Here is a 144,179-nt window from a genome sequence, read left to right as displayed (position 1 = left end):
GGACTGGCCTATGTTCCTCCCCAACCTCCTCACTGTCCGAATCTGCTGCCAGCTCTGCTGGCTGCTGGCGGGCCACAACATAACCATTGCAGCATCCCCATGGTCACATGATCAAAATTCAGACTCTTGGCAACTGGCGTGTATTTATGATGGTTGAAGTGTCCGGAGGGAGGTGTTGTCATGTGATTTCCTTTTGTGACCTTCTGACAAGCAAAGTCAATGAGGGGAAGCCTGGTTCACTTAACGACCACATGATTCACTTAACAAATGCAGTGATTTGTTTAACTACTGTGGCAAAACGGTCATAAAATGGGGTGTTGCAGCTCCTTAACCACTGCCTTGATCGGCGATGAAAATTTTGGGCTCCATGATGGTCATAAGTCAAGGACTACCTGGTATCTGTTTCTCTAAATGACGGATTATTCACCAAATAATTATCCATGAATTATGGATGCTATCAGGCATAGGCCAAGACAACCAAACCTGCTTGGAGAAAGGACAATGGTGTAAACTGATATTTCCCAACCTTGTCATCTTGAAGAAGTATGGATTTCAACTCCCAAGATTCCCCAGCCAGCCAGGCTGACTGGGGAATTCTGGGAGTTGAAGTCCATACCTCTTCAAGCTGTCAAGCTTGAGAAACATCGGTATATAAACAGTGGCAGATAATTCTGCCAGAAAGACTGAATTAACCTCAAAAACCAGACCTTGTGTGGCTGTGGGAGAAGCTTCCTTCCTGCTCTTGTAAATGTTAACCATTTTATAATGCTTCCCAATCTTTTCCTATCAAGCAATTTCTTCTTTTCTCCTCATCTCAGTTTTTTTTAAATCCTCCTTTAACCACTCCTTCCTCTTATCTCCTTTTTTTCTTCTTCTTTTACCGTTTCTGTTGGGAGAAGGGAGATAAATACATGGATGAGTGATACGTTTGGGTGCCACCATTTTTGTGCACGACAGAATAGTTAACATATGCAGATTGGCAGTCAATTAATGATATAAATGGACTACCTTTCCCTTACAGGCTATTAATTTTAATCAGTCATTAAAATAACTGATTTGTCATTTATATTATTGGCGTCCCTCATCCCTGCATCCTTTTGGCTGGGGGGAAGAGTGTCACAGATCCACAAGTAAGTTCAATGCACTCATGTATGAAAGTGGGGAGGATAGTCTCTCTCTGTGTGTGTGTGTGTGTGTGTGCGTGTGTGTGTATGTGCGTGCATGTGTACACACATAATTTTTACTGAGGGGGAGGAGTTGTCTTACATTTAGAATTGCCTGCATGATTTAAATTTGGTAAATGGAAAAAGAAACTGAGGGAAAAGCAGAAGGTTTTTTGGTTGTTGTCGCTGTTGTTGTATTGTTATGCTCTTGAAATGTTGCGTCTGAGAGGGAAACTGATGGCCATTAATTGGGAACACATCACAGGAATGCCCTTGATGCCTCATTAACTTAGGAAACTTATGAATGTCAATGAAAGGAAACATTCATATAATTCCACAGGACATCATCCCCAACAATCTGCACCTGCCTTCAACAGGGAAGGGACACAGGGCAGAAAACATCCTGCAACCCAAAAAGCTCCACATCCATTTTACACTACTCAGGTGACCCTGAAGACACAGATAAACCTCCAAGTGGCCTCAACAACTCTCTAAAAAGGATGCAAATGACCAGCTGTCTGCAAGGAATATAAATCCTTCCATTCCCTACCATCCGGTCAGAGCTGAAGAAGCTTCTTGGATCAGAAGCAAAACGTCTTCAAGAAAAAAACAAGGAAGTCCAATTTCCTCTTGAAATAGCACCTTTGGGACAAAAACAATGTCCTGTATCTAGAGAAAAACATCTTCACACTGTATAAGAAAAAAAGAATGGGCAAATCTGCATTTCCCGAAAGAGAAATTACTGACCAAAAGGAATTCATGGTATGATTTTTTTTAAAAAAAAAATATAACATCTAAATATTCAGACTTTAGGAGCGGCATGAAAATAAATCAAACTATTCATGTAGAAGTTTGACAGCCAAACACATTAAGATATACAAAAATGGAAACAAATACTATGAGTGACAATTGAGAGCAAGTATTCTAGCAAAGTTTTTAAAAATGATTGACTGTGGAGAAATTGACACTTAACATTGAAGATTATTATATTATTATTATATTATTATATTTGATTTGCCAATTGTTTACAAGATAATAAGTATAAATGTATACATAGTTGTGAATACATGAAATGGTTACATATAAGAAAAATAAAAGAATAAGAGAAACAATAGGACAGGGACGGTAGGCACGTTGGTGCGCTTATGCACGCCCCTACAGACCTCTTAGGAAAGGGTGAGGTCAATAGTAGACAGTCTAAGGTTAAAGTTTTTGGGGTTTGGGGAAGAAACTACAGAGTCGGGTAGAGTATTCCAGACATTGACCACTCTATTGCTGAAGTCGTATTTCCTGCAATCAAGTTTGGTGCGGTTTACTTTGAGTTTGTATCTATTGTGTGCTCTTGTGTTGTTATGGTTGAAGCTGAAGTATTCATTGACAGGTAGGACATTGCAATGTATGATTTTGTATACCATGCTTAAGTCAGACCGAAGACGGCGTAATTCAAGGTTTTCTAGTTCTAGAATTTCAAGTCTGGTGGCATAAGGTATTCTACAGCGAGTAGAGGAGTGGAGAACTCTTCTTGTGAAATATTTCTGGACTTTCTCAATTGTGCTAATATCAGATACGTGAGTGTGGGTTCCAGACTGATGAACTGTATTCGAGTATTGGTCTAGCAAATGTTTTGTATGCTCTGGTTAGTAGTGTGATATTACCAGAGAAAAAGCTACGTAGGATTAGGTTAACAACTCTTAATGCCTTTTTGGCTATGTAGTTGCAGTGTGCTCTAGCACTTAGATCATTAGAGGTGAGTATTCCAAGGTCCTTTACAGAGCTTGGGTCATCAACAAGATCTTGATTATTCAGCTTGTATTTTATTTTCTGATTTTTTTTGCCAATATGTAAGACAGAGCATTTATTTGTTGAGATTTGAAGTTGCCATTTGTTTGACCATTCGGATACATAGTCAAGATCTTTTTGTAGGGTAGCAGTATTGTCTGTGGTATTGAACAGCTTTACATCATCAGCGAAGAGAACGCAATTGCTCTTAATATGATCACAGAGGTCGTTTATGTAGAGTATGAAGAGAGTTGGTCCTAGAACACTGCCTTGGGGAACACCACTATTGACAGGTACTGGATTTGATAGGACGCTCCCGATTTTGACCATTTGTTATCTGTTTGACAGGAATGCTTCTATCCAGTTATTCAGTTGTCCAGAGATACCATAGGATTTTATTTTTAGGAGTAGTTTGTCATGTACCACTGAATCAAAGGCTTTACAGAAGTCTATGTAGATTGCGTCTATTGTTTTGCCCTGGTCGAGTTGTGTCGTCCATATGTTTTTGCAGTGTAAGAGTTGCAGATTACAGGATAGTTTTTTCTGAAACCAAATTGTTTATTGGAGAGTAGGTTATTTGTCTCTAAGTGAAGGATGATGGATTGGTTAATAATTGATTCCATGACTTTACAGGTGACGCAGCATAAGGAGATTGGCCTGTAATTTTCAACTAGGCTTGGGTCTCCCTTTTGAAGATGGGGATGACTGTGGCTTGTGACCATAGGTTAGGCAAGGAGCTGGTTCTGAAAGATTTTTCAAAGATTATGCTTACAGGTTTGGCTATGGCAGTGGATAGCTTTCTTAAGAAGTAGGCACATATTCCATCCGGTCCAATAGATAGAGATGGTTTTAGGTTGCGTATTGCTTTTTCAACATTGTCTTCTGTGAAATCAATATGTATTAGATCATTGTTGTTATCTGTGGTACGGCTAGGAAATATTGGGCATGATCCATTGCTGTTTACAAATACTGAGCCGAAGAATGTGTTAAAGATGTTGGCTTTAATGGTGTCGTCAAGTTGCAGTCTTTACCATCAGGTCCTATCAAGGAGGGATGGACCTTTAGTCTTTTAGTTTGTTGTTTACAAAATTGTAAAAAGCGGGGTGGAATTGGTGCTTAGAAGGTTTTCCTCTTGTTTAATGTGATAATTGGTGCATTCGGTCTTTATCTGGTGGCATAGATTTTGTATCGGTTTTTGAAATTGGCAACGTGACCAGATTTGTTTTTCTGCCAGAGTGATCTCTTTTTGGATTGAAGTTTCCTTATTGATATGGGTAATCTGCTTTTTTGTTTTGTTTTGGGAGTTGTTGTTGGTACATATAGTTTGATGACTCTTTGGACTTCAAGTAAAAATATGTTATAATGGTCTTCAACGGTATTGCATCCAGTGAATAGAGATTGCCAATCAAGGGATGAGAGATCGTTGTCTATAAGATCATAGTTGCCTTTTTGAAGTTACAATAGGGGATTACATCATTGTGGTGATTTTTGTGTGGATGTATGTTGAGACAAAAGTCGATCATATTGTGGTCACTACTGGAAAAGGGTTCTTTAGATTGTATTCCGTAGATTAGGTTCAAACTGTTGCAGAAGATGAGATCGAGGCAGTTGTTTAGTCTAGTGTTGTTGGTTACTAGTTGTTCCAGTCCCAGATTTGTAATAGCATTGTAGAAGGTTGTGTGTATGATTTCAGTTGTACAATCATTTAGGGTCCAGTTAATATGAGGTAGATTGAAATCACCAAGAAGGATAAAAGGGTATGGGCAGGATGCAGCCCATGTTAGTAATGTATTTAGCTTGTTTACATGTTCGATGTCATAATCAGGTGCTCTGTAACATAGTAAGAATCGAATTGTGATATTTGAGGATAGTTCACAGATGATGGTTTCAGGAAGGGCAAACTCCTGGGTAACTTGGATATTTTTTAGATGTAAGGATTTTTATAGAATATAGCAACTCCACCTCCTCGACGATTTTCACGATCTGATCGGTAAACATGATAGTCTCTTACTGTGGTAATGGAGTCGGGGAGAGATGCATTGAGCCATGTTTCACAGACAAATATAATGTCGAAGTTAGCCATATTTAGGAGGAAGAGAAATTCAGGTATTTTATTCACGAGGCTTCTTGCATTGAGTAGTTTGCATTTAAGGCCGGCAGTAGTTGGAATTGAGGTAGTTGGGGGCGTGCGTGCCTAGTCTTGGGTGATGGTGGATGGGTTGAGGTAGGGTTGTGGTTGAGGGTAAAAGCTGAGTATTGGGTTGAGTGGTTTACTTTTGATACAGTCAGCATGGTAGTCAATGTACAGGTCCTTCTCTCCATTGTCTAGACGGTTTTTGAGTTCGATGCGGAGTGCATCGGAGTGGGCACGTTGCTGTATGGTTAGGTCAGGGCGGCAACGGAGGTTCTTATGGATGGTGTTGGTTTTGGCGAGTGAGTTTATAGTATAAATGAATTTACGTTTGCTTGATTCATTTTTGCAAATGACCCTGCACAAGCGTGGGGGCCACAGAGCCATCTCTATTTTTGAGCTCTCGGTCAATGCGGGAAATGTCAAGTATTTCATCAGCGGAGATGGTTGATGCTTGATAATTTCTGATGATGTTTCGGACAGTTGTGATGTCATCATTGACATTGATGTCTTCTAGACCAAATAAGATGGCGTTTGGGCGTTTCCGCTCACGCTCAACGGCTTCTCTGATGAGAATTGGGATATCAATATTTGTCTGGGTTGTGTTTATTTGTGGATTGGGTTGTGGATTGGATTGTGGTTGATTGGTAGAGATGTGGTTTGTAGCTATTGGATGTTCAGGTTTTTGCGTTGTGTCCTTTTTTCAAGGTTGAATATTCTTTCTTTTACGGCGTCCAGGGATGCTACTATGATGTTGAGGGATGTTGTAATGGTTTCGATGGTAGGGGATGTTTCAATGGTTTCAATGGTATCAACTCTTTCAGACAGATCCAGTTTGGGTCTGCATGATTTGCAGATATGTGGAAACTCATTGGATGATTTTAGGTATTGAATCATCTGCTCAGGTAATCCCAAGCAGTCATGATGAGTGTATTTTTACACAGAGAACATTTGATGGAGTTTTCATTATCCTTTAGATTTTTGTAGCATTTAAGGCATGTGCAGGAGTCTTGTGGTTCATTGGTGGGGATCATCTTCTCTTTAGGTTGTGGTTTGACGTAGGATTTTCTTTTTTGGCATGGTAGGATTGTTAAAATAGTACGTTGATTGAATTAATTAGAGGAACAATTTTGGGTAATCTATATAGCCAATATTATATCAAACAATCAATTGCAGTAATCTCTCAAGTCAGATAATATTCCTGAGCAACAATCAGCCTGAATAGTTAATTACTCTAATCATTAATCAATTAATTACACTAATCATTAACCACACTGTTCATTTAAATTCACTAGATCAATGATTTTGCTATTCAATTAAATTACATGAATTTTGATCTTTTAAACTAGTCAGTAATCACACTATTTGCACTAAACACTCTAATCACACTAATCAATTAAAAACAATAAATCAGTTAAACCATTAATAAAATATTTTATAGAAATTGATTATCTAATCGTTGATATAGGTGATGATGTAGAAAAGTTGTAAGATTTGAGGTAATGAGGTAGTATTAAGAGTCTGCAAGGAACGGGTTAATTGTTTAACTGGCAGCTGAATGGGAGGAATTTATCGCTGTTTGAAAAGCAGATCGCTATTACTCTGTAAACAGGAAGTTGTAACACAATGATCCAAGGGTTTTTATCTGAGTGAAGGAAAGATTGAACAGCTCACAGGAAACTATTTGTTTTTGTTTTCCCTTGATGAATGAGATGGCCCTCGCCTGCTTGCCTTTGCGCCTCCGGGCTGTTTGTTAGCGCTCTTTCGCGGGTCGTGAGAACGCTCGCTTTGTGCCACGAACGAATCTTTGTATCTTTTGAAAGGCCAGCAATCCGCCAAACATTTACTCTAAACTAGTTCTATTCGAGTCTGAGTCCCGAGGGCGCCAAGCAGAGATCGCGCCTGCAGTCCTCACTTTCTCTTGGGGGAGATGATTCTGCCGGCCCTTCCCGATCGTTTCCGGCACTTTCACTTTCCCCTCTGGGGCTGTTTCCTTTCCACGCCGCGGACGGGCTCAGCGCCGAAGAAATCGCCTCCTTCCCGGGGAGAAGCAGCAAAGAACTCGGAGGTCCAAGAAATGCAAAATCCCCTCGCTGGGAACCCCTCGCGCTTTTCCTCCCCCACGGGTCAGATCGGCTTTTCAGGTGGCCCCGCAAATGGAAGCTCTGTCCTCTGCCAACCGGAAAATGGGACTTCTCCAAGAAAGCCTCGGCGAAGAAAGTTTTTTCGGAGCGTCTCGGGGCTGCAGAGGCTAAACAGAAAGAAGATACAAAATTATACCAAACATGGAATTTATTTTATCACTGGCTGGGAAAAACAGGGGTAAAGATTGGGAATATAATTTCTATTGTTAAGCAAGCAAAACAACCCAGACAACACGATGTTTATTAAGCACTAATTAAATGTCATAGCAGAAAATTAATAAAAACTGTATTTAAAAAATGATTGAATCATTCCGCTAAGCCTAGGAGTGATCATTTATTTATTTATTATTTTTACTCTCTCTTATTTATTTTTTACAAATAAGTCAAGGTGGCAACCTTATCCAACACACCTTCCTCCTCCAATTTTTCCCACAACAACAACCCTGCGAGGTGGGTTGGGCTGAGAGAGAGTGACTGGGCCCGAAGTCACCCAGCCGGCTTTCATGCCTAAGGCAGGACTAGAATTCACGATTTCCCGCTTTCTAACCTAGTGCCACTAGACCCAACTGACTCATCACTGGTCGATCTGAGGAACGCAGATCCCAGAATATACCAGAATCTTCAGCCATGGCTGGAGAATTCCAAGAGGTGAGGTCATCCTTGTTCAAGGTACTTACATCTGTCAGGTTAGGGTTCCCCATGTACCCTGAACTGTACAACCAACCACACACCAGATGTTTTTACTCTACGTCAGCATTTTCATAACAGGTGTGCATGGCTTTTCTTTGGCAGACCAAATGATATGGAAAGAAGTCCCTAAAGATTTTTTTTTTTAAAAAGAAAAGAAAAGTGGAAACCCAGACAGTAGTCCAACCAATTTAAAACAATTTTTGGGATGGTTATCAGTGTTACCTTTTTTTTCTCCCAGATGTTTGGAAAGAATGAGAAGCAAACATCAATGCAATAAGCCTGGATAACATTTCCTCTGACACATGTAATGGTCTAATTTCACTGCTCCAATTAGTTATTTCATAAAATGTCAGCATCTTAATTCTAGCAAAAGGATTTACATTCCCTGTTAAAGATGAATACTTTATCTACCATGCCAAGTATTTGCCATCCCACCTTCTCTACTTTTATTTACATATCCTAATTCCCTCTTCTTTTGAAATAAAAGTTTGTTTTGACTCTGAAAGTTATCCTTTGGAGAAATAATTGCTAGGGTTTTTTTTTCCTTCCCCTCCATCCTTAATCTTTCTTTAGTTCTTGGCTTAATTCTTCTTTTTCTGTAGAAAAGAACAACAAAGAATATCTTGGCCTGAAATTAATCTCTACATAGCGTCCCAGATTTTCATGAAGTGTAAAAAGAACAAAATACACACCAATTTCAGGGTTCTTCTATTACCATATCAAACACAAACACTCCCAATCCAATGATGGGAAAACCCAAGACCAAATTGTCATGCATTTCAGAGGAAATGGAAATGGAGTTTTGACAGTTATCAAAACAAATTTTGCTCAATCTGGAAAACGGCACAGCTGGAGGCCACTAACGTTTCTCCTTCCCTTCTCAAAATTCCTCAAAAGGCTTTTTGTTCAGAGGACTACAGTGTGTGGTGCAGATTAAAAAAAAATGGGGCACACCACCAGCTTTGCAAAGTTAGAAGAGCTGCAAAGGAAAACACACTGACAGACGCATCAAACAATGGCATCTATTTGCATTTTGCAGCATTTTCCTAATTTGCAAAGTTTTTTTTCAGGGTTTCTCCTAGTAGAGGTAGTCCAAAACTTATGACAAAAGTGTATGTTGCTGAGTGAGAAATTTGTTACGTTTGCCTCCTTTTATGACTTTTCTTGCTATGTTTGTTAAGCGAATTGCTGCAGCTGTTAAATTAGTAACACGGTTGTTAAGTGAATCTGGCTTCCCATTTGCTCATCAGAAGGTGGCTAAAGGCAATCACAGCAACCATCATAAATGTGAGTCAGTTGCCAAGCGTCCGAATGTAAATCACATGACCATGGGGTAATAGAGCATAAGTGAGAAAAAATGGTCATAAGTCACTTTTTTCAGTGCTGTTGTAATTTCAAACAGTCATTAAGCAAATTATTGTAAATTGAGGACTACTTGTATGTCAGGGTGTCAAACTCAAGGCCCGGGGATCAGATCCGGCCCACGGGATGTTTAGATCTGACCCGTGAGGCCACCCTGAAAACAGCAAAGGACTGGCCCGTGGTGCCTCTGTCGGCAAAAATGGAGTTCGGGAGGGCTACACACAGCCCCCCAGAACTCCTCAAGGGGGCAGAGGGTTGCAGGAGATCATCCCAGCTGAAAACAGAGTTCACAAGGTCTGTGCGTGGTCCCCCTGAGCTCCATTTTCTTTGGCAGGGGGTTGCAGGAGGCCGTTGCAGCCAAAAACAGAGTTTAGGAGTCCATTTTCACTAGCAGAGCGCTTGGGCCACCACAGGTGCCCCCTGGCATGAGTGACATCATCCTGGCCATGTCCCTCTGGCCACTCCCACCCTGCCCCCTTGAGGTCAAACACAACCCTGATGCGATCCTCAATGAAATCAAGTTTGACATCCCTGCTGTATGTAGTGTGTGTGTGTGTGTGTGTGTGTGTATCTCTGAGCATCCATCTTATCTGAGCAATAGATAACAGAGTGATTCACATGGATTGCTACAGTCCGAGCATAAAACTCTGAATATAAAACTCTCTGACAGTATTGCCATCTGATGTTTTTGGCAACATTAAAAAAAAAACCTCTAAAATCTCTGCTTTGTCCTGAGAAGCTGCTTAAATAAAGATTAAGATCCAAACAAGGCACGGGAGGTAAATGAACAATCCTACCTTTTCAAGACAAGAGTGTAGAATGAGAATTACAGAACTTGCAAACATCCTCCTGTCTTGAGTTCACACACGGCATTAAATTTTGGCTCGTTATCCCATGAATTATTGAATGAATCACAGGTGGCTGAGTTCAGCTCTGGCAAACCATAAACCAGTGGTTTACAAACCCACGGGGACAATGTTTGCCCTGAAGAAACCTGAGGAAACAATTGTGACTTAATTCATGGCAAAGTCAACCACCGTCATAACAAAGTTAATTCAATTTTAAAGGCTTTAAAATGGCTTCTAGCGTGACCCTTGTAATAGGCACCACTATAAACGTCCAGAATTTCCCATTAGATCAGAATGCACACTGAACTACCGTACGGATGGATCCCTTTTAAGGGGAATAAATTATTTGCCATAAGGCCTGCTAGGAGTATTTGGGGTGAGGGGGGATTGGACAGAATCCCAGAAGCTCTCCTCTCTGAGCTATATACCTTCCTTACTTTTCATGATGTCCAATTAAACAGAATGTTATTTATTTGTTCATTTATTTCAGCTTTATTTTTTTTTTTTTTTTTTTTTACAAATAATGCAAGAGGAACATAACAGAATAACAGAGGTGGAAGGGACTTCGGAGGTCTCCTAGTCCAACTCCTGCTCAAAGCAGGAAAACCTATACCATTTCAGACAAATGGTTGTCCAATCTCTTCTTAAAAACTCCCCGTGTTGCATCATTTACAACTTCTGGAGGAAAGTTGTTTCCACTGATGAATTGTTCTAACTGTCAGGAAATGTCTCCTTAGTTCTAGGTTGCTTCTCTCCTTGTTTAGTTTCCATCCATTGCTTCTTGTCCTACTTTCAAGTGCTTCCAACACACCTTTCAGGGGTGCAATTCAACCAGTGTAACAACCGGTTTGGTGAGGCACAGAGCATTTGCTACTGACTTTCTCCAGCAATCTCTCTGTGTTAAACAGCTGACACGTGACAAACTGCTGTGCTGTGAGAATCGGCTGAGACTGAAAGCCAGGATATAAAGACCAGAACCAGAACCAGGGTCGGTGGGTCGGTGGGCACAACAGCTGATCATCAGAGCTACCATTTTGTCCAAACCGGTAGAGTCCGACCCCTGCCTTCCTCCTTCTATTCTCCCCAAAACAAGAACCTTGTGAGGTGAGTTGGGTTGAGAGAGAGAGAGAGAGAGAGAGAGAGAGAGAGAGAGAGAGAGAGAGAGAGAGAGAGAACACTGACCCAGTTGGTTTTCATGCATAAGGCAGGACTAGAATATACATTCTCCTGATGATTGGGCCAAAGTCACCCAGCTGGCTTTCATGGCTAAGGCAGGACTAGAACTCACAGTCTCCTGGTTTTTCCCATTGAAAAGAAAAGCAACTAAGTGAGCCCTTTTGAGGAGTTAACTAGCTGAACTGATTTACTGGCTGGGTTTGCAGGCGATTAAAACAGCAACAGATAATTTGAGGTTCAGGATGTTTTTTTTAGTCTTAAAGCACAGGTGTCAAACTCGCCACGCCACATTGTCGTCACGTGACATTTTGCGATGTTTTCCCCATTCAGGGAGTTGAGGGTGGGCGTGGCTTGTGCATGACACATCTGGCCCATGAGCCTCCAGTTTGACACCCCTGCCTTAAAGCATTATGGGAACCAGATGATTGTTTTAAACCATGATATGCTTTGTCCTAAGCATGAGAGGTTATGTGAATACAGAAATTATGCTTTGTTAGATTGGATTGCTGGATGAAGTCTGCCACTGATTCTTCATTTGGTCTTGCAGTTGCTTCTCATTAGATCAGTGTTTATTAACTTTGACAAGTTTAAGATGTAAGAACTTCAACTCCCAGAATTCCCTAGTCAGCCTGGCTGGGGAATTCTGGGAAATGAAGTCCACATATCTTAAACTTGCCAAGATTGAGAAAGATAGCCCTATATACACACTTCCACACATTTAACGTTAATTGTAACCAGAGCTAAGATAAAACTGGACTTCTCTGGAATTGAATCAAATGTAGTTTTTGTTTCTGACTGTCACCTGTGGGCTGAGAACAAAAAGAGAGAGAGAGACGTGTAAAGGAATAGCATGATTATCCTGGGTTTTTTCACACAAACACACACATACTCCAAAGATGTTACTATTGAAACTCAACATTCATCATTCAGTTGCTTAGCTGTTGCATTGCATCTTAAGATATAGATGGCTTGTTTTTGTTTCTCAGCAGCCAAATCAAAATCCAGGATTAACAACTTCCACCACAGTAATGTTCTTAGGTAAAGTCAGACTAGAGATGCCAAGAACTCAATCTTGGTAAGGAGGAAGAAAAAATGGGTGAGGACACTCACCTTTATTTCTGAGTACTGGAAATTTTAAGTAATAACTTTATCCAGGAGTATACAATTTAGTTTAGACTTTAAATAGGCTGGTGTTTTCTGAATTAGGCCTGTCAGTGCCATCTACTGCTACCTTTATGAACTTCCTATATATTTCAACCAAAATCAAGTATTAAAACTGTAGTTACAGTGTTAAGGAGCTTGTTATTGCTTAACATTTTATATTTTATATTTTAAATGAAAGAGAAGTCATGGTTATAAATATAATAAATACAACAGTATTCTTAGCTATCTGCAAGGAAACCCAAACGAGGCGAATGAGAAAACATACATTTGGATGGAAAACAGACCAGCCTAAAATTCTGTCATTGTGTACTTGCCTAACATGATGGCAGCACAAAGCCAACCTTGGCTGATCTTGAAAGGTGTTTAACGGGATTGCCAGGCTACCATTGAATGGAGGATTGTCAGAAAATCCCAGGAGTCATGAAAAATAACTGGAAATCAATGGCCAACCACTTAATAATATTGCCAAGATAACTAGTATATTGCAATAGCCCTTAGACTTATATACCACTTCACAGTGCTTTACAGCCCTCTCTAAGCAATTTACAGAGTCAGCCTATCGCCCCCAACAATCCGGGTCCTCATTTTACCCACCTCGGAAGGACCTTGAGTCAACTTTGAGTCTATGCAGGGGTGGGATTCAAATTTTTTAACAACCGGTTCTGTGGGTGTGGCTAGGTGGGCATGGCCATGTGACTGGGTGGGCGTGGCTTCTTCTTTTTTTGGCAGCACTCCCCCCATTTTTTGCCTCTTGGGCCTCAGGGAAGCCTCCTGGGAGGCGTTTCCCCCCCCAGGCCAAAAAACGGAGCACGGGGGTGGGGGGGTGCAGCTCCCCCTGTGCTCCATTTTTGGGCCTCCTGGGCCTCAGGGAAACCTCCTGGGTGGAGCAGTAAGACAGAGAGGGGGATTCCAGCACCGCTGATCATCAGAACAGCTGATCATCAGGAGGGGGGAAGAAATACCTTAAAAAGTGACTGGACGGGGGAGAATGCAGTCAGCGATGTGCGCGATGTCACACATGCATGATAAGGACTGGGTGGGAGGGGAGGGGTGGGCGGAGAGGGGAGGGGAGGGACCAGCCAGGGGCATGATTTGCTGGTTCTCCAAACTACACAGAATCATGACAACTGATTCTATAGAACCGGTCTGAACCGGTATAATCCCACCCCTGAGTCTATGAGATTTGAACTGCCGAACTGCAGGCAATTGGCAGTCAGCAAAATTAGCCTGCAATACTGCATACTAACCACTGCACCACCACAGCTCATATAGACATGTCCACATTGGCATCAAGAGTCAAACGTGACTCAAAAGAGACTTTGATAACTCTTTTTTTTTTTCAGATAGGTGGTAACATCAAACAGTCTGCATTAACAGAGGGATAGAATCAAGATCACATGAACTGTCAATAACACTTTATAATGCCTTGGTAAGACCACGCTTGGAATACTACATCCAGGTTTGATTGCCACAATATAAAAAAGATTTGGAGACTCTAGAAAGAGTGCAGAGAAGAGCAACAAAATGATTAGTCTAAAATGCATAAAGAACGGTTGCAGGAATTGGATATGTCCAGTTTAATTAAAAGAAGGACTAGGGGAGACATGATAGTAGTGTTCCAATATTTGAGGGGCTGCCACAAAGAAGAGGGGGTTAACCTATTCTCCAAAGCACCTGAAGGCAGGACAAGAAGCAATGGATGGAAACTAATCAAGGAGAGATGCAATCTTAGAACTAAGGAGAAATTTCCTGAAAGTTAGAACAATTAATCAGTGGAACAACTTGCCTCCAGACATTGTGTGTGCTCCAACACTGGAAGTTTTAAGGAAGAGATTGTGTTAAGTTTGAGGCATGGGTTTAATGAATGGAGACCAGACTGTAAACCGTGAACTTCAGCTCTTTATTCACAAGCATAACAGAGACAAAAACCCCTGGCTAGCAGTCACTCTTTTATAGAGTAAGCTGCTATCCGGATAACCAATGGATAGTGTTATAGCGTTTGAATCTTGGCGCGGCCCGCCAACAGCCAGTCAGATTGCTCGGAATGAACCAATCATAACTTGCCATTATATGGGCCAATAGGACGTGCAGGATTACGATCCTGCTAGGCAAATGAATCTTTATTAATTACATTTCTTTCGTTCACAACACCCCTCCCCCTGGGTTTCGTTTGACGGCCGTGGTGACGTAATCACGCAGGTATGCAGGTCGCTTTTACCTGTCTATTCGATTTTCGCTTTCCACCGGTTTTTGTTTAAAGTTTGGTTCCGGTGGAACGCAAGGCTCGTCTTCGCCCGGGGTTGATTCCGCGACACTATCAGAGTCCCTTAAGTCCATTCCTGGATCGGGCGGGCATGTTTCCGCTATGGTGTTCCTCTGCAGGGAGGATGCCCCCGATCCCGGACCTTCTTCAGGTGGCGCGAGCACTCGGTTTAGTGGCTATCTGTCCCCGATTACGTTGTCGTCTTTGCAGTCTTCGTCCCCCTCGGTATTCCCTCCCCACTGAGTTTGGAAGTCCGGGGGGGTCGCGAATATTTGATTGTAAACAAGATCGGAGTTGGTCTATGTGGCGTTTCCATATCTTGCCGCCTGTCGTCTTAAGGCGGTAAGATCTAGGGCCAGTGAGGTAGACTACGGTGGCTGGGACCCACAGCGGTTCGCCGGAAAGGTTTTTTGCGTAGACCAAGTTGCCTACCTTGAATTGGCGATACGTTCTGCTGGATCCACAGGGTTTCTCTGGCGAGTAAGACGGGTGTAGTCAGTCGAGGTGGGAGCGAAGCTTCCGCCCCATTAAAAGTTCGGCTGGGGTCTTGTTGGTGACACTGTGGGCGGTAATGTGTTGTAGTAAGAGTATTTTGTTCAATCTAGCGTCGATGTTCCCCGGATCCATTTTTTGGAGTGTCTTTTTAAGGAATTGGACCATCCGTTCAGCCCTACCGTTTGCCGCAGGGTGAGCCGGCGAAGTTAAGGCATGGCGGATGCCCCGGTCCGCAAGTATTGTTCAAGGTGAGGGCCGTAAACTGGGGTCCGTTGTCGGAAACTAGAACGTCCGGGAAACCGTGTGTTGCAAATAATCTATCTAGTTTTTTAATGACCGAGTCAGTAGTTGTGCTTTTCATCTTGTGGATTTCGAGCCAGTTGGAGTAGGCATCCACGGTTAGGAGAAAAGTGTGTCCTTTCGTGGGTCCCGCGAAATCAATGTGGATGCGGGACCACGGGCCTCGAGGAGTTTCCCATTCGGTGGGAATTGCTCTCGGTGGGGCGTTGCTGACTTCTTGGCAGTTTCTACACGTGGTAACCCAGGCTTCAATTTGTTTATCGATGCCTGGTCACCACGCGTAGCTTCGAGCAAGAGCCTTCATGCGGACGATGCCCAGATGTCCTTCGTGTAGGGTTTTCAACACAAGTCGCTGTAGTTTCTCTGGCACGACGACTCTATCTCCCCATAGGATGCAGCCCTTCTGGGAGAATAGTTCCGTTTGCCGGTGTTTGAACGGCATAAAAATGGCGGGGGTTTCTTCGACTGGCCACCCGCGTTCAACCCAACTAAGAACTTTTGCGAGGATAGAGTCTCGTTTTGTGCCGGCAGCGATATCTCTTGCCGTTAGTGGCGGCGAGTTGAGGGTTTCAATTTGCAGCGTGGTGAGGGTTGGAGCTGGGTCGCTGATGGTTTCCGGAAGCGGGGAATGGCTCAAAGCGTCAGCGTGGGGAATGGCTTTCCCCGGGCAATGCTGCAGTACGTAGCTGTAGGCTGCTAGGAATTCTGACCAGAGAGTCATTCTAGGCGATAATATGTATGGGGTTGGTTTATCACCTGCTAAAATGCCAAGTAAAGGCTTGCGGTAAAGGCTGTGGTCTGTAATTAGAGTAAAGGGCCGCCCGTAAACATATTCGTGGAATCGCTTCACGGCCGATACAATAGCAAGAGCCTCTTTGTCAAGTTGGCTATAGTTTCATTCAGCCTTCGCTAATGTCCGCGAAAAGTATGCAATGGGAGCTTCATGCCCGTTTGGTAACACGTGAGTCAAAATGGCTCCAACCCCAAATGGGGATGCGTCACACGTAATATTTAGTGGCAAAGTCTCATTGTACTGCATTAGAACAGTATCGGATGTTAATAAATCTTTCACTTTTTGAAAAGAGCGTTCTTCTCGATGCCCCCAGACCCAGGTGGCTTTCTTGTCGAGAAGTCTATGTAGGGGCTCAGCTACGGTCGCCTTCTGGGACAAGAAGATGTTGTAAAAGTTAATAAGTCCCAGGAAAGCCTGGAGATCAGTCTTATTTTTAGGTCTTGGGGCATTCTTGATTGCCCTGAGTTTGTTTTCGGTAGGGTGAATACCATGTTTATCGAGGAGGTATCCGAGAAACTCTACCCTTTCAGTGCATAGTTGACATTTATTTTTTTAACCTTGAGGCCGGCGTCCTTAAATTTATGTAAAACCAATCTGAGACGCCTTTCAAGCTCTACTCTATTTGGGGCAGCAATTAACACGTCATCGAAATATGGTACAACCCCTTTTATTCCCTGTAAAAGTCTCTCCATTAGACTCTGAAATATCCCTGGGGCTACACTCACTCCGAACTGGAGTCTGTTGCATTTGAAGGCACCTCGGTGTGTAACAATAGTCTGTGCCTCTGCGGTTTCCGCATCAACAGGTAGTTGTTGATACGCTTGCGCTAAGTCTAACTTTGCAAAGATCTTCCCGCCACCCAGGGAGTGGAGAAGATGTTGAACCACCGGCACCGGATAAGCGCTCTGTTGGAGTGTGTGGTTCAGAGTGGCGCGGTAGTCTCCACAAATTCTGATCGACCCATCCGGTTTGATGGGGGTTACGATTGGGGTTTCCCAATGGGCATGGTCAATAGGCTCCAACACCCCTTGGGCTATTAACTTATCAAGTTGCTCGTCAATCTTGGGTTTAAGGGTGAACGGCACCCGACGAGGCTTAAGGTGGATAGGGGCTACTTCTGGATTGAGGCTAAATGATATAGGGGTCCCCTTGTACTTGCCTAAGTTGTCCGAAAACACGTCGTGGAATTCTGGACGATGCTCTCTTCCCAATCGTTGCTTCCAGCCTGGTGAATGCCGGCCACCTCGATCCCGAGTGGGGCGAACCATTGTAGGCCTAGTAAGCTGGGCCAGTCACCATCGACGACAGTTAATGGGAGAGACACGGCACGATCTTTAAAAGATACATGGACTTGACTCACTCCGACGACTGGGATCGAGTTCCCCTGATAATCTCTGAGGATGATTTTCTGTGTCCTGAGGTCTTGCCGACGGATGGTAGGGATCAGCTGTTTAAGGGTCTTCCAGGAAACCATTGAGAGGGACGATCCGGAGTTGACTTCCATCTGGCAAGGTTTGTTCTCGATGGCCACTTCCACTCGGATCTTTTGTTTGTCTAATGACGAAGCATGGCCGATAATAATAGTCTGGTGTGCCTCTTCTCGTCTTGCTGGAAGAGCAGATGTTTTGCTGCTGTAGGCATGGTTTTTCCATTGGTTATTCAAACGATCCCGATTTGCAGGGAGGTTCCCTGTGGTTTGGCAGAGGTTGTTCTCCTTTCTGTTTGTGTTGAATTACCTCTTACTTCTGCAGACCCGTGCGATGTGGCCTCTCTTCCCACAGGAATGGCAGATTGTGTCGAGGAATTTGCAACCGGATCGTGGGTGGTTTCCCCCACAACCCGCACATGGGCGCTGAAGTTTTAGAGTTTGTTGATCTCGTTCGGCCCGAAGTCTGTTAACTTCTTCTTCATCACTCTCGGATTGGGACTCGAGGTCCTCATGGTGCGCTGTCGCTGAGTGTCTTTCTAGTTGAGGCGAGGCTTCACGGGCGAACTGACGGAGCGGTGCGTTGGTGCGGCGCATTCGAGCGGCCGACTTCTTGGTTGCCTCTGCTGCAGTAGCGTCAGCAATGGCACCTGCAAGATCGATGTCCCCCTTTGCCATGATCTTGCTCTGTACTGCGTGGTCATCTAACCCCAGAACTATGCGGTCTCGCATAGCTTCCTCTAGGTCTGAAAACCCACAGAGGCCTCCCAGGTTTCTTAGGTCAGCGATGAAGTCTGCAATACTTTCACCCTTCCGCTGATCCCATTGATAAAATTCGTGTCTCCGAACCAACGTTGGTATGGCTGGGGCATAGTGAGCCCGTAGGGTAGGCTCGAGGTTGTCCCAATCCATTGCTGTCACTTTAGCCGGTTTCGCGAGTGCCTTTGCCATTCTAAAAACGGCTGGTCCACAATGGGTCAAGAACACCGCCCGCTTCTTTCCGGCTGTTGCGTCTTTCAAATTGTTGATTTCTAGAAACATTTGGAACCGATCCATATACGACTCCCAGTCTTCCTTTTCCGGGTCAAAAGGAGCGGGTGGTATAGCGCCACCTGACATCCTGCCGATGTAGATGCGCTCTCAGCCACGTGCTTCGGTTGGTGCTCTGTAGGGTTTAGTCAGCTCTTTTGTCTCCGCATCCCACCTTCGTCGCCAGTGTTAGGTTTGAGGCATGGGTTTAATGAACGGAGACCAGACTGTAAACCGTGAACTTCAGCTCTTTATTCACAAGCATAACAGAGACAAAAAACCCCGGCTAGCAGTCACTCTTTTATAGAGTAAGCTGCTATCCGGATAACCAATGGATAGTGTTATAGCGTTTGAATCTTGGCGCGGCCCGCCAACAGCCAGTCAGATTGCTCGGAATGAACCAATCATAACTTGCCATTATATGGGCCAATAGGACGTGCAGGATTACGATCCTGCTAGGCAAATGAATCTTTATTAAATACATTTCTTTCGTTCACAACAGATTGGATAACCGTTTGTCTGAAATGGCATATGAAATGCCTGAAGGGGTTGGATTAAAAGATTTCCAAGGTACTTTCCAACTCTGTTATTCTGTCCTGCTAAGCTCACTAAGCAATCATAAGTTGAAGACATCCCGAGTTTTTGCAATCAAGAGGCCACATCCAACCCAAAAGGAGCTGTAAATAACCACCAATGCTGTAGTCTTTGCAATCAAATGTGCCCCCTTTTCAAAGTCACACTGACATCATAGGAAATCATTCCATTATTATACTTGTCACAGTTAATAAGACTGTCAACAGCAGCATCTAAGAGAGCAGCAAAAGTGGGACTTAATGAGCAATCATTACTTCTAAATAGCTGCCTTTAAAATAGTTTGTGAGGACAGAAACTTTTAATGAGCTCTGAATGATAGGTACATTTCTTGATGGAGACCAATCATTCATAATGCAAAAGATGCTTCAGTAGAAAACTGTCTAATTAATTTCTAGAAGTACAAGAAACAACTGCTTATTTTCAATCTGGGACATATCTCCATCAAAGTTGTGGTTCAATAATCTAGAGATCTGCTTACGTTTACCAGCTCTTGATATCCAATTGTATTTGATCTCTAAATTGTGGCTAACAATTCAATCATTTCTGTAATTTTGGTGTCCTTCCCACTGGAACCATATTTGGCATCTGAAAAAAAATGTTTTGAAGTTTGATAATATTTCCTTTATATTTTATGGATCAGTAGGACAGTTGGTTTTCGTTATTTCCTAGATTTAGCATCTGACAAATACTACAGGCATATCTCAAGTTACAACCTGCAGTCCTGCAATTACAGTTGTAAGTCAATGGGGGTAGCTGGATTTGCTTAATGACTACATGACTCATTTAACAACTGCAACATGGCAAAAAGGTCATAAAATCAGGCACAACTCACTTTGAAACAGAAATTCTGGTCCCAGTTGCAAGACTTAACTGGATACAACAAGTAAGAGAGGTGGCGGGGAGGGAAGCAAAAATAGGGGGGTGTTATTCATGGGAATTATTTGCAAGTATTTCATTAGCATTTGTGTATAACACTTAAAAGATTGTCAGATATTGTGGGGGGGGGGGGTTTGCAGCAGGCTGTCCTACAAATATTTTGAAATTTATTAGCAACACACATTTGTTATTGTTTCGGTATTTCAAAGCATACACTGTACCCTCTAGGGAAAACTTTGTTTCTCATCATTAATTTGCTTTTCAAGTTCTGAACATTTAGATAGTGAAGAACACAATTTGGGCACGTCTTCAAAAAACAAGCCTTGAAATTGTATAGAGAAGGCATAGCATATCAAAAGGCCAAGCAGTTTGAACCAGGCAGAAAAAAGCATCCAACAATCCTTCTTGTTTTCACTGGAAATTTTTAGCCTGGTAGCTCCTTTACAAGAGAACAGTGGGAATTGCCCTAAAGATCAATAAAAAGCTTTGATTTCTGTAATTGTGATTGTCCAGCAAAGGAGAAGCATCTTCTTTTGAAGTCAGTTGTTTGTTCTCTATAAGCAATGTGACTGGGGTATTAATATGATGTTTGGTAACATATTCAGTCAAATATGTAGAGTGGGTTTGGCATTTTTGTCTAGCTATCAAGTCCTTCCCAATAATGTGGGATAAGAAGATATTGTTGCCATCTTTTATTATTATTCCTGGTATTAAATGGTACCATCACAAGATATAAGCTGTTCCAAGTAAAGCTGCCTACTGCAATTGACCAATGGCAATTTGGTCGATGCTAACAGTGTTCAAATGGCTGTTCAATTAAAAATTTAGCGTATTTGCCGGGCGTATAAGATGACTTTTTTTGCCCTGAAAAACATGCCTCCAATTGGGGGGTTGTCTTATATGCCGGGTCGCTCTTATACGCCGGCAAATAGTAATTAGGAAGCACTGCGGCTGCCCAAGCGGCTGAGGCACTTTTGCACCGTGGAATGCATCCGTGAAGCCGAAGGAGCAGCCAGCCTTCTCCCCAGCCCCAGGAAGCAGGCTCGCACGCTGGCTCCGCTGAGGTATCCGGCTGGGGCTGTCAGGAGTTGTTACGCTGGCGCGCTCCGCGCAGCTCCAGTCCCGTTGCCTCAGGAAGGGAAGGCAAAACCAGGAGCCGCTGCTGCCATTGCAAAGCGCCGCCGCGGCTCTTCCTTTTTGCCTTTCCCTTCCCGAGGCAACGCGGACTGGAGCCACGCGAGCCGCGCCAGCGGTAACAACTCCTGACAGCCCCAGCCGGGATACCTCAGCGGAGCCCGGGCGGTGCGAGCCTCGTTCCTTGGGAGCTGGGAGAAGGCTGGCTGCTCCTTTCGGCTTCACGGGATTGCTTTCCACAGTGCACAAAAGTGCCTCAAAAAAAAAAAAAAAAAAAAGTGCAAAAGTGGAAGGCGTGCGGAAGAGGGGGAGTATATAACAAACTATATTTTGAGTGGAAATGTTGGGGGTCGTCTTATACGCTCGGGTCGCCTTATACGCCGGCATATACGGTAATTCCCTTCCAGAATCCCCCTTCATCCTCATCACTGGGAAATAAAAAATGGTGATTCAAACTGGTATAGATCAAAATGGCTTCTTTACAATCTGAATGCTGGTGCATTCAGAAGTACAGGTGAAACTCAAAAAATCAGAATATTGTGTAAAAGCTTATTTATTTCAGTAATGCAACTTAAAAGGTGAAAGTAATATATGAGGTAGACTCATTACATGCAAAGCAAGATAGTTCAAGCCGTGATTTGTCATAATTGTGATGATTATGGCTTACAGCTTATGAAAACCCCAAATCCACAATCTCAGAAAATTAGAATATTACATGCAATCAATAAAACAAGGATTGTACATAGAACAATATCGGACCTCTGAAAAGTATAAGCATGCATATGTACTCAGTACTTGGTTTGGGCCCCTTTTGCAGCAATTACTGCCTCAATGAAGCGTGGCATGAAAGCTATCAGCCTGTGGCATTGCTGAGGTGTTCTGGAAGACCAGGATGCTTCAATAGCGGCCTTCAGCTCTTCTGCATTGTTCGGTCTCATGGCTCTCATCTTTCTCTTGGCATTGCCCCATAGATTCTCTATGGGGTTCAGGTCAGGCAAGTTTGCTGGCCAATCAAGCACAGTAATCCCACGGTCATTGAACCAGGTTTTGGTGTTTTTGGCAGTGTGGGCAGGTGCCAAGTCCTGCTGGAAAATGAAATCAGCATCCCCATAAAACTTGTCTGTGGAAGGAAGCATGAAATGCTCCAAAATCTCCTGGTAGACGGCTGTGTTAACCCTGGACTTAATGAAGCACAGTGGACCAACACCAGCAGATGACATGGCTCCCCAAATCAACACAGACTGTGGAAACTTCACACTGGACTTCAAACATCTTGCATCTCCATTCTTCCTCCAGACTCTGGGTTCTTGGTTTCCAAATGAGATACAAAAATTGCTTTAATCAGAAAAGAGGACTTTGGACCACTGAGCAACAGACCAGTTCTTTTTCCTTTAGCCCAGGTAAGATGCTTCGGACTTTGTTTGTTGTTCAGGAGCAACTATGACATTTGAAGCCCATGACCAGGATCCGTCTGTGTGTGGTGGCTCTTGATACACTGACTCCAGCCTCAGTCCACTCCTTGTGAAAGTCCCCAACACTTTTGAATGGTCTTTTCCTGACAATCCTCTCCAGGCTGCGGTCATCCCTGCTGCTTGTGCACCTTTTTCTTCCACACTTTCCCCTTCCACATAACTTTCTATAATGTGCTTTGATACAGCACTTTGGGAACATCCAACTTCTTTTGCAATTACCTTTTGAGGCTTTCCCTCCTTATGGAGGGTGTCAATGATGGTTTTCTGCACAACTGTCAGGTCAGCAGTCTTTCCCATGATTGTGATTCCTACTGAACCAGACTGAGAGACCATTTAATGGCTCAGGAACCCTTTGCAGGTGTTATGGCTTAATTAACTGATTAGAGTGGGACACTTTGAGCCTAGAATATTGAACCTTTTCACAATATTCTAATTTTCTGAGATTGTGGATTTGGGGTTTTCATGAGCTGTAAGCCATAATCATCTCAATTATGACACATCACGGCTTGAACTATCTTGCTTTGCATGTAATGAGTCTATCTCATATATTAGTTTCACCTTTTAAGTTGCATTACTGAAATAATGGCTTACAGCTTTTGAAAACCCCAAATCCACAATCTCAGAAAATTAGAATCTTCTAATTTTTTGAGTTTCACCTGAATGATGCTGTTGGAAGGAAAATCCATCTGGTTCAGTTTCAAGTTGGGAGAAAGATACTGGAAACAAAATGGAGGCTGATCGGAAAGAAGGTCCATTTATTGATGAACAGAACCACCAGGGTTTGTGGTTCTGGGCCAGCTGGGCAAATGGATGAATGAGTGGGTGGATCTTTATAGGTTTTTGTGACTTTGAACTGTTCTGGGGGTTGTGCAACGAAGGAGCTTGTGTTCTGAAAGGGTGTTGGGCAATTCCTACTGTGGCTAAAAGCTTTTGTCCTGGGTTGGATCTTGGGTGATGGGCTGTTTTCTAATCATACCAACAATCAGCCTTTGTTAGCTGTCAAACTTTGCTGCAAGGAGTTTCAAAATATCCTTGATATTGAATGGATTTCTGCCTACAATATTTTCTTTGCTTATAAATTCAGCCATCTAAATAGTTGTCTTCCTCTTTCAATGAGCTCTTTATCTCCTTAAGTGCTGGCATCTGCTGTGGGCTATTAAGAAAGACTGGGGGCTGCTTTCTGCCCTTTAAGAACATGTTTCTCCATTTCTTTTGGGGAAATATAATATTCTGCCTTTTTTAATATTTTCCAAAATATTTCATTCTTCTGGGGGCGGGGGCTTCCCACACACCCATTGCCCTTACCTTGCAAACAATCCATTGACAAGTCTATGGAGATTCTGAGTCATCCAGGTTATGGTTGTCCCAAAGGCGCTTTTTTCAAGTGTCAACTGGACTTTCTGGTTTTTCTGTGAAGACGTTTTGCTTCTCATCCATGAAGCTTCTTCTTCTGAAGAGCTGAAGAAGCTTACTGGATGAGAAACATCTTCAAAGAAAAAAAACAGAAAATCCAGTTGCCTCTTGAATAAGCAGCTTTGGGACAACCATGACCTGGATGACTGAGAATCTCCATAGACATTTAGCGATGCAGAGCTGAAAAAGCTTCTTGGATGAGAAGTAAAACATCTTCAAAGAAAAACCAAAAAGTCCAGTTTGCCTCTTGAAAAAAGCACCTTTGGGATCCGTTCACAGGTAACCCCCTTAACCCAGTTCTTGGACAGACCCAGTTCCCAGGTTCGTGCAAAACCCAACACGGGCCGCCCTAGCTCCGCTGCAAACAAGCATTTCTTGACCCAAAGAACAATAACCAAGATTAGCTTTTGCAAAAAAAAAAAAAAAAAAGTTGTTTAATTCGCCTCCCTCGCGCCCCAGCGGCTCCCCAATTGCGCCTGCGCGCTCGTCCCCCCTACCGCCTCCCTCCAGTTCCACGCGCCGCTGAGCGCCGCTTCTGCGCCTGCGCCTGCCGCCTCAGCTCCGGCGAAGTTTCTCGAAGGTTCCCGAAACTGCCGATCGGCCCAAACGGTCCGGGGAAGCCGGAAGAGGCGGCCACTTCCTTCCTTGTCAGTCATTCCGCCTGTCTTCATCAGAAGCGACCGGCGTTTCTCCTTCATCGGACATGGAGCTGCTCTGCTACAACCGGGGATGCGGCCAGCGCTTCGACCCGGCCACCAACACGGAAGGTGAGCGCGGCCTTTATACCCGGCTCCCTTTCCCCTCATCGTGTGGCTTTGCCGCCCTCCAGAGAGCGGGGAGTACAGTCTCCACGGTGCCCAGCCAAGCACGGCCGGGGCAAGCCGGCTGCTTGGGGCGATGGGATTTGGAGCCACAGCCTCTCCAGGAGGGAAGGCCGCGTTTGCGGGTACTTATGCGGGAGGGAGTCGTCCCGCTAGCCTGGGGGGTGGGGGAGGGCGAAGGGGGGGGGTCGTGGGGACAGATTGTGTGGCGAAAAAAAAAAGGAAGAAAACTCTAATAAATGATAAATTTTATTAAGTTTATTGGCAGCCCATCTTATCCCCCAGGGTAACTCTGGACAAAGTTGTCCGGGGTCAAGTGGGTCTCCAAGGAAGCTCTATTAAGTCCCATGTTCCTCAGTCTAGGCCACTTTAAAGACGGCTGGACTCCAACTCCCAGAATTCCCCAGCCAGCCTTTCTAGCGAGAGGATCCTGGGAGTTGAAGTCCAGCCGTCTTTAAAGCGGCCCAGATTGAGGTACATGGAGCTTTGAAAGCAAGGTTTCTTCAAACTTGGCAAGTTTTAAGACTTGTGGACTTCAACTCCCAGAAATTCCTGAGCTAACATGACTGGAGGAGGAGGAATTCTGGGAGTTGAAGTCTTAAAGCTGTCAAGATTGAAGAACCCTTGACTTAAAAGCCTCCAACTTGAACCCCTGACTTTTCTCTTGACAACTCTGCCCAGGTTTAACCTGGGGTTAAGATGGGTGGCCAATAAATTGGATAAATAAAAGAGGAAGGCAAAGTTGCCTCCTTCCTGGATGGGGTTTTTTTTTTTTTTTTTTACCTTCCTGCCAAGCGGACAGCTGTGGAATTTGGTCTGACTCCATTTGGACTGTCAAGGTCCCCTAAGGTCACCGGTGGTTAAACGGTATAACACAGTGTTAACAGTGTTCAACAACATGGGTCCATCACTGCCTTTTTTTTTTTTTAGGATGTTTTTTGGGACAGGGGTCTCCAACCTTGGCAACTTTAAGACTTGTGGACTTCAACTCCCAGAATCCCTCAGCCAGCTTTGCTTTTCTGGCTGAGGAGACCTGGGAGTTGAAGTCCACAAGTCTTAAAGTTGCCAAGGTTGGAGACCTCTGTTTTAGGATGCTTCTCCAAGAAGCTTCTTGGAGGAGAAGTGAAACCTCTTCAAAGACAAATCTCTTCACACCTCAACCCCTGCCTGGCTTGCAACCCCTGGTAGCCCCACTCAGTGGCGTTTTCAGATCTGCAAAGGCTTGCTTGCTCGGGATAGGAAAAAGAAAGGAAAGAGGAGAGTTCTACACAATCGTTGATCGTAGACCGTATGTCAGAATTTCGCTTGCAAGGAATATACAGTAACTTGAGTTGGCTGGTGCTTTGGAGATGCTCTCTTGTCCTCTGTAGCCAAAAGCTTGGTTATTGTCAAGCTCATGATTGTTCATTTTCTGATGGGTTTTAATTTTAGTTTTGATGTCAGTTGTATGAGTCCCATGGTCTGTAGAGATTCTCAATCATCCAGGTCATGCTTGCCCCAAAGGTGCTTTTTCAGGAGGCAACTGGACTTCGCTTGGTTTTTTTCTTCTGAAGGTGTTTCACTTCTCATCCAAGAAGCTTCTTCAGTTCTGATTAGATGGTGGGGAATGGAAGGATTGTCCTCATTTATCTCCAATCTACAACACAGTCCTTTCAGCAGTTCCAAGAAGGCTCCACATCCATTTGCACGACTCACTTTTTGTGACCCTGATGACACAAATAAACCCTTCCATTCCCCACCACTCAGTCAGAACTGAAGAAGCTTCTTGGATGAGAAGTAAAATGTCCTAACCCCCTCCCCCCACTGCTAAAAAAAACACCTTTGGGCTATGAATCTTGTGGCTGCTTTACATTCTCTGCCTTGTTTTATTGCCATAAGCTGCATTGAATGTTATAATAAACTGTAATAATAAGTACACATGTACTTCTCATCTATTGGCAACTCCTTAAAACTAATGTATGTTTCTCACTATAGCCGTAGCCCAATCCCTGTAAATGATGTAGGACAAGTTCCAGCAGGTGGAAGCATGTGGGTTCTTTCGTTGCTTCATGTACAGCTTTTCCCTCTTCAGATCTGGATCACTGCACATCACTCGTTACATAATGTAGCATCTGGGATATTATTGTGTGTGTGAGCATTCTTAGCCCCCTTTTGCCTACATGGAAATGTTTATAACTTCTAATACATAAATGGAAATCATTGTCTTGTTAAATACTTTTCCTTGATGTTCATATACTGTATAAATACAGTACATAGAAGAAAGAAAGCAGGAGTTGCCATTGTGCACACGGCTATCTCTTTCTTCCATGTCTCTCTCAGCAGCAATTTTTCCCACATCTTTTTACCTGATGATACCTTGTCATAATGTTAAAAAAGAATCCTTTGTCAGAAAGATATTGCATGGATTGAATGGTTGAAACACCAGGAGACTCTGCTGTGTTCCCATCTCCTTCCATGTCTTCTACCTTTGGGAAGGCACTCAACTAAGAATTCTGGCTTTATTATTTTTCAGGATGTTTTCCCAAACTGGAGAGATTCTTTCCTCCATCAGTAAAGAGTTGGCAATGACATAGCAGTGAATGTAATGTACAGTCAATTCTCAATACTTGTAATAGTAATAGTTACTTTCTATAAAGATGCAAACATTGAATTGGTCAATACTGAAACCTCAGTTATGAATGTGTCTGTCAGGCAGCTCAGTTTTTTTTTTTTTGCTCTTTTGCACGTCCGTGAATGACCATGAAATCACTGCAGATATTGATTGCAGTTACAAATTTTAGCAAGTAGGCAAATTCACACAAATACAGAATATGTGAATAATGAGAATCTACTGTATTTATTCCCATCCCTTTATCTGATTCTTAGATGTTATATTCATATTGAAAATTCATATTGAAGTTCAGTAATTGTTTTGCTAAGTTCCTCCCTTTTTTAAAAAAAAAACATGATCCAAATATTTTTTAGGTAATATTTCTGTGGAGTTTACATGGTGGTCATTAAGGAAGAACTTTATTTCTCTTGCACAGTTAATAGTTCAACCCTATTTTAGAAGATAAGTTTAAGCAATATGCATGGTGCCCATGTAGAATGTGCACTTATTGTGCCTGGAGGGATATATGTTATACAAATGAAACTTTAATATAACAGAATTATGATTTGCCAAGACAAATTTCAGATATATTTCTTTATATAACAAAATATTATATAATACATTGTGACAATAATAACTAAATGACACTCTTTCCCTGAATAGCCAAAATTCAAAATTTAGACTACCAGAATCCAGCAGAGGCTTTATTTTATATCTTGAAAATGTCACTGTTGCATAAGTCTAAATTGATCTGCTAAATACTGCTCATATAAAGTTATTCACTTGAGTTTAGCTGAGCTCTCTACTTTTTCATTTTTAGAATCATGCATATATCACCCAGGCGTACCTGTTTTTCATGACGCTCTTAAAGTAAGTGGGCAAATTTAATTATTTCAATGGCTTTTTGAAAACTGAAACTAAATCATGCTAATTGCAGTTATTTCAAGTGTTTTCATGACCTCTTATCAGTTTATCCGAATGTAATCAAACTTGTATGTTTTTCCCCCTAAAGATCTCAAATAACACTGACCTTCAGTATAAACACATGCTAAATCATGAGGAAGGGTTAGTAGATACAGCCAACTGAATTGCGTTGAATGCTTTTCAGTTCATTCAGGGTTTTTGGCTCAGTTAGGGAAAAGGGTATTTGCTAGGTACGATTCATATTTTGATTGTAAAGTTAATTAACTTGTTTCATTGCTTAATCAAGCCGCAGTTGGGCAGTATAAACAGAGATGAAAAGAAATAATGCAACTGAAAGTCAAAAAAATATTAATGGTGTCATCAGATTAGTGTAAAATGTTCTTCTTTCTGGTTCACGTGTTCTTTAATAATAATCGCTAGAAGTTGAACAACCATCCTAGATGGGGGAGGAGGGTTCAAGGAAGGAATCAGCTTGGACTCCCTATCTAGGTAAATACAACAGGACTAGATCTGAACTCCTCCCCCTTGAATGACTTCGGCTTATCTGGTCTTTCCCAGATGAAATTTGCCAGTCTGGGTAGATTCCGGTACTATAGGCAGAGAACAATAAGGTAGCTCTACACGTATAGGTCTGGTTGCTTGTACCTGACACTAGATAATATTTCAGTGTCGCCATATTTTTACAGGGCTGGTCATGCTGTAAAAGAAGAACAACAGACTTTTCTGATTTCTTAAGCATTAAGGTATGTATTAGTAGCTGTATAGGTTTTTATTTAACTATACTATGATATTAATGCTTAAGTGCCAAATTCAGTCAATTAAATTTTCCATTGGCAAATACATGCAAAGGCTAGCTGGGTTTATTTAATTTCCAGCAAGTATACTACATGGCATGTTGTGTTTAAATGGAACTCTTACTATCTAAGCTTTTTTAAAGCACAGGAACTCTGCTATCCTAGCATCTTACAATAGCACTAGCACTTAGACTTATATACTGCTTTATAGTGCTTTACAGCCCACTCTAAGCAGTTTACAGAGTCAGCATATTGCCCCCAACAGTTTGGGTCCTCATTTTACCCACCTCGGAAGGATGGAAATATTACAATACTGTGAAGAACAGAAGTTGATATAGGTGTACATATATGATTAGTCTAATAAAAAAAAAGGAATATCTGCTTAACCAAGCATACAAATTAGAATGATAAAGAATCTGAAGGCTAATAAGAAAAGGGACATTTTCAAATACATTGATAGAACTGAGTAACAATTTGTATTAAATAGTGTTTGTACAACAGGGTTGCACCAAGGGCTTCCATAATAGTGAGAAACCCCCTGAACCAGTCAAACCTGAAGTGAAAACTACGTCTGAACGAAAAGAATTAGCTGATCTGAAACCTAAATTTCAAGAGCACATAATTCAAGCACCAAAGCCAGTAGAAGCAATTCAAAGACCAAGGTAACAATATTGTGATAATACCAATTAAGACTGGCATTAATGCCAAATCAATTTCATAGGTTATAACTTTATTTATTTTGTGTTTATTAACTTGCTGTCTAAATAAGTGTAATGTCTAAGTATATTTTATTTTATTCCTGGAGAAACCCAAAATATATTTGTAAACCAATCTTGGATAAAATTATAAATCTATATGATATAATCTTTTTTTAATCATAAGAGTAACTACCAAGAATATTAATATTAACTCTTTTTAACCTGTTTAAAATATGCAAAATATTTAGTTGTTGAGATTGAATAATCAAAATGATGCATTTTTCTCGTGTGGTTCCTTAGTTCTGATGAACCAATGAGCTGCTTGCAGTTAAAAGTATCAGCGTCCTTGAAACAATCGTTAGAAAAGCTAAAACTATCATTGGAAAATGAAATTAAAAAAGGTATGTAGCTTAGTAATAGTCCAAGATGTTTTTACCAAGAATGTGTTGTGTCCATTATTATTATACTTCATTTTTGCAATGTGCATGATGCTATCATGTTTGAAAAGCAAACATCCTGTGCACAAAATACTCAGTGTGAGTGCACCTCTGATCTCTTATACTGTGCATCCCAATCTTTACCCCCACCCACCCCCACCAACCCCCAAATTTCTTTTAAGCATGAAAAGTTAGAAATGTTCTAAAAGAGAGTTCTTATTTTACAGAAGATGATAGCGATGAGATAAAGATTGGGACTCCATGCAAAAATGCAGGCTGTTCAAAGGTAAGTATCTTTAAATCTTATTTAAACAACACAGTAGATGGTCTGTTTTATTTCAAGTTGTTTTTTTAAGTACAGACCTGCCAACCAATGTTAGATCAACATATCCCATGAATAGTTATCATATGTAAATATCAAAGTGCATTTTCTTGCATTCGCAACCATGAGAGTTTTCACCCATTTTCTTATTTTTAAATACACATGAATCATGACAACAATAAGTTATTATTTTAAACAAAGTCTAAAGTTCAAATGTTGATCCAAATCTGCACAGCTAAATATTTTTCCAACGTCCCTTAAAAGATCCACAGGAAAGCCTTCCCTCTTCCCCCTTTCATTCTCATCCAGACATTGGAAGAAACTTGGCTCATTGTGAAACGCTTTCAGCTGATGACCAGGGGGAATTGCAAAATAATACAAATGGCTATGGCTTGACTTTTTCCTGCTTGGGAAGCATTGGGATGTAACCTGCTGTAATTCAGTGGCTAATGAACTATTTTCTGTTAACATTTCCCTAGACATTTGAAGGACCAGGCAGCATGGAAGACGCATGTATCTATCATGCTGGTGTGCCTATATTCCATGAAGGGTGGGTATCCTGTGGATAAATTCATTCTTAAAATTCTGTATAGACAAGCAGCATATTTGGATGACTAGCAATAATTCTATGTGATTCTATGTAAGTGTTTTTTCCCGCTGCCCTTTGTAATAGGATGAAGTATTGGAGTTGCTGTAAGAGGAAAACATCAGACTTCAATACTTTTTTGGCTCAAGAGGGCTGCACAACGGGAACACACCTATGGATTAAGAAGGATGCCGTAAGTAGTTGCAGATATACTGTTTGGCTACATTGATTGGGAAAATTAAATGCTTTTGCTTTGCATTTAGTCCAGTTGCACCTTAAGATAAGAACTTGAAATCTGTAAAATTTCATACAGAGTACATAAATGGTAGTTTGAACTGTACAGAAAGTTCTGTACTGTTGATCATTTACCCTGGGGGATGATGGCACAGTTGTAAGTGTGAAAAATGGTCATAAGTCACTTTGCAGTGCCATTGTAACTTTGAATGGTCACTAGATAAACTGTTGTAAACTGAGGACTTGTATTTAGAAAATATAATCTATAGAATGAAATGTAGCATTTACTGTATATATTAAATCCACTTGAAAACATGTTGATTTGTTCTGGCAGTTTGTAGTAAGTTGTACTACTATTACACAGGTTAATCTGTTTTTCTAAAAATGCAGTTGTACCAAAGGTTTACCTCTAATTGTCTGTTTGAGACACATTGCCAGCAAGTTTTTTTAAAAAAAATATTTACTTTTACCCCATCTTTATTGTATTTATAAATAACTCAAAAATTAATACACCGAAAATGACATCGATGGGTCTGAGAACGGGAAAGTTTGGTAGAAACTTATGTTATGTTTTCCATGCAGCGTTAATTATACAGATTCCTTAGAATTGTCCATAAAATATTCTGTGTAGTTTCCCCTTTTCCCACAGCAGAAGAGGGTATCCTGAAATCCCTCACTTGCTCCCATAGATTGACTTATGGCTAGAATGGACAAGATCACCTTCCCACCGTTTTCATGTCATGAGTCATGAGCCCTGGTAGTCCAATGGTTGTAATGCAGTATTGCAGGCTAACTCTGACCACAGTCTGCAGTTCGATTCTGATGGAGCTCAAGGCTGACTCAGCCTTCCATCATTTTGAGGTCGGTAAAATGAGGACCTAGATTGTTGGGGGAAATAGGCTGACATCATAAACCGCCCAGAGAGTGCTGTAAGAAGTCTATAACTGCTATTGCTATTTTGCTAATGGTTCCTGCCTAGGTCTCCAATAAGCAAGATGTTATGAGGAGCCATTTCTCTCCCGTTTAGCTCTCCGATAACTGGAGCTGGCAAGCCATGATAAAGTTCTTGGGTGCAAATATTGATAGCTCTGCTGTGTTGAAATATATTTCACTAGCTCTATACCCGTGCTTCGCTACGAAACTATGTGATTGGGCTTAGTTTTTGGGGAGGAAAATAAGGGAAAAAATTCTGCCTCTGCCTACCAGCATCCATCTAGTTAGCATCCTTTCAGTGTGTGAGAGAGTTGAGTGCTGTTTGGAAACTGAAACAGTACTTGCTGTGTGAGCAAGAAGACAGCAAGGAGCCTGGGCGTGGCTTAGCTCAACTGTTCTGTACTAAAGCTGGTTGGTGCTGTGAAACCAAAACTGAAACTCCTCTCCTCTGCTTGTGTTTTGCGTTTGGAAGAGATTTCTTTTCAGGTGGGGAGGGGGAGTAGAACTCCTTAGCATCAGAGCGTGTTAATAACAATATAGGAAATACTAATCCTCTGATGGTCAGTCCTTGACTTATGACCACAATTGGGACCAGAATTTCTGTTGCTACGCCAGGTGGTTGTTAACTGAGTCCCATCTAATTTAACAATCTTTCTGCCATGGTTGTTAGGTGAATCACTGTAGTTGTTAAGTAAACCACACATGGCTAAATGAATTCCACTTCCCCCGTTGACCTCGTTTGTTGGAGGTCATCTGGGAAGGTTACAAATGCTGATCCCCGGGACTCTGGACAATGCAATTATCATAATCCTATGTCGGTTGCCAAGCACTCAAAATTTTGATCACGTGCCTGCCTGCTGCAACTGTGTGAGGACCAGTTTGAAAAGGCGCTTTTTTTTCCAGGGCTGTTATATATAACTTCAAATGATCGCTAAATGAATGGCTATAAGTTGAGGACTGCCTGTATTTTTAAATACAGGTATTGTTAAAAGAGACTCTCGCAGTGAATTTGCTGGGGTAGGTTGTACAAGGACACAGGAGGTAAAACAGCTGGGACTTCTGACATTCCAGGCAGTTTGGGCCTGCTTTTCATAACCTTAGGAAAACTTTTTTTGTTTAAAGACTTCCGTGGCTTGTTCTACTTGATAGGGTGGAAAAATACAGCTTGCGTTTGTTATTTAAAGACCCCCCCGCTGTATATATTCTGCCAAGTGGGGAAAAATCTTCCTTTTGCCATACATGTCCCCATACTGTTTCTAGGCAGAGCTTCTCTTCCAAACTTTGGCCAACAATGGCAATCTTCACTCCAATGAAAAAAATAGGTAGTGTTGGGTTTGTTTGTTATTCATTTTAAATGAAAAAAATAATAATTGTGTCTCTCTGTTCAACTTTAAGGGGAAGAAGGTGGTGCCGTGCAGACATGACTGGCATCAAACTAGCCGTGAAGTAATAATTTCTATCTATGCAAAGAATTCCATTCCTGAACTGAGCCGGGTAGAGGCAAACAGTACATTAGTAAGTTGCTCTTTTGCTTTGGGTGGGGCTGACGTTCATGCACAACCTTTTGATTGATTGATTGATTGATTACATGCCATCAACTCAGTGTTGACTCACTGCACATAGCGATTCACTATGATGGTCTGCCCCTAATCTGATACTTCAGGTCTTCCAATGGTGTATTTATTGCCACTGTAACTGAGTGTATCCATCTTGCTGCATTTGAACTTTTTATAGGGAGTTAGGTCTGTACCACCGAAGGACGTTGTACTGCATTAGCATTCAAAGTATGTGAGACATCTTCCATAGAGCAACACGACAATAAAAGATGTCTATTAAATTTGTTGCAATAAAGTATATGCATACAGAGATAAACATATAGAGGCGGTCTTAGTTCTTTATGTGAGGCTGATTAAACAAAAACTAATTATCTGTTGGATGGAGGGCATGTTAAATGTAATGAATATATAATTGGTTCAATAATCACATCCAAAGAATAATTACCAGCAGCTCTTCATCAAATTGTACAGGTAAAGGGGTCCCCTCGCACATACATGCTAGTCATTTCCGGCTCTAGGGGGCAGTGTTCATCTCCATTACAAAGCCGAAGAGCCAGCACTGTCCGAAGACGTCTCCATGGTCATGTGGCCGGCATGACTAAATAGCAAAGGTGCACAGAACTCTGTTACCTTCCCACCAAAGTTGGTCTCTATTTTTCTACTTGCATTTTTACATGCTTTCAAACTGCTAGGTTGGCAGAAGCTGGGACAAGTAGTGGGAGCTCACTCTACACAGCGTTAGGGATTCGAACCGAACTGCCAACTTTTCTGATTGACAAGCTCAGCGTCTTAGCCACTGAACCACCACATCGCTTCATCAAATTGTAGACAGGTTTTAAGTGAGGGGACACATAGTTGAGAACTGGAACTTGTAATTTTTAATATTTTTATTGGATGAGAACTTAACAACTTTGTAGAGGCTACAACATTGGGTGGCATAGTTAATACTTCAGAGGACAATTTTTTAAAAAAAAAATCAAATTAAAGAGATGGGATGAAAATAGCAATGCAATTTAATAGAAACAAATACAGAGTTCTTCCCTAAGAAATGTATCACATGGAAACGAGGTGGCAAATACTGGATTAATACCAGCAGTTGTGAAAAAGAACTTGGGATAAGGATTGATTGGCAAATTGGATATGAGCCAGCGGTATGATGCGTTTGCAAAAATGGCAGATGCAATTTTACACTGCATCAGTGGGTACATAATTTCCCAATTGTGGGATTAATCGTTCTGCTCTACTATGTTTTGCTTGGGTATCTGGGGTGTATTAAATTTGGGTAGCCATGCTTTAAGAAGGAATCAGAGATATCAGAACAAGTTCAGAGAATGGCAGTAAGAAAATCTAGAAATGAAGTTTTGTAAAGAGTGGTTGAAGGAATTGGGAAATCTGTTTTTCTTTCGTGCAGTGTTTCTCAACCTTGGCCGGTGGAAGATGGGGTAGACTTCAACTGGCCATGGTTGAGTAACACTGCTTTCATACGTTTAAAGGGAAGGGTTACTTTAAAGTAACAATAGACCTGTTTAGATAAATGTGAGTAAACTTGGATTTCTCTTTCACTGCACACACCTTTCTTTCTTTTTGCAGCTAAATATCCATATTGTGTTTGAAGGTGATAAGGTGTTCAATCAAAATCTGAATTTATGGGGTGTAAGTACATAATTCTGCTACAAATTTTCAAGTTTCTCTGGAAGTCTTTTTATGGATTCTGTTGTCAGACTTTTCTAACGTAATGTGGCACTTGCATTTAAGAAAAATGCAAGCGCCAAAGTCTAGTTGACAGTTGTGGAAGTGGTTGATGAATGGATTCTGTGCACTCAAGTCATTATTAAAAGGGTGATTTGCAAAATTCCATATGGCACCTGTGAATCAGTTTTTTATTCATCACAATCACAGCCTGTTAGGAAACGAAGTTAAAAACTTACCGTTGTGTCCTTTGACTGTCTTGATATAAAACTGATACAAGATATATTGATACCAGACTTGAACTAAGAAGCCTCTTTCTGAAGTTATAACAATGCTTACGGATTTCTCTGTAATCAATAAGGACTGTCATGTGCTACAGGTAGTACTCAACATGACCACAGTTAAGCCCAACCTGTTGCTAATTGAGAAATTTGTTAAGTGGGTTTTGTCCCCATTTTACGAGTTTTCTCACCACAGTTGTAAAGTGAATCCCTGCCGTTGTTAAGTTAGTAACACAGCTTTTAAGTGAATCTGGCTTCCCCATTGACTTTGCTTATCAGAAGGTTGCGAAAGGAGATCACGTGACCCTGGGACACGGCAGGGGTCATAAACATGAGCCAGTTGTCAAGCATCCTAATGTAAATCATGTGACTGTGGGGCTGCTGCAACGGTCGTAAGTGTGAAAAATGATCATAAGTCACCTTTTTCAGCACTGTTGTAATTTTTGAACTAAATGAACTGTTGTAAGCCGAGGACTACCTGTATAATAGCCGACTGAATGCATTTAAAGATGCTTATAAGTCCGCCCAAGGTCCATTGCTTGAACTGAAACCCACTCTTTTCCTCTTCCAGGTGATTGATGTGAAAAGGAGCTACGTAAATATGACGGCTACAAAGATCGAGCTCGCCATGAGGAAAGCGGAGCCCATGTTATGGGCAGGCTTGGAACTCCCAGCATCCAAATTGCAACACAAAGAGCCTCAAAACATTGTAGAACAAGCTTGAAATCGGAAAGTGTGCCTGGTGAAATGGTGACTTGGCATTTTAAGACAAAAACAATTTTGAAGGCAGCCACTTTAAAAAAAAAAAAAATCCATTCCAGCTCGAGCGTGTAGTGCATGGCTTTCAAGCAGTAGGGCAGACCACTGGTTTTGTTGTACCGGCTCCTTAATTTGCCCAATGTCGACTTGATGCTTGCAAACCCTCAGAATTTCCTCTGCCATCGTTTTATAAAGGGAGTGTGTGTTCTCCCTGGCCCAAGCTCTAAATAATCATCTCGAACATCCCCCGGGAAGCAGCCTCTTATATATTGAAAATCCAAGTTAAATTTTCATTGGTAGTTGGATGCGTGCAAGATTGTTTCTCAGTCTGTGGCAAGGAGAGCGCAAGGGGTTATTGCTGCGTTTCTGTATCGTCTTTTTTTATGTCATTAAATGCAGAAATAAAACGGTAGAAGTTTTAGACTTGCCTGTGCAAAGAAGTTGGTAATCTTTTTTTTATTATTATTCCTTGGAATTCAGGAAATATATTGCCAGTGAACTGCTAGGCTACCTCTGTGCACTTATTCAGAAAGCCAAGGCTTTCCAAGACAAAAAGCAGGCACTGGGAATTTTAGGTCCATTTCGTTGTGTTTCTCTTAAGCCTTGTCCTCATCCAGAGGGGAAATAGCACAGGCAAAATGTCCAATATGGGCACATCGGATTTTTGGTGGCTATGCTTTTCTGATCAGTTTTTCCATCTCCTTTGTGGTAAAGCAATGAAGGCCACTCGGTTTATACTTTCAGTTTGCTACCTTTTTGCCAAAAGTGTAGGGAAAGTTGGGAGGGCTGAAATACATGCCACAAGTGCAGAATGGTCAACTTCAAGCAAAACAAGGGTCTTTGTGCAAATTGTGAATTGTGTTGCAGTATGTTACTGTATTTTTATATACTTGAAGATGGCAAAACTACTATAGAGGCAGAACGACTCATTGGCATCGCTCAAGTCATAAGTGATTGCACGAAAAAAGGGGGGCCTTTTTTAAAAGCACGTGTTACTTGTATCTATAATACTATTTTTTTTAAAAAAAAAAAGTTTTAATCCGGAAATTGTTGGAGGTAAATAAAGCAGCCTTTTGTGATTGCAATTTTTAATATGTGTTTAAGACAGTTTAAACTGAATTTTCTAAGAAAAGATAACTCTAGAACAAGGGGCCCCACTCCCCCAGTCTGCAGCCTGTTGGGAACTTGGCCCGCAAGCAGCACATGAAGTGCCCACATGAAGCTGCATTGGTGCAAGTGGCATGCACAACACATGAAACTCTCCCCACCTTGCCACCGCTGGTCCACAAAGCAAGAAATGTTGGGAACGCTGCTCTAGAAGGTAGACATTAATAAACCATACAACTTCAGAATCTGCTTCTTCTGTCCTTTGTGCTCCAATTAGCTTTGGAGCATCTGCTTTTCTGATCTGGATGGTCTGCTTCTTTGAATTTCTGCCTAAAAGCTACCACGCTGTACCCCAATCACCCTTGAATGCAAGTTTCCTGCATTCAGGGGTCTGGAGAAGCCATTCAGTGAGTGACAGACCCTGCCAGCAACTTCTGCTATACCCAGCAGATTCTTTTGGTGATTATAGATATTTCCTGTGGCTTGACCTTTGAGCAAGACTGCAAATTGCATAAAGACAAGTCAAGCAGAATTTTAATTGCAGACAAAGTAGAGCAGACACTTCTGATATTTGAAAGCAAAAAGAAAATTGCTCTTTAAGAGCTAAGCCATGGTTTAAAATAACATGTAAAAATTGGCGGAGAACGTGCAACAAATCCAAGTTGATCCTAATTGTCTACTTAAAAGTTTCTGGAGAGTAATTTTCCAACAAGAGGTCAATTTAGTCTCAGAATAGCAAATGGTTGCTCTTCATTAACAATGTATTTTTACTTCCCAGCATTGTCATGTTTCATTAGCATGACACTTGGATCCAGTTCATATTGCTCACCAGTTTGTTCAAATGGCGCTAGCAAGACTTGAATCCAATAGCTGCAGGCGCCTTTGGAGAACAGTTCTCCACGCCCCAGATTGTTGTTGCACCTTCATTTACTTTCCTTGATAAATGTCTTGATTTTTAACCACAGAAGTTACCGTACTGTAACTTTCCTGAGGGTTTTTTTTTTTTTTTTTTGCTGCCCTTGAAATAAGCCGTTGGCACTGGAGTGCAGTGAACAGTTTCCCCAGGTTTCTGTGGTTCAAGCCTATTTAGGGATCGATTGGTTTTATGGAATCCTTCCCAGTACTGTGTATTCCTGATGGGACTTGACAGCATTCTTTGTCTGCCATTTTTGCAGTCTCCTGTTGCAGGGTTCCTCAGTTTTAGCAACTTTTAAGACTTGTGGACTTCACCTCCCAGAATTCTTCAGCCAGTCATGCTGGCTGGGAAATTCTGGAATTTGAAGTCTGCAAGTCTTGAAGTTGCCATGGTTGGGGACCCCCCGGTTATCGGGCAAGAAAAAAAAAAGCTGGTCAATCATTTAGCTTGGAGTGTTACAATTGCAAGCCTTCATGTCTCAATTTGGGCAGTTGCTCGGTGGACTCTTGTGCCATTTCAAGCACAATTTTCATGTTTATAGTTGAATCACTTTTTTCCAAGGAAAACACATGGGCATTCTTAATGCAAAGCATGTTTAAATTGGGACCCGCATTTTATTAAGACATCAGTGCTATACAGCCAAGTCACCATTTCCACAGTCAGTACTGTTGGTTTTTTGTCTTGGGGGAAAAAAAAGATATATTCTGTATAGTAATAAAGATATTTGCTTTAAATTATAGCATGAGAAGTATTTTTAAAAAATCAGTGGCTGATTTTTTTCATACCGTACCTAAGAACTTCAGTTGTGTATGGAAAGTGAAGAAGAAAGGTGTCTGGAACACTAGGTTTTCCAAATGCTTTTCTTCTCTTCTCTTCTTTGTTTTCCCGTGCATGGATGTTTGTTTTAAATTGTGTTGGAGGATGTTTGTGGTTTCATGCCTTGAAATATTTTTTTATAAATTTTGAAATAAACAGTTTAGTGCATACATTCTACCTTTTTGAAAGAATCGTGAGAATATTTTATTTATTTGTTTGTTGTATGTAAGACCTGTTTGCTCATACCCATAAAAGATTAGTTGAGTGTTTTGGCTTATATTGTGTAAGTTTGTGCAGAGGATGTATTTTACTGACTATTTCCATCAAACCCATTGGCAATTTAACGCCACAGAAGGGCCCACAGAGAATGCTTTTATCATACTTATCATAGAAGAGCTGAGAGATTGCTTTAAGCAAAGTTCAGGTATATATTTCTCAAAACATGATTAGCTTCATCCACAGAGGATCAATCTGCCTTAATCTTTCTCAACCTGGTTTGAGGTTAATTATGCACAACAGGCAATGTAGCCTCAACACATCTGAAGAATACCATTTGGAGGAAAGCTGTACTCTATGCTATTAGGTAGCTAGGAAAAAAAACCCACTATATCTTCCACTTACCCAATCATTTTGTTTCCACCACCACCACCCACACACACACTCCTACGTTTCCCATTTGTGCTCAGAAGAAAAGCATCCATATTTCGTTTCACGCAATGAGCAAAACAGCGTTGTATTTTGCGTACACTCCAAAACACACCAAAGCAGCCACGGGCTGTCTGAAATCAGCTACGCCTGTTCCACAGGCTAGTTTGTGAGCGGACCAATGTTGACATCCCTACGCTCAAATCATTTGAAGCGAGATGTTTGGGACTGCTTTAAGCAACTGAAAATGCAGATAGTCCTTGACTTAAAACCATTCATTCAGGAACGTTTAAAATCAGAGCAACGCTGGAAAAAAAAGTGACTTGCAACTGGCAGTTACAAACTTGGCAGCATCCCCACAATTATCAAAATTTGAGCACTTGGTCAATTGGCACGCATTTACAACAGTTAACGGTGTGCTGTGTTTCTCTGGTCACCATTTGTGGCCTTCCCAGCCAGTTTCTGACATACAACGCAGTGGGGGAAGCCATATTTTTTTTAACTACCATACCAGGTGATCCACTTAGCAAAAATTGCAATTATTTGCTTAACAACCACGGCCCAAAATATAAAATTGGACGTGGTATATTCAACAACTGCTTTGCTTAGCAACAAAAACTTGTGCCAATTGCGGTCATCGGTCAAGGACTACCTTGTCCTAAGGACTACCTGTATCGGAGTAAAAGGGGGATTTCAAACGCTCATTCCCACCTGAATCAGAGGAATAGGACAAGAAAATCCCGATGACGAATGAAACTTTTCAGAAACTATATTGAAACAAGCTTGGAGAGTAAGGCACTGCCAAAAAAACACCTGATCAGTGTTCGAATCACCAGAATTGGAAGCAGTGATGTGCTGGGATTGTAAAATTGCACACAAAAAATACAAATTTTCCGGCCATGCACATCGTCAAATAGGCTGCTTCTGTTCTACTGCTTCTGGCTGCTTCTGTTCTACACCCCTTCCAGGATCCCTGCAGCGGCTCGCACAGTGAAGGCTGCGATAGAGATCTGTCTCTTGACTTCCTTCCACGCTTTGTGCGGATCTCCCCTGCTGCCTATATCAAAAAGAGCATCGTAGATCCCTGGGAATGACATGCCTGCGTATTTGTTGCGGCTGCTTGGAGCAAAAACGATGTGTCTGCAGAGCAAGAAGACAGAGGCAAAAATAATTAATGGAAGTTGTGCAAATGTAGCGGAACCGAACAACCTTCTTGGACTCGAAGCGAAATGTTTTCAAAGAGTGGGGGGGAAACCAAGAAAAATCCGATTGCCTTTTGAAAAGCACCTTTGGGACATTGCGCCAGTAAAATCTTTATTCTATGTCAGGCTTTTAAAGTGCCTTCTGCAAAAGCTTGCAGGAACCATGTTTAGCAAGGTGTAAGAAAACGACAAGACAGCCTGAAACATCCTTAGCAAAACTGCCTGAAATCAAAAATATCAAAAGTATTTTTTAAAAAAAAAAAAAAAAAATAGCTTTACCTTATATTAGAAAACACCAGACGTTAGCTGTTTTCTGAATCTGTTTCAGCAAGAATTTGTCCCTTATCCCTCACAGGAGAGATTATTTTTTTACTGAAGCTATGTAGTGGTGCAAGGGTTAGAAGGCAGTATTGCAGGCAAACTCTGCCCGCAGCCTGGAGTTCGAACCTGACCAGCTCAAGGTTGACTCAGCCTTCCATCCTTCTGAGGTTGGTAAAATGAGGACCCAGATGGTTGGGGGCGATAGGCTGACTCTCTAAACCGCTTAGAGGGGGCCAGTTAGTGGGCTGCTGCCACCAGTTTGGACCAGTTCTAGTGAACCAGTAGTTCCGACCATCAGCTGGCCCCGCCCGCCCACCCCCGCCCTATTCCTGTCCTATATTTCCGTCTTTCTCAGCCGATTCGCGGAGCACAGCGGATTTCCGCGCCTCAGCTCTTCTACTTACCAGGCCTGCCCTAGAAGGCAAACTGCTGAGGTTAAAAATTGTGGGTTTTTTGAGTGTTGCGCATGCAGAAAGTACGCACTCACAGAACTGGGTTTTTTTATTTTTATAACAAAAACAACAAATAAAACCATCTTTCAGTTATACAGTGTGTCGTCTGGGTATATATCAGTGGTGGGATTCAACTTCTTTAACTACCGGTTCTGTGGGCGTGGCTTGGTGGGTGTGGCAGGGGAAGGATACTGTAAAAAAATCTCCAGTCAGAGGTGGGATTTACTGCTTCTCCGAACTACTCAAAATTTCTGCTACCGGTTCTCCAGAACTGGTCAGAACCTGCTGAATACCACCTCTGGTACATATGTCTTGTGCACATATTAATATTTGTATACATTTCTTGGTAAATTTACATTCCTATTGCAACCTGTCCAGCATTATATATCACAATATAGCACTGTTACAGTGTCATTTAGTTTCTCACTTTATTTTCCAACCATCTAATAAAATAAATCCCAAAGCTTGTAATACTCCCTTTCTTCTTATTCTCTAATTGCCAGTGTTTAACTTACTCATTTCTGCACATTCCATTATTTTGTTAATCACAGAATTGGTTGTAAAATCGGTTGCAGCCCACCACTGGAGAGGGCTGTAAAGCACTAGGAAGCAGTATATAAGTGCTATTGCTAGTGCTTTGCCAACTGAATGTGGAAAACCATCTTTGTTTTACCTCTGATTCTTCTGTCAAGAAAACCCATTTTCTTCCAAATGCAAATGTTCTGGGCAGGTTGACTTTTGAATACTAGTTACCTGAACCCTTTAACCCTCGTTTGTTCATTCATCTCTACACCTCTTCAATCTACTACAGGTAGTCCTCAACTTACAACTATTTTTTTTGAAAATTATAATAACACTGGAAAAAAAGTGACTTATGACCAGTTCCTCATATGATGACCATCGCAGTTTCCCCACAATCATGTGATTGAAATTTGGGCATTTGGTCACTGGCATGATCGCTATTTGAGCTATGGTGGCTCAGTGTAAGAATGCAGTGTTGCAGGCTAACTCTGCAATCCCACACCCTGGAGTTCGATCCTGACTGGCTCAAGGTTGACTCAGCCATCCGTCCTTCCAGTAAAATGAGGACCCAGATAGTTGGGGGGTAATAGGCTGACTCTGCAAACTGCTTAGAGAGGGCTGTAAAGCACTGTGAAGCAATATATAAGTCTAAAATGCTAAATGTTATTTGCAACCTACCCAGCCAGCTTCTGACAAGGCGAGTCAATGGGGATTAAGCCAGATTCGCTTAACGACTTCATAATTCACTAAACAACTGAAGTGATGCATTTAACAACTGTTGAGGAAAATGATTGCAAAATGGGGTGCAGCTCAGCAGTGGGATCCTACCTATTCCACTAGTGGTTCAGTGATCACGTGCACACGCATGTGTGCACCTAATGCACACGCACCTAACGTGCATGCGCAGCTTTCCCCACACCACCCGAGACCTGCAGCGCCAATCACCAGAGAGGAAAAAGAAGAGAAAAGCGCAGGGGTGGGTGGGTGGGTGGGAGGGGGCCGATCCTGTGCTTTTCTTTCTCCGCTCAGCTGATCATCGGAGGCTATTTTTTTACTACCGGTTCATGTGAACCGGGGCGAACCGGTAGCACACCACCACTGGTGCAGCTCATTTCGCAACCCCCTTGCTTAGCACTAAAAAGGATCAAGTTGTAAATCGAGGATTACTTGTGACGCAGCAAAAAAAAAAAAAAAAGGGTCAAGGGTTAACTAAGTCATACTTGGCCAAAAGTCACACTGCACTCAGATGCTTTACCTGTAGAACGGTCTGCCTGGCAAGCCAAGAGGATCAATGAAAGCTCTCTCAAGAAACATCAGCCGATCATTCATACTCCGTACAGCAACGGGGCTGTAAAAGATAAGAGGACACAGGAAGGTATCAAACACCCAGGGGGGGGCTTCAAAAATTTTTAGCATTGGATTCTTTTGCCCGGTTGCTAGGTGCGCGTGGCCATGGTAGGTGTGACCTAGTTGACCTCCTGCACCATGGCAGGGGTGTGTGTTTTTGCCCTCCCTGGGCTCCGGAGGCTTTCCTTGAACCTCCAGGAGGGTGAAAACAGCCTCCCTGGGCTCCAGAAATTCTGGAAGCCAGAAACGGGCCCATTTCTGGCCTTCCTGAACTTACAGGAAGCCCGTTTTTCACCCTCCCTGAGCCTCCATACATGCCCTGCACTTACCTGCATTCAAAATGGGCCACGTGGGGACTCCACGTGGGAGAAGAGGGGAGGGGTGGGTGTGGCCAGCCAGGAGTGGGATTTGGGGGTTCTTCAAACTGCACAGAAACTTAGCTAGGGCCTCTTCTGAACCACTGCGAACCCCCAGCAGCCCAGCCCTGCAAACACCCCTGTACTATTCAGGATAATGTTTTTTCAACCTTGGCAACTTTTAAGATGGGTGGACTTCCACTCCCAGAATTCCCCAGTCATGCATGAATTCTGGGAGTTTTAAGTCTATCATACAGTGCTGAAGCACTGCAATATAAGCAAGACTTTCTCCTAAAGATGAACGGATGAATTATTGTCAATAACGCCAATAAAGTAGCATTAACTTTTTCAGAAATATTAAACTTACTTATTCATGTCAAGCTGTGAAAGCCTGCGGTGAAAAACTGTTGCTGCAGATGAAAAATGATTCACGGCAGAAAACAGGGCATCTGTGAACAGAAAAGTTGCACAGTGAGGTTCCAGCTTTGTGATTTCAATGCTTTAAAGGAGATAGAGAAAGAGGGCCCCACACAGCTTCTGGAATTTATTTTAATACCATCAGACTAAGCTCTGTTCAGGGTCACATGATCAAGAAGGAAGAAGGAGGAGGCTTAGGATGGAGAAGTCGGCAATGTTGGCAATTAGAGTAACGTTTGGGTTAATCTATTGAAATATATATATATATATATATATATGTATGGTGTTCGGCTTGGTTCGGGTATTTTCCCACGTCATTGTAGTTCTTTTAAAGTTGTAGCAACGTTTCAGCAGAATCTCATCTGCCATCATCAGGCGTGGGAAAATACCAACCAAGCCGAACACCATACATGTAAGTACCCGCTGAAAACTTAAGAAAACCACTGGCACGGTTCGAAAGCACCAGCCTGAGGATGGCGAGTGGGACCTTGCCTAAACGTCGGCAAGATACTCTTAATCTTACACGGGAAAAGACCCGAACACAACTAGACCTACATGTGTGTGTGTGTGTGTGTGTGTGTGTGTGTGTGTGTGTATACACATACACATACACACACATGCGCGCGCACACACACACACACACACACACACACATATATATATATATATATATATATATATATATATATATATATATATATATATATATATATACACACACACAGAAGCCTGATGATGGCAGATGAGATTCTGCCGAAACGTTGCTACAACTTTAAATGACGTGGGAAAATACCCGAACAAAGCTGAATACCATACATGTAAGTACCTGCGAAAACTTAAGAATGTATGTATGTATGTATGTATGTTGTGGCCCCGATTCCTGAGCCTATGCTGCCAGAGGAAGAGGACCTGGAAGATGAGGAGGAGGAACTGGGAATGCCTTCCTCCCCAGGACCTTCCTCTCTGGCAATGCCTTCCTTTCCAGGACCTTCCTCCCTGGTAATGCCTCAGGTTCCATCAGACAACCGAGAGGAACAGCATGAGATTAATCAGGAGGAAGGCATATCGGAGTAGCCCCTGACAGGGAGTAAAGAGGAAGAGTGTTGGCTCAATCCTAAGCAGCATCATAGGGAGAAACATGAGCAACAACGTAGGAAGCGTGGGAGGGTCAGAGAGTGAGCTGAGTCATTGAGCCACACCCCACAGGGGATAAAAGTGGGTGTGTTTTCTCCTGAAACTTTGTACGGGACAAAGTTTAACCTTACTTCAGATTTTCTTTGTGGACTGCCTTGTGATTTTCTGTGAGTAAAATTTTATTTGCTATCAGTTCGGACTTGGCAGGCAGGACGTGTTCGAATGCCAAGAATATTATCAGTTCCAAAGAATTAACTCTGTGAAGTCCGAGCCAGCTTGCCTGCCTGTGTTTGTGTGAGTTTGTACTCTTTCATCTTTTGGGAAAGAGGAAAGGCGAGACAGAACATATGTATATATGCAATTTGCTTATTAGATAGATGTCCACATCTGGAATATTTTTCATTTTCTATAGCATTTTTTAGCATTATGGATGGGTTTATAACTATTTGTAGACTTCTCATATAAAGGGAAGAGAATCTATTATAGGTTTTCCTGCCTAAACAGGGGGTTGGACTAGAAGACCTCGGAAGTCCCTTACAGATTCCTATTCTATTCTATTCTATTCTATTCTATTCTATTCTATTCTATTCTATTCTATTCTATTCTATTCTATTATTCTATTCTTAGATTTTTTTAAACTTATTTTTCAACATCCAGGCTGGGGTGGATTTTTTATGTTTTAATGTTAGATTTACTTGACACTTTGGGGTTATTTTCTTTTTCCTTATTTTGTACACAAGATTTTTTTTTCGCTGTTAGTGTTTGATGTTCGTTTTTATGGGGGGGGGGTTGTTCTGTACTTTATTTTTGTTGATAAAATAAATGTGTTAAAATAAATCTATGATTCTATCTTTGGTGGACAGAATGATGGCAAATAGAAAGCTCAAGCATAGATTTGGGGGGTTTCCGGCTTGTCGGCTTCGCGAGCGGTAGGGATTCGCGAAGCTGCGCGATCCCTGCCGCGCTAGCCATTTTGGGGCTCCGATCCGGACGGGTGCGGAGCAAGGCTGCCCTGCAGGGGTAGCTGAAGGTAAGGGGGATCCGGAGGAAGGGTCTGGGGGTGTTGCAGACCCCCTCCCTGGCCGGCAGAACCCCCTTTTACCAGGACGGTGCAGCGGCGGTCCGTAATGGCCGCCACAAAGAAGTCGGCAGCCGGGCAAGTATGCGCAGGAGGAAGAAGAGAAAGTTATTGAAAGTGAAAGTTCTTCTTGGTCGACCCAGGGCTTTGAAATTTATCTAATTTAATTCCTGGAAAAGATGGTTTTTTGATGATTTTTTCCACAAGAGAAAAAAAAACGGCAATTTTGAGGTGCTGAAAGGAAAGTTTACTCTCCCTCCCGACGGAATTAAGCCGGAAGGGAGAGGATAAAGAAAATATATAAATCTGGATCTTGTTGGAGGAGATGCCTTGAAGATTTGAGGACAGAAACATAATTTTAATAAGGCTTTAAAATATAGATTTGGACTCTCTTTTTATTTGTTTGATACCACCCCTGGAAGAGGAAGGGGGAATTTTGGCTTGCTTGGATTTATTGAGGATTGTGGATTTTGGGATTGTTTTACCTTTCTCTCGGAATATTTGGTTGGTGTAAGAAGAAAGAGGAATAAAGAAAAGAAAAGATTTATTTATAATGGCTTTCCCTTTTGAAGACCTGAGGGATGAATATGAGCAAACAAAAGCAGCCTGCAAAGATGGTATGGAAAAAGCTTTTCTATTTCTAGAAATGGCGCTGGTCAATTACCAACAGACAATGAAACAGATGGAAACAGAAGAACAACAACAAGGAAAAGACGAAGACGCCATCTTTATTGAATCCCAAAACTTATCTAAGGAAGAAGGAAGGAAGAGAGCAAGGAAAATGAAGGACTTAAGATCTAAAAAAACATTTGAGAAAGAGAAAAATATGATGCAAAGTAAATATGATGATAGCAAACAAGAGAAAAAGGGAACACAACAGAGAAGGGATCCCAGCAAGGCAGAGGTTAGAAGAAGAAGGGGGGTAGGAAGATTTGGTGGGGGAAGAAAGAAAGAGGAAAGGCGGAGAAAAGCCTCAAAGTTTTAAAATTAGATGGGAGAAGAGGAATTTTTTTTAGGGACAAAGGATGAAATATAAACTTCTGTAAGAAAGATTCTGCTAGGTACAGAAGATGGTATTGTAACATTTATATTTGAAATAGTAAATTAGAATGGTTTAAGATTTAATAAGAAATTAAAATGTTGAAGTCTTTAATAATGATTGATTTTTAAAATGTAATAAAATATTGAAGGAAAGGAGGATACAATGTATTTAAACATTTTTGGTGGATAGAATGTACCAAGCAGAACCGAATTGGGTATTTGTTATGTTGAATGTTAATTTTACTAACTTAGGGGGAGGATAGAAAGGCATCATACTCTGATTAGTGATTTCAGGAGAAATTCTTTTTATTATAAGAAGAGATAGAGGGATAATGAATGGGCAAAAGATACAAATATAATGATTTAATTAAGATGGATTAAATAAGATAGAATTGTGAAGAGTGATATGCGCTGCCCATGCAAAGAGAGGTAACTGGGGCCAAGGTACTTTACTAAAAGATTTTTTTTTATGTTTGTTTGTGTTTTATGAGAATATTGGGGGAATTTCTGTAGAAAGACAGGAAAAGATTTAAATATGTAATGATTTGTTTGTTGTTGAAATTTTTAATAAAACTTGTTTAAAAAAAAAAGAAAAGAAAGAAAGCTCAAGCATAGATTTATGGATTCCGAGTCCCGGTCAAGAGAAACCTTACCAAATGAAACTTTGTACTTCTCAAGTTCTGCCTCGTGTTTCTTGGCCTGGTCATAGATTTCATTGGCATAGAGTCTCAAGGCTTCTGCATAATCCTGACAACGGAGAGGAAGGAGTGGAGAATCTGAAAGCTCGTAGACCAAGCCTGCACGTATCTGAGCCACAGTGAACTGCTTCTGGAAGGAGGGGTCGTAAAACCTCTTGACCAGTTCAAAAGTCTCGTAGGTCGTGTGATAAACAGGATAACTACTGTATTTGTCCACTTTCTGTCAAAAAGAAAAAATTAAAATGAGTCAACAGAATGCCTCAGAGCTCTATCGTTTTGGCTGGTCTACCAAGGTCTGAGGGCAGAGTGATTTATAACACCCTTTCTGGTGATTGTTTTAGAATAGAGTTGAAAGGGACCTTGGAGGTCTTCTAGTCCAACCCTCTGCTCAAGCAGGAAATCCTATCATTCCAGTCAAATGGCTGTCCAATCTCTTCTTGAAAACCTCCAGGGATGGAGCATCTTCTGAAGGCATCCACTGATTAGCTGTTCTCAGTGTCAGGAAATTTCTCCTGTTCTAGGTTTTATGGAATCCTTCTTCCCCAATGTGGTTTGACACACTTTCTGCTTTATGTTCCTACATTTCTGTTTTGAATCTCTACTCCCTTAATATTACTGAGAGTGGCTTTGGTGATTCAAGCAGCTAAGAAATAGGTTTCATGGAATAAAATAAATATACAGACTGTTCTTTCCAAACCTGTTGGTGACAGATTTTTTAAAAAATTCTATCTACTATCTCTCTCTCTCTCTCTCTCTATCTATCTATCTATCTCTCTATCTATCTATCTATCTATCTATCTATCTATCTATCTATCTATCTACCATCTATCTGTCATAAATCTTTCTATTCTCTCTCTCTCATCTTATCTGTCTACCACTTATCTATCTTTCTTTTTCCTTTTTAGAAATTTTTTATTAAATGTTAAAAGGATATATACAAAATATGAAGTATTTTGTTAAAAACAAAACAAAAACAAAAAATGTATACATTACAAATTAGACAGTGCTTTCTTATCAAACATATATCTGGTCAGCACTCCTACTATAACCTCTTTATCTTCTTCCTTCCTTATCTATTTACTCACTGGTTTCTATTTATGCATTTATACCAGTTTTCCCAGACTGTATAATATTTTGAGTCTTCCTTTTCTTTTAATCTTAGGGTAAGTTTGTCCATTTTAGTGCAATCGTAGACTTTTTGGACTATCAAGTTTTCTACTGGCATCTGATCACCCTTCTAACATTGTGCAAGGGCTATCCTAGCCGCCGTAATTATATGTAAAATTATACATTTTATTTCTTTTGCATATTCACCTTTTATTATTCCCAATAAAAAAAATTCTGCCTTAAATTCTAATTGAATGTTCGAAATTTCTTTCATCCATGTTTGTATTTTTGTCCAATATTTTTTTTACTCTTTGGGCAAAGCCACCAAGCGTGGAAGACAAGCAGTTTGACTTACCCGGTTCTTAGTGTAGCGGACTCTGCCAGAAGCAATCCCTAGTCTTTGAAAGAAAGCTTCAAAATCACTGCCAGATCCAAGCTTATTGATCCTGGCCAGATAGGAGAAAGAAGGGGAGAATTCAAGATTCAATCTTCTTGTAACATTTGGCACTTTTACGTTGCTGGTTTCCACTTCAAAATGTGGATACCTGAGTTCCAAGCGGGTGGCAGGAATTTAAAACAATACCGAGAAACAACAGGAGTCAATAGAAACATCAGAAGCTGCTGGTATCTACAAGGAGAAAGCCTTGGGAATGAAAGTAGCTTAATTTTACCAGAATCGGGTCATTAATAAAGGAAAAATAAGTCCTGAGTATTAACGGGCTCCAGTTTACAAGATACAGCTTCAGGTCAAAATTGCATCAAAATAATTAAAAATTACGAGAGGAATGTGCGATTATGCTCCATAACTTTTCTGCAAAAATTCTCCTCAGTCCTAGGTTTTATTCTCCCAAATGTTTGGCACTTAGCGATAGAAATTTGGAGCTCAATTGTGATCATACGTTGAGGATTGCCTGCATCAGTCTGTACATGCTGTTGCTATCGCTACAACCCTTGTAAACACATGCCAGTTTTCAAGAGCCAAAATTTTGGACATGGAACCATGAGAATGCTGTGACAATTGCAAGTGTGAGGACAGTGGTCAGCAGTAACTTTCTTTTAATGCTGTTGTAACTTCAAATGGTCACTCAGTGAATGATTGTAAGTTGAGGATTATGTACACATATTATCGTTATCATCATCAAGAACATCATACTCTGACCCAACTCCATTTGAGCTTACCTTAGTGCAGTGATGGCTAACCTTTTCATCATCATGTGCCAAAAGTGTGTGGCATGTATGCCATAGGTTCGCCATCAAGTGCTTAGTGTGTTGCAGGTCGATGTGGGAATAGAAGCACACTGCTTTTATAGATATGCAGCAGATATAAAAGCTATTGTAGTTCTCGCGTGTGTGCAGAGGTCCCCAGAGCAGGTGTGCTAATACAATGTAGATAAGGACATATCTTACCTGGGTCGCTGGTTATTTTCACTGGAAGGATCCTTCTCAAGCCAACTCTCATAGAGAGATTTCCCTTCATAGCCTTCATCAGGACTGGAGACCTGGGTAGGAAATGAAACTTGATCTATCATCCACATTGTTACTTTTTAAGCTTTTTCAATCCAGGCTGTTCTCGATTCGTTAGTGGGTTTGAATGTTTACCCAGCACAACCAAGACATTCTTCTGGGTTACAAAGGTAACTATAAGTTGATAAAAACAAGAAGCGTTATCAAAAGGAACATCCAAAAATAAAGGAGTTTCCCTCACTATACTGTACGTGTTACAATTGTTATTATGTGTCCTTGACCATGGTGGCGCAGTAGTTAGAGTGCAGTACTGCAAGCTACTTCTGCTGCCTGCAATTTGTCAGTTCGAATCTCACCAGGCTCAAGGTTGACTCAAACTTCCATCCTTCCGAGGTGGCTAAAATGAGGACCCAGATTGCTGGGGGCAAGAGGCTGACTTTGTAAACTGCTTAGAGAGGGCCTGTAAAGCACTGTGAAGCGGTATATAAGTCTGCTATTGCTATTGACAATATGTGCTTTCCACAAAGTAATATTGAAACCTCTGTGCATTGAGCCCTGGTGGCGTAGTCGATAAAGTGCAGTATTGGAGGCTAACTGCATTCCCACAACCTGGAGTTCGATCCTGACCACCTCAAGGTTGACTTAGCTTTCCATCCGAAGTCAGTAAAATGAGATTGTTGGGGACAATATGCTGACATCGTAAACCACTCAGAGAGTGCTACAAAGTGTTATGGGGCAGTATGTAAGCCTAAATGCTATTGCAATAAGTGATGTTCATGCTCATAATTTTCCATTAGAATGGGGCCCATGAATCCATCTCCTAAACACCTCAAGTCATTTCATCTTGACTTGCCTGGAGAACATCCATGCTTAGAGTACCAACATCGGATAGGAAAGTCAAAATTGAGATGACTAGCCCAGGGGTGGGCAAACTTTGTGGCTCGGGGGCCTCATTGACTTTTAAAATTTGACAGGCAGGCCACCACCTGGTGTCGAAATGCCTGTCATTACAAGTCAAAATCAAATGAATGCAATCATTCAATCATTCACATCAAACCTTAATTCTGTACCAATCTTCGGCGGGCCGGATTAAAAAGACCAACGGGCCGGATGTGGCCCGCGGGCCATAGTTTGCCCACCCCTGCACTAGCCACAAACCATCCTTCATAGGTTAATGCATTTTTTTAAAAAAAAATAAAATAAGAGTGCTAGATCACAAAGTGCCGAATTCAAATATTGGTGATAGGAGGAACCACAATGCAGGGAGGCACAGATGCAAGACCTGTCCTTGCTCCTATAGACACAATTCAGTTGGTTTCAGACCGGTTCTGGCATACTGGTAGCTGAAATTTTGAGTAGTTTGGAGAAGTGGCAAATACCACCTCTGGCTGGCCCACCCTCCTGCCCCTGACATTCCCTGTCCTATAGCAGATTGCCCTGCCTCAGCTGAATTAAAAAAACAGCTCTCCTCACTGGCGCTCACCTCACACTGAGGGTGGTCTTTGAGTGTTGTGGAGCAGGGGTCCCCAACCACCGGTCCACGGACCAGTACCGGTCCGCGGAACAAGTCCTACCGGGCCGCTGGCTTGCTGGGCGCCGCCATCTTTTTGATGAAAAAGTGCTTCCAGTGAGCTTTTCCGGGTAAAGCTCACCGGGCACGTTTTCATCAAAAAGTGCCAGCCACTTTTCCAGGACTGCCAGCGCTTCCGGTGTAGCGCTTCCGGTGAGCTTTTCCGGGTAAAGCTCACCGGAAGCACGTTTTCATCAAAAAGATGGCGCAGCGCTTCGGTGAGCTTTTCCGGGTAGAAAGCCATTTCTACCGGAAAAGCTCACAGCGCTGCGCCATCTTTTTGATGAAAACGTCTTCCGTGAGGTCACCGAAGCACTTTTTCATCAAAAAGATGGCGGCGCCCAGCTGATGCCGGTACCGGGCGCGGCGCCCAGCTGATGCCGGTACCGGGCGCGGCGTCAAAAAGTTTGGGGATCACTGTTGTGGAGCATGCTGTCATAGAACCGGTAGGAAAAGGTTTGGAATCCCACCACTGGATGCAACCATAGCATCTGAAGCATACGTGGCTCCAAGTGTAATGCCCAACAATCATTTTGTGCCTAATCGGAGCTACCATAAAGTGGACATAGCCAACATTTGTAGTTTTTGCTTTTGAGGCTGAGGGAGGAGGAGGAGGAGGAGGAGGAGGAGGAGGAGGAGGAGGAGGAGGAGGAGGAGGAGGAGGAGGAGGAGGAGGAGGAGGAGGAGGAAGACAGCAGAAATGTGAACTGGCCTTCCTATACTCGCCCTGCCTGAGTTTGATTTCCACTGCATATCAGAATAACCCAAAACTGTAGATGTTGGTTCGGCTGAACCATGGTTCTGCTTTCATATTGGATGGAAGAACAATTGTAATTGCTGGTGCTTTCCTTCCTGGTTCAAAACAAAATGTTTTCCCCATGCTGTGCATTGTCCAGTTATACCTCTTTTGTCAGATTATACACCAACTGGTTCAGGAGAGGAGTACAGTCCACCCTCAAAGTGTAGTTGCCTGCAACACAAATACAGAAATCCTTTTTGAATCAATGTTAACGGCTCCCTCTCAAAAAAAATCCCCCCCTTTTTTTTAAAAAAAATTCAAATTAAAACATAGCCTCCTCTACTTCGAACTGAATTTATCTCCCTTCTCTCTTTCTTGCACTCTAGGGAATTTTCCCTCCTCTCGAGATGGCTCAAGGCATAAGATTTCTGGCAGCTTGCATGTAAACAGAAAGATACGTACATACGTATCATGCACAACCATAAAACAACTCCTAGGAGACTGCGTAATTGACATCCCTTGACAAAGAAAAGGAAAATACCAGCATCTCTTCTGTTCTAAAACAACCCATAACATTATTTCTGCACTTGGATAACTGGAATGTAATTTTATACACACGCAGTCCTGGAATATGCTCTAAAATTCATTGAGCTGTCTAAATAAAGGTGATTCCTGATGGAGTGAGGGGATGTGATGGCTCAGTGGTTAAAGACCCTGAGCTTGTAAGCTGAAGAGCTGACAGCCCTGGTTTGAGACCCAAGTGCCGCTTAACCAGATCAGCTCCTGTTACATGCCCACCTCCCGCCCACCTAGCAGTTTGAAAGCATGAAAATCCTTATAATCTTCTTTTAACGAACCCCATAATCCCTTGAGGGGTGGAGTCTGGGCAACTGAATGCAGATAGCAGAGCGTTTAATGGCCGGATGCCCTTCCTGTCACCAATGTGGAGTTTTGTTCAGCAGATATATTCTCATTGTGCCCAATGAAAGCATTTTTGAAAGCATGAAAATGTGAGTAGATAAATAGGTACCACTTTGGTAACAGCGTCCTGTGCACCTTTGGCATATAGTCACGCTGGCCACGTGACCACAGAAATTGTCTTCAAACAACACTGGCTCCCTCAACCAAGAATTGGAAATAAGCATCATTCCCTACAGTTGGACATGACTGACATGGAAACTCCTCCCCCCCTTTAACCTTATGGATTGAATTGTTATGCATCTTTTCAAAGATTTAAGTGCAGATAATCCTTGAGTAATGACCATAACGGAGCCTGCCCTTTAGAGCTGTAAGTCGTGAGGATCATAATCTTGTGATTTTTTGCTGTAGTGGCTAAGTATATGCCTCAGTTGTTCAGAGAATCAGTGGTTCAGTTTCAGTATTGCTTGCATGTAACTATGGGATGTTACAAATGGCCGTGCATACAACTCAGTTGCTGAGCATGTAAAGTGTGGTCATGTGACTGTGTGGAAGTCCGACTGTCAGAACTTCGAATCCATGTTATTAGTACCCCCACCAAGTAGGTCTGTCGAAATTTCGAAAGGTTGCTAAGTGACGAGTTGTAAATCAAGGACTACCTATACCAAGGGTGTCAAACTCACGGCCTATTGTGGTTCGCTGGCAGCCACTGCAGACGGCAGCAGAACCGGACAGTGGGGAAGAACAGGGACCAGTCCAGGAGTCTGGAGAGGACTTGGATACAAGTCCTGCGTCCGATGCAGGAATGGGCCCAGGACCATCTAGGAGTCATGTGCTGACTCCGGAGACTCCAGAATCTGACAGCAGCAAGGCAGAGGAACAAGGGAAGCCTTTTCCCAGTGCACACATGCACAGAGCTGCCAGAAGGCAAGAGCAGCTGAGACAAAAGGGGCAACTCGGAAGTAAGGCTTGGAGGTGATTGACCCAGGAGGGTCAAAAGTAGAGAAGCCTTTGTAGGAAGCAAAGTCATTTGTTCTGATCAGTTTGCACTCTGAAAGCTCCGTGGTGAATTTATTCTCTGCTTGGTTTTGGAAAGACTAATTGGGACTTTAGTCGTTGGCAGCACTTCAAGGAAGATGAGGTGCTTTCTTATCAGATGTCTTACGAAGAACTTTAGCAGACGTCCCCGGGACTAATTATAACCAGTTAAGACTCATTCTGGGCTGTGAATGATGATAATTCACAGCCACTGAACAAAAACAAAAGAGTTTTGGATTTTATATGCGTTTGTTGGTGTCTCAGGAAGCCGTGGTCAGAACAAGGCCCGAGGATCCAGCCTGTGGGGTGCTTAGATCTGGCCCGTGGAGCCGATGTGGAAACAGGAAAGGACTGGCCCACAGTGCCTCTACCAGCAAAAATGGAGCTCGGGAAGGAAGGAAGGAAGGAAGGAAGGAAGGAAGGGAGGGAGGGAGGGAGGGAGGGAGGGAGGGAGGGAGGAAGGAAGGAAGGAAGGAAGGAAGGAAGGAAGGAAGGAAGGAAGGAAGGAAGGAAGGAAGGAGATTATAATGAGAGAGAGGGAGGGTCTGAAGGAAGTCCTCCTTAGCACCTGGCCACCACAGGTGCCCTCCCCCCCCACAGGAGTGATGCCCACTCTGGCCATGCCCACCCTGGCTCCGCCTCCGTTGAGGTTAAACACAATCCTGATGTTGCCCTCAATGAAATCAAGTTTGACACCCCTGGCCTATACAGTAAACATTATCGCATTTAAGTTTGTAATGCTACCACCATCATCATTAAACAATAGTAATTATAACACTAATCAAGGTGAGAAGCAACCTGGGACTTAGGAGAGATTTCCTGACAGTTAGAATAATTAACCAGTAGAACAGTTTGCCTCCAGAAATTGTGCGTGCTCCAACACTGGAGGTTTTAAAGAAGAAATTGGACAGCCATTTGTCTGAAATGATACAGGGTCTCCTGCTTGAGCAGGGGGTGGACTAGAAGACCTCCAAGGTCCCTTCCAACTCTGTTATTCTGTTAACATCAGTGTCTTAGAAACTTGCAGCACTTGATAAATCTTCCTGGAGTTCAGAAGTTAAGTTGGACATCACTTGGTTAGTATCTGGATGGAAAACTACAAGGAAATCCAAGAACTGGAGAATAGATGGAAAGTTTAAAAAAAAATCGAGAAAGAAGGCATAGATTTCCCCAGTAATGCCAAGAAAACTGCATGGATGTGTGAACAAGTTTACCAAATCACCAAACATTAGGCTCAACTTGAAGGAGACTGTACTTGAACAGCTAATAATAATCTATTTTTTAAAGGAGCATCTGTTGCTAGGAAGATGTTCACGCTGACAGTGCTAAAAATGAATTTCACATTTTTTTAAAATCTGTTTTAAATTGGCTAACCCTCATTCTGCTGGAACAGAAATTATTCCAGTTTTATTTCTTCTTCCCAAAAAAGAAGGGCATTTCAGCAAAAAACCACTCCCAAATCTCACAGATTAGGGCAGGGTTCTTATGCTTACCTTAACTTATAATGGTGGCTGAAGGCTGGATGTTTGCAATCTGTCTTTCATTCTAGCTTCCCACTTAATCACGGCTTACTTAATTAAATTCGGGGGAGCTGGCTTCTCCCAAGGGCTCTGTGCAGATTAGGATGTGGGCACAGCCCAACGGGGCTGCAAAAGATAAGAGAGATGCTTATTAGAAAAATAAATGTAGAAAGAGAAACTGCCTAAGAATAAGGTAGCCTCCATCTCTGCCTAGTCTTCATGACTATCAGGCACGAAAAACCAAGGCCACACATTATGTTTCAATTAAAAGGTAAAGGTTCCCCTCACACACATGTGCTAGTCGTTTCTGGCTCTAGGGGGCAGTGCTCATCTCCGTTACAAAGCCGAAGAGCCAGCACTGTCCGAAGACATCTCCGTGGTCATGTGGCCGGCATGACTCAATGTCAAAGGCGCACGGAACGCTGTTATCTTCTCACCAAAGGGGTCCCTATTTTTCTGCTTGCATTTTTACATGCTTTCGAACTGCTAGGTTGGCAGAAGCTGGGACAAGTAATGGAAGCTCACTCCGTTACACAGTGCTAGGGATTCGAACTGCTGAATTGCCGAGCTTTCTGATCAACAAGCTCAGCGTCTTAGCCACCGAGCCACCGAGTCCCCTATAAGTTTCAATTAAGACTGGTTTATTGTTACTCCTATGTACAGGAATCTAGTTAACACGGTTAAGCACTATTTGGCCACTAGATGAGGGTTAATGAAATTAAAGAGGGGTTGGTCTAAGTCCATTTGTGGCCATTTAGTGATTCTAAGCTTATTCCTCTTTTGATCCAGGCTCTGTCATTCCTTCTCCTACAATGTCTCCATTGTATGAAGAGTGTCCTTCAAGCCAATCTTGATTCCTGGTGACAAATGGATGTTCCACAATCTTTTCTCTCCTACCATCAAAAATATATATGCATAAATAAAAATGATTTGCCACCACTCTCCTGCAAGATATCGCTCAACCCTCCACTCCTGGCTTAGTCTAGAGACCGTATAACAATAGCACTTAGATTTATATACCGCTTCATAGAGCTTTACAGCCCTCTCTAAGCAGTTTACAGAGTCAGCATATTGCTCCCAATCAATCTGGGTCCTCATTTTACTGACTTTGGAAGGGTGGAAGGCTGAGTCAACCTTGAGCCACATGAGGATCAAACTCTGGACTGGGGAGAGTTAGCCTGCAATACTGCAGTACTGAATCAGTAGTAAAACAAAGATGGCTTTCCACATTTAGTTGGAAAAACAATAGTCATAGCAATAGGAGGGCTTTACAGCCCACTCTAAGTGGTTTACAGAGTCAGCATGTTGTCCCCAACAATCTGGGTCCTCATTTTACTGACCTCAGAAGGAAGGAAGGCTCAGTCAACCTTTAGCTGGTGAGAATTGAACTGCTGAATTGCTGGCAGTCAGCAGAATTAGCCTGCAATACTGCATTCTAACCACTGTGCCACTGTGGCTCTATCCAATCCTGCTTACAGTAGCTTCCTTGTCCAAGATAGAATTGCGTGTATGATCTGGTTTAAAATGCAGTTAACTAAATAATCTGTAGCTTGTTTTAAGGGAAGCTCAAAAGACAAGCTACCTTTTGTTCCTGTAGCTTACAGATTACAGTTATGGCTATTGGAACCCATGATTTGATTGTAGCTTTGGATCCTGTATGAGTTGTGTTGCACACATCTCTTAATACCAGATTGGAAAATTGTGACCCTCAAGATATTGCTATACAGAATAATCTCCTTTGAGTTGAGTCTGATTCTTATAACTTTGTGAACACATCCATGCCACTTTCCTGGATGGTATAGAAATGGTTTTACCTTCTTCCAGAATATTTTTTCACCTTTACGGCCTAGTCCACAGGTCCACAATTCCTTGGTCATCTCCCAGCCAAGTCCTAGTCAAGTCCAATCCTACTTAAGCTTTACAAGATCTCTCAAGGTTGACTAAGTGTACTCAGGGATATTCACAACTGTGAGGGGTCTTTGGGGCTCTCTGAGTTTGGTTTTCATCAGTGCTAGTTTATCAGATATTCACCTTCAATGGAAGAATCAGTGTTGATGTAAGCCACTGCCCGTGTTTGAAGAAGTTTGCTGTTCTCCTGCAATTACAAAAAAGAAAAAGAAAAGAACTGTATTATGCCCATTATTATTGATCATGAATAGCATCTAAATCAAAAGTGGGAAACTGGAAATGTTCCAAAACTTGCTAAACTACAATTCCCAGAAGCTCCCATTGCCATAGCCAATGAAAGCCAGGACTTGAAGTTCAGCATTTTCTGTGTGGCCAATCAGTCTTTAGCCCTGATGTACCAATCATGCTGTGCCCTGGTGGCTCAGTGGTTGGAATGCAGTGTTGCAGGCTAACTCTGCCCACAGTCCAGAATTCGATCCCGACGTGCTCAAGGTTAACTCAGCCTTCCAGCCTTCTGAGGTTGGTAAAATGAGGACCCAGATCGTTGGGGACAGGGGTGGACTTCAAAAATGGCATGGCCATGGTGGGCGTGGCCTAGTCAGTCTCCTGCACCATGGGGAGGGGGGACGCTTTCCCCCTCCCCGGGCTCCGGGGGCTTTCCTGGCTCTGCTCTGCTCTCCTCTCATGTTTCCCTCTTCTTTTTTCTCTTCTCTTCTCTTCTCTTCTCTTCTCTTCTCTTCTCTCCTCTCCTCTCCTCTCCTCTCCTCTCCTACCCTACCCTACCCTACCCTACCCTACCCTACCCTACTCTACTCTACTCTACTCTACTTTATTCTATTCTATTCTATTCTATTCTATTCTATTCTATTCTATCCCATCCCATCCCATCCCATCCCATCCCATCCCATCCCATCCCATCCCACCCCATCACATCCCATTTGTGAGCAGCAATCATAACCCACTTTTTTCAGTGGTCATAAGTTGGGGACAACCTGTGCATGAATAATACAATCCTACGGAGTCCTTCACTCACCTCTGCCCACTCTGTGGAGCCTAATAATCCAAATTCTTCTGCATCCCAGCTGGCAAAAATGATTGTTCTTCTTGGCCTCCAACCTACGCAAGATGAAATGAAGATTACAGAGAAACCTTAATTCTTTGCCCTGCTGATGGCTGAAGATGCAAACCTAGCAAGGTCTACAGACAAATAAGCTTGAGGTTAGTTTTAAAATGAAGCAAATAAATCATTTTTAGCACGACGAAGGAGGTTTAAGCTGCTCAGTAGAAACCTCTGTTCCTTTATCTTTGGAAGAGGATTTTGCTTCATTTGTGAGTTTTATTTACCTGCTACATTTAATGAGCAAAGGATCAATGTGACTTAGAATTCTTCAAACTCATGTTGACATTTAGATCCCAGCACATCCCATCTCTGCTTTGGGTTCCCAATTTTTCCATCTATTAGCAATAGCAATAGCACTAAGACTTATATACCACTTCACAGTGCTTTTACAGCCATCTCTAAGTGGATTACAGAGTCAGCCTGTTGCCCTCAACAATCTGACTCCTCATTTTACCCACCTCGGAAGGATGGAAGGCTGAGTCAACCTTGAGCCTGGTGAGAATCCTACTGCCAAACTGCTGGCCAGCAGTCAGCAGAAGTAGCCTGCAGTACTGTACTCTAACCATTGTGTCACCGCGGCTCTCCAGCTATTAATCTTACCCTTCTCCATCATTTTGCCAAAACCACGAGCAACTTCTTGAAGGACAGCAGCTCCTGTGGTGGGATCAATACCCCCAAAGACCCAGGAATCTCTGTGGCCTCCCAAAATTACATATCTATCTAAGAAAAGTAAGCATAAGAACAACACACTTTCATAAAATTCAGTACAAACTTGCTAGAGTTTATCTTTTCTATTTCAGAAATATTTATTCATTCATTCATTTATTGAATTTATATTGCTGCCTATTTGCCTATGGTAACTTGAGGTGGATTACAGAATATAAAACCATATTTAAAATTAAAAAAAACAATAAAAACTAACAAAAAGAATCAAATAAATTAATAAAGTACTATAAAACAAAATCTGGGGGTGGGGGGTGGGAATCACCTTCCAACTCCCACCCACTCTGTCCCAACGACAGCAGATCCCATGAGCCATTTGATGGGTTCCCCGGGCCCGCTGGAAGAACCAGGTCTTCAGTGCCTTCCGGAAGAGGATTAGTGATGGGGCCATTTTAATCTCTGAGAGAATGATATTCCAGAGAGAGGGAGCCACCACGGAGAAGGCCCTTCTTCTGGGTCCCACCAGGTGTATCTCCCTCAGGGATGGGACCTACAGCATTCCCTGCCTCCCCGTTCTGATGGGTCAGGTAGATGTGACCGGCAAGAGACATTCCCTCAGATAACCTGGTCCCAAGCCACGATAGATGTAATATAAAATAGATGTAAAGGTGGTGGGATAGCCTGACAGAGGTCTTTGAGGCTGGGTAGCTATGGCCTCAGTTATTCAGTATTGCTGACAGAGGAATCAGCGCAGGGACAAACAGTAGTGGTGAAACCCAAAGGGGATTTTTCAAGAGGCAACTGGACTTTCTGGTGTAGAGCCATTTTATTTAGCTCTATATTCAAATATATTCCTTTCTTTTGATTTGTGTAAGGGGTGGGTTCAGGCTCACTACACTCTTAAGGTGGGAGGAGTGAGTAGATAGTGACGACTGTTTTGGCTAAGTGACTTCCTTTTCCATGGGAAGAGAGGCTGTCCCTGCTGAGAACTGGAGGTGGAGTTTGAAGACACCAGGCGATGTTGATTTTGTTTTATTGGGGAATGTGACTTTTGTGGGTTGTTTTTAATTTACAATATTAACATGGTGTAATTCCGGTTTGTGTCCAATCTGGAATTACAACAGACTTTGCCAATTTGATGATTACTTAAATTAAAAGAAATTTGTTTTGGAAGACAGACGTTGCATAATTCTTTTTGAATGAGTTTCATCTCTTGGAAACCTGGTATCTGTTTTTTTCTTTGAAGATGTTTCACTTCTCATCCAAGAAGCTTTTTCAGCTCTGCATTGCTAAATGCCTATGGAGATTCTCAGTCATCCAGGCCATGGTTGGCCCAAAGGTGCTTTTTCAAGAGGCCATTAGACTTCTTGTTTTTTCTTTGAAGACTTTCCTCATCCTTTCTTCAGAAGAAGAAGCTTCTTGGATGGGAAGCGAAATGTCTTCAAAGAAAAGCCAGAAAGTCTAGTTGCCCCTTGAAAAAGCACCTTTGGGACAACTATGGCCTGGATGTCTGAGAATCTCCATAGACAAGTAGTAGTGAAAGTGAGTCTCCTTGGAAGAGTCTTGATATTAATCTCTTCCATTCTATCACCATTGACCAGCAATTGTGACTTGCATTGGGCCATCAGTCTGTGTCCAAAGCTTCTGATGTTTCTATTGACTCCTGTTATTTCTTGATATTGCTTTAAATTCCTGCTACCTCTTCAGAACTCTGGTATCCACATTTTGAAGCAGAAGCCAACAAAGAAGATTCTATAAGCATTAAAACAGAATTAATATGACTGGGAAAGCATTAATTCCTCCTTATGCCATCCACTGTAATCTTTGCCTTCCTTAACCATGTGCTTAACTTGGTTTCCTGCTACCCAAACCCTGCCCATTCTTGTTTTAAATAAAGTAACTGACATTCAAAACTCACCAGGCTCCACTGCTCCTTTGATGCTTCCAATCACATTATATATCCGTGTAATTTGACTGGTGCTATGAACGTGCATCTTAACTTTTCTGCCATAGAAGAGGGAGGGGGCGAAAGGATTTGGTGACATGGTAGTAAGGCCAACCCTGTTAGGAGTTCCTCAAAGCATTCACAAGTTGTATGTTTTGCAAAAGGACTCAGTTCTGCTACAGGTGAAGTCAATCATTTGCTTGTAGCTGGGCAGGAGCAGGTAGAAAAGAGCAGCCAGGATGAAGGATGGTTACAGGAACTGGCCATGGCTAGTCTAGTGAGGAAAAGGACCAGGGGACAATGACAGCAGTCTTCCAATATTTGAGGGGTTGCCACAGAGAGGAAGGGGTCAAGCTGTTTTCCAAAGTACCCAAAAGGCCAGACAAGGAATAATGGATGGAAACGGAACAAGGAGAGATTTAATCTGGAAATAAGGAGAAACTTTCTGACAGTGAGAACAATCAACCAATGGAACAGCTTGCCCCCAGAAGTTGTGGGAGTGTCATCAATTGAGACTTTCAAGAAGAGATTGGACTCCGATTTGTCAGAAATGGTGTAGGGTCTCCTGCTTGGGCAGGGGGTTGGACTAGATGACCTACAAGGTCCCTTCCAACTCTGTTAATCTATATCTGTACGTTCAAACAGATCCCTGGATCAAATCTTCAGTTATTTCTGGCTTCGCTCAATGATCAACTTGTAGAAACAAATATCTAAACTTGGTCATAACCAAATCCTGGCTGGAATCTACATATTTGTCCAGAAAAATGATTAGGGATTCCAGAAGACCTCAATGAGAATGTTGGAAAACTGAAGTACAGTACATTTGGGGGGGGGGGCTGGTGGCTATACCCATCCTGTCGAACACGTGCTTGATACTAAGATGGCCCACTGTGGTTGAATGTAGTCTGGATTCCCATTAGGGAGGGGCTGCATTCCAGAGGGGCAAGAGACAGCAGAATTTAGATAGTTTATGAAGGAGAAAGAGAATTAATAGTTCTCAAAGTACATTTTTATTGATACAAGCGTTTTCGTTTGGCAAGATTTCTGTCTATAGATGAAGAACACCTGAAAATGAGGAACAATAAAGGAAATTGCTTTGGAGTACCTCAGATATTTCTTGATTTTAGAGCCCGACACCCTCACTTTATAGCTTTCCCCACAATTGTTAAAGATCGAGTTGTTCCCAAGAGCCTAAGGAAACAGAGAAACTGGTAAAGTATCATGAATGATTTGTATTTTAGTGTCTTTTTTAGAAGGCGGGAACTGCTCTGATCCTTTTCTTAAGGATGTTTATTGTATTACTACATGTTGTTGTGCCCACTTGAGAGTGCTGCTATTTGCAGCAGGGACAAATTGAGTGAATAGGTAATAAATATGTGAGCATATGTTTCTTCCACCCAGTTATGGCCACATTTATTTTAATTTACGTCATCGGGTTGATTTCTGCTCTAGGCTACATTGTAAAATAATCAGTATATATACCTGTCGCTTGTGCAAAGGCCGTTTCTTTCTATTGTTCCCCTTGTAATTGATGGATTGTTATTGACTGTGTGCCATCTGGCCACTGGAGATTCTTAGCAACCACAAAGATTTTCTCCATGGTGATTGTCCTTAACCTGGTCCTTCAGGTCTTCCAACAATGCCCAAATTGCCACACAGGGTGGGATTCAAAAATCCCAACACCTGGTTCTCTGCCCAGTTGCTGGTGGGCGTGGCCATGGTGGGCGTGGCCCACCAGAACTTCCAGGAGGGCTGTTTTTGCTTTCCCCAATGTCTGGAGGCTTCCCTCAGGCCTCTGGAATGGCGAAAATGGCCTCCTCTGGGCTCCAGAGGTTCTCTGGAATCTGGAAACAGGCCCATTTCCGGACTTCCAGAAGGGCCATTTTTGGGTGGGATTCAAAAATCCCAACACCTGGTTCTCTGCCCAGTTGCTGGGTGGGCGTGGCCATGGTGGGCGTGGCCCACCAGAACTTCCAGGAGGGCTGTTTTTTGCTTTCCCCAATGTCTGGATACAGGTAAGTGCAGGGTCCATGCGAAGGTTCTGGGAGGGCGAAAAATGGCCCTTCTGGAATGGTGAAAATGGCCTCCTCTGGGCTCCAGAGGTTCTCTGGAATCTGGAAACAGGCCCATTTCCGGAGTTCCAGAAGGGCCATTTTTCGCCCTCCCAGAACCTTCGCATGGACCCTGCACTTACCTGTATCCAAAACGGGCCATATGGAGACACCTGGGAGGGGAGGGGTGGGCAAGGCCAGCCAGTCAGTTCAACTACCAGTTCAGCGAACCAGATGTAAATTTAACAACCAGATCACTCAAACCAGCCCGAACCAGCTGAATTCCACTCCCTGTTGCCACATTATGTGAACCTATGTTCCCTCTACTTTTTCTTTCTACCTTTGCCAGCATTAGAACCTTCTCCAGAGAGTTAGTTCTTTCCATAATGCATCCAAAGTAGGATAATTTGAACTTGGTCATCACTTCCCTTCTTGTGCATCTTCTTTGTACTTTTTAAGTTCCATTTTCAATTCATCCAGAAGTGGAGCCATTGTATAAATTTTTAAACAACCACCCGATTGATTTTAGTCATTCAAATATAATAACCAAAAATCCAAAGATCACCAAATAATCCAAATACACGCAAGCTGTTTCTTTTTTGCTCTTTTTTTCACTTTCTCTTCCTGAGGTTACTATTTAGTTGCAAAGTTGCAGTTAAAATGTATCTTTTAGAAGTCTTGTTGAAGTTTGACTTTAGATGCTTTTTAATTCCAGGCAGTCTCCTCCCTCTTCCAGATCCTGCCCTTATTCTTTTTTTCTCCCTTCCTGCTTATAAAAAAGAAAGTGTTTAATGTCCAGAAATCTTTATTATCCCTTTGGCATTTTGTTTTATTTTCAGCTTAATTGCCTATTGATGTCAAAGCGGATTTTTTTGATTTCTTATTTAAGTTTCTTAGTTGTCAGTATAGGGAAGGAGAGAGAAGAAAGAAAAAAAGCCAAACCTTTCCCTTTTCACTTCGCTGCTTCTGACTCTTCTTTGGGAGTGATGTTATTTTTTGTATGCGTTTAAATTCTAGGGTACCTTGGTTGTTGCTTTTACAATTTAACCCGGTCAGCCAAAACTTTCAATTCTTATCTTTCTCCTGCACATTCTTTTCTGGTCGAGTTCTTCTTTGTGGTGGCCATTTCTGACCACCACTGCAACCGCCTTCGGGAAAGCGAGTAATGGCCAGCTGAGGAGGAGAGATGTGGCTCTCCTCGACCCTGCTGGTGGTCTCCCCCCTCTTCACCACCTCTACAGGGTGGCTTAGCCCCGAAACCAACCGGCTCGGAGCGCTCCAGCGGCGAGCCCAGACAGAAACCGTGCACGATCACAGATTTCTGTCTGTCGCCGAAGCCCTTCAAACTGGAAGACCTTGTTTAGTAACCATTTGAAGTTACAACAGCGCTCACATTTATGACCATTGCAGCATGCTCGTGGTCACTGGATCAAAATGTAGGCATCTGGCAACATGTATTTATTATAGTTGCAGTGTCCTGGAGTCAGATGATTGCCATTTCAAATTTTCCCAGATGGCTTCCCACAAAAAAACTCAAAGGGAAAAGCTAGATTCACTTAACAACTTGTGATTCACTTAATCATCATCTTTTAATGACCCCATAAGCCCTTGTGGGGTGGAGTCTGGGCAACTGAATGAAGCTAACAGAGTGTTTACTGGCCAGATGCCTTTCCTGACGCCAATGCAGAGTTTTGTTCAGCAGATATATTCTCATTGTGCCCAGAGAGAGAAATATCTGCCTCTACCTAGGATCGAGCTCACAGCCTCCTGATTGGGAGGCGAGAGCTCCCCCTCTAGGCCACCGCACCACTCCTAAGGTGTGATTCACTTAATGATCATAGCAAAAACAAGGTTGCCAAATTGGACGCAACACATTTAACAAATGCTTCACTTAGTGACAGACATTTTGGTCCCAATTTTGATCGTAAGTCGAGGGTTACCTGTATCCTTCTGAGTACAGAAAAATTGGGTGAAAAAATGAACCAAGTTTTAAAGAGAGCTGGGATAAGAATTAGAAGAATCATAACTTGAGCATTTTTGAGAGATAGGATATTATATTTATGTTAGCTTTCATTCAGTCTTGGTTTTATGCTCAGTGACGACTGTAATTGCCTACCACAATACTAAGGGTAATACCTAATTTTGCTCCTATATCTCCAGTTGTGAAAATATTTAGTGTTGACAGTATATTCTGTATTTCTCATGCCGTGGTAGTCGTAATAACACTCGGAAAACTCATAAACTCGCTAAGAGGAAATAGAGTGTGTGTGTTTTAAATCAAAGTCTAATGCATTTTAACCAGTAGCATCTTTAGCAATAAAAACACTCATCTCTTTTCTGCTTTGAAGCACGTCAGCAGATATGAAACCCGTTGGGGGCTGATAAAATGACAAAAAGGTATGTTCTTTGCAGAAAAGTGCATACGTTTTTATCCTCGGAAGTGATACGGTCAATTTTATGTCAGATGGGAAGACAGCTCTTCCTTTCTTTCCAGCAATTTAAGAATAGGACTTTTGCTACAGTTCTAGAATCAAGATCATGTGAAGTGTTAATACCACTTTATAAGGCCTTGGTAAGACCACGTTTGGAATACTGCGTTCAGTTTTGGTCGCCATGATGTAAAAAAAGATGTTGAGACTCTAGAAAGAGTGCAGAGAAGAGCAACCAAGATGATTAGGGGACTGGAGGATAAAACATATGAAGAACGGTTGCAGGAACGGGGTATGTCTAGTCTAAAGAAGATATGATAGCAGTGTTCCAATATCTCAGGGGCTGCCTCAAAGAAGAGGGAGTCAAGCTATTCTCCAGAACACCTGAAGGCAGGACAAGAAGCAATGGGTAGAAACTAGTCAAGGAGAGAAAAGCAACCTAGAACTAAGGAGAAATTTCCTGACAGTTAGAACAATCAATCAGTGGAACAACTTGCCTCCAGAAGTTGTGAATGCTCCAAAATTGGAAGTTTTTGGACAAACATTTGTCTGAAATGGTATAAAATTTCCTGCATGAGCAAAGGTCTAGGGTTAGGGACTTCCATCAGGCACTGCTGAAAGTTGAGACTACAACATTTCAGATGATGATCCTCCATAGGTAAGCCATTAGGTGTCTGAAATGCGTCTCCTGCTTGAGCAAGGGTTGGACTAGAAGACCTCCAAGGCTATTCTATTCTATTCTATTCTATTCTATTCTATTCTATTCTATTCTATTCTATTCTATTCTATTCTATTCTACTCTACTCTACTCTACTCTACTCTACTCTACTCTACTCTACTCTACTCTACTCTATTGTATCCAAAATCTAGTTGATTGATCCAACTTCCCTCCCAAAGGATTAAAAATGGTACAGGTAGTCCTCAGCTTTACGACCACAATCCAGACAAGAATTTCTGTTGCTGTCATGCCCCCGTTGGAATCTGACTCGGAGGAGGAAGCCAAACAGCTGACAGGGAGTAGGAGTGTGGCTTCGTTGGCTGTGGAAGAAACTGGGGAAGGGCAAAGTCCGGCTGGGCAGAGCAGGGAAGAGGTAGAACAAGGGAGAGGGAGTTCAGAGGAAGACCCAGGCCCACCCCCTCTTCATCATAGGGCATGCATGGAGGAACGGAGAAGAGAACAACATGAGTTGCGTGGCTTACGGGGGAGGAAAGGGCCCTGATTCCCTTCATTAGCTGCAGCTGGGAACAAAGTGTATAAAAAAGGCAAGCTGCATGCAGCAGGCTGTTGGGAGCAAACGTGACTTTATCTTGTATCGTCGTGGCTTATCTCTGTTCCTGGCATCTTCCCAACTGTATGAGTTTTGCCGTGCTTTCAAGTTTGAAATTCCTGCTCCTGCCCTGCCAAACTGGTTACTTCAGTTTGGTTTGCTTGGATTTTAAGTTACAGTTTGTGTGTACCTTGTTTTGGACTCAATTTTCTGCAGTCAAAGGCTGTTCCTGGGAGAGTTTTTCTCCAGCAAGAAGGTAACCTGGACATTGGGGGCAAAGTTGGAGATAATAAAGGGACTCTTATTGCTTATCTGCGTTACCTTTGTGCCACACCCCAGGTCATCACAGTTGCTTAAGCCAGATGGTGGTTAAGTGAATCATGCTGAATGTTTCCCCCCCACCCATGGTTGTTAAGTAGATCACTGCACTTCTTATGTTATGTTATATTATGTGAAGAGAATCTGGCTTCTCCCATTGACTTTGCTTGTCAGAAGCCAGCCGGGAAGGTTGCAAATCACAATCCTGTGACCTTGGGATGCTGTGACGGTCATAAGTGCGAGGACCGATTATATGTCTTTTTTTTTTTTACAGTGGCTGGTGTAACTTTGAACAGTCACTGCATGAATGGTTGTTAAGTCAAGGACTATTTGCATCCTTTTTTACATGGGGGCAAAGAAAAATTAAGTTTGGCAAGAAAATGTTTGCCTGGAATAGCTTGCTACTTTCAATATAAGTGCTGACTTGAACTGGGAATGTCCTAATACAGATAGTCCTTATCTTACAACAGTTCATTTAGTGACCATTCAAAATTACAACGGCACTGAAAAAAGACACATAGGACTGTTTTTCACAGTGATGACCTTTGGAGCAGCCTCATGATCACGTGATCAAAATTCAGATACTTAGCAGCTGCTTCATACTTATGACTGTTTGCTGTGTCCCAAGGTCATGGGATCCCCTTTTGCGACCTTCGGACAAGCAAAGACAATGGGGAAGCCACTTAACAACTGGGTGACCAACTTAACAGCTTCAATTTATTCACTTAACAACTGTGGCAAGACAGGTATGTAAAATGGGACAAAACTCGTTCAACAAATCAGTGGTGGGATTCAAATTTTTTTACTACCAGTTCTGTGGGTGTGGCTTGGTGGGTGTGGCAGGGGAAGGATACTGTAAAATCCCCATTCCCTCTCCACCCCACTAACCTGCTTTCCAGCTCTGTTCTCCTGTGCAGGGCAACAAAAGAAGACCAGCCAATCAGCTGGGACTCAGGAGGCGGAGAATAGATGGGGGAGGGGCCAGTCAGAAATGGTACTTGCCGGTTCTCCAAACTACTCAAAATTTTCGCTACTGGTTCTCCACAACTGGTCAGAACCTGCTGAATACCACCTCTGCAACAAATGCCTCACTTAACAACAGAAAGTTTGGGCTCCGTTGTGGTCATAAGTCGAGGACTACCTGTATTCACACAGCCCTAAGACAGACAATGGTCTTTCAGAAAATGAAAACAGCTTCAAGTGGATTTGCCCCGTTTGGATGGGAGTCGAAGCAAAATGAGTTTTTTAAAAAAACGTTAGGACTAACCTTGTGGAGTAGTGATCTAAAAATCCAGGTCCGACGTTATAGGATATGTTGAGGTTTCCTTTCCAACTCTGGTCTGGAGCTGCAGAACCACCCATGAACCTGGAAAAACCAAGAAGCCTTCTTTGTCTCTTGTCACGTTTTTTGAGAACGTTTTACTTCCCATCCTGATCGTGTTCTTTAAAAAAAAAAAAACTAGCTGTTCTTCCAAGCCTTGGAATAGGACATTTGTGGAACTCAGACTGACTCATTGTGTAGCAGTTTGTCCAGACCCTTTAAATTCTTTCAATTGCTTTTTATTTTTATTTATTTTTAATCCGCCTTTAAGGGGGTGAGCTAGTTAAAAACAGGGGGGGGGTTCTACTTGTTCGGACCAGTTCTATAGAACCGGTTGTTATGATTCTGTGCAGTTCGTAGAGCTGGCAAATTGTGCCCCTGGCTGGCCCCGCCCCTCTCCTCCCTCACCTCTCCTCCCCACCCGGTCAATCCTTATCAAGCATGCGCAACATTAAGTGCATGCCCTATGTTCCTATGATCAACTGTGCTGGGATTCCCCTCACTTACCCATTTTCTAGTCTAGTACCTTAATCACTGGACCAACTGGCTCTGTTTTAAATACTGGCTCTGTTTTAAATATATGCTGCCCAGAGTGTTTCTGGAGTCTGATGGGTTCTAAAGTTAATCAATCAATCAATCAATCAGACAACCAATGGTTTATATCCCAACAACCACTCTGTAAAATGGGTTGAGTTGAGAATGAGTGACTCTTCCAAACCTGGATGAAGCCATCTGGATGAAGCTGACTCATAGTTGCCATGAAGCCAGAGAAGGGGAAAGGAGGCGGGAAGCAGATAGCCAGGCTCCGGTCAAAACAAAATGCTTTCTTGTGGGAACCAAGGTCATTGAAACAGGTGGCCTTTGAAAGAGGAGAAGGGCCTGCCCTTCCATCTTTCTTGGACAATGTGACCAGTGACACCTGGGAATGGGGAAGTATTATTCTTTTAATTAGGTGAAACCCACGGGAACTTTCAGAGTTGGTTTTCACTGGTTGTGCCAATATGATGTATGCAATAAACATATCCTTTGGGGGGATCTACCTGCCTCGGAGTTCTGCTTTCAATGGGTGCATTACTTGGAACGATGACAGTCTCTTCCATGCCTTAGGGAAGACTAGAACTCACAGTCTCCTGTTTCTTTTGTCCAGCACTATTTATCATTACACCAAACCCATTTCCTGGTTGGGTAAGCTTTCAAGACTGAGCCCAGTCAAGAAATAGGCATGGACTGGGGGGGAAAAACTTTTTCAGTTCACGTAAGTATTGAATGTAATTTAACCTGCATACCTTAATAAAACTTCAGCATCGTGGTAACTAATGGGGTGTACTGGGATGGTGGGGATCCCCACTCCATCATTAACTTCAAGTCTGAACATGTAGTCTGAAAAATCAAAGGAAGTTTGAGATGAGTAGAATACGCAGACATGGAATCGGGGGTTACCAGTACTTAATCCTCCATTTGCAACCGTTCGTTTAGGGACTATGCAAAGTTTCAAGGGCACTGGGAAAAAAAGGACTTATGACCTGTCCTTGTACGTACAGCTGTTGCAGCAATCCCCATGGTCACGTGATCAAAATTCGGGCACCTGGCCGCTGGTTGCAGCATCCAAGTTCATGACCGATGACCTTCCCAGCTGGATTCTGACAAGCAAAATCACTGGAGGGAAGCTGGATTCTTTTATCCACCATGTGATTCACTTAATTGCAGTGATTCAGTTTAACAACCATGGTAGAAAAAAGGTCACAAAATCAGGCATGACTCATTTAACAACTGCCTTGCTTAGCAACAGAAATTCTGGTCTCAATTGTGGCTCTTAAATCAAGGACTATCTGTACAGTTTTCATTCACACTTGGCCAGTAAAGAATTCTATTCTATTCTATTCTATTCTATTCTATTCTGTTCTATTCTGTTCTGTTCTGTTCTGTTCTATTTTCTGTTCTGTTCTATTTCATTCTACTCTATTCTCTACTCTACTCTACTCTACTCTATCTATTCTACTCTACTCTACTCTACTCTCCATTCCATTCCATTCCATTCCAGGCTAACCAATCCCATCCCATCCCATCCTATTCGATTCCATGCTATGCTACTCTACTCTAGTCTACTCTATTTAGTGATCTGCAGATTGTGTTGCTGAACTTCAAACAGTAAAAACATTGATTTGGCTTCACATTACTTTGCCACTGAAAGATGCTAATTAATATTTTCATACTGGCATTTCAGCATTTTTCAACCCTTGGTGGCATCCCTCGATTGCTATACTTATCTCTACAAGGCCTATTTTAAAGAAGGTATCCATCTTTTTTTCAAGGAGCTTACAGTGTTTCCCAGCTTCATCTGAAGGGTCCAAAACTTGTAACTGACAACTATAACAGGTATTCCTCGACTTACAACAGTCCATTTAGTGACCATTCGAAGTTACAACAGCACTGGAAAAAAGTGACTTACGGCCGTTTTTCAGACTTACGACCATCGCAGCCTCCCCATGGCCACGTGATCAAAATTCAGATGCTTGGCAACTGGTTCTTATTTATGACGGTCTGCATGATCCCAGGGTCATGTGATCCCCTTCACTTAACGACCATGTTATTAGCTTAACAATTGCAACGATTCAACTGTGGCGAGAATTATCGTAAAATGGGGAAATAATAATTCAGATAATTCAGATAATTCAATTATGTCATCAATTGAGGACTATCTGTATATGGAAAACGAACATTACATCAACAAGCTATGGTTTCTCCTACCCAAAGAGTCATGGGCCTGTGGACACTAACCTTTGGCTGGATAGCCTGGAGTGAGGGGATCTCCCGCCCCATTGAGATTTAACACATTTCCACGCTGAACTCCCAGTCCCGGAAGATTCCAGCCATCTGGGTAGGGTTTGACCCCAGGTGCACAATAATCTGCAGGATCAGAGTAAAGGATAATTCCTTTGGCTCCTGCCAACATGGCATTTTTAACCTGCAGAAAAATCAACCGTTAAGAAGCAAAACGGCCTTGCATCCCCTGGAGTTTCTGGGGTAGCATTAATGGGATAAAGATGGGCAAGACTCCAAGGGTTACTGGGCCTTCCCATATTTACTCCATCGTGGTCACATGTCTGGACTGCTACAATGCACTCGACAACGGGGTTGCCTTGGAAGACCATATGTTGGTGAATATTTGCCAGCACGTCCTCAGTCAGAAGTTGGGATTAAGTATCCTAGATTCACAGCTTCCTCTTGGGAAGGCCTTTGCACAAATCCGTTTTGTATCCTAACTGTGCCCATTCCTTTCATTGGGATTACTGCAATGTACTGCAATGTACTCAACAGGACCACAAATGGCCTACTTGTAGTGTAAGAGGAAATCAAGACGAAAGATAACATATAGTTGAGCTCTTAGGCCAGAGCACTCTCTCTCTCTCTCTCTCTCTCCCCCTCCCTCCCTCCCATCTCTCCCTCTCTGTTTCCCTCTCCAGCTCTCCCTCCCTGTTCCTTTCTCCCTCCCTCCTTCCCTGTCTCTCCCTCTGCCTCTGTGTCTCTCTCCCTCCCTTGTCCTCCTCTCCCTCCCTCTCCCCCTTCTCCCTTTCCCTCTCCTTTCCACCCTCCCTCTCCCTCTGTGAGTTTGTCTACATTGGTAGCAGGAAAACCTGGTAGACAGCTGAAAAGAAGTTCACATAATAAATTAAGGTGAGGTTCAGTGGGTTCATAAAGGGAGCCCAATTATCAACTGGTAATCAAAACAGCATTATTCTGGACTACGTGCTAAACTAAGGTCTCTAGAACCAGTTGACTCTAGTAAGCTTAAGATAATGGCTTGGCTCCCACAATTTGTAAAAACCAACTGGATTCTCACCAAACATTCCACAACAACTGGACTGTATTTGAGTGGACTGTATTTGAGGCTTCTACCACACCAGTTTTCAAAAATTCCATGTCCAATTAATTAATTGTTACTTTAAAAACAAACATGTATACAGAATTTGAACAAAGCCCTAGCAAAGACATTAAAAATATTTCTTTTGGTGGTATTGATTGTCACTGAGAAACCAATGACAGCCTGAGAGGATGAAAATAAATAACTTACTTTGTTTCCTCTGAATATTTTTCCATATCGGGCAATAAGAATCTTTCCTGTACAGTTTATTCCCATTTCTCTCTCTAACTTGAAAAAATCTTCCGTGCGTCCATAATTGACATAAACCAGATCTGCCTTTTCAGAAAGGAAACAAAAACAGCATTTTTGGTCGGGTACTGATCATTTTATTTAATTTACTACTTACTACACATGGAATCTCTTTCACTTATGCAGAGAAGTGTTTCCTAAATGTTTATGCTCAGGATCATCAACATGATGCCCACAACTGCAAATATCCCCATAACCCACATTTGATTCCCCCTTCAGGCCTCCTGTCTCATTCTTTTAAGTTAAACTGGTTTATTAAAAGTTGACAATATTGCAAAACGAAAAAGCTTTATTTACAGGAAATTTAAACTGCCCCTGTAGACATACTTAGAGAGTAACAACAGAGCATTGAGTGTTGTGGTTCCCCAAGATGACTCATCTTCAAAAATGATGATTTATCTTCATTAACCCCAGATGGTTTCAATGACCCTCAGTGTCAGCCTTAAAAGCCATATTTTACTTAGAAGTTTCAAGGCTGCCACATTTAGTGCAATGGTGGGATTCAGCCAGTCTGCACCACTTCGGGAGAACCGGTTGTTAACTTACTGAGCAGTTTGGTGAACTGGTTGTTGGAAGAAACCATTAGGGCAGAGAACCGGTTGTTAAATTATCTGAATCCCACCACTGATTTAGTGCCTGAAAATGTGGGAGGGGGGATTTCTTAGAGAGGTCGAAGATTACACTCAACAACATTCTTCTTATAAAGTCAAGGACATGTTACCCTGCACCTGGAGAGGAATGTCTCCAGTTGGGACAACATTTGATTGGATTATGTGATGGACTGGTGGGTGCAGGGGATGGATTTTTGAATTTTATTTGGGAAGGGAAAACCTGGAACTTTCAGATCGGGTTTTCCCAGATGTGCCAACATGACTTCCTTAATAAATTCTTATTTGGATTAACTTTGTTTCTGAGTGCTGAATGCGATGGGGAGTTTTCACTGGACCGCTGACACTTAGAGTGTTAATAACTGTCTGGCTGCAAATACCATAAACCCTTTCTATTCCCCACCAGTTAGTTAAAACTGAAGAAGCCTCTTAGATGAGAAGGGAAATGTCTTCAAGAAAAGTAAGAAAGTCCAGTTGCCATTTTGAAAGCCAGCATCACATCTCAAGATACAGTGCTACCTTGGTACTCATCGTCAGTTGGTTCAAGGGGCACGAGGAGTACCAAAAACCATGAGTACAAAACAATTTTTCCCCATAAAGAATAATGTAGTGAGTCAAAAGGCAGCTGACACTGTTCTAGCTTGTGCGTCAAATACTAAACAATGAGCACCAGGACCAAAATTTTCACATTAAACTGCGTTGAGTACCAAATTTCAATGAATTTTAAAGCAGTGGAGAGCCAAGATACCACTATAAAAGATTTCACACAAGTTAAATTGTTCAGGTTCTTACCTGTGGCTCGCCCTGTGCTGAAAAAGCATTATAAGGCGGTAGTACTCCAGAAATATTTGCATAACCTTCAGGAGGGGGTTCAAACAACGATGAGTTGAAAATCTACATAGAAAAAATAAGACAAAAGAAGTTTCATTTGAAAACTGAAATGACAGTGTGATTAGATTTGGCAGGCTCCTAAAATTACAATTCTTTTGAAGGTTCCCGTTTTGATTTTTCAAATTTCACTTAGAATTGTAGACCTTATGACAGTGATGGCTAACCTATGACACGCGTGTCACTCGTGACACACGGAGGCACTTTGACTGACATGCCTGTTGGTGTGGGGAAAACCTGCACATTTAGAGGCTGCCTGTGCTCTGCTCCAATCCCTGCTCCCTGCTTGTTGCGTGGAGGCGTGGTGTCACCGCTGCCGCAAGATCTTTGCAGCAGAGAACCAGTTTTAACCGCCATATACTGAGGTTTGTCAGTTTCATTACCTCAGGAACGCTACAGGAGGAAAGGAGATCCATGAGGTTCACAGCCCTGTAAGGTGGCCTTCCGATCCCCACATCCTGCACCTGCAGCCCTGAGACCAGGGAGACGAGTTTCACAGCCCTGTGTGATCACCCCAGCCCAGTCCGTCATAAACCAAATTATTGATATTTCTTGAAGTGACACACGACCCGAGGAAGGCTACACTTTTCCCCGATTTTCGACACACCAAGCTGAAAAGGTTAGCCATCACTGCCTTATGACATCTCTCTGAAGTGATGAAGTCAGAAGGCGCATCTGCAATTCAATCAGATTTACTTACCAAGTGGTTATAACCACCATTTAAAAAATTAGAAGGGGGCCTTTCAGAGGTGGTATTCAGCAGGTGACCAATTCTGGATAACCGGTAGTGGACATTTTGAGTAGTTCGGAAAACCAGCAAACACCACCTCTGACTGGCCCCACGCCCATCTCTTCTCTGCCTCCCATTGAGTCCCAGCTGATCGGCTGGGTCTTCTTTTGTTGCCCTGCACAGGAAAACGGAGCTGGAAAGCAGGTTAATGGAGTGCGGAGGGAATGGGATTTTGCAGTAACCTTCTGAAAAGGAGTGGGGTGGGAATGGAGATTACACTGTCCTTCCCCTGCCATGCCCACCAAGCCATACCCACCAAGCCACACCACGCCCACCAAGCCACGCCCACAGAACTGGTAATAAAACTTTTAATCTCACCACTGGGGCCTTTCCTTTTGGCTGAAGTATCTGAATGATCATCAATTAAAGGGACAATTACCAGAACTTACCATAGATCAAATCTTTGTACTTCTTTTTGTTTTTTTCAGATGGCCATTCCTAGCATTTATCAGTCCAAAGTGAAATCAATAAAATTATCGTTATGCTGGAAGTTCCATTATGTTTAAAGCTTCCTGCATTAAAAAAAATGATTTGGCTAACGTTTACATATGCCATTTTTATTTGCACAAAGACCTATCTCAGCCTTGTATTCTCCAGGCATAAGTGACAACAATTCTCAGAAGTGGAGTCCCAGAATTCCATTGGCCATATCTGCTGCGAACTCCACACTGGCAACAGGATGGGCACCTGGCCAGTAAACACTCAGCTCCATTCAGTTGCCCCGATTCCACCCCGCAAGGGATTACGAGGTCATTAAATGACAACACATGCTGTCTGGGAATTCTGGGAGTTGTAGGCCCACACATCTAGTAGTAGACCCACTCATTTAGAGGGCAGTCTGTTTGGTGAAACTTCTATCTATGAAGTGCTGTGAAGTAAAGCTGCACTTCTTATAACTATATGGGCAAGTCCATGTGCCAGAGGGTTGTGGGGGAAAGCAAGGTCAAGGGTGACAGTGAATTATGTATCTCAGAGTTGGCTATCTGTCAGGGTTCCAGCAGTTACTCCAATTAAATCATGAGCCTCGAGCCACACTCCCAAAACTAAAGAGATTTATTTGAAGGTAACATTCTACGTCCGGCACTAATCTGGGCAGAGCCAACTCTGAGATACGTAATTCACTGTCACCCTTGATCCTGCTTTTCCCCCCACCCCTTTCGGTGTATCATCCAACGAAACACATCCATAGCCAAGAGTCATCAATCATGCTCTCCAATTAGATTTTTGCACAGCAGAAGCTTCAGCCATCTAATCAGTGTTTGAAGAAAATATGAATGGAATGTACTTTCGATTTCACCCTGTTGCCTGCTCTTTGAAATTCCCCCCCTTCTTTCTGTTGTCAACTTCTAAAATGTGTAAACAAAATGTTTTTTGAGTTGACACCTTGTAGTTTTCCAAGCCTGAATATGTTTTTCTCTTTCTTCTTTCTCTTTCTTCTCCCTCCTTTATCTTCCTGTGAACGGAGGGGAAGAGAGTGCTGTCTGAAGACTTTCATAGGCTTACAACTATTGCAGCATCCCCATGGTCATGCGATCAAAATTGGGATGCTTGGTGACTGACTCACATTTATGACGTTTGCAGGGTCCCAGGGTCATGTGAACCCCTTTGGCAACCTTCTGACAAGCCAAGTCAATGGGGAAGCCAGATTCACTTAACAACCATGTTACCAACTTAACTATTGCAGCGATTCACTGATTCACTTAACAATTGTGGCAAAAAAGGTCGTCAAATGGAGTATTTAACAACTATCTTGGTTATCGATGGAAATGTTGGCCTCTATTGTGGTCGTAAGTCTGGGAGTTGTAGGCCCACACATCTAGTAGTAGACCCACTCATTTAGAGGGCAGTCTATTGTGAAGCGTAGTCTAAAATTATAAATCTGATACTTTAAAAAAACAAACTATTATTTTCTTGCTCTATTGTTCACTTCCCAGAGCTTTAATTGACTGTGTGGTTTACAACTATTGCAAAACAAACATGTGAATAAATAAATACATCCTAACCAGACTCAAAAATATTTAGCTCATTTACTGTCAACCAAGGTTGGTTAAGGGCTGCAATCTATCAGATAAATAGAGCTGTAGTACAACAACACTATTTAAGGCATGCTGAAAACAAATGCACCAAACAAAACAAGTTGTTTGATTTCCATGCATGAATCTAAAAATGGGTGTGTGTGTGTGTGTGTGTGCGTGTTCCAGTATAACTCTGGAACACCTCGAGCAATTTCAACCAAACTTGGTACACAGATGACTTACCCTCTGGAAACAAATACTGTGAGGGGTAAGACACCTTTAACACCCTTCAGGGGGTGTATGTGCTTTAAAATGGCTTCTACTGTACAGCACAGTGGAGTTGCCATGGAAACGGCTTCACAGTATTCCAGTATTCCACAAGGGGGCTCCCTCTCAGCCTTCCAAGGAAACGTCAGGTGATTGGCCAAGTGCAATCAAAAAAATGAAACACCAGCATAGACAAGAAACTCTTGAGGAGAAGAATAGAAGCAGTGGTGGAATTCAAATTTTTTTACTACCGGTTCTGTGGGCGTGGCTTGGTGGGCATGGCAGGGGAAGGATACTGTAAAATCTCCAGTCAGAAGTGGTATTTGCCGGTTCTCTGAACTACTCAAAATTTCCGCTACCAGTTCTCCAGAACTGGTCAGAACCTGCTGAATACCCACCTCTGAATAGAAGACTTGCAAAGCTGTGCGACAGACAGTACAACAACGTGAGTCCCGACTACAGGATTTTCCTGTCTACTATAGGATTAGGATAAATAAATACCTGGGCAACGTCAAGTTATCAGCTAGTATAGTATAAATTCCTGGGATACATCATCAGAGAGACTATAAAAATATTTCTAACTGTTTCCGGATATGTGAATAGAAGAAAGAGACAGTTTATCGTACACGGAGGGCTTGTGAAAAAGCAAAAAAATCTCGACTATTTTATACTTTGCCAGTGTGCTTTTTTTTGCCATTGCACAGAATGGCTAGGAAATGTGTGGAATATTAAGTATTTCATACTTCGACATCCCATTTTTGCCATTCTATAGATTTCCTAGGTGTTCTACAAATTTCACACATCGATGGTAACATACCCAATGATGCTTAATATCTGTTTTGTTTCCTGTCCTTATAAAAGGTTAGAAAGGGTTATTTTCACCCTCCGTCCCCAACAAAAAAAAGTCATTCCAATCTAATTGTCTTTCTAGAAGAATCTTAGGTTTTGGTGTGGCTTTCCCCCACACAGTCTTCCCCCCCGGGCTTCCCCCACAGAAGAAGGAACATTCCTGTTTTCCTTACCTCTTTTCCGCCATCGTCGGTAATGGAGATATAGTTGGGAGCACTTTGATTGGGGTAAGAAAGGAGGACGTCATAGTGAACCAGTTCTGCTGTGTCCAAGCCAAAGGTCTTCCACTGGTTCTGGATTTGCTTGGCCAAGCGAAGGTTCTGCTCTGTTCCAGCCACATGGGGGAAGGTGGTGAAGGAGCTAGAAAATGCACAGCACCTCAGGATGAGAGCACAGCTGAGCCCAGAAATGGGGCTGATGGTTTTTTTAAAAAAAATTATCTATTTAGCATATGGCATCTTTGGGCTCATGCAATCACTGGTATACAGACACAGATAAAAAGACATTATACATACAGACGCAAATGCAGGTTTAAATAAGGCGTCAGCAAATTGTGTGTGTGTGTGTGTGTGTGTGTGTGTGTAAAAAGAGACAGACATCCCAATCTCTGGAACTAAAAAATTATATTGTACACTAAGCTTTCATTAGCCTCTGCTAACATTGTCATAGTGTAAAACTACCGTTAAGGAGATATGTGCCTTTAACCAATTAACTTTAACCAATGGCCGTTGTGTGCATGACTTTTACACGATGACAATGTTAGCAGAGGCTAATGAAAGCTTAGTGAACAATATAAATTTTTAGTTCCAGAGATCGGGATGCCTGTCTCTTTTTTTCACAGTTTTTTACCTGGAACTCATATTTTTAGAATTATACTGTATATACATATAGGTACATACACATACACAAACATGCAGATATATAAGACAACATTATATATATGGTATTCAGCTTTGTTCGGGTATTTTCCCACATCTTTATAGTTGTGCTTTTAAAGTTGTAGCGGCGTTTCGGCAGAATCTTATCTGCCATCATCAGGCTCGTGTATTGGGTTCGTCTTCATCATGTGTGTCAGGCTTTCGCAGCCGTTTCTGTTTTAAATTTGGTGCTAGCCTCGTGCTTTGTTTGAATGGTTTTTTCTTCATCCAGATAGATAGGTAGATAGATAGATAGATAGATAGATAGATAGATAGATAGATAGATAGATAGATAGATAGATAGATAGATAGATAGATAGATATTGTACACACACACACACACATGTCAGGCTTTCGCAGCCATTTCTGTTTTAAATTTGGTGCTAGCCTCATGCTTTGTTTGAATGGATTTTTCTTCATCCTGATTGGTTGGGAGTCTTGGTCTGTGTTTATTGGTCTTAGAGTTGGCTATATTCTGCTTGATTGGTGTTTCTAATATTTTCTGTCTGTTTTGTAGCGTTTTTTTTGTCTTGATTAGCTAGCAACATTTTGTTTCGTGTATTGGGGGCTTTCAGTGTGGCTTGGCTTTGGGTGAATGGCTGGCTGTCATTTATTAGGAAGCTAGTTTCATCTGGGTGGCTCGCTGGGGTGTGTTTAGAGGTATCAGGGGGTGTCTGTTTGTGTCCAGGTGCTTGCTTGGCTTGTGGTGTGGAGATTTTTTTGTTTGTGAGTGCAGGCTTCCAGATAATTGACAGTCTGGTGGAGTCATCTCTTCTATTCATGCTTTCAGGTCATTTTTCAATCTCTATGGCTTCTCTGATAATTCTGTAGCTGGGGTTTTCTATTGTGGCTAAGGTTTTGGTGCCATTGAAGTCGATGCTATGACCTGTGGCTTTCATGTGTTGGACTAGTGAGGAAGTTTGATGTTGCCTTATTTAAACCTGCATTTATGTCTCTCTGTGTGTGTGTGTGTGTGTGTGTGTGTGTGTGTGTATAATTATACAAAGTATAATTATATACTTTAACATATAATTAATTATATACTTTGACATATAATTAATTATATACAAATTATATACAGTATATATACACACACACAAACACACAAACAGTATATATGTGTATGTGTATGTACACACACACACACACACACGTACAAGTATTCCTCAACTTATGACCATAACTGAGTCCAAAATTTATGTTGTTAAGTGCAGCAGATAAGTGAGCTTTGCCCCATTTCTCAACCTTTCTTGATGCAGATATTGTGTGTGTGTGTGTGTGTGTGTGTGTATATATATATACACACACACACATACACCTTTCTCAGCCTTGCATTCTCCAGACATAAGTGACAACAACTCTCAGAAGTGGAGTTGCCCATGTCCCAGAATTCCATTGGCCATATCTGCTGCAAACTCCACATTGGCGATAGGAAGGGCATCCAGCCAGTAAACACTCAGCTCCATTCAGTTGCTCTGATTCCACCCTGCAAGGGATTACTGGGGTAGGCTGATCACACACACACACACACACACACACACAATCACTCTGTGTGTGTGAGAGAGAGATCAGCCCACCCCAGATTGTTTTCCATTACCTACAGAATAAAAACAAAACAGCAGTAAGTGGTCAAAGCAGCAGACTTACCGTAGAAAGTCCTGGATATTTTCTGCCTTCATTTCCGAAAAAAGTTGTCTTCTTACATTTGGAAAAACTTCGCTGGTGCTATGTGGCTTGATTAAGGATTTCACTAACCAACCTGCAAGGTCAAAAAAGAATGAGATGATAGTCCATTTATTCCTTCCCAATAATTAACAGAATAACAGAGTCAGAAGGGACCTTGGAGGTCTTCTAGTCCAACCCCTTGCTGAAACAGGAGATGGATTTCAGACACCTAATGGCTGACCTATGGAGGCTCATCATCTGAGATGCCGTGGTCTCAATTTTCAGCAGTGCATTATAGAAGTCAAGTATGAATACAATTGTCCAAAATCAAGGGTTTGCCCCTTGACCATTCAGTAACAGGCTAAGATGTAGAAATCAGCGTGAGAAAGTTCAATAGAAAAGTAAGCAAAAATACCCCTCTTATAACCCAAAATCAATCATGTCAGCTAAAAGAGACATGTGGACAGGATGTGATGCAATCAACCACTCAGCCTTTTATTACGGTCACAGACCAGAATTAAAAATTAAAACTTTAAATAAATAAAACAGAACAGGACATAGTAGTATATACTGGTGGTGATGATATCATGGATGATCAGCCGAATATAGAGACTGTCAGAGTATATTCATGAACTAGAATACAGCTTGGTAACACGGTCAGCCAATGAATAGGCAGAGCAACTAAGTCAGCCAATGAGAACTATTTGGAAACTGAAACTAGAAGTAGCCTAGGTGAGGCTCTATATTAAGCTCTGCAACTCTGCAGCTATGTTAAACTCTGAGTCTGTCTATTGAAAATGAAACTGCTTCTCTCCTCTTACTTGTCTGCTGAACTAAAATGAAACTGATGTCTGTTTCTGAGCTCCTGAGTTGAGTTTCTGCTCTGCTGAAGTTACTTGCAACGTGTTTCTGTTTGAGTTTGCTCCATGTTGGAGAAATCTACAACTGGTTTGTAAAATTTACTTATTATGTTTATAAAAACATTAAATGAAGCATCAGCCATCTGTGTTTATTTTTCTGGCGCTGAATTAATGCTGCAAAACTCTGAATAGAGACAATACGGCGAAATTTACCTACGTTCAGAGAAACTCTGTCATATTCATCTCCTAGTAACAGCTGTACATAAACGTGATCAGAATTTCCCAGATATTATAGCAGGTAGGGAGTTATAAAATGAGTCCGGGAATGCTTATCGAGAATACAATATAACAGGACATGAGTTGTGCTCTCTTGTCCACAATCTCAAGGCACAATCTCAGCTCATCTGGGCCTTTTTTGTATCAGCCCCACAGGATGGCTGTGGCGAGAGCCTTACAACATGCTAGAGTTAGCGCTCTCCAAAATCTGTGGAGGTGGTGCAGTTCTTGGTGATCTTGCAAAAAGCTGCTACTTTAGGCTAAAATCAGAAACTATTCTTTGTCTAGGAATGGTTAGAGGGATATTTGATGACTGGAGCATCAGAGCTAGTATTCAGCAGGTTCTGACCAGTTCTGGAGAACCGGTAGCATAAATTTTGAGTAGTTCGGAGAAACGGCTAATACCACCTCTGACTGGAGATTTTACAATATCCTTCCCCTGCCACGCCCACCAAGCCACGCCCACAGAACCGGTAGTAAAAAAAAATTGAATCCCACCACTGTGGAGCAACAATGTGGAATGGGATGGGATGATGGAATGAGATAGGGTAGGGTAGGGTAGGGTAGAACAGGATAGAACAGAATTCTTTATTGGCCAAGTGTTATTGAACACACAAGGAATTTGTCTCCAGTATAGGAACACTCAATATATTTGCAAAACAACGGAGAAAACAGTAGTAATAATAAACACCATCAAACATCTTAATACTATCCCTCTGTGGATGCAGCCTAGGAGTGGGTATGCAGTCTCTTCCTCGGAATAGGATAGAATAGAATAGGGTAGGGTAGGATAGATAGAGTAGAGTAGGAGTAGAGTAGAATTCTTTATTGGCCCAGCGTGACCAGTGGTGGAATTAGAATAATTTAACAACCGGTTTTCTGGCAGGAAAGGCATGGCCGGTTGGTCATGTGATTGGGTGGGTGACATCACTCATCAAACCCAGCCCTACCTCCCGGCCACTCGCCTCAAAGGCAGAGGTAAGATTCAGCCAGTTGGGGCTAATTCCACCACTGGCTGCCTTGCCCGTTTTTCAGCCTGTTTTTTTGGCTGTTTTCAGGATGTTTTTTGGCCCATAAAACAGGCCAAAAAATGAGCAGGGGCGGGGCCAGCCAGTGGTGGGATTTGCGGTTCGCCAAACTGCACAGAATCTTAACGACTGTTTCGCATGAACCGGTGTGAATTGGAAGCAGCCCACCTCTGAGTGTGACTGGACACATAAGGAATTTATCTCTGGTGCGTAACCTCTCAGCCCACATGCAAGCAACAAGTTGATGTAATGATCATATTCATAAAATACAATCATCATAGATCATAAGCTACAACACTCAGTGATAGTCATGAGATTAGTCTGTTCTTTCAATAGAGAATTTGGGGAGAATCCCCTTTGTTCTAGTGGTTTGAGGCATCAGGCCAGAAACAGGGTGAATTCTAGTCCCACCTTAACCATGAAAGCCAGCTGGGTGACTTTGCATCGGTCGTCAGGAGATGGTGAGTTTTAGTCCCACCATAAGCATGAAAGCTGGATGGGTGACTTTGGATCAGTCCCTCTCTCTCTCAGCCCAACCTACCTCCCAGGCAGTGGTGGGATTCAAAAAAAATTTACTACTGGTTCTGTGGGCGTGGCTTGGTGGGTGTGGCTTGGCTTAGTGGGCGTAGCACAGGGGTGGGCAAACTTTTTAGCTCGGGGGCCGCATTGACTTTTAAAATTTGACAGACGGGCTGGGTCAGCACAAGATTTTTGGGAATCGCCCCCACCCTTTCCCCCCTCTTCTCCTCCTTCCCCTCCCCTCGGAGGCCCCTGAGTCAGGAGTTGCTACCGCCAGTGCGGCTCCACGCGGCTCCAGTCCCGCGTTGCCTCGGGAAGGAAAGGCAAAAAGGAAGAGCGCGGCGGTGCTTTGCAACGGCAGCAGCGGCAACGGAGGCTCAGGCTCAGCGGCTCCTGGTTTTGCCTTTTCCTTCCCAAGGCAACGCGGGACTGGAGCGCCAAGCTGCGCCGGCGGTAGCAACTCCTGACAGCCCCAGCCGGACACCTGAGCGGAGCCCGGGCGGAACTGCCTGTTGCTGCTGCCAGAGTACCGCCGGGTCACCTCCTCCAAGCAGCCCGCCCGCCCGCTGGGCTTCCTCCGCCGCGTGGCTCGGGGCCAGGCGCGAGTGCCCGCGAGTTAAAAGGAAGCCAAAAGTTGCTGGGAAGTTGCTCGGGTTTCCGGGCTTCAGGCTTAAACTTTGCACAGGCAAAGTTTGCAGGCGGGAGCGTCTTCCCGCCGAGGAGCGGGAGGGTTCCGCCCGGTGGGCGGGCGGGCTGATTGGAGGAGGCGACCGGCAGTGCTCCGGGTTTCCCCTCCGCCCGCGTGGCTTGGGGTCAGGCGCGAGCACCTGTGAGGAAAAGGAAGCCGCACGTTGCGGGAAGTTGCTCGGGTGCTGGGAGCAGGCTTTAAAGTGCTGCCCGAGCAGGACCGCCGAGCTGGGAAACGGAGCACCAAGGCAGGGCAAGGCTCCACCAGCAGCGGCCTAGCTTTAGGTGGCTCCAAGCAGCCCGCTCCAAGCAGCCCGCCCGCCCGCCGGGCGGAACCCTTCCGTTCCTCGGCCAGAAGACGCTCCGCCTGCAAACTTTGCCTTGCAAAGTTTAAGCCTGGAAGCCCTGGAAAAAAGGGGGATCGGCAGGGACTCACCTTCGGAGAAGTCGCACTCAAGGTGATTTCGAACTCCCAGCCGAGGCCTTTGCAAAGTTCTTCTTTTCTTTCCTACCCAGAGCGCTCCGCACTGTTTTGCAGCTTTGGGGCCACGCGGCGCAGGGCAATCGCCACGCCCAGCGATTTTTTTTCAGGGGCGGGCCGGATTGGACAGACCAATGGGCCGGATGTGGCCCGCGGGCCGTAGTTTGCCCACCCCTGGCGTAGCAGGAGAAGGTTACTGCAAAATCCAATTCCCTCCCTACCCCACTAACCTGCTTTCCACCTCTGTTCTCCTGTGCAGGGCAACAAAAGAAGACCCAGCCAATCAGCTGGGACTCGGGAGGCGGAGAATAGATGGGGGTGGGGCCAGTCAGAGGTGGTATTAGCCGGTTCTCTGAACTACTCAAAATTTCCACTGGTCAGAACCTGCTGAATACCATCTCAGTTTCCAGGGCTGTTGTGGGGAAAATAGGAGGAGGAAGGAATATTAGATATGTTCCCTGCCTTGGGTTATTTGTCACAACAATAAAAACAGGATACAAACAAACAAATAACATGCAAATGCGAATTGCAATGAATTTCTATCAACAGGATGGCAACACGAGTTTTTCAATTTCTGCCACCAGGATTGCAAAAGATGTTATTCCACTCATGTGCCTGCCTACCTGGAGAAAACTGCATCAAAGAAATCATTGCAGAGCCGAGCCTTTGTTTTGCTACTGAAGTCTGGCTGGGGCGAAGTGAGTAAACAGCATTGTGGGACAGGTTTCTTAATGAACCAGTAAGGTTTCCCTTGATTAGATTGCAACGTCTGGAGAATTTATTCATTGGGGAAGAAGGATAAAGAAGTGGCCCCTCTGAGAATTATTGCAGGAGGGAAAGGAAACTGGTTAAGACTTGATCTACCATTTGTTTTGGCTTATTTTGGTCACAGAGTTCAGTGGGGATTAAAAATGTCCACGAAAGTTTACACTGGCAGGAAAGACACACTTTGCAGACTCTTTGGAGAACCTGCATACAGCTTACTATTGGCTCATCTCAGTCCTAACTCCATCCTTTGCCTTCAGGTGCTTGTCCTGCCTTCAGGTGCTTTGGAGAACAGCTTGACCACCCCCCCTGTTCTATGTTGTACCCCTCAAATATGGGAAGACAGCACTCAGGTGTCAGAGGTGGCATTTAGCAGGTTCTGACCAGTTCTGGAGAACCGGGAAAGGAAATTTTGAGTAGTTCGGAGAACCAGCAAATCCCACCTCTGACTGGTGATTTTACAGTATCCTTCCCCTGCCACGCCCACCAAGCCACGCCCACAGAACCGGTAGTAAAAAACATTTGAATCCCGCCACTATCTCAGGTCACCCCCTACTAGTCCTTCTTTTCATTAGCGTAGACATACCCAGTTCCTTCAGTTGTGTTACTTCCGGAACTGAGCACGACCAACGGGAGCGGAGCAGATCTCATCCCCTGACCATCTCACTAATTACATGCTCTAGTCCAGGGGTGTCCAACCTTGGCAACTTTAAGACTTGTGGACTTCAACTCCCAGAATTCCTCAGCCAGCTTTGCTGGCTGAGGAATTCTGGGAGTTGAAGTCCACAAGTCTTAAAGTTGCCAAGGTTGGACACCCCTGCTCTAGTCTAAGGCTGCTGTTTCTCACACTTGGCAACCTTCTAGAATCTAGTTAAGGAGCCAGATACCCAGGAAGTGGAGGATTGCTTTCCAGAGGAATGAGAGGCAGCTCAATTTGGATATGACCCAGGGATTCGCTGCTGGGGGTTTGCAGGGGTTCAGGAGAGCCCCTAGCTAAGATTCTGCGCAGTTCGGAGAACCACCAAATCTCACTCCTGGCTGGCCCTGCCCACCCTGGCCCACCCCTCCCAGGTGTCCCCACGTGGCCCGTTTTGGATGCAGTTAAGTGCAAGGTTCGTGTGGAGGCTCGGGGAGGGTGAAAAACGGGTCTCCCAAAAGTTCAGGAAGGCCGGAAATGGGCCTGTTTCCAGCTTCCAGAGAGCCTCCACAGCCTAGAGAGGCTGTTTTCACCCTCCTGAAGGCTCGAGGAAAGCCTCCGGAGCCCAGGGAGGGAAAAAACACGCCCCCCCTGCCATGGTGCAGGAAGCCAACAAGGCCACGCCCACCATGGCCATGGTCAACCAGCAACTGGGCAGAGAACCCCTTGCTAAAATTTTTGAATCCACCCCTGGATATGACGTGTGAGAGGAAAAACTTCCCAGCCGGCTAACAAAGCAAAGCAAATGGAGGAAGCTAAATTCACTTAACAACTAGTGATTCACTTAACAACCATGTCAAAAAAAGGTTGTTAAAAAACAACTACTGATTCACTTAACAACCATGTCAAAAAAAGGTTGTTAAAAAACAACTACTGATTCACTTAACAACCATGTCAAAAAAGGTTGTTAAAAAACAACTACTGATTCACTTAACAACCTTGTCAAAAAAGTTGTTAAAAACAACTACTGATTCACTTAACAACCATGTAAAAAAAGGTTGTTAAAAACAGCTGATTCACTTAACAACCATGTCAAAAAAAGATTGTTAAAAAACAACTACTGATTCACTTAACAACCTTGTCAAAAAAGTTGTTAAAAACAACTACTGATTCACTTAACAACCATGTAAAAAAGATTGTTAAAAAACAACTACTGATTCACTTAACAACCATGTCAAAAAAAAGATAGTTAAAAAACAACTATTGATTCACTTAACAACCATGTCAAAAAAGGTTGTTAAAAACAACTACTGATTCACTTAACAACCATGTCAAAAAAGGTTGTTAAAAAACAACTACTGATTCACTTAACAACCTTGTCAAAAAAGTTGTTAAAAACAACTACTGATTCACTTAACAACCATGTAAAAAAGGTTGTTAAAAAACAACTACTGATTCACTTAACAACCATGTCAAAAAAAAGATTGTTAAAAAACAACTATTGATTCACTTAACAACCATGTCAAAAAAGGTTGTTAAAAACAACTACTGATTCACTTAACAACCATGTCAAAAAAAGGTTGTTAAAAAACAACTACTGATTCACTTAACAACCATGTCAAAAAAAGTTGTAAAATTACATGCGACTCACTTAGCAACAGAAATTGCCGTCATAGGTTTGTTGGTCATAAATTTGTCCTGCAATAAGGGGATATGAGGAAACCCCACTACAGTTACACGGATAGCTCATCAGATGCACATAGTATCAGGACATCCTGCTACTTAGGTCTTTCCACCCCAATTTGTACAGCACCTCCAGTCCCCAAAGTTGACCAAACTCCTTGGGACAGCCATTCTACTGCTATGTGGTGAATAGACATTTACACAAAACCTTGAAACAGAACCAGAGTAATTTAAATTGTTCCTGGGGGGCGAAAAAGGATGATTGACTCAGAGAACTGGCATAACATGATGTCTCTGTCCCACTTGCTAAGGAATAAAAGTTGCCATCCTTTATTGCCACACTTACACACTATGCAAGCTTTCTTTGTGCTTTGAAAGTCATTGTTATTTTGGGTGCACTAGGAGGGTTACATAACATTCAGACTAAGCAAAGTTTGTAAGTCCGTGCTACATTTTTCCACATTTCCCCCTCACCGTCTCCATGGGGGGTGGGGGGGAAAGGATGTGGAAAAGAACAGTTGGATTCATAGAGGTTATCCTGCCCACAACAGGAGCAAGTTCAGGAAATTTTAAATTTGATAAAAGTTTGCTTTTCGGGAGACTAACAAGTTTTGCACATGGGAAAGAAAAATGGGAAATCGGAATAAAAATGAACGTTCTGCTTGGATTGAAAGGTTAGTTTTTATCTTTCTAGGAAGAAATTCAGATTAAAAAAAAATTACACTGGAACATTTTGGTCATCAGTGAAAGCCATACATTTTTTTTTTTTAAAAAAAGCCCAACAACAGCCCTTTCTCTGAGTTTTCTTCACAATAACCAACTCTTAAAAAGAACATTCAGGTGGAAAACCTCACAACCAAGCCACGGGTGTGGATAAAAAGAACCAATCCAGATTTGAGTTAAGTTATCATCAGATAAAAACCATTAGCATTACGTTACAGGAAACTGGGAGAGCTGGAACAGTGAAGATATCTGGTTACACATTGCTCAACAAGTTTGCTCAGAATTTATCTTATGGAACTCATTGATAGCATAATTTCATGACAGGGAAGGGGAAGAGGTTCTGGGGTGGGGTGGGGGGGGTGAGAATGGCTGTAAAATTCCTGAGTGTATGGATTTGCATTTGAAGACTATATAACATCTGCCAGAAGTTGAAGCAAGACCCACAGCCAAGTTGCCTGGCTAAGCTTTAGGGAAAGAGCGCAAGCAAGCATATGCAAAGGGCCTCTGAGCCTATGGACTTCCTTCTTAAAAAAGGACTGCACACCAGAACAACTAGATAAAAGAACAGTTCCCCCCCCCGCCCCGAACGCTATCACTCTGCTAAACAAATAATTCCCTCAACACTGTCCAACTATTTTCAAAGTCTGCACTACTATTACTGTTAATCTTCTCATCACTCCTTATCACCCATCCCCTCCCACTTGTGACTGTATGACTGTAACTTTGTGGCTTGTATCCTTACAATTTATATTGACTATTTTCTAATATGATTTGATTGCTTATTGTACCCTATGACTATCATTAAGTGTTGTGCCTGATGATTCTTGACTCTTGACGGATGTATCTTTTCTTTTATGTATACCGAGAGCATTTGCACCAAAGACAAATTCCTTGTGTGTCCAATCACACTTGGCCAATAAAGAAGTCTATTCTATTCTATTCTAAAACTTGGAGGCTCAAAGTGTGCTGTCATCCTGCCAATAAGGACACTTAATGGCTGTGGGAGATAACAGAGCAGGGGTCTTCAAACTTGACAGCTTTAAGACTTGTGGACTTCAACTCCCAGAATTCCTCCTCCAGTCGTGTTAGCTCAAGAATTCTGGGAGTCGAACTCCACACGTCTTAAACTTGCCAACTTTGAAGAGCCCTGGTTTAGAGTCTCGTGCTTGGGCAGGGGGTTGGGCTAGATGACCTGCAAGGATCCCTTCCACCCCTGTTAATCTGGACACTCGGTAAAAAACCCGGGTCTCGGCAAGAGACACCCACGCACACTTAAGGGACCCATCCCTCCCGATCCTATTCTTCCACCAAGCAGGACAGGCCGTTGGGGCCAGCCGGGCAAGGGGGCCGGTGGAAATCCCCCCACCCACCCAGCCGCGTACCCTCAGGCAGGGTGAGGTCTCCACGGCCGAAGTCCGCGCTCCTAGATGGTGCGCGAAGCGTCCGGGATCGCCTCGGTACTGCGCTCCGATCCAGGACCCTGCGCTCGCGGTCCTCGCCCCCCCGCTTCCCCCAAAGCGCCGGTGGAAGAAAAGCCCGCCGCGCTTACCCGCTAAGAAACCCAGCAGGAAAAGCGCCAGGAGCGCCGCGACGCCCAGCCAGCTGCAAAGCACCACTTTCCACCTGCCCATGTTCGCTTGCCAGACCAAGGACTGCTGGCGCGGGACGAGGGACACGGGAAGGTTCCCGTCCCGGCTGGGGGAAGCCCGCCCCACCCCCCATCTCCCCGCCCACTGGCCAATCTCTCCCCAGCGCACACTCGGAAAGCCGGCTGGGACGGTGAACTGGGAACTGCGGGAGGGGCAGCGGGGAGGGTCCCACTAGGGGCATATGACACCCACTTCCAGCTCGTCTCCAATGCTCTGGTGGCTCCTTTCGAAACTTCCTTTCTTAGGGAGCACTTAGGGAGCCCAGCGGAACAAACTTGGCAAATTTCAAGTTTGTAGGCTTTACGGTTCTAGAGATTTTGTGATGATGCGTGAGTTTCACATAGATAGATAGATAGATAGATAGATAGATAGATAGATAGATAGATAGATAGATATGGATGATGATAGATAGATAGATAGATAGATAGATAGATAGATAGATAGATAGATAGATAGATAGATAGATAGATAGATAGATAGATAGATAGATAGATATGGATTGATGATGATAGATAGATAGATAGATAGATAGATAGATAGATAGATAGATAGATAGATAGATAGATAGATAGATAGATAGATAGATAGATAGATAGATAGATAGATAGATAGATATGGATGGTAGGTAGGTAGGTAGGTAGGTAGGTAGGTAGGTAGGTAGGTAGAGATAATAGATAGAGATAGAGATAGAGATAGAGATAGAGATAGAGAAAGACAGAAAGAGAGAGAGAGAGAGAGAGATGATTATCTCTCTAGATAAGAGATAGAGATAGAGATAGAGACAGAAAGAGAGAGAGAGAGACAGAATCCCCCTTCTGGCTGGAGAATTTTAGAAGAAATCCACTCTTCTCCTTGGCAACTTTTAAGCCTGGAGGACTTCAACTCCCAGAATTCCCCAGGCAGCTTTGCTAACATTCTGTGCAGCTTTGCTGACTGGGGAATTCTGGAAGTCGAAGTCCTCCAGGTTTAAAAGTTGCCAAGGTTGGAGACCCTCCCCCCTGCTCTAAAACACGCATATACAACACAGCACAACACACTGGCCCCTCTTGGGAAGCTGGAACGGAAGAAACGCCAACAAACAAGAGGAGAGAAGAGTTGGAAAGGGTCCTTAGAGGTCTTCTAGTCCAACCCTCTGCTCAGGCAGGAAACCCTACACCATTTCAGGCAAATGGCTGTCTTTAAAAAAAAAAAAAAAAAACTTCTCACTGTTGGAGTTTCCACAACTCCTGGAGGCAAGCCATTCCACTGATGAATTTGTTCTCACTGTCAGCATATTTGGTCAATGAACGCAATACATTGAACTGATTGTTTGTTCTTCCTTGTCAGGCAATCTCTCCTTAGTTCTAGACTGCTTCTCTTTTTGTTTAATTTCCATCCATTGCTTCTTGCCCTGTCTTTTCAAGTGCTTTGAAAAATAGGTTGACCCCGCTCTTTTTTATGGCAACCTTCTAAATCAGGGGTCCCCAAACTTGGCAATTTTAAAACTTGTGGACTTCAACTCCCAGAATTCTGCATCCTGAACTCTTTGAAGGGTTCCCTCTCTTGGTGGCAAGTCAGCACTCAGGAACCTCCATGTCCGAGAACTAAATTTAATGCTCATCAGAATTTTATTGTATTTTATTTTATTTTATTGCAGTTAAACATGTGCAACTGATTCCTACACAGAGACGGAGGCTTTTTCCGGATGTCAAGTATTACCTGTACGAAGGTACCTGGAAGAGCTGCCTTACCTGTGTTGCAATTCACTAATCAACCAGTAGAGGCGGCAAAAATAGTTCTCTGTACCTTTTTGCTGTGGTGCCTTCAAATGACCCTCTAGTCTAGAACAGTGTTTGTTATAACCTGAGCAGCGTGGAGAAGAGTGGACTTCTTCTTCTAAAATTCTCCAGCCAGAAGGGGGATTATCTATCTATCTATCTATCTATCTATCTATCTATCTATCTATCTATCTATCTATCTATCTATCCGAAATACCACTCGTGCATCATCACAAAATTTCTAGAACCGTAAAGCCTACAAACTTGAAATTTGCCAAATATGTTCCTCTTGGCTTCTAGGTGCTCACTAAGAAAGGAATTTTCGAAATGACCACCAGAGCATTAGCATTTCCTTTATTATTATTATTATTATTATTATTATTATTATTATTATTATTATTATTATTATTATTATTATGCTCTGATGCTAAGGAGGTCTACATCCCCTCCCCACCTGAAAAGAAATCTGTTCCAAATGCAAAACACAAGCAGAGGAGAGGAGGTTCAGTGTCAGTTTTAGTTTCACAGCAGCAACCAGCTTTAGTGCAGAACAGTTGAGCTAAACCACGCCCAGGCTCCTTGTTGTCTCTTTCTTGCTCATACAGCAAATACTCTTTCAGTTTCCAAACAGCCCTCAACTCTCTCACACACTGACAGGACGCTAGCCAGATGAATACCTATGGATGCTGGTAGGCAGAGGCAGAATATTTTCCCCCTTATTTTCCTCCCGAAAAACTAAGCCTGATCACATAATTTTGTAGTGAAGCACAGATATTGTGCTAGTTTTAAATAAAACAAATTATGTATAAGAATGAGACAATGGTACCAGTGTTCCAGTATCTCTGGAATTGAGGAGAAACTTCATGATAGTTAGAACAATTAATCAATGTTGAACTTCCAACACTGGAAGTTTTAAAGAAGAGACTGGACAAACCATTTGCCTAAAATGGTGTAGGGTTTGGACTAGAAGACCTCCAAGGTCCCTTCCAACTCAGTTATTCCAATGAAGGAGAAGTCAGAACTGTTTTAATCCTCTAGATAGATTACAGATAATCAAAGTTGGAAGGGACCTTGGAGGTCATCTAGTCCACCCCCCTGTCCAAGCGGGAGACCCTACACCATTTCTGACAAATGGCAGTCCAATCTCTTCTTGAAAGCCTCCAAGTGATACCACCAACATTCTGGATCCCAAGAATTTAAAACAACAACTGCTCACTCCATCTCACGAGTTCACTTTTCCACAGAGAAGGAACAATGAACCTTGATCTGTGGACCTTGTAAATATTCTCCCTGCCATTCCAATCCATCCAGAAGCATTATCCTTAACTGGAAGTTCATTGGTTTGTTTTACAAGGCTGTTTACCATTACAGTTAGCGCTCTATCTCCTTGATTAGATTATTGGTTAGCAATCTAATGAAGGCCAGTTAATATTTCATTAAGAAAAAAAAAACCTAATTCTTGATTCCTGGTGACCTGTGCATTTGAATGAGATTGAAATACCCTTATCTGAGTAGTCACCTACCTAGCCTTGGACACCTTATCTTTTAGATCTATTTACTCATCTGGAAAAAGGACACATCTGTATATATGCTTTTATTTATTTATTTATTTATTTATTCTCGCTACCCAGGAGACCCTTAAATTCTTTAATAAGAATGCTTCAATGTTAATAGATAATTGATAATTGAAACAGGACAGACAAAAAATATAAATACAATGATTTGAATTGAGATGAGATAATTAAAATAAAATTGAGAAAATTAAAAGAGGGGAGAAGCTATGCAGAAAATGTAAAGTAGTAATAAGATATGGAATAGAATATAAAAATGAGCATGAACCTGTATTTGTGTCTGTACGAAGAAATGTAACCCGGGATTATGCTGCTTTCAAAAAAGATGTTTTATTTGTATTTTTTTCCTCTTTGTGAAAACTCAAATAAAATTTACAAAAAAAAAAAAAGAATGCTTCAATGTTTGTAATTTTAAAATTGTTTTACTATTTAAGGTAGAAATGTTCTTATATTTTTATTGTCTTTGTAATAAGTCTTTATTTTATTTTATAACATACGAAAGTTCCAATTTCAATTGAACAGTGTGTTGTCTGGGTACAAATCATTTTAGGAAATAATAATCACAGTATTTACAACAATATTCATTGCCTTAATATCAATTATATTAATGTTCATAATAATCATGCTATTTGTTTAACCAAGTTAACGTATCTTCCTTATATCACAAATCCTTTCATATATTTCCCTGTTTCTAGCTCCTGTTTTTGTGAGCTAACCATTGATAAAACAAGTCCCAAGTCAAAAAAATATTCAGTTTCTTCCTTTTCCTTAACTGTAAGTGTTAGCTTATCCATTTCTGCATATTCTAATATTTTCTAATCACAGCTTCATCTGCTGGGATCTCTTCACTGTTCCATTGTTGTGCAAATAAAATTCTCGCCTTATATTTTTATTGCATTGTAAGCTGCCCAAAGTCTCTTTGGATAGTGGGGTGGGTGGTATATATATATAGATAGATAGATAGTCCTTGACTTACAACAGATCATTTAGTGACCGTTCAGAGTTACAACGGCTCTGAAAAAAGTGACTTGTGACTGTTTTTCACACTTATGACCATTGCCGCATTCCCATGGTGAAGATTCAACTTGGCACCTGGCTCATACTTGTGACGGTTGCAGTGTCATGGAATCATGTTATCCCCTTTTACAACCTTCTGACAAGCATAGTCAATGGGGAAGCCAGATTCATTTACTAACCGTGCTACTAACTTAACAACTGCAGTGATTCACTTAACAATTGTGGCAAGAAAGGTCATAAATGGGGCAAAACTCCCTTAACAAATGTCTCACTTAGCAACAGAAATTTTGGGCTCAATTGTGATCATAAGTCAACACCACCTGTAAATTATATATGATAGATAGATAGATAGATAGATAGATAGATAGATAGATAGATAGATAGATAGATAGATGTAGATATTGAAAGAGATAGATAGATAGATAGATAGATAGATAGATAGATAGATAGATAGATAGATGTAGATATTGAAAGAGATAGATAGATAGATAGATAGATAGATAGATAGATAGATAGATAGATAGATGGATGGATAAACAGGCTGAATAGATAGATAGATAGATAGATAGATAGATGATAGATAGATAGATAGATAGATAGATAGATAGATAGATAGATAGATAGATAGATAGATAGATAGATGATAGATAGATAGATGATGGATGGATGATAGATAGATGGATAGATGGACAAATGGATGGTTAGATGCATATATGTATAGAAAGATAGAGATATTTAAAGATAGATACTGATACTTATTGAAAGATATAGATGGATGGATGGATGGATGGATGGATGGGCGGACAGACAGATAGATAAGTAGATAGAGATGTGTGAAAGAGAAGCAGAGATTTCTGAAACTGGAATCTATGGCATAAGCTACGAGATTCCTTTCTTTGAATCTTTGGGCAAAATGGGGAATGTTATTTATGTTCTTTATTAAGTTCTACCTGGTCCCCTCCCCCCCCCCAAAAATGTTATGATCCAAACCTCCCCCCGCCCCACAGTCTCTATGGTTCTCTCCCTTTGTAAGCAAGAGGCAGTTAATCTTATCTTCATTCAGGAACTGGGGAATTTTACTAAAAATGAAACTTCGCTCTCAGCAGCATCCATTGTTTCAGCCAACTTCCTGTTCTTTGGAAGCTGAGATTGGGGTGAGAAAGTATGACCCATTTTTGACCGGTGGAGTTCCAACCCCCAGAATTCCTGAGCCAGGCGTGAATTGTCCATGAACTGAAGAACCTTCCCGGATGAGAAGCAAAAAAATGTTTTCAACGGAAAAAAACAACCCAAGAAAATCCAGTTGCCTTTTGGTGGTGGTGGCAGCAGGAAGCACCTTTGGGACAACTGTCTAGAATAGCTCCTTCAGCTGTGAGTAGGTAGACAACATCTAACATGTGTGAATCCTTTCCTTCCTTCCTTCCTTCCTTCCTTCCTTCCTTCCTTCCTTCCTTCCTTCCTTCTTCCTTCCTTCCTTCTTTCTTTCTTTCTTTCTTTCTTTCTTTCTTTCTTTCTTTCTTTCTTTCTTTCTTTCTTTCTTTCTTTCTTTTCTTTCTTTCTTCCCAGCTGTTATTACAGCTGGAAGAACCAGCTCTCTTCGCAGCCTGAAGCACTAAGGTGTTCCAAGGCCAGGCAGGGTTGAAGGGTGGGGCAATTTGTTTGTACAGCCTGATAAGGGTAGCTCAACTGTAAATTTCTGGGCCTTGTTTGTCTTTTTGTCAATTGCTGGAAGTCTGTCTTCTCCAGGGGTGGGATTCAAAAAATTTTAGCAACGGATTCTCTGCCCAGTTGCTGGGTGGGCGTGGCCATGGTGGCCATGGCCTAGTTAGCCTCCTGTACTATGGCGGGGGGGAGGGACAACCCCTCTGGAGGATTTCCTTGAGCCTCTGGGAGGGTGAAAATGGCCTCCCCAGGCTCTGGAGGCTCTCTGGAAGCTGGAAACACGCCCGTTTCTGGCCTCCATAAAATCAGCTACCGGTTTGGTTCTGGTTCACTTGAACTGGGATGAACCAGTAGCAGCCCATCCCTGCATTTGTGTCATCAAATTGGTGTTGTCTTAGGAACTACATACATTTCCTAGATTTGTTACTGGCCTAGTATTTCAATTCTTCATAGAACACATTGACTCTTAAATCCACGCTTATCAAAGCACTGTTAAGGAAGTCAACAAAATGCTGTGTTTAATGTACACTAGGGTGTTGTATCCCCTGATGGCAGAGTGGTTGAACTGCAGTATTGCAAGCAAAGTCTGCCCACAGCCTGGAGTTCGATCCTGATGGAGCTCCAGGTTGACTCAGCCTTCCATCCTTCCAAGGTGGGTAAAATGAGGACCCCAGATTGTTGGGGGCCATATGCAAATAATGCTTTTACATTGCAAACCACACAGAGAGTTCTGAAAAGTGTTATGGGGCAGCATATAAGCCTCAATGCTCTTGCTAATTTGAAGAGAACACCGTTCGCTTGCTCTGGTCCCAATTGAGATAGTAAGTCAAAGACTATCTCTATAGACATTGCTAGAATTCATGCTAGGGTCATCCTGTGTTCATCTGACACATTATAGAGCAGGTCCCCTTTGAGGTTGGGTTGGGATAAAACATCAAGATGGCAGCTATGATCATCCAATCCACCCTATTTTTCCATGCATTGTGCAAACAACTTAGGCGACCATGGGATGTTGCATGTTATAAAATAAAGTGATGAAAAATAAAACAATATATGGTTTTAATTGGGTGTTAAAGGGGAGTTATTATGTTTGTTATTGAACTCTGTATTTTGTTTACTGGTTGTATTTTAATTATATGAGCTGTTCAGGGTCACAAATGTGGGATGGACATCTATACACATTGAATGAATGAATGAATCAATCAATCAATCAATCAACTAATGAATGACTGAATGACTGAATGAATGAGAGCATTTTTTTCATAATACCTGAAGGTTATTTCAAATCACAATAAATGAAGCTTAACTCGAATGAATGCCATAAGAAAGGCATCCTTGGAGGCAGGGGGTCAAATCAAGATGGCTTCTTCTTCATCAGTTCTTTTAATTTTTGAGAAGTCATATGTGACTCTGTTGGATCTTGCTGGCAATCCCTCACTTGTATCATCCCTGCAACTGAATCCATCCACCTTGTTGCTGGTTGTCTTCTTCTTCTTTTTACTTCCAGCTTTCTCAGCATGAGAGCCTTCTGCGGAGTTAAGTCCTTGCATCATGGAGATGAGATATGGAGATGAGAAAGTATGGCTATCTACTGTAGCTCCATAAAATTAACCTTGCATATTGACAGTTTAGGATTGAAATATTAATTAAAAACTTCATGGTTTTGTACACAAAGGGACTTGAGGGGCGAAAATACCTTTGACCTTCCTGCCATTAAAGCTCCAAAATCAGATGGTTAAAAATAGTCTATGGCATGCAAGAATTGTGATACCTAAAATGAAGAGCGAAGAGAAAAGAGTTGAAAAGAAGCAAAGAAGGAAAAACAGCCCACAGAGATAATCCTTAAAGAAGAGGAAAAGAAACAACCAACAAAGAATATTGAGGTTGAAAACTTAATTATAGGAAGATGAAATACTGTTAAATGATATTGCATAAGAGCAAAGGAGGACAGAATTTCAGTCTTGAGTTTAATATCTTAACATTGGATCCTGTTGTAATAAAAAGGACCCTTGTTATAGCAACTATATCATCTCATCCTCAACTCTGTCACCACGCCTAAATAAACCTACAACAGGTGTGTGTTTGTGTCACTTAAGGTCAACAGGTATTAAAGTCCTAGATAAAATCTTCATAGAAGTTATGGTCCAGATAAAACCCGTGTTTTAAGCAGGGGTGGTTTTTTTTTTTCATTACATTAGCTTTGGTGATCAGAAAAACAATCATCAAAGATTGTTTCAATCTCTTCCCATCTGCCCAGGTCTAAAAAACATGGAGATTTTTCTCAATGTCAGCAGATCATCTAACAACAATTCAACTCATCGGAGCTATTTTCTGGATAGACAGTGAGAGCAAAGAATTTCACGGGAGCATCCATATGGATGAATAATATTGGCTTCAGCTTGTGCTGAACGGCTCTTTTAGCCAGAGTGTACTTAATGATCTTTAATCTACTAGGAGCACAACATATACCAAGTTAATCATGATGTCAGCAAGATCCAACTGAAGTAGCGTTGACCCGAGAACTATGAAATCATGGTGTCTAGCAAATCATGGTGTTTCTTTGAGAGTCCCAGCTGCAGCTGTTATGGTGAAAGCAGCAATGAAGATCTGCTTCTTCACTTCTTCCCAGGCTTTCTCTTGGTCTGCTTTGTGATCAATGTCAAACAGGGCATCATAGATCCCAGGGAAGGACACTCCAGCGTACTTGTTGTGACTGTTTGGAGCAAAGATGATGTGTCTAGAAAAAAAAAAGCAGTCAGGTCAATTGACCATTGGAATCACATGATTTAGAAGAGAAGTTCTCAAGGCTTGAAACAAATCGGCATTCTCTAACCTGCTGCCTTCAAAACATTAAGAAGGACTTCATTGAATCAGGCCAGAGGCTCACCTAGTCTACATTCAATGTCACCTAACCAATAACCAGATGCATTCTGAAAGCCCAAAGGATTAGATTGGTAGACGAAAGATCTCTTTTGAAGAAGATCTCAAGATTTGTTTTTTAAGAAGCAGTTCAAAGATTAGGAGACACCAAGTCTCCTCCTCCATTGTTTAGTTTCCATATCTCAACTGACCATCTTTATACCTGATAGAATGACCTCTATGGCTTATTTGGACTTCATTACCTTTCAGGCAAATATCTGGATGGGGTTTTTTTTCCAAACAAATCCATCATGATATGATGGACAAGGCAATTTCTTGTTAAAAACTTTGAAGGCCATCAGCTGGGAGACCCAATGGGCTTCTTTAAGCCGTTGGTTGGTCACTGTGAGAACACATTATGAACTAGATGGGCCAGAAGTCTAGTCCAAAAGGTCACTGTTTATGTTCTTATGATATATAAGGACTGGGAGAATGGAAAGAAGGTTGACAAGCCACCCTGAATCACTGAGTTAGGTGGCTATAGAAATTGAAGAAATAAATATATATTTTTCTCCTTACCTATAAAATGGTCTGCCAGGCAATCCAAGAGGATCAATAAATGCCCTTTCCAAGAACATCAATTGATCATTCCAAGATCTTACTTCAAGTGGGCTGGAAATTAGACAATTGAAAACGACAATGTTAGAGGGAATATGGCTTTTGATCAAGATGCACAGACTTTGGAAAACCAAGCAAAGATGAGAGAGGATATTTTAACTGAACTTTCTCAAGATGGAAATTACAAGGATCCCTTCAACTTCAATTAATATCAGGAGAATGGAGGATATCTTATCTGAATGGCCAGAAAATTAGGAGACTTACTTATGGATGTCCACTAATTCAAGTCTGCGATGAAAGTCATTAGCCACTTCTGAAAATGCCTTTACGGAATCCCGAAGCAAATCTGGAATAACGAAGACGAGAAAATGCTAAATTATGAGACTCTTACTTTTACTGTTTCCATAATATTAGCCCAAGTGTAGAGAACTTGTGGCTCTCACATCCCTCATTCCAGACGTAGTATTCAGCAGGTTCTGACCAGTTCTGGAGAACCGGTAGCGGAAATTTTGAGTAGTTCAGAGAACCGGCAAATACCACCCCTGACTGGCCCCGCCCCCATCTATTCTCTACCTCCCGAGTCCCAGCTGATTGGCTGGGTCTTCTTTTGTTGCCCTGCACAGGAGAACAGAGCTGAAAAGCAGGTTAGTAGGTGGGGAGGGAATGGGATTTTGCAGTAACCTTCCCCTGGAGTGGGGTGGGAATGGAGATTTTATAGTATTCTTCCCCTGCCACGCCCACCAAGCCACACCATGCCCACCAAGCCACACCCACAGAACTGGTAGCAAACATATTTGAATCCCACCATTGCTTTACTCCCCATGCTTTTTAGAGATATAAGAATTATAATTCAGAATTTTCCATAATGGCCTAGCACACTGGAATTCTGAGACAGTGCCCAAACTGAGAAAGTAATTGTATTATGGCAGGAAGCCCATGTAAACAAACAGTAGGAAGAGGTCAACAATTATTCACTCTAAGGTAGTTTTTGTTTCACAGCAGTTAACTGAAAAAACAAAGGATTGTCTACTTTGGCAAACCAAGGTGACTAGGTCAGCAGATGCTGATGACATAGGAAAAGACGAAAACTGCATGACACAGTCTTTTCAGGACCTGTTAGTTAATCTCCCGAATGCCATACAAGGGATAATGGATGGAAACTGACCAAGGAGAGATTCAACCTAGAAATAAGGAGAAATTTTCTGACAGTGAGAACAATCTACCCATGGAACAGAAGCTGCCTTCAGAAGTTGTGGGAGCTTCATCACTGGAGGCTTTCAAGAAGAGTCTGGACTGCCAACTGTCAGGAATGGTTTAGGGTCTCCTGCTTGGGTGGCAGTTGGACTAGATGACCTACAAGGTCCCTTCCAACTCTGTTAATCTGTTAAATCTCTTGCCTTTGGGTGCGGTGGCTGCACTTGAACTATGAGTTATCTGCAGCTTGGTTCATATTTTATGTACACTGAATTGGAAAGGGGAATGGAGGTCCCATTTTGATAAAAGCAGCACATATGGCTGTCTATGTTTGTGAGGATACCACAAATTTCTGTTAAGTGAGACATTTGTTAAATGAGTTTTACCCTGTTTTACGACCTTTCTTGTCACAGTCTCTAAATGAATCACAGCAGCCGATAAGTTAGTCACATGGTTGTTAAGTGAATCTGGCTTTCCCATTGGCTTTGCTTGTCAGAAGGTCGCAGAATGTGGCAATGGTCATAAGTGTGAAAAACAGTCACAAGTCACTTTTTTCAATGCTGTTGTAACTTTGAACGGTCACTAAATGAACTGCTCTAAGTTGAGGACTACCTGTAATTCTGTTTTACGGGATTGCCTCCGCTCCTGGTGATGTTTTATCCTCTCTATTAGCCAGTTGCATTAGATGGTTGCATTCTTGTTGCCTCCACATCTTGTGGAACTAAGTTTCATGAAATAATTTCGTGTGTGTGTGTGTGTGTGTGTTTCTGAGTCTATCATTTGTTTCATGGAGTGACTCTAGATCTAAGGTAGCTTTAGGACTTTCCCTAAATCACAAGTAGGGAGAACATTTAGGTCTCGATTCCCTGATACTAATCTTCATTTTTTTTTTTTGAGGTAACTGCTTTGGACAAAGTTCACAATATATCTGGAACATGCACAGTTGTGGTAAGCATTTCCTTTCCCCAATATATTTGGCTGAAACAGTGAGGAGGTTACACCAAAAAAGGATCCAATTGACCCAGTCAATTAACTCACAAGGGCTAAATCTAACCCCCAAAGACCCTCAGTGATACCCAGGCTGCACCCAGTCAAGGGAGTCATTTTGTATATCTAATATTTAAAAAAAAAAAAGTACTGGAGAGAAAGAATTGTTAAGTAGGTATCCCTCACATAGCTGCTATCGGGATTCACCCAACAGGGAGTACTGGGGGCAACCCCACAAGAATCCAAGAGGGCCTTAATTAATCTTTTTCGGAGAAAGATGAGGAAGCTCTAATTAAAAGGTTCTATCAACTTCTGGGTTTCAAGAGCAAACTCTGATCATGAATGGGCAACTATGGCGACTTTATGACTTGTGGACTTCAATTCCCAGAATTCCTGATCCAGCATGAATTGAAGCCCACAGATCATAAAGTTGCCATTAATGTCCAACCCTGGTTTAGAGATGCAGACAAGATAAACTCTTGGGCCTATGTAACAGATTACTGAGGCCTCTCTTTTTTATAGAAGTTTTCTCATTTGGAACATTTAGAACAGAGGTCTCATCCTCGCGGCCCGCGGGCCAATTGCGGCCCGCAGGACGATATCCTGTGGCCCCCACCGTGATATGAAAGTATAACATTTGAGGATATTTTTTTAACATTTTTTGTGGAATCCCAGCCTCACCCAGACTCTGCCTCCAGTGGCCCCCAGGTACATTGAGTTTGAGACCCCTGATTTAGAACCATACAAGGAATGGTTGGAAGTATGCCTAGCCTAACTAAGAGAAGAATTAAGGGTTCTTCCAATATCTGAGGGATTGCCACAAAGAAGAAGGGATCAACCGATTTTCCAAAGCACCTGAAGGCAAGACAAGAAGCAATGGATAGAAACTTATCAGCAACAGAGTGGTCAATGCCTGGAACTCACTACATGACTGTTGTTACATTCTCAAACCCCCAAAACTTTAGCTTTAAACCAGGGGTGGGATTCAAATTTTTTAACAAGCAGTTTTGTGGGCGTGGCTTAGTTTGTGGGCATGGCTTGGTGGTCATGTGACTGGGTGGACGTGGCTTGGTGGTCATGTTATTGGCTCGGCGTGGCCAAATTAACATCACTCACATCGAGGCACGCATCTCCTCGCCTGGCCTCTCATGACTGTGGGGATGCTGCAATAGTTGTAAGTGTGAAAAATGGTCATAAGTCAGTTTTTTCAGTGCCATTGTAACTTTGAATGGTCACTCCACACAAGCAAAGTACCAGCAAAGGAGGGGGGGGAAAAACTCCAGAGATGTTCCTGAGACAGGAAGTCTAGTCCTGCCAAGAATGTAATAATGGTTAACGGAGAGGCAGTTTCTGTAAGCAACACCAGAATGTTTCCTTCCTGCCTTCCTTACAGGATTAGGCCAGTAATTTCTTCTAATATCCTGTGGCACTTCTCCGAACTGCTTAGAATGTTAACAACCGGTTCTAGTGAATAGGTGCGAACTGGTAGAATCCCACCCTTGCCTTAAACTGTCTACCATGGACCTCACTCCATTCCTAAGAGGTTTGTAAGGGGGCGTGCATAAGCGCACCAGCATGCCTACCATCCCTGTCCTACTATTCCCATTTATTCATACTCACTTACAATGTATATACTTATACCAGTTTATACTTATATGTTTATACGTTATGTTCGTACTTATACTTGTTTTCTCATACATGCTTGACAAACAAATAAAATAAAAAGTCAATAAAAATCAAGGAGAGAACCAACCTAGAATTAAGGTGAAATGACAGTGAGAACTATCAATCAGTGGGACACCTTGCCTCCAAAAGTTGTGGATGCTCCCATCACTGGAGGCTTTTAAGAAGAAATTGGACAGCCATTTGTCTGAAATGGTATAAGGTTTCCTGCTTGAGCAGGGGTTGGACTAGAAGACCTCCAAGGTCCCTTCCGACTGTTACTCTGTTGCTTTGCAATGGTCAGATTTTATTTTTCACTGACTACCTGAGAACTCACTTTCACAACAAGTAGATCAAAGGAATCAGTGAGGAATGCCGTGTGTTATTGAAGATCCTACCTTGATGCTGGAGATTTGTCTGCTTACCTAATGATACTTTGTGTACTTCCATCGCTGCCCGATGTTTCATGGTTATGTTGTAAATGATATCCACATAGCTATTAAGTGCCTTGGCGTAATCTCTGCAGTCAAAAGGGAGGATGACAGCCTCAGCCAGCTCAAACACCAGCCCGCCTCGCACTTGGGCTACAGCCAAGTGATTCTTGAAAGTTGGGTCATAAAACTTTTCCACGATCTCGTACGTCTCATAGACACTGTGATAAACCGGGTAGCTGCTGAACTTGTCCACTTTCTGGAAAGAAAGATGTCAGCCTATGTGGGCTTCGTTTTGGTTATCGAACAACATTCATACACCAAGAAGAAGGGGTTTGCACAACGTATCCAACACTTCAATTAGCAAAATAAAATGGCTATGTTCACAGATCTGTCCTAAGAGCTAATAATACATTGTGGCTGAACTGGATGGTTTGGATTGCAAATGCGCTAAAAAGGATTATCAGATGCACTCTAATTTCAATTGATATTTCACTTGCATTGCATTAATTATTTCCCAGGGTTTTACCAAAGGTGTTTGGTTTTTTTTCAGGAGGCAACTGGACTTTCTTGTTTTTTCCTTTTGAAGACATTTCACTTCTCATCCAAGAAGCTTCTTCAGCTCTGACAGGATGGTGGGGAATGGAAGGATTTATATTCCTTGCAGACAGTTGGTCATTTGCATCCTTTTAGAGGGTCGTTGAAGCACTTGTTTTCTCCAGATCTCCTGTGTAATGCTTCTGGTTCCTGTGGCCTTCAATTTTTTTCCCTCTGGAAATCCATTCCTACTCCCACACCATCCAAAGGGTGTTCATCCCAAACTGTATAGCTAAAAGTCCTACAGAGCTGAAGAAGCTTCTTGGATGATAAACGAAACATCTTCAAAAGAAAAAAACAAGAAAATCCAATTGCCTCCTGAAAAAAGTACCTGGATGACTGAGAATCTCTACAGACTTCCCAGGGTTTGATCATTTGCTCATTGCAAATGATAAATTGTTGCTGATTTGAATATGAGTTCTTTTTAAAAAAAAATTGTTTACCCCGTCTTTATTATTTTTATAAATAGTTCAAGGTGATGAACAAACCTAATGTTCCTTCTTCTTCTATTTTTCTCACAACAAGATCCTTCTGAGATAAGTTGGACTGATAGGGAGTGACTGGCCCAAAGTCACCCAACTGGCTTTCATGGCCAAGGCAGGACTCAAACTTATAGCCTTGCCACCTAGGGTATTCTGGGAGTTGAAGTCCACACAACTTAAAGTGGCCAAATTTGAGAAACACTAGGGTTATATAAGCTAGGTCTTTGTCTTCAATCTTTCTTTATTATGTTGCTTCTTTTACTCTGTATTATATTGTCATGTTCAAGTATTTATTTTGCTTGTTATTTCTTCCCTTATTGTTGGGCCTTTGACTGTAAATCAATAAACTAAATAAGAAAAGTGATTTAATAAGCAGCTTTGAAGATCTTTAATCTCTCCTTTTATAGCTAGAAGACCTAAGGTGAGGCCCAAATTATATTTTACTTAATACAGTATTGCCTTGGGCTCTTTCAATAAGATTTCTGCAAACAGGGTTGTGGATTGTACACTCTTGACATGGGAAAGGCCATCTGTTTCCACTGGAATTAAATTCTTAGATAATTTACATCTTCCGAACAGTTGGGAAATACTTGAGATAAGAAAAATGGACTTTCACGGGTAATTCTTATCTTTGAAGTGGAAAGATTTCAGATTCTCCAGATGGAATGCTCGCAGCTTTCTCGTTTTGGGCGTGTTTCACATGGCCTGAATTGCAGTTCCCATAATCCAACATCTGGAAAGAGTTAGGTTTCAGAAGGCAGTTTCAGTTAGATTTCTTCACGCTATTCTTTGAACAGAGAGCCGGTTTGGTGGTTAAGGAACCAGACTAGAAATCTGGAGACTGTTGGTTCTTCTAGTCCTGCTTTGCGTACAGCTAGGAGACCTTGAGCCAGTCACACTCTGTCATCCCTAAGAAGGAGGCAATAGCAAACCACTTCCAAACTCTTCCCAAGAAATCTGCAGGGATTGGTCCAGGCAGACACCAGGTGTCAACACTCACTCGAAAGCACCACCCTTCCCAAAAAATATTTGAACACGCTTACAAAGTTTTTAGTGTAACGGGCTCTACCAGAAGCAATTCCCAACCTTTGGAAAAAGACTTCAAAATCATTGCCGGAACCCAGTTTGTTTATCCTGTTGGAAAGAAAACAGGGGAAGGGGAACAAGTGATGTAAGGAATTATAAAAGTATTATTTTAAGGTGAGACACCAGAGATCTCAAAAAGGTTCTGTCCATCTGTCCATCTCCATCTCCTTCTTTCTTTCTTTCCTTTATAAAGCTGATTTTATCATTTACAGAAGAAAGAGGGGAAGAGACTGGGTAGTCTAGTGTGTAGATCAGAAAGAGAGGGGGAAGTTGGATGCATATCTGAATATGTTCTGAAAGATGTGGAAGGAGAGGTTTTCCCCAGCCAAATTGAATACCTTTGCTTGAGCGATTACTACCGTGAGCATCATGGAGGCAAATACCCACTTTACTTACTTGATGCATTTATTAGATTTTTAGCCTGCCTTTATTACTTTATAAGTATAAATCCAGGCAGTAAACATATATAATAGTTCTTCCTCCTGCTGCTGTTTCTCCCACAGCAACCCTGTGAGGTGGGATGGGCTAATAAGAGGGTGATTGGCCCAAAGTCGCCCAGGTAGCTTTTATGTCTAAGGTGGAACTAGAACTCACAGCCTTCTAGTGATTGGCTGGTTTTAATGCCTAAGGCCCGGGTGTCAAACTTGATCGCATCACACGATGTATCGTGATGTATCACAATGTTTTTTGCCTTTGCGGGGCCGGGGCGGGCGTGGCCTGCGCGTGATGCATTTGGCCCACAGGCTGCCAGTTTGACAGGCCTGGCCTAAGGTGAAACTAGTTGCTAGCGTTCCAAGTAATACACCCACAGCAAACAGAACTCCGAGGCAGGTAGATTCCTCAAAGGACAGTTTTATTTGGAGATATCATATTGGCACAGACTGGTGAAAAACCGACTCTGAGAGTTCCAGTGGTTTTCATCTAATTAAAAAGTAAACATTTCCCTTTCTCCCAAACAATAAGTCACACGGTCCAATCTAGGTGCTAGTCGGTTGCCTGGTTACTTCTCTCCTCCTCCTCTCTCCAGCCAGCTATTGGAATGTCCTTGGTTCACAGGAAAAATAATTTTGTTTTGGCTACAAAAGCCCAGCTATCTCTATTCCCCCCCTCCCTATCCAGGGGTGGGCTTCTGGGGGTTCGGGAAAACCCCTAGGTAAGATTCTGTGCAGTTCAGAGAACCCCCAAATCCCACCCACCCCGTCCCGTCCCTCCCAGGAGTCTCCAAGCGGCTTGTTTTCGATGCAGGATGCTTGCGGAGGCTCAGGAAGAGCAAAAAACAGGCCTCCCAGAAGTTTGAGAAGGCCGGAAGTGGGCCTGTTTCTGGCTTCCAGGGAGCCTCCGGAGCCAGGGGAGGCCATTTTCATCCTCCTGGAGGCTCAAGGAAAGCCTCCGGAGCCCGGGAAGGGCAAAAATGGCCACCCTGCTGTGGTGCAGGAGGCCAACTAGACCATACCCACCATGGCCACGCCCATGCAGCAACCAGGCAGAGAACTCTTTGCTAATATTTTTGAAGCCCACCCCTGTCCCTATCCTTCAGCTCCAGTGTGGCAATACGGACGCTTGAAAAATGGTCTCAGTGAGACCAGCTTCAGAGTTGACACTATAACTCATGGTGTCCTGGTTTTAGGCCAGCACCTTAACCATTACACCAACTGGCTCTTCTGCTTTCTATCTTCCAGAACAGGTCCCAATATATTTGGACTGTCACTTTTGTATTTGCATCTCAGCTGCCACCAAAAAATCCACTCCCTTCTCTGCAAGACAACTCAGCCTCTGATAGCTACCTTTCCTGTTTTGGCATTTACCTTGGGAAGCCTTTATGTTCCCTTGATGGGTTTTTCTCATACCAGCTTTCGAAAAGAGATCTGTCTTCAAATCCTTCATCTGGACTTGGTATCTACAAAGACATGTGTTGTGTTAATGAAACTATAGAAGAAAGGGAAGACATACCATTATTATCAAGAGCTGTACTGGCGCAGTGGTTAGAATGCAGTATTGCAGGCTAACTCTGCTGACTGACAGCAGTTCGATCCTGTCTGGCTCAAGGTTGATTCAGCCTTTGGACTGCTGCCAAGATGGCGCTGACAACGGCTGCCTCGGTGAAATGTTCTCTAATGGTTTCTTTATTGCTTATTATTATCTGTAATTCACTACGGATTTCATACTCATGAGACCATCTGCTAAGAAATAGGCAACGTTTCCTTAAGGAGCTGCTTTCTGATTCCTCACCCCCACCTGCCTTTGCAAATGCAGAGGAGATTCTAACTAATTCTCCGGTGCTATGGATTACAACAAAGAAAGCAAAGAACTGGCCTCGCCCATAAAGGAGACGAGGTAAACGAGTGGGAATTTTAAACAGACTAAGGAATGGGGGGGGAAAAACTCCCCTCCCTTCAATCTTTCTGACTAATTTACGCTCACTTGCTAACAAGATGGATGAAATTCATCTCTTAAATAGATGGAATTCTGATTTTTACAATTCAGCTGTTCTTTGTTTTACTGAAACCTGGATTAATCCACAAATTCATGGGGACAACACCATATACATCCCAGGATTTCAGACATTTAGATCAGACAGAATTGAAGAGACATCAGGTAAAACAAAGGGTGGAGGATTATGTTTATATATCAACAACAGCTGGTCTCAGGATATAACTATAATATATAAGTTCTGTGATGAAAACACTGGCTTCAGCAAACCTCCTTCCCAGGCAGAAGGAAATCAACAACTAGCAGATGACCTGAATGTGTTTTACTACAGGTTTGAAAGGAAATTACAGCCACCTATCTCCACAACCCACATCTCAAACACACCAACAACAGCCAAGCCTCCTACAACTGGCCCCAATCCATTGGATTCACAACCTCTGGTGATCACAGAAAGAGAAGTGCAAGATCTATTACACAGACAAAAGCCAGGAAAAGCACCAGGGCCAGACAAGATAACTTCTTGCTAAAAAGTCTGTGCTGACCAATTGGCCCCCATCTTCATTCAAATCTTCAATAGATCACTAGAGATGTGCTATGTTCCTTCCTGCTTCAAATGCTCTACTATCATCCCAGTGCCAAAGAAGCCCTCCATCAAGGAACTGAATGACTACAGACCAGTTGCTCTAACATATGTAGTTATGAAAATCTTTAAAAGGCTTGTGCTGTCCCACCTGAAAACCATCATGGATCTGCTGTTAGATCCCATGCAGTTTGCATACCGAGCAAATAGATCAACAGATGATGCTGTTAACATGGCTCTGCATTACATCCTACAACACCTTGAATCTCCAAATACCTACGCAAGGGTCCTCTTTGTAGACTTCAGTTCAGCATTCAATACCATCATTCCAGACACTCTTCTAAGTAAATTAAACCAACTAGCGGTACCTGAACACATGTGTAAATGGATCATAAGCTTCCTAACAGACAGGAAGCAGCAGGTGAAGCTAGGCAGAATCACATCCGATATCTGTACAATCAGCACAGCCCCGCCCCCCACAACAAGGCTGTGTGCTTTCTCCACTTCTCTTCTCCCTATATTCCAATTACTGCATTTCAAACAATCCATGTGTTAAAATACTGAAGTTTGCTGATGACACAACAGTGATTGGTCTCATTCGAGACAATGATGAATCTGCATACAGACAGGAGGTTATACAACTTGCCTCGTGGTGTAACCAGAACAATCTGGAACTGAACACACTCAAAACCGTAGAAATGGTGATAGACTTTAGAAGAAACCCTCCCATACTACCACCTCTTACAATACTAAACAACACCATATCAACAGTAGAGACCGTCAAATTTCTAGGTTCTACTATATCACATGACCTAAAATAGACACCTAACATCAAAAACGTCATCAAAAAAGCACAACAAAGAATGTTCTTTCTGCGCCAACTCAGGAAGCTCAAACTGCCCAAGGAGCTGCTGATCCAGTTCTACAGAGGAATGATTGAGTCTGTCATCTGCACCTCTTTAACTGTCTGGTTTGGTTCTGCAACCCAACAGGACAGACAGACTTCAGAGGATAATTAGGACTGCAGAAAAAAAACAATTACTACCAACCTGCCTTCAATCAAGGACCTGTATACTGCACGAGTCAAAAAGAGGGCTGTGAAAATATTTACAGACCCCTCACATCCCAGACATAATCTGTTTCAACTCCTTCCCTCAAAACGACGCTATAGAGCACTGCACACCAGAACAACTAGACACAAGGACAGTTTTTTTCCCAAATGCCATCACTCTGCTAAATAAATAATTCCCTCAACACTGTCCAACTATTTACAAAGTCTGCACTACTATTGCTGTTAATCTTGTCATCACTCCTTATCACCCACCCCCTCCCACTTGTGACTGTATGGCTGTAACTTTGTCGCTTGTATACTTACGATTTAGATTGACTGTTTCCTAGTATGATTGATTGCTTATTATACCCTATGATGATCATTAAGTGTTGTACCTATGATTCTCGACTCCTGATGAATGTATCTTTTTTTATGTATACTGAGAGCATTTGCACCAAGACAAATTCCTTGTGTGTCCAATCACATTTGGCCAATAAAGAATTCTATTCTATTCTATTCTATTCTATTCTATTCTATTCTATTCTATTCCATTCCATTCCATTCCATTCTATTCCATCCTTCCAAGATCGGGCCCAGATAATTGGAGGCAATATGCAGATTCTGTAAATCGCTTAGAGAGGGCTGTAAAGCACTGTGAAGAGGTATATAAGTCTAAGTGCTATTGCTAACTTTTTTCAAGAGGAAAATTGGGACCATGAATACAATATAGCACCTGTCTGGAGCTATGTGCTGTTGCTTTAAGATATTACAAACAGGTGCTCTATTCACGTTTCTGTGTGCTCCAAGCAACCTTTGGAGATTGAATCTGAATTGCTGTGTGCATTCAGTGTTGCAATGGTCTAAATGGGAAATGTGTAACATAGCCTTTCTCAACTGGTTTGCTCCAGTTATATTATACAATGCCCAGGGGTGTTATTTTGGAATCCAACACATCTGGACTAAAGGAGGCTGGTGTCTGATGCAACATGCTTTTTGCAAAGTCATAGATTGTGGGTTACAAGCTATCTTATCTACTTAGACTTGCTTATACTGGCATTCCTAAGCTAAGCTTCAGTGCACTGTCATTATTCAAACCGCATGATCTTTATTTTTCAAGGTACCGTACTATTTACATGCCTAAAAGAAAAGTAGCTGGTTTTAATTATTGTTATTCAGGAAGGCCTTCATTTCTCAGACAAAGTATGAGCTCAACGGAAACATACACTCAATGACACAGCATTGACCAGTCTAAAAGAACATTCCGTCCAGTCCAGTGTTTTTTCAACTTCAGCAATTATTAGAAGTGTGGACTTCCCTGCCAGAATTTCCCAGTCAGTATGTTGAAGTCCATACGTCTTACATTGGCTGAGGTTGAAAAACTCTGTTCTAGACCAACCAAACTGCAGATATTAATTCTGCCCTTTGAGTCTTTAATCTTCTCATGTTGATCCAAGGGTGCTTTTTTTTTTCAAGAGGCAACTGGTCTCTCTTTGTTTTTCCCAGAAGACAGTTCACTTCTCATTCTAGAATTTAAGAAGCTTCTTGGATTCATCTTCAAGGAAAAACAAAGAAAGCCCAGTTGCCTCAAAAAAAAAAAAAAAAAAAGCACCTTTGGGACCTGGAGGACTGAGAATCTCTATAGACTTTTCCCACACTGAGATTTCAAGATTAAAATTGTACAGAGAAGTCAAATAGATCCTCACAATTCAGATGTTGCCTTCAACATGGCAAGTTCCAGGACTGAAAGGGCAGGACACATTCTGGGAGCTGAAGTCCACAAATCTTAAAGTTGCCAAATTTGGAGATCCCCTGGTCTATGTCATCTTTTTCAAAAAGAAGACTCCTGTTTTTTCTGAAAGGGAGCCATTTTCCAGAATGTTGAAAAGGGTTTTTACAACTGTAGAATTCGTGTTTTTCATTCTTTCGTGCCACATTAAACATTCTGATTTTATTTAGTGAATTTATTCTACTTTTTTTTATTCTACAGCAAACTACAGTCTTATTAAGGATCCACCAAGAACATTCCCACTAACATTGACAGGAAAAACTACTAGCATATAAACAGAGAGCATACCCTACTCCCTTCTAGCACTGATGATGTTACCTAGCTGGGTAATGAAACATCTGCAGAAAAACAACCAAATTCAGGGACCTCCAAGAACTCCATATGCAGGGGTGGGCTTCAACAATTTTAGCAAGGGGTTCTCTGCCCGGTTGCTGGGTGGGCGTGGCCACGGTGGGCGTGGCCTAGATGGCCTCCTGCGCCATGCCAGGGGGGTATTTTTGCCCTCCCCAGACTCCGGAGGCTTTTCTTGAGCATCCGGGAGGGTGAAAATAGCCTCCCCAGACTCTGGAGGCTCTCTGGAAGCTGGGAACAGGCCTGTTTCTGGCCTCCCTGAACATCTGGGAGGCCCGTTTTTCACCCTCCCCGAGCCTCTGCACATGCCCTGCACTTAACTGCATCTAAAACAGGCCACGTGGGGACTCCTGGGGGGGGTGGGGTGGGGTGGGGTGGGGGCAGCCAGGGGTGGGATTTTGGGGTTCTCCAAACCACACAGAATCTTAGCTAGGAGTTCTCCTGAACCTCTGCGAACCCCCAGCAGCCCATTCATGACTCCAAAGCATGGGAAGAGTTTCAGAAAAGACCCTCCCTAGTTTTCTTGTTCCGAAAAGATGCATACCTTGGTGAACTAATCCTATTTTATTGAAAACCTTCCTCCTCCATCTCCCAAGGTTATTCTCACATACTATTACACTTGACCACTTGTATTTTTGCAAACTAGAGAAATGGAATCTGTCAGTAAAGAAATGCTGGCTGCAATGTCATTCATTTATTTTTCAAGAGTTTTATGAATCCTCTTTTTTTTTAAAAAAAAAAATGGGAGATTGACATTTTCAGCAGTGTACCATAAAAGAATGTGCAATTGGGACCCCAAATATCTGAATTAGCAAAAATACCCATCTTTGGGGGTAGACAAAGAAACCAGGATGAAGCAAGTTAGGTGAAAGATCTGAAGCTCCCAAGAACCTTATGGAGAATTGTTCTGAATTGTTCTCCAAAGCTATAAGATATTGATCTGTGACTTCACCACACATCTGTCCCTATTTTACCTCTTTAGTTAGATTGTATACCAGGCTATGCATCGATGGGGTACAGTCAACTCGAAGAGTGTAGTTACCTAAAAGAAAACGACATTATCTTTATTGTATTTTAGGAGGAATCCTTTTAAATAAATTAATTTTATTTGAGGGAAACCCAAACAACATAGTTTGAATGTGGATTTCTATTGTTCTTATGTTTCTGACTTTTAAAAATGCTTTAATGCTTTTTGATTTTTTTGGATAATAAAGTTGGAAGAGATCTTGGAGGTCTTCTAGTCCAACCCCCTGCCCAAGCTGGAGACCCTATAGCAGTGGTGGCTAACCTTTTTTGGGCTCCTGTGCCAAAAATTGAGCATGCGCTGGCGCTCGCATGCCAGCACCCAGAAGGCAATGTGCCCCCCCCGCATATGCACGCACAATCCCCCATGCTCCCCAAGCCACTCCCACCCTTACCTGCACTGCGCCTCACAGCTGATTTTCGGCTGGTTTGAGGCCTTTTTTGGCCTCCCAGAGGCTTGGAAAAAGCCTCTGCAGGCCGAATAGGCCCATTTCGTCACTTCCTGTAATACCAGAAGTGATGGAATGGGCCCATTTCATCACTTCTGGTATTACAGGAAGAGACAAAACAGGCCTATTCGGCCTACAGAGGCTTTTTTCAAGCCTCTGGGAAGCCGAAAAAGGCCTCAAACCAGCTGAAAATCAGCTGTGAGGCACGTGCATGAGCAGTGAGGTAAGTTTGCCTCGGCTCGCATGCCGGCATAAATGGCTCTGCATGCCACCTGTGGCATGCATGCCATAGGTTCGCCATCACGGCCCTATAGCATTTCAGAGAAATGACTGCCTAACTTCTTCTTAAAAACACTCAAGTGTTGGAGCACACACAACTTCTGGAGGCAAGCTGTTTTATTTATTATTTGTTCTCATTGTCAGGAATTTCTCCTTAGTTCTACATTGGTTTTCTCTTTGTTCAGTTTCGATCCATCACTTCTTGTCCTGCCCTCAGGTGCTTTGGAAAATATAATAGTTTGTTCCCCTCTTCTTTGTGGCAGCCCCTCAAATGTTGGAAGACTGCTATCGTGTCACCCTTAATCCTTCTCTTCGTTAGACTAAGCATACCCAGTTCCCACAACCATTCATATGGTTCTAACTCAGTGGTCGCCAACCAGTGGGCCAGGGACCACTGATGGTCCATGAGAAAATGGTGGTCCGCAGAGAAATGTCACCCCCAAAGCAATTAATCCAGGCTGCACGGGAACACAAGGCTGTGCTGCCCACATGGCCTGCGGGAACACAAGGCTTGCATTGCTTGCACTGCGAACAACACAAGGTAGTGAGGGGAGGGGGGAAAGGGCGGAGGGGGAACTTGCCCCACTTGCCCCACGCTCCTCTCCTGTTCACCTGTCTGCTTCTTTCCGCTTCTTTCTTCTTCTGCTTTTGGCTGAATGCAAGGAAAACAGCAAAAGTCTTTCTTTCTCTCCCCCAAACTCTGCCAGAAATGAGTCTTTGGGACCCTGCAAGGCCTCCTGCTCCAAGAGGCTGCACCGACGTGACAAAAGACTCATTTCTGGTGGAGTTTGGGGGAGACAAAGAAAGACTTCTGCTGCTTCTGCTGCTTTCCTTGCATGAAGCCAAAAGTCTCTCTCTCTCTCTCTTTCTCTCTTCCCCTGAGAACAGAGCTGGAGATGGTATCCTGCGATCTGAAATAAAGAATGATCGATCGGTAAGAAAACGGGGTGGAGAATTTTCCTGCAGACTTTTTTGGGGATTTTCCCAGGGTCTCTGGTCCGTGGGATTTAAAATTATGTGTTTGATGGTCCCTGAGGTCCAAAAGGTTGGTGACCCTGTTCTAACTGTTCTGGAAATTTTTTCTTGGACAAGCTTTTATCTGAAATAGTACAGCATTTTCTGCTTGAGCAGGGGATTGCACTGAAAACCTCTAAAGCTCCTTCTATCTTTGTTATTCGGTTATTCTGAGTTAGTTTACAGAGCTGAGAGAAATCTCAGGCTTGAGCAAACTTCACTAATCTCATATTTCTCATCTAAATTTTGTAACACAATATCAACTGAAATCTAATCTTAAATCCCCAGGAAGGAAAGTTTGGCAAGTTCAGAAGTTTCAAAGCACTTTATCCAACGCATTTCAGAAACGACCAATCACAAGTGTGTTTTACCTTCTATAGAAGAATCTGCATTGATGTAGGCCACAGCCCGCTCTTGTAGTATTTTGACATTTTCCTACAATGGAAAACTAATTCAGATTAGGGGCACAAATATTTCTTTATGGACTACTTTTCACATACAGGTTGTCCTCAACTTACAACATTTCATTTAGTGACCAAATTACGATGGCACTGAAAAAATGATTTATAACCATTTTTCACTCTTAGGACCATTGCATCATCCCCAGGGTCACGTGATCAAAATAAAGATGCTTGGCAACTGACTCGTATTTATGACAATTGCAGTGTCCCAGCGTCATATGTCCACCTATTGCTACCTTCTGATAAGCAATAAGGAAGCCAGATTCACTTAACAACCATGTTACTAAATTAACAACTGCAGATTCACTTAACAACTGCAGATTCACATAACAACTTAACAGATTCACTGCAGATTCACTTAGCAAGAAAAGTCATAAAGTGGGGGAAAACTCACCTAACAACTGTCTCACTTAGTAACATGAATTTTGGGCTCAGTTGTGGTTGTAAGTTGAAGGACTATCTGTATAGCAAAGGTCTCCAAACTTGGCAACTTTAAGACTTGTGGACTTCTACTCCCAGAATTCTCCAGCCAGCATAGCTTTGCTCTTTTAAATGATCCATCACAAAACTAACTCACTCAGGTGACACTCAATTTATACTAGCCTCCATAATTATCCTGAATTTTAAAGTTTGATTTCCCCCCCCTTATTTTTATTAGTTATAAATCATTTTTATCATTTGTATTAGTTATAACCCTCTCGGGGTCCTCAAAATCAAAACCATTTGCATGATATTGAAGATATTTGCAAAAATTTAAAGCAATGACACTAGTTTAAAAAAAAGTACAGGATTTTTTTTCATGAAAAATAATTTACGTTAATACACATAATCAACCTTGTTGACTTACCTCTGCCCATTCTGTTGATCCCATTAAGCCAAACTCCTCAGCATCCCAACTAGCAAAAATTACTGTCCTCCTGGGTCGCCAACCTATGTTTATAATATTTAAAGCACCGTTAGTTTAATAGTCAAAAATTATTCATCAGAGAGTGAAGCCAGCCCAAATGACAATATTCTGTACCCCGCTTCCTCTGGTTTAAATTCTCATTTGTTTTCAGCAGTTTATGAATAACAAGCAGGCCCTTAAAAGTGGGATATAGAGGGGCAGTCCCAGTTGACATCATGCTAAAACAAAATAAAACAAAAATCAAATATGTAAACTGTACCCAAATGACCACATGACCCCACCAAAACCAGCAGGGCAAACTACTGTATATAGACAGTGAGCAAACCCCATCCTTACCAGCACTGATGATGTTATCTAGCTGGGTAATGAAATGGCTGCCAGAAAACAACCAACTCAGTCAGCACCAAGGACTCCATAGTTCAATCCTGAGCTACATAAAATCTCTTCCAGAGGTGGTATTCAGCAGGTTCTGACCAGTTCTGGAGAACCGGTAGCAGAAATTTTGGGTAGTTCGGAGAACCAGCAAATACCACCTCTGACTGGCCCCGTCCCCATCTCTTCTCTGCCTCCCGAGTCCCAGCTGATCGGCTGGGTCTTTTTTTGTTGCCCTGCACAGGAGAACGGAGCTGGAAAGCAGGTTAGTGGGGTGGGGAGGGAATGGGGATTTTGCAGTAACCTTCCCCCAGGAGTGGGGAGGGAATGGAGATTTTGTAGTATCCTTCCCCTGCCATGCCCACCAAGCCACGCCCACCAAGCCACGCCCACAGAACCAGTAGTAAAAAAAATTTTTTAATCCCACTACTTATCTCTTCCATTGGAACCAGAAAAAGTGTCCATGGACTAACCTTTAGATTGATGTTCATTGGATTGATTTCATTTTTATTATTTCCTTTTTTGTCTTTGCTTTCTTAGGTTACTATTCCTGCAGCACAATGCATTCTGGAACAGTTATTCTGCATGGGTCGCTTGGTATAGAATGCTTGCTTTCAGAAGCTGTGAAGTTATATTATGCCAAATACATATGGCAACGGAGGCAATTGAGAAAGCTTTGCATCCGAATGATAATAGTAATGTTGATGATACAAACCATTCCAACATCTTATTTTTTTTCTGTATCGGAGCTGCACCCCTCAACAACTACTCTTCTAGCTTTGTTTAGATTCCTGTTTAAAATTGCTGCGTAGTTGCATTATTTAGCAGTAGCACTTAGACTTATATAAGCAGTGGTGCAGTGGCCTAGAGTTGGAGCTCTCGCCTCACAATCAGGAGGCTGTTTGTTTGATCCTAGGTAGAGGCATGAATTTCTCTCTCTGGGCACAATGAGAATATATATATGCTGAACAAAACTCCACTTTGGTGACAGGAAGGGCATCCGGCCAGTAAACACTCTGCTAGCTCAATTCAGTTGCCCAGTCTCCACCCCGCAAGGGATTATGGGATTGTTAAATGAAGATGATGATGACTTAGACATATACCCCTCGTGGTGCTTTTACAGCCCCCTCTAAGCAGTTTACAGCGTCAGCCTATTGCCCCCAACAATCTGGGTCCTCACTTTATTGACCTCGGGAGGATGGAAGGCTGATGAGAATCGAACTGCTGAACTGCTGGCAGCCTGCAATCAACAGAGGTAGCCTGCAGTATTGCATCTCAACCACTGCACCACCATGGCTCTTTAGATGTATTGTTTGAGATAACTTAAAACATTTGACAGAAGGCAAGGCATGCGTTTACAGAGAACCACGCAAAACCTTCCCATTTTTCTCTTGGTTATTTCTCAACTTCAGCAGCTTCAAGATGTTTGGCCTTACCTTCCTGTTTCAGCTTCCCAAAACTTCGGACAACCTCATGAACAACCGCAGCTCCACTTTGGGGATCAATCCCACCAAACACCCATGAATCACGGTGGCCACCCAAAATGACGTATCTATCTGGATCAAAAGGGATGGAAAAGCTTCACATTATGATAATGAAGTTGGTAAACTCCAAAGGTGTTTTTTTCAGGAGGCAACTGGACTTTCTTGTTTTTTTAAAAAAATTTGAAGACGTTTCACTTCTCATCCAAGAAGCTTCTTCAGCTCTGACAGGATGATCGGGAATGGAAGGATTTATATTCCTTGCAGATCGCTGGTCATTTGCATCCTTTTAGAGGGTCGTTGAAGCACTTGGAGGTTGCTTCCAAAGACTTGGAACTTCCAAGTGCTTCAATGACCCTCTAAAAGGATGCAAATGACCAGCTGTCTGCAAGGAATATAAATACTTCCATTCACCACTATCCTGTCAGAGCTGAAGAAGCTTCTTGGATGAGAAGCGAAACGTCTTCAAAGTAAAAAACAAGAGAGTCTGGTTACCTTTCGAAAAAGCACCTTTGAGACAACCCTGACCTGGATGGTCGGCACGTTGTGCAACAAGGTCACATAGTGTAATAAGATTGGGTTAGGGACTTCTGTCCTCACTGTGAGTTGTGTTGGGCGGGAGGTGCACGAAGGAAGGCTCAGCCAATCTCATTGTACGCATGTTGTACTCTGACAATAAAGGTAATAGCAATGACTGAGAATCTCTACAGAAGTTGGTAAACGTTCACCAAAAGTGGCCTGTAAAAAGGTAGGCGCAGGGTCACCATGAATCCTATCTTTTATTATTTTAGAGCTTTAAAAATGACACTTAAATGAGAAATTGATACCCTTGAGTAGGATTGTCTTAATTTACAGGAACACTTCTGGAGTCCAGTTCTATTCCCGTGCATGTCCTGAAGGCATCCGTCAGCAAGGAGTAGGCTTTGAATGCTGTCCATGCTAAGGACAGATTTGGGGTGCCCTAGAGTTGATCATAGAACACAGAATAATAGGGTTGGAAGGGACCTTAGGGTCTTCTAGTCCAACTCTCTGTTCAAGCAGGAAACCCCATAGCTCTGTAAAGGACCTTGGAATACTCACCTCTAATGATCTAAGTGCTAGAGCCCACTGCAACTACATAGCCAAAAAGGCATTAAGAGTTGTTAACCTAATCCTACGTAGCTTTTTCTCTGGTAATATCACACTACTAACCAGAGCATACAAAACATTTGCTAGACCAATACTCGAATACAGTTCATCAGTCTGGATCCCACATTACGTATCTGATATTAGCACAATTGAGAAAGTCCAGAAATATTTCACAAGAAGAGTTCTCCACTCCTCTCTACTCGTTGTAGAATACCTTATGCCACCAGACTTGAAATTCTAGAACTAGAAAACCTTGAATTACACCGTCTTCGGTCTGATTTAAGCATGGTATATAAAATCATACATTGCAATGTCCTACCTGTCAATGAATACTTCAGCTTCAACCATAACAACACAAGAGCACACAATAGATACAAACTCAAAGTTAACCGCACCAAACTTGATTGCAGGAAATACGACTTCAGCCATAGAGTGGTCAATGTCTGGAATACTCTACCCGACTCTGTAGTTTCTTCCCCAAACCCCAAAAACTTTAACCTTAGACTGTCTACTATTGACCTCACCCCTTTCCTAAGAGGTCTGTAGGGGCGTGCATAAAGCGCACCAACGTGCCTACCGTCCCTGTCCTATTGTTTCTTTTTATTTTTCTTATATGTACCCATTTCATGTATTCACAACTATGTATACACTTATACTTATTATCTTGTAAACAATTGGCAAATAAATAAATAAATAAATAAATAAATAAATAAATAAATAAATAAATAAATAAATAAATAAATAAATAAATAAATATATATCATTCCAGACAAATAGCTTGTTGACTCTCTTCTTGAAACCCTCCAGTGATGGAGCAACCACAACTTCTGGAGGTAAGCTGTTCCACTGACTAATCGTTCCCTTTGTTAGGAACTTTCTCCTTAGTTCTAGGTTGGTTCTTTCCTTGATCAGTTTCCATACATTTCTTCTTGTCCTGCCCTCAGGTGCTGTGGAGAATAGGTTGACTCCCTCTTCTCTGTGACAGTTCTTCAAATACTATCAAGTATAGTATTAGAATCATTAGGACTGCAGAAAAAAACAATGGCTACCAACCTGCCTTCCATTGAGGACCTGTATCCTGCACAAGTCAAAAAGAGGGCTGTGAAAATATTTACAGATCCCTCACATCCTGGATATAAACTGTTTCAACTCCTTCCCTCAAAACGACGCTATAGAGCCCTGCACATCAGAATAACTAGACACAAGGACAGTTTTTTCCCAAATGCCATCACTCTGCTAAACAAATAATTCCCTCAACACTGTCAAACTATTTACTAAATCTGCATTACTATTACTATCAATCCTCTCATTGTTCCTATCACCCATCTCCTCCCACTTGTGACTATATTACTGTAACTTTGCTGCTTGTATCCTTACAATTTATATTGACTGTTTCCTAGTATGATTTGATTGCTTATTTGTACCCTATGACTATTTTAAGTGCTGTACCTTTATGATTCTTGACAAATGTATCTTTTCTTTTTATGTATACCGAGAGCATTTGCACCAAGACAAATTCCTTGTGTGTCTAATCACACTTGGCTAATCATTCATTCATTCATTCATCCATTCATCCATCCATCCATCCATCCATTCCATCCATCCATCCATCCATCCATTTATTCATGTATGTCAGCCCTAGTCTTTCTTTTCATTTGATTAGTTCCTGGAACCGTTCTTTGAAAATGTATTATAAAGCAAAGCAAAATCTTACAAACCTATGTGGAAGATAGACTCTACCTGGCTCTATTGCTCCTCGGAGAATTCCAATCACATTGTAAATCCGTCTCACTTGTTTGAAGCTGTAGATGTGCATTCTTATTTTTCTAGTGCAATTAAAGGGGGGAAAAAGAATTAGTGTTACCCTCAAGCTAAAGATCCTTAAAAGTGAAACCGCTGGATTCTGAAAAAGAGCAGGGCTTACATACTGCAGTACACTTCGTTGTACCACACATAGGCATACAACCCAGTACGATGCCCTAATGCTGCTGTTATAGGGACGCAGTGGCTCAGTGGCTAAGATGCTGAGCTTGTCGAGCAAAAAGGTCGGCAGTTCGGCCGTTTGAAACCCTAAACACCGCGTAATGGAGTGAGCTCCCGTTACTTATCCCAGCTTCTGCCAACCTAGCAGTTCGAAAGCATGTAAAAATGCAAGTAGAAAAATAGGGACCACTTTGGTGGGAAGGTAATGGCATTCCCTGCGCCTTCAGCGTTGAGTCATGCCAGCCACATGACCATGGAGACGTCTTCGGACAGCGCTGGCTCTTCGGCTTTGTAATGGAGATGAGCACTGCCCTCTAGAGCCGGAAATGACTAGCACGTATGTGTGAGAGGAACCTTTACCTTTTAATGCTGCTGGTTTTTTCCCCTGAAGGAAGCATCTGATGAAAGTCCTTCAGGAAGATTGCCTGAAGTGAAAACCAGGCCATACACTTTCATTTCATACTAAGTTTTGAGGCTGGGGGAAGTCATAATTCAAATGGACACTAAGCGAGGGTTACCTGTAGGACCCCAAGCAGCTGCTTCATTTCATTTTGAAGGGACATAATCATAGACTCAGTAGAATTAGTTTAACTTGCTATTTTGCTTCTGTAAGAATTGCTTTGCTACTGTAAGGATTAGAATGTGCCTCTGCCGTTTGCTTCTACCAGTGATCTAACTCCTACTATCTTGGGGTTGTTGTTGTTGTTTTGTACAACTTGGTGCCTGGTGCCAGGTATATCATGGCCTGGCAAGGTTACATTGGGCAAATATCTGTATTGCAGTGGTGGGATCCAACATTTTTTTAACTACTGGTTCTGTGGATGTGGCTTGATGGGTGTGGCTTGGTGGGTGTGGCTTGGTGGGCAGGACAGGAGAAGGAGACTGCAAAATCCCCATTCCTTTCCCACCCCACTAACCTGCTTTCCAGCTCCGTTCTCCTGTGCAGGCAATAAAAGAAAACCCAGCCAATCCGCTTGGACTCGGGAGGCAGAGAATAGATGGGGGTGGGGCTAGTCAGAGGTGGTATTTGCCGGTTCTCCGAACTATGCAAAATTTCCACTCCTGGTTCTCCAGAACTGGTCAGAACCTGCTGAATACCCTCTCTGCTGTGTTGCTAAGCCCCCAGCACCCCCCTGTTCCTTGCTGCTCAGCCAATGCAGCGCTACAAGGAAGGCACGGGCCAATTGGGTACTAAGCTGATGTGTCTGAAGGTATAAAAGGATGCCACACTTTCCCCAAGGTGCGGTTTTTCCATTGCATGCTTGCTGCCTGTATGCTGTGGGAAATTGTCTACCCAGCGATTTTGTTTTGCAAAATAAAAGCCGTTACTTTTTCCAAGCTTCTTCTTGGGTCTGTTTCTTCAGCATTCTGGGGACTCAAGTACATTTGGGGACCTTCCATTTTCATGAGAGACAGGGTCTGTCGACTAGCAGTCCTCAGTTACCACCTGACCAATCCCATTCTAAAAGAGAACATGTTTTTTTTTTCCTTCCCCGTCCTTTTATTTTATTTATTATTTACTTCTTAACAAGTTTTACCAAAGTTTCTGTGAAACTTGTCCTCACCTTTTCGAAGAAGTTCCCGTAAACCCAGGTCCCACGTTATATGGCACGGAAAGCTGCCCCTTCCAACTGTCATCAGGTGCAGGAGCGCCTCCCATTTCCCTGTTGGAAGTGAGAAAAATTACAACCCTCTTATTTCAGAAAATAGGTTGACTTGGAAGAAAAAGAAAAAGTATTGTTCCACTTTCCAAGAAAAGAAAATATATATATTTTTGACAAGGATGCTGAATTTGAAACGGGGAGGAGATTTTTAACTCTCATCCCCTTAATGCTTCAGATAGATAGATAGATAGATAGATAGATAGCTAGCTAGATAGATAGATAGATAGATAGATAGATAGATAGATAGATAGATAGATAGATAGATAGATAGATAGAGAGTAGATATAGAGAAGTCTAACATTGCTGTCATGTCCCTGTTGGAATCTGATTCGGGGGGGAGGCCAAGCAGCTGACAGGGAGTCGGAGTGTGTCTCTGTTGGCTGTGGAAGAAACTGGGGAAGGGCAAAGTCTGGCTGGGCAGAGCAGGGGAGAGGTAGAGCAAGGCAGAGGGAATTCAGAGGAAGACCCAGGCCCACCCCCTCTTCATCTTAGGGCACACAGGGAGGAATGCAGAAGGGAGCAACATGAGTTGTGTGGCTTATGGGGGAGGAAAGGGCCCTGATTCCCTTCATTAACTGCAGCCGGGAGCACAGTGTTTAAAAAGGGAAGCTGTGCACAGCAAGTTGCTGGGAACGAATTGTGAATTATGTGGTATCGTCGAGGCTTATCTGTGTTCCTGGTATCTTCCCAACTGTGTGTGTTTTGCTGTGCTTTCAAGTCTGCAATTCCTTCTCCTGCCCTGTCAAGTTAATTACTGCAGCGTGGTTTGTTTGGATTTTTTTAGTTACAGTTTGTATGTATTTTGTTTTCGGGCTGAATTTCCTCCAGTTAAAGACTGTTCCTGGGAGAGTTTTTCTCCAGCCAAAGGTAACCTGGACATTGAGGGCAAAGTTGGAGATAATAAAGGGACTCTTCTTGCTTATTTGACTGTGTTGCCTTTGTGCCACACCCCAGGTCATCACAATTGCTTAGAAGAATTGCAATAATAAGGTAGCAGAATGAATGAATGAACAGTGTCAACTTGTCAAGCATTCCTGGCCTGCTCTCGAGTTGCCATAGGCCAGAGGGGGGAAAACTGATGGAGCAGCAGCACGTTCCATGCATACTTTCTTCAAGGCTGTATCCCAGGCTACTGGGACCAACAAGAAAGGCATAATTTCTACAGCCCCATGAAAGTGCTGCATTGGAGAATGTGATTTATGACACACCCTGGAGGGGAGTGGGGAAACAGGGTCATAGGTGGGCTGTAAATTAGGTCGGGCAGAGCTGACTTCATTTGGGTATGTGCTGACATGTTGCTCGTAATAAATAACTAGATTTCTTTTGAAATTTGGCTCAAGGCTCATGGTTTAATTAGGGCATCCGTGGGAACCCTGATAGAATGAATGAATGAATCAATCAATCAGTCAATCAATCAATCAATCAATCAATCAATATATTTATATGTATACTGTATACACACATATAAATAAGGATAAGGCTGAAGAAAGCCAGGTCCTTATACAGCGTGTTCTTCTGATTTCTCTCTTTTATAAGCAGGTGTTGCAAAATTAGGGTTCACTGTGATGCAGAGAGTTTTCTTCGCATAGGATCTATTACTGCCTTCCTTCCTTTTCTCTCTACATCCTACATAGTAGCAGTACAAGTCCTACCTCGACTTATGGCTGGTCGCATAGTGACAGTTTGAATTTACAACCAAGTTCCCCAGCCTACTGACCGAGAGTGATATAAGGATCGCGTCATTAGGACTTACTTTAAGAGCTTCTCAGCATCATGATAACCAATGGGGTGGACAGGAATATTTAAGTTTGCTGCACTTTGAGCTTCCTTCAAGCGATAGGCATATTCTAGAGTAAGAAAGGCACCAATTACTGTACTATATCCCGAGGACAATTCAGGAGGCTGATTGTCACCTTTGAAACCATACTTAGTCAAAGGCCTGGATAACCATAAGGTCATCTTTTCTTTGTCTCCCAATCAGCGGTGGTATGTTGCTGGTTTGCACCGGTTCTAGCGATCCGGTAGCGCTGGTGAGCAGCTGGTCCAGTCCCCCTGCCCTTTTCTGTCCTTTATTTCCTTTGTTTGTAGCTTAGCTGGTAGGCGAGGCAAAGCACGTGCCCACAGAACCAGTAGTAAAATATTTTTAATTCCACTGTGCTCCCGATAAGCACACGCTCACTGAATCGGTTGCTACGCCCATAGGATCCCACCCCTGATTCATCCCCTCGAAGGCCTCTTCTCTGGTCACCTTTAGCTGGATATCCTGGAGTGAGAGGATCTCCAGCACCATCCAGAAGGAGGACATTGCCACGTTGGGCTCCACCTCCTGGCAGATTCCAGCCATCTGGGTAAGGCTGAACTCCAGGAGCACAAGAATCAGCAGGGTCCGAGTATAAAATGAGGCCTTTGGCTCCAGCCAGGTAAGCATTCTTCACCTAGGAATAAACAGGATTGGTGAACTATAAAACTATAGATCCACATAGCTTTAAAAAAAATTCCACAGTTTGACTAGTAGAATAGCAATAGCACTTAGATCTATACACTGTTTCACAGTGCTTTACAGCCCCCTCTAAGCAGTTTACAGAGTCAGCCTATTGCCCTATAACAATCTGGGTCCTCATTTTAACCCACCTCGGAAGGATGGAAGGTTGAGTCAACCTTGAGCCTGGTGAGATTCGAACTGCCAAATGGGAGGCAGCCGGCAGTCAGCAGAAGTAGCCTGCAGTACTGCTCTCTAACCACTGCGCCACCACGGCTCTTATGTTATACAGTAGAACCGAATAACAGAACAGAATAACAGAGTTGGAAGGGACCTCAGAGGTCTTCTAGCCTGACTCCCTGCTCATGCAGGAAACCCTCTACCATTGTGGACAAATGATTGTCCAATCTCTTCTTTAAAACTTCCAGCGTTGGAAGTTCAACTTCTGGAGGCAACCATTGATTAATTGTTCTAACTATCATGAAGTTTCTCCTCAATTCCAGGTTGCTTCTCTCCTTGATTAGTTTCCATCCATCGCTTCTTGTCCTGCCCTCAGGGGCTTTGGAAAATAGCTTGACTCCCTCTTCTTTGGGGCAGCCCCTGAGATATTGGAAGACTGCTATCCTGTCACCCCTAGTCCTTCTTTTCATTAGATTAGACTTAACTAATTCTTGCAACCTTTTTTCATATGTTTTAGCCTCCAGTCCCCTAGTCATTTTTCGGTTTCTTACAAGCGTTCTCCTGAAAAGCAAAGCTCATAATTTCTTACCTTATTTCCTCTGAAGATCTTCCCATATCTGACAATGACAATTTTCCCGGAACAATTAATTCCCATTTCTCGCTCTAATCTCTGGAAATCCTCTATCCTGCCATAATTCACGTACACCAAATCTCCCTGGAATACAAACGGTGTATCAACGACACAAACGCATGACGTTGGGAAGTTGCAAAGTGCCTCCATTCAGCCGCGCTTTCCTTCATTTTGTTCATCTGTTTTAAATTTCAGTAAAAGTTTGTACCTTTGAGCAATTGTATATTCATCATTGGAACGCAATTCTGTTTCCAAACTCAGCCTTCTGTTTAAAGGGGATTCTTGCCCAAACCTTCACAGCTTTAGGATGCCTCTTGGGGGGCATCCATGCCAGGTCCAGTTATTTCACAGATGACTTCTCGGTTAGCGCTTGCCCAAGAGAGCTGCTGCATCTTCTTAAGGCAGAGGGAGTGTGGTGGCCTATGCAGGGGCGGGCAAGGGATTCTCTATCAGGGTTGCCATCTGGCCGTTTTTCCGGCCAAATTCGAGAAATCTGGCCGTATTTCTATCTGTTTGGCCGTGAAAAAATGATGTCTCCGGCCAAATTTATTTGGCCGGAAATTTGGCCATACGAAAGTTGCTTGGCCGTGAAATCGGCCAGATCTCTCCTTCCTCTGTGCATGCGGCGTCACCATGAGCAAAGGAGGACAAGCGCGTCCTCTCTGGCGCTCTCCTTCCTTGCGCATGCGCAAAAATAATTTGGCCGAATTTGGCCGTATTTTGACTTGAGTTTGGCCGCAGAGCCAAACTGCGATCTGGCAACCCTGTTCTCTATCCAGTTGCTGGGTGGGTGTGGCCATGGTGGATATGGCCTAGTCAGCCTCCTGCGCCATGGCAGGGGAGGAATTTTTGCCCTCCCTGTGCTCCAGAGGCTCTCTGGAAGCCGGAAACGGGCCCATTTCCGCCCTTCCCAAACTTCTGGGTGGCCTGTTTTTTTGCCCTCTCTAAGCCCTGCATTTATCTGCCTCCAAAACAGGCCACGTGGGGAGGGATGGGGCAGGGCGGGGCAGGGTGGGTGGGGCCAAGCGGGAGTGGGATTAGGGGGTTCTCCAAACTGTGCAGAATTTTAGTTAGGGGTTTTCCCAAATCCCTGTGAACCCCGAGCAGCCCATCCCTGAGCTTATGTGGTTAGGATGCTGGGCTAACAATCAGCGGACTAGTGTTCAAGTCCCAGTTGCTGCTGCGTGACAGGGTAAACTCCCGTCACTTGCTCCAGCTCCTGCCAATCCAGCAGGGCAACTGTGAGTTGGGCAATTTAATAGGGTCATGAAAGGATTCCTCATCTGGGAGTCCCCCAAGCAGTGGTGATGTCACAGATTAATCCTTTCAATCAGGAAGCACTTCAGTGCTCCTGACACAACGGTAGCCGTATCTTCCTATGTCTTAGATCAGAGGTCTCCTAACTTGGCAAGTTTAAGACTTTTGGATTTCAACTCCCAGAATTCTTGAGCTAACATGACTGGAGGAGGAATTATGGGAGTTGAAGTCCACAAGCCTTAAAGCTGTCAAGTTTGAAGACCCCTGTCTTAGAGCCTTGCCAGGTCTAAATGCAGACCCAACGCCTTTCAACTTCAATCCTTACCTCTGGCTCACCTCTGGCTGAGAAAGCACTATAGGGTGGAACAATGTCTTCAACGGTCTCATATCCTGCAGGAACAGGCTCAGAGAGTGATGTGTTGAAAATCTAGATGATAAAGAAGTCACAAAGGTAAGGAGGGAATGGCATATAAAAGCAACATTTGATGTATCCAACTTGGGTGTGGGTTGAGGGAGGGGATGGAAATTCATTTAAGAAACAGATGAGGGCATTTGCAAAGGGCCCATCAAAATGAAGCCAATTTAGCTAAACTCTGGAAACAATGGCTGTGTTTGTCTACCATACAAGGAGTCTGTGTGATAGTTTAGTGCACGGGTGGCTAACCTTTTTGGGCTCCTGTGCCAAAAACTGTGCACATTTGCATGCTTGCGCTCGTGTACCAGCACCCAGAAGGTAATGCATGCCCTCTCACGCCCCTACACATGTGCGCACAATCCCCACCCACCCCCGCTGCCCCTTTACCTGCACTGAGCCTCACAGCTGATTTTGGCCAATTTGAGGCCTTTTTTGACCTCCCAGAGGCTTGAGGAAGTCTTCTGCAGGCTTTTCAGGCCCAAAACTAGGCCCGTTTCATCACTTCTGGTAAAACAGGAAGTGACAAAACAGGCCTAGTTTTGGGCCTGAAAAGCCTGCAGAAGCCTTCCTCTGGGAAGCCGAAAAAGGCCTCAAGCCAGCCGAAAATCAGCTGTGAGGTGCACGCGTGCACAGTGAGGTAAGTTTGCCTACAGCTTGCATGCTGGCACAAATGGCTCTGCGTGCCACCTGTGGCATGTGTGCCATAGGTTCGCCATCACGGACTTAGTGTAATCAATGAAATTCAATTTGACACTCCTGGCCTAGAGTATCAGGTTGTGAAACCTACTCTGTACACATAATACAGCCCCTCTCCTTTACCTCTTGGCCATGCTCATCAACGAGGGAGATATAATTAGGACTCGTCTCATTGGGGTAAGAAAGCAGAACGTCATAAGGAGCCAGTTGGACCGAATCTAGGCCAAATGCCTTCCAGTTTGCTTGTATCTGTTCAGCTAGATGCAAATTCTCCTGTGTGCCGGCCAAGTGAGGCTGCTGGGTGAAATTGCTAGAAGAAAGAACACAGTGTAATTGGCTTAATAGTAGAAAACATACATTTCTTTATCTTTGGGCAGATGTTATACTTCTATCTATCTATCTATCTATCTATCTATCTATCTATCTATCTATCTATCTATCTATCTATCTATCTATCCTGTTTCTCCAACAATACGGCCTCCCCAATAGGAAGTCCCAGCATGTTTTATAGGCATGAAATGAAATTAAGCCCCTCCCCCAAATTAAGGCCTATATTAAAACATGCGAAATGGGGGAATGGTGGGGGGCTTGCCGTTAGGAAATACTTTTGTTGCACACCCGGATATGGTGCTGCCTGTGTTGACCCCGATACGAAGTGCCCCACCAACGCCGAGGTCAACATCCAAGCCGTCACCGCCCGCCCGAAGATGCAAGGGGGAATTAAGTCACCCTGAAAAGACGGCCTAGCCATTTTTTTGGGGCTCAAAAAAAAATAAGACCCGGCCTTATTATATGAGAAACACGGTATCTATCTATCTATCTATTTATTTATTTTTACTTAGCTGAGAACTTTTACAGATCTTCCCACCTTGAATGTGTAACTCTGGGCAGTCAACAATACAGGTAGTCCTAGACTTATGACCACAGCCGAGCCCAAAATTTCTGTTGTTAAGTGAGACATGACTTAAATGCCATTTTGCCCCATATCACGACCTTTCCTGCCATAGTTGTTAAGGGAATCACCGCAGTTGATAAGTTAGAACCTGGTTAAGTGTTAAGTGAATCTTCCTTCCCCATTGACTTTGCTTGTCTGAAGGTTGCAAAAATCGATCACGTGACCTTGATCAATGGTCATAAGTATGAACCGGTTGGCAAGCGTCCGAACTTTGATCACATGATCGTGGGGATGCTGCAAAGGTCATAACTGTGAAAAGCGGGCATAAGTGGCTTTTTTCCGTTCCATAAAGCCTACAGCTATATTGGACTCCTCTAATATCCCAAAAAATTAAAACTAAGGGACAAAGTCAAAAGGATGAGGGCCATCCAAAACTTATTGGTGGAAGGAAGCTGTTCCATAGAGCAGGTACTATGACAGAGAAAGCGCATCTCGTACTCTTACAAGAGGGTAACGTTTAATAAAGGAAATCTGGAGATAATTTGGTGAGATGGGCAGAAACCCTTAGAGATTGCTCCACAAATGACCTTCGATTGTACCCAGAATCATTAGTGGAAGCCAATAGCAATAGCACTTAGACTTATATAGCACTTCACGGTGCTTTTACAGCCCTTTCTAAGCGATTCACAGAGTCAGCACATTGCCCACAACAATCTGGGTCCTCGTTTTACCGACCTTGGAAAAATGGAAGGCTGAGTCAACCTTGAGCCAGTTAGGATCGAACTGCCAAATTGGAGGCAGCAGAAGTAGCCTGCAATACCGCGTTCTAACCACTGCACCACCCTGGCTCGTTGCAACTCGTGTACTGTCTTTCCCTGAAAATACAACCTACCCCGAAAGTAAGTCCTAGCTTGAGTTTTACCTGTGGTCCCACTATAAGCCCTACCCCCCACTCAAAATAAGCCCTAATTAAGACCCCACCCCCTATAGGATGCAAGGGTAAAAATTAAGCTTGGAGCTGCCCTAGTACTTACCTTCGGACAGTTGCAGCCAGGCCTCACACACACCTGCCTTGCCAGCCTATTTCTTCTGTAGCCAGCAAGGCCAGCAAGGCTTTCCTGAAGGCTTCAGCAGCTGATAAAAGAGCTCCAGATCAATCCGGAATTTTGTTATCGGCTGCTGAGGCCTTCAGGAAAGCTTTGCCAGCCACAGAAGAAGTTCCTGAAGGACTCTGACAGCGAAAAGGATGCCAGAGGTGATGCGCCCAAGTGAGGTGAATCAGTGGATGACATCCCCCCAAAAATAAGACCTTGTGCTTTCTTTGGCAGCAAAAAATACAAGACAGGGTCTTATTTTCGGGAAAACATGGGTAGTAGTGATGTTTACACAGGCTTGCTTTAACATGCCCAAGACTGCAGCACCACCATATTCTTCCCCAGTTGAAGCTCAGTTTTGGCCACCACACTATAAAAAAGATGTTGAGACTCTAGAAAAAGTACAGAGAAGAACCACCAGGGTGATTAAGGGGACTGGAGACTAAAACATATGAAGAATGGCTACAGGAATTGGGCATGGCTAGTTAGTGAAGAGAAGGACCAGGGGAGACATGGGTAACAGTCTTCCAATATTTGAGGGGCTGCCACAGAGAGGAGGAAGGGATCAAGCTATTTTCTAAAGCACCTGAAGGCCAGACAAGGAATAATGGAAACTGAACAAGGAGAGATTTAACCTGGAAATAAGGAGAAACTTTCTGACAGTGAGAACAATCAAACAATGGAACAGAAATTGCCTTCGGAAGTTGTGGAAGCACCATCACTTGAGACTTTCAAGAAGAGATTGGACTCCCATCTCTCAGAAATGGTGTGGGGTCTCCTGCTTGGGCAGGGGGTTGGACTAGAGGACCTTCAAGGTCCCTTCCAACTCTGATTATTTGTTACCTGTTATCAAAAGCTTCTCTGTGTTCTTCAAGGGCAGCCCTATAAAGAGTTTTATTGCAGTAATCCAAATAGTATGCTTTTAGATGGGCCGGGGGTGGATGGGCGGTATGCAGAACAGATTTTTACTCTTTGGCATGTGGGAGAATAAATGAAATTCTCAGTGAGCAGTTTGACAATCATCAGGCAGTAACACACACGGGGCTGTGATGCTTCTTTGGTGGTTTAATGTATTTATGGATGGCTGTATAAAGGATGTTTCTGGGGATAATAGATGTTACGTGGGTTGGAGGTGTCAAGTTATGCAGAGGATGTGTTGTTGGCTCAGAATCGAGTAACTGAGTTGTGTCACTCAGATTAGTCTTTTGTGTTCAGCGCTGGATGTGCTGGGATAGGCCACAAAAATGCCTTCGGGTGTTTTTTCTTGACATTATCCTGCGTGGATGGAAACAGGGCAGAAGATGGTGTACACCAGTAGTGGTATGCTACCAGTTCGGCCTGATTTGGGTGAACCAGTAGTAAAAATCAATACCGGTTCAGTGGAACCGGTAGTAAAAATAACCTCTGATCAGGTGAGAGGAGGGGAAAAAAGCCACCCACAATGATAAAAGGCCGAAAAGTGCATGGATGAGATGGGGTGGAGTCACTCCTAGCTTTTCGTTTCTTCATCCTGTCAGCTGATTGGCTTGTTAGGGGCGCACACAGTAGGGGCGCGTGCACATGCGATCATCCGCCGAACCAGTAGCGACTAAAGTAGGATCCCACTACCGGTGTACACCCCTTGCTATGCGTATAATTTAACTTTCAACTGTGAAAAATCCATTACCTCTTCAGTCTGGGGACAAATTCAGACATTCATTTAAAACCCACGCACATACACACGTACATTGGCATGTGCAAAAAAAAAAATGGAGCAAAGAAGCAGAACAAAGATGCCGCAGATGCTTTTGAAAACTCCATAACTCATTTTAAAAGGCTCTATACCAGGAGTTAGCAACACATGGCTCTAGAGCCGCATGTGGCTCTTTCAACCCTCTGCTGTGGCTCCCCTGTCGCTCAAAATATGTCTCAACTGCCCATGTGTGACACCCGTCAGCGCACAATTTATTGAGCTTTTCAACCTATGGTAGGCCAACCATGGGTAAATCCAAGAAAAGAAAAGTTTCAGAAGAAAACAGAATGTTTCATTCAACTACATATGCTAGTTTTGTGGCCGCTCAGGAAATAGTCAGGCATGGGAAGGGCTTTGGGGCTCCCGTTTTTTTTTTTTTTCTGTGGGAAACGAGTTCAAATGGCTCTTTGCATGTTTAAGGTTGCCAACCCCTGCTCTATACTTTCTGCAAAGGAAAAGAAAGATAAAAAGAGCAGAAGGAGAGAGGAAGAATGAATGAATGAGGGAGGGAGGGAGGAAAGGAGGAAGGAAGGAAGGAAGGAAGGAAGGAAGGAAGGAAGGAAGGAAGGAAGGAAGGAAGGAAGGAAGGAAGGAAGGAAGGAAGGAAGGCAGCCTTGAGATGGAGCAATTTGCACAACCAAATTTTGAACTGTCATCTAGAGATGCCAATCATCCGAGCACAAGGCTGAGAAAGATGTATGCTATTCTGTGTCTCTGTGTATGTTTGTTTGTTTGTGTACATTAAAATCACTATTTCTCTATCTCATTGCGATATAATTCCAAAACTTTTGCAAAGGCTGGCATACAGTCCTGTTTAGCTTACTAAAGAAATTGCTTGATGCTTTCTGCTTTCATTTCCTTCAGGAAGGCCTCCATCATCTCCTTGTGGGCATCTGTCCTCGGCAACTGATGGGCATGTTTATTTGCCAGCCAACCTGAAAGTCAGATCAAACCGATTTCTATGACATGAAAAGCCTAGAGGTAAAATGTCACATGTCCCAAATTTTACCATTCAAGAGTCACCTTCTCACTAGCAAAGCAGAGGTGGTGCTCAGCAGGTTCTGGCCAGTTCTGGAGAACAGGTAGCGGAAATTTTGAGCAGTTCAGAGAACCGGCAAATACCACCTCTGACTGGCCCCGCCCACATCTATTCTCTGCATCCCAAGTCCCAGCTGATCAGCTGGGTCTTCTTTTGTTGCCTTGCACAGGAGAACAGAGCTGGAAAGCAGGTTAGTGGGGTGGGGAAGGAATGGGATTTTGTGGTATATTTCCCCTGCCATGCCCACCAAGCCACGCCCACCAAGCCATGCCACACCCACCAAGCCACAACTTGCTCACCAAGCCACACAACACCCACCAAGCCATGCCCACAGAACCAGTAGTAAAAAAACAAATGAATTCCACCACTGTAGCAAAGGTACACCAGTTGTGTCAACGCAATTAATTTGGGTGTGGAATAAGCTCATACTCATCGTTTTCTTCATGAACCATAAACTGCGGCACAGCTAGTCCTCAACTTAGGACCACCATTGAGCCTCAAAATTTATGTTGCTAAGTGGCACAGTTGAGTTTTGCCTCATTTTACGTCCTTTCTTGCCACCATTGTTCAGGGAATTCACTGCAGTTCTTAAGTTAGCCACACGTGGCTAAGGGAATCCGGTTTTCCCGTTGACTGTGCTGGTCAGAAGGGATCGCAAAAAGGGATTGCATGACCCCACCCACAAGACACTGCCGCCACTGTAAATATGAGTCAATTGCCAAGCATCTGAATCTGGATCATGTGACCGTTGTTGCTGCAATGGTCACAAGTGTGAAAAATGTTCATAAGGGACTTTTTCAGTGCCATTGTAACTTTGAGGGCTAGACAAAATGTTGTAAATCAAGGACTACATATAATCAATTGGTACGGTTGTACACAACAGCCTAAGCTCGGGGTGTCAAACTTGATTTCATTGCATGGCCAGGGTGGACATGGTCAGCTCAACATCATTCCTGTCAGGGAGGCACCTGTGGTGGCCAAGTGCTAAGGCAGGATTTCTCTCAGACCCTCCTTCCCTCTCATTATAATCTCCCTTCCTTCCTTCCTTCCTTCCTTCCTTCCTTCCTTCCTTCCTTCCTTCCTTCCTTCCTTCCTTCCTTCCTTCCTTCTTGCCTTCCTTCCTTCCTTCCTTTTCCTTCCTTCCTTCCCCTTCTTCATTTTCTTCCCTTTTCTCCTTTCTTCCTTCCTTTCCTTCTCCTTCTTTTTCCTTCCCTTCTTTTCCTTCCTTGCTCTCTTCCCATCTTTCCTTCTTTTTCTTTGTCTTTCCTCTTTCCCTTTCTCCTTTCCTATCCCTTCTTGGATGCTCAAATGCAAAAGGGGAAACATTTCTCCTTTTGTTTTGTTTTTGTTTTGACAGCTCTCTGCCAGTGAAAATAGAGCCCGGGGGGTGGGGGCTGCACACAGCCCCCCAAGCTCCATTTTCGCTGGCAGAGGCACCGCAGGCTGGTCCTTCACTGTTTCCAAGGCAGCCCTGCAGGCCAGATCTAGGCACCCCATGGGCTGGATTCGGCCTGCGGGCCTTAAGTTTGACATCCCTAGACTAAGCCATTGGGATGACCCAGGGCATGGCGCAAAGGCAACACAGTCACATTAGTACCTTCTGCTTAGCCTCCAATGTCCAGGTTACCTTCGGCTGGAGAAAAAACTCTCCCAAGAACAGTCTTTAAGTGGGAGGAAATTCAGTCCAAAAACGAAGTACATATAAACTGTAAATAAAAATCCACACAAACCACGCTGCAGGAATTAACTGGACAGGGCAGGATAAGGAATTGCAGACTTCAAAGACCAACAAAACACACACAGTTGGGAAGATGCCAGGAACCCAGATAAGCCTCGACAAAACAAGATAATACACGATTTGTTTCCAACAAGTTGCTGTGCTCAAACTCCCTTTTTAAACACTGTGTTTCCAGCTGCAGCTGATGAAGGGAATCAGGGCCCTTTCCTCCCCTGTAAACCATGCAACTAAGTTGCTCTCTTCTCTGTTCCTTCCTGTATGCCCGAGGATGAAGAGGGGATGGGCCTGGGTCTTCCTCCGAATTCCCTCTCCCTTGCTCTACCTCTCCCCTGCTCTGCCCAGCCGGACTGTGCCCTTCCCCAGTTTCTTCCACAGCCAATGGAGCCACACTCCCACTCCCTATCAGCTGCTCGGCCTCCCCCTCGGAATGACAGGGGCATGACAGCCATACAGCGAGCAACTTAGAAATATTACATTTGCATTTTTGCCATGTACAAATGTAGCTACTCAATTATAGCTGACTTGGTTTAAGTGTGTTGCTCCAAGCCAGTAAACCTTCTCAGATCTATCCTGATGGTGTAACATCCATCATTATTGTAGGACAACAATACGCAAAACAGTTAAATGTTTATACACATTGTATATCAGAATGCAATAAAGGGGAAGTTATAAATGAAATATTGATGTATAATTTTCTTTATTTATTTGATTTCCATAACCGACCATTTCAATTCACTCTGGGCAACTAACGGTTTTTTACAAATAAGAAACCAAAACATTTTAAAATAGTAAAAACAACAAGAACAATAGAAACAGCCAAAATAAATATAGATAGCAGCCCAGACACTTGGCCAGTTAGCAATACAGCCAGGAAAGAGGATCCTTAACAGGTTAAGCTCCCCATTTTGGAAACAGTTTTTTAGAGTCTTTTGAAGAGCTAACAGGGTTGGCTTGTACTAATTTTTGCAGAGAGGATGCTCCAAAGGGTAGGGGCCACTGCAGAAAAAGCCCTTCCTTCCTTCCTTCCTTCCTTCCTTCCTTTTTTTATAACTAATAGTGGATGTTTTGGAAATCAAGTCAGAGACTAAAATCTTTCTCATATTGTTAAAATAATGGAATATACTTTTGTTTTTTTTATAATTTCTCATTAATGTTTCTCATTAATATTTTAACAATATGAGAAAAGATTTGAGTCTCTGAGCACTAACTGTACAATTTTTGGTAATTCTTTGTCTAGTTCCTATATATTTCTGCATTAATTGTTCTTTCTCTGTCTCTCTCTTTCCTTCCTTCCTTCCCTCCCTCCTTTCTTCCTTTCCTCCTTTCTTTCTTTCTTTCTTTCTTTTTCTTTCTTTCTTTCTTTCTTTCTTTCTTTCTTTCTTTCTTTCTTTCTTTCTTTCTTTCTTTCTTTCTTTCTTTCTTTCTTTCTTTCTTTCTTTCTTTCTTTCTTTTTCTTATAATTTGGTTTAAAAGAAAACAAGAAAAAGGTTATCCAACAGGATTATTAAATGGAGTTCATTCCCAAATAATTGCACAAAGGATTCCCAAACTTTCCCAATACTTTCTTTCCCATACATGAATGCTTCTTTTTTTTTTTTTTCCAGAGAAACCGAAACTCATTTGGATCCTTTCCACCCCGCTTCTAACAAGCTGAGGAAACATTTTCCAAGCACAGGAATGCAATTTCCCTTTCCGTAATGAGTGACAGATCACACATTCACACACACATTCAGAGGGGGGGGGGGGAGGGACAGAGAGAGAGAGAGAGTTTTATACAAGTCCTTTTCTCATTGGGAGGGAGAGAATGACAATATTGTGCAGCCTCAGTCCTACCGATTAAAAATCCCAGAAGAAACAAGATGACAGCTATTCCCACTGCCAGCACCCAGAATCGGACTCGAGGCCCACAGCTTCTATCCCTTGGGAAGGCGGGTTCGGTGCTTGTTCTCAAGCTGGTCCACATTCTTTCCAGAACTGTCGATTTCTCTAATGTTTTCCAGGCTTCTTCCAAACAGCCACACAGGCTCACAGGCTATGGATGGGGACAAAGTCCTTTCTGCTTTCTTTTCTCCAGATCTTGGCTCCTCCTGCAGGCTCCTAAAAAGAGAAACCAGTCTCCGGAAGAAAAAGTTCCAGACTGGGCACCACTCTTGGTCCGCAGCCAAAGTGGTCGGCCTGACTCATTGCTGTTTTGGTTCAGAAGAGTTTCTTTTAGAGCGATGCAAAAGCAAACTCTCTGGGTTTTACGACTGCAACTCCCCAAAATGGCCTTTTCCCTAAAGCACATAATTTTCAAGTAACCCGATACTTCCTTGTGTAGTAAAATATTTTCTCAAGGAGGAGTTATGGGAGGCCATGGGAAAGAAAGAAAGAAAGAAAGAAAGAAAGAAAGAAAGAAAGAAAGAAAGAAAGAAAGAAAGAAAGAAAGAAAGAAAGAAAGAAAGAAAGGGAGGGAGGGAGGGAGGGAGGGAGGGAGGGAGGGAGGGAGGGAGGGAGGAGGGAGGGAGGGAGGGAGGGAGGGAAGGAAGGATGGAAAAAGGAAGGAGAGAAAGAAGAGGAGAAGGAGGAAGGAAGAAGGAGGAAGAAAGGAAAAGAAAAAGAAAGAAAGAGAGAGAGAGAGAGAGAGAGAAAGAAAGAAAGAAAGAAAGAAAGAAAGAAAGAAAGAAAGAAAGAAAGAAAGAAAGAAAGAAAGAAAGAAAGAAAGAAAGAAAGAAAGAGGGAGGGAGGGAGGAAGGAAGGCTGGAAAGAAGGAAGGAGAGAAAGAAAAGGAGAAGGAGGAAGGAAGAAGGAGGAAGAAAGAAAAATAAAAAAGAAAGAAAGAGGGATGGAAGGAAGGAAGGCACAGAAAGGAGGAGGAGGAGAAAGGAGGGAAGGAAGGAAGGAAAGAGGGAAGAAAGAAAGAGGGAGGGAGGGAAGGAAGGAAGGAAAGAAAGAAAGAAAGAGAGAGAGAAAGAGAGAAGGATGGAAGGAAGGAACCGGATTCTATTCTATTCTATTCTATTCTATTCTATTCTATTCTATTCTATTCTATTCTATTCCGTTCTATTCCGTTCTATTCCGTTCCGTTCCGTTCCGTTCCGTTCCATTCCATTCCATTCCATCCTATTCCATTCTTATAGTAAACAGCAGTATTTTCACTTTTGTACAATATCGCAATTTACCAGTAGATGGCAGAGATGTACCATAAACAGCATAGCCTGGGAGCACTTTTTCTGATAAGCTTAAGAAGTCTGGCCTTGCATTTTTGATAAAATTTAATTAAATAATAATTAGAAAATATATTAAAAATTGCATTGGAATTTGTTAGTTGAAAAAGGTGAGATCAGATGCCTTTCAAATTTTTTGCTACTGTAAGTGGCAGTAGGTACAGGGTAGCTTTAAAAAGAAATTGCTGTGGTACCTCTGAGTGATGCATATTCAAACAGAAAAATTAGACTTTCCCCAAATCCTGCTACAAATGCTGATCCAGATTGCACTATTCTCCTGCCTGGATATTTTTCAAAGAAGGGAGATGCACAATGGAAAACCGCCCCTCTTTAAATGTTTCATCTAGTTTCCTTTTCAGATGCTATTCTCTGCTTGCTTGCTTCTCGCAGTTAAGATTTGTGGTTCAGACCTATTCATAAATCAGCTAGCAATGTGAACAGGTGAGTTGAGAATAAAAATGCAGACCTGTTTGTACTTGATAGGGAATAGCCAACAAGCCAGATTAGGTGAGAGGATTGTGCTTCATATTTTGTATTCTAGTCAGGGGTGGGATTCAAATTTTTTAGCAACTGGTTCTGTGGCCGTGGCTTAGTTGGTGGGCATGGCTTGGTGGTCATGCAACTGAGTGGATGTGGCTTGGTGGTCATGTTACTGGCTGGGCATAGTCAACTCAACAACACTCACATCGAGGCACGCATCTCCTCACCTGGCCTCTCATGACTGTGGAATGCTGCAACAGTCGTAAGTGTGAAAAACGGTCATAAGTCACTCTCATGACTGTGGAATGCTGCAATAGTCGTAAGTGTGAAAAACGGTCATAAGTCACTTCTTTCAGTGCCATTGTAACTTTGAATGGTCACTCCACACAAGCAAAGTACCAGCAAAGGAAGGGAAAAAAAATCTCCAGAGAAGTTCCTGAGACAGGAAGTCTAGTCCTGCCAAGAATGTAATAAGGGTTAAAGGAGAGGCAGTTTCTGTAAGCAACACCAGAATGTTTCCTTCCTGCCTTCCTTACAGGATTAGGCCAGTCATTTCTTCTAACAACCAGTTCTCCGAACTGCTTAGAAGGTTAACAACCGGTTCTAGCGAATAGGTGTGAACTGGTAGAATCCCACCCCTGATTCTAGAAGAACTTTGCCCAACCTGGTGTTTTTAAGAAGAGATAGGACAACCAGTTGCAATGTATGGCTGTGAAAGTTGGACTGTAAGGAAGGCTGAGCGCCAAAGAATGGAGGCCTTTGAACTATGGTGCTGGAGGAGAAGCCTCCTGCAAGTCCCTTAGTCAATCGATCGATCCTAAGGGAGATCAGCCCTGACTGCTCTTTACAAGGCCAGATCCTGAAGATGAAACTCAAATACTTTAGCCACCTAATGAGAAGGAAGGACTCACCGGAGAAGAGCCTAATGCTGGGGAAGGTTGAAGGCAAAAGAAGAAGGGGGCAGCAGAGAATGAGGTGGCTGGATGGAGTCACTGAAGGAGCTGGTGTGAGCTTAAATGGACTCCAGAAGATGGTAGAGGACAGGAAGGCCTGGAGGAACGTTGTCCATGGTGTCACGATGGGTCGGACAAGACTTTGCAACTAACAACAACAACAAGGACAACCATTTGTCTGAAATGGTTTAGGGTTTCCTGCTTGAGCAGCAGGTTGGACTAGAGGACCTTCAAGGTCCCTTCCAACTTTGTTATTCTGTTATTCTCCAGAGATGTTGGGCTTTCAGTATCCTTAATCAGGGAATCTGGGAGTTGAAATCCAATACATTACACCAGTTGGGCAAAACAATTTTCCTGGGAGTGTCTGGATGTCCTTTAATAATTCGGAATGATGCTCAAGGTTGGGAAATTAGATTAGAGGGTTCAACCAGACCTTGTGCCAGAGAATATTCCTGAGGATATTCCTACATTTTGAGATAATATAATGACATCTAAGCATGGGATACTAGGAAAGAGCTAACATGAAGAGGCAACTCCTAACAGACTTCATGGACAATTCATGGAGGTCCTTCACAGAAAAATTCATGGAGGTCCATTATTGACAACCTCATAGAGCAGTGGTCACCAACCAGTGGGCTGGGGACCACTAGTGGTCCGCAGGAAAAATTTGGTGGTCCACAGAGAAATGTCACCCCCCAAAGCATCCACCCAAAGCAATTAATTCAGGATGCACAGGAACACAAGGCTGCGCCACCCACATGGCCTGTGGGAACACAAGACTTGCATCGCTTGCATTGCGACAACACAAGGTAGTAAGGGGAGGGGGAAAGGGTGGAGGAGGGAACTTGCTCCACTCACCCCATGCGCCTGGCCTGGCCACCGGGCTGCTTCTTTCCGCTTCTTTCTTCTTCTGCTTTTGGCTGCATGCAAGGCAGCAAAAGTCTTTCTTTCTCCCCCAAACTCCACCAGAAATGAGTCTTTGGGACCCTGCAAGGCATCCTGCTCCAAGAGGCTGCGCCAGCAAAGACTCATTTCTGGCGGAGTTTGGGGGAGAGAAAGAAAGACTTCTGCTGCTTCTGCTGCTTTCCTTGCATGAAGCCAAACATCTCTCTCTCTCTCTCTCTTTCTCTCTCTCATTCTCCCTCCCTCCCTCCCTCCCTCTCTTTCTCTCTCTGCCTCTCTCTCTTTCCCTGAAAACGGACTTGGAGACAGTATCCTGTGATCCCAAATAAAGAATGTTCGATTGGTAGGAAAAACGGGGTGGGGAATTTTCCTGCAGACTTTTTTGGGGATTTTCCCAGGGTCTCTGGTCCACGGGATTTAAAATTATGAGTTTGGTGGTCCCTGACGTCCAAAAGGTTGGCGGCCCCTGCCATGGAGGTCCATTATGGACAACCTCATGGAGATCCTTCACAGATAACCTCATGGATGTCCTTCACAGACAACCTCATGGAGATCCTTCACAGATAACCTCATGGAGGTCCTTCACAGACAACCTCATGGAGATCCTTCACAGATAACCTCATGGAGGTCCTTCACAGACAACCTCATGGAGATCCTTCACAGATAACCTCATGGAGGTCCTTCACAGACAACCTCATGGAGATCCTTCACAGATAACCTCATGGAGGTCCTTCACAGACAACCTCATGGAGATCCTTCACAGATAACCTCATGGAGGTCCTTCACAGACAAACCTCATGGAGATCCTTCACAGATAACCTCATGGATGTCCTTCACAGACAACCTCATGGAGATCCTTCACAGATAACCTCATGGAGGTCCTTCACAGACAACCTCATGGAGATCCTTCACAGATAACCTCATGGAGGTCCTTCACAGACAACCTCATGGAGATCCTTCACAGATAACCTCATGGAGGTCCTTCACAGACAACCTCATGGAGATCCTTCACAGATAACCTCATGGAGGTCCTTCACAGACAACCTCATGGAGATCCTTCACAGATAACCTCATGGAGGTCCTTCACAGACAACCTCATGGAGATCCTTCACAGATAACCTCATGGAGGTCCTTCACAGACAACCTCATGGAGATCCTTCACAGATAACCTCATGGAGGTCCTTCACAGACAACCTCATGGAGATCCTTCACAGACAACCTCATGGCTTTCTATCCATCGTTCTCTCCTTGAGTGAATCCCAACCACTTCTTCCTTCCTTTAGAATGAACATCAACCACTGTGTGACAGGTGCATCCATGAAGTCATATCCAGAGGATATTAAGCCAAGTTTTGAGAGATACTTTCTCTACGCACATGCTTTTTATACGCTTGAATTTAAATTCCACTAATCTTCGCAGGTCTTTCCATGGGGCAGAAACTAGTAGAATTTGGGTTTAGATCAGCTTTCATCTTAGAAACACCTCTTTCTTTGGAGAATGGACCTAGCTATTTCATTTCTGATTTTATCTCTTTTGGTCACTCCAGAAGCTTTTTGCAAACATCTCATTTTCATGGTGACTAACTTTCGTTTATGTTCTATCGTAAGTGTCCATGTCCACTCTATTCTCTTCCAGTTTTTAAAATTGGTTTAGTATTTTATTCTTTTGATGTTTATTTTTTTTTTAATGGATTTCAGCACTTAACTTACAGTTCAATATCTGCAAGGATTTGGGGTCCATCCTCTTTCTTTAGCATTTAGAGGACAATTGATGTCTTTTCAGTTCGGCCAGAAAACTTCAGTCGATGAAATGCT

General features: G+C 42.7%; 3 protein-coding genes across 5 annotated transcripts; 1 reads left to right on the top strand and 2 right to left on the bottom strand.

The window, feature by feature from the left end:
• Positions 1 to 24,766: 24,766 nt before the first annotated feature.
• On the top strand, positions 24,767 to 39,984 carry CHORDC1 (cysteine and histidine rich domain containing 1). Its single transcript, XM_026679940.2, has 11 exons — positions 24,767 to 25,019; positions 28,484 to 28,533; positions 29,274 to 29,330; positions 29,883 to 30,043; positions 30,380 to 30,480; positions 30,744 to 30,802; positions 31,318 to 31,388; positions 31,512 to 31,617; positions 33,987 to 34,106; positions 35,738 to 35,800; positions 36,689 to 39,984. Exons 1-11 carry the CDS (start codon positions 24,956 to 24,958, stop codon positions 36,839 to 36,841), a joined length of 1,005 nt encoding a protein of 334 aa, XP_026535725.1. The 5' UTR covers positions 24,767 to 24,955; the 3' UTR covers positions 36,842 to 39,984.
• On the bottom strand, positions 37,903 to 91,819 carry LOC113420137 (N-acetylated-alpha-linked acidic dipeptidase 2-like). Its single transcript, XM_087966108.1, has 19 exons — positions 91,686 to 91,819; positions 82,460 to 82,571; positions 80,069 to 80,255; positions 75,879 to 75,980; positions 74,380 to 74,505; positions 73,086 to 73,272; positions 71,594 to 71,687; positions 70,254 to 70,352; positions 62,894 to 62,979; positions 60,913 to 61,032; positions 60,226 to 60,308; positions 59,316 to 59,379; positions 53,972 to 54,039; positions 51,443 to 51,534; positions 50,391 to 50,481; positions 48,884 to 49,148; positions 44,928 to 45,009; positions 44,113 to 44,205; positions 37,903 to 41,500 (listed from the first exon to the last, which is right to left on the bottom strand). The coding sequence occupies exons 1-19, from the start codon at positions 91,765 to 91,767 to the stop codon at positions 41,314 to 41,316; spliced, it is 2,220 nt and encodes a 739-aa protein (XP_087822234.1). The 5' UTR covers positions 91,768 to 91,819; the 3' UTR covers positions 37,903 to 41,313.
• A 7,220-nt stretch (positions 91,820 to 99,039) lies between these two features.
• On the bottom strand, positions 99,040 to 139,101 carry LOC113420130 (Putative N-acetylated-alpha-linked acidic dipeptidase). 3 transcript variants are annotated; one of them, XM_087966105.1, is made up of 20 exons: positions 138,657 to 139,101; positions 134,870 to 134,981; positions 130,449 to 130,635; positions 129,540 to 129,641; positions 127,916 to 128,041; positions 126,916 to 127,102; positions 126,421 to 126,514; positions 124,569 to 124,667; positions 122,761 to 122,846; positions 119,848 to 119,967; positions 117,980 to 118,062; positions 117,043 to 117,106; positions 114,881 to 114,948; positions 109,514 to 109,605; positions 107,666 to 107,756; positions 105,538 to 105,802; positions 101,534 to 101,615; positions 101,231 to 101,323; positions 100,308 to 100,529; positions 99,040 to 99,563 (listed from the first exon to the last, which is right to left on the bottom strand). In XM_087966105.1, exons 1-19 carry the CDS (start codon positions 138,784 to 138,786, stop codon positions 100,340 to 100,342), a joined length of 2,271 nt encoding a protein of 756 aa, XP_087822231.1. In that variant the 5' UTR covers positions 138,787 to 139,101; the 3' UTR covers positions 99,040 to 99,563; positions 100,308 to 100,339. The 3 variants fall into 3 exon arrangements, with proteins under 3 accessions (XP_087822231.1, XP_087822232.1, XP_087822233.1); XM_087966106.1 differs by having other exon boundaries at positions 99,159 to 99,327; positions 100,298 to 100,529; XM_087966107.1 differs by having other exon boundaries at positions 99,159 to 99,320.
• Positions 139,102 to 144,179: the final 5,078 nt, after the last annotated feature.

This window comes from Notechis scutatus, chromosome 5 (assembly GCF_049901735.1).
Source record: "Notechis scutatus isolate UNSWTSFEM ecotype Mainland chromosome 5, rNotScu1.2, whole genome shotgun sequence".
Taxonomy (NCBI): Eukaryota; Metazoa; Chordata; class Lepidosauria; order Squamata; family Elapidae; genus Notechis; species Notechis scutatus.
Note: the sequence above shows the minus strand (reverse complement) of the source record. Positions and strands in the feature narration are given on the sequence as shown.

Coding starts and splice junctions, on each gene's coding strand:
- CHORDC1 (XM_026679940.2), top strand. CDS start 24,956: ATGGAGCTGCTCTGCTACAACCGGGGATGCGGCCAGCGCTTCGACCCG. Junction 30,803..31,317: donor AAAATGCAGGCTGTTCAAAG/GTAAGTATCTTT, acceptor ACATTTCCCTAG/ACATTTGAAGGACCAGGCAG. Junction 34,107..35,737: donor TAGAGGCAAACAGTACATTA/GTAAGTTGCTCT, acceptor TTCTTTTTGCAG/CTAAATATCCATATTGTGTT.
- LOC113420130 (XM_087966105.1), bottom strand. CDS start 138,786: ATGTGGACCAGCTTGAGAACAAGCACCGAACCCGCCTTCCCAAGGGAT. Junction 119,968..122,760: donor CCGAGGAGCAATAGAGCCAG/GTAGAGTCTATC, acceptor CTTTTGATCCAG/ATAGATACGTCATTTTGGGT. Junction 105,803..107,665: donor CCCGTTACACTAAAAACTTT/GTAAGCGTGTTC, acceptor CTTTCTTTCCAG/AAAGTGGACAAGTTCAGCAG.
- LOC113420137 (XM_087966108.1), bottom strand. CDS start 91,767: ATGGGCAGGTGGAAAGTGGTGCTTTGCAGCTGGCTGGGCGTCGCGGCG. Junction 62,980..70,253: donor TTAGATCACTACTCCACAAG/GTTAGTCCTAAC, acceptor CTTCTATGGCAG/AAAAGTTAAGATGCACGTTC. Junction 60,309..60,912: donor TGGCAAAATGATGGAGAAGG/GTAAGATTAATA, acceptor CATCTTGCGTAG/GTTGGAGGCCAAGAAGAACA.